This window comes from Saccostrea echinata, unplaced genomic scaffold (genome assembly GCF_033153115.1).
Source record: "Saccostrea echinata isolate AGI-Se365-2 ecotype Australia unplaced genomic scaffold, CSIRO_AGI_Sech_v1 ptg000054l, whole genome shotgun sequence".
In the NCBI taxonomy this organism is placed as follows: domain Eukaryota; kingdom Metazoa; phylum Mollusca; class Bivalvia; order Ostreida; family Ostreidae; genus Saccostrea; species Saccostrea echinata.
In genome coordinates, this window is record NW_026889803.1 from 2,916,910 (window position 1) to 3,038,512 (window position 121,603).

General features: G+C 34.0%; 12 protein-coding genes and 2 pseudogenes across 23 annotated transcripts in view; 4 read left to right on the plus strand and 10 right to left on the minus strand.

The window, feature by feature from the left end:
• Positions 1 to 6,134, plus strand: part of LOC133206391 (golgin subfamily B member 1-like) — a 48,374-nt gene extending 42,240 nt beyond the window's left edge. For 10 of the 12 annotated variants that reach the window (XM_061342342.1, XM_061342344.1, XM_061342347.1 and 7 more), the window contains 12 exons: positions 146 to 229; positions 451 to 618; positions 735 to 907; positions 1,094 to 1,126; positions 1,415 to 1,456; positions 1,571 to 1,664; positions 1,750 to 1,820; positions 1,949 to 2,051; positions 2,335 to 2,523; positions 3,165 to 3,209; positions 4,405 to 4,494; positions 5,147 to 6,134. In XM_061342342.1, coding sequence (XP_061198326.1) covers positions 146 to 229; positions 451 to 618; positions 735 to 907; positions 1,094 to 1,126; positions 1,415 to 1,456; positions 1,571 to 1,664; positions 1,750 to 1,820; positions 1,949 to 2,051; positions 2,335 to 2,523; positions 3,165 to 3,209; positions 4,405 to 4,494; positions 5,147 to 5,260 — 1,206 coding nt within the window. In that variant the 3' untranslated portion in view covers positions 5,261 to 6,134. The remainder of the gene's footprint in view (positions 1 to 145; positions 230 to 450; positions 619 to 734; positions 908 to 1,093; positions 1,127 to 1,414; positions 1,457 to 1,570; positions 1,665 to 1,749; positions 1,821 to 1,948; positions 2,052 to 2,334; positions 2,524 to 3,164; positions 3,210 to 4,404; positions 4,495 to 5,146) is intronic. The other 2 variants (XM_061342346.1, XM_061342345.1) reach the window with 2 other exon arrangements.
• Positions 6,135 to 35,797: 29,663 nt separating this feature from the next.
• Positions 35,798 to 37,139, plus strand: LOC133206371 (uncharacterized). The gene has a single exon (XM_061342322.1). The coding sequence runs from the start codon at positions 35,813 to 35,815 to the stop codon at positions 36,836 to 36,838; it is 1,026 nt and encodes a 341-aa protein (XP_061198306.1). The 5' UTR covers positions 35,798 to 35,812; the 3' UTR covers positions 36,839 to 37,139.
• A 2,094-nt stretch (positions 37,140 to 39,233) lies between these two features.
• Positions 39,234 to 42,987, minus strand: LOC133206293 (uncharacterized). The gene is made up of 3 exons (XM_061342243.1): positions 42,698 to 42,987; positions 40,048 to 40,508; positions 39,234 to 39,814 (listed from the first exon to the last, which is right to left on the minus strand). The coding sequence occupies exons 2-3, from the start codon at positions 40,490 to 40,492 to the stop codon at positions 39,234 to 39,236; spliced, it is 1,026 nt and encodes a 341-aa protein (XP_061198227.1). The 5' UTR covers positions 40,493 to 40,508; positions 42,698 to 42,987.
• A 6,377-nt stretch (positions 42,988 to 49,364) lies between these two features.
• Positions 49,365 to 49,676, minus strand: LOC133171899 (histone H4). The gene has a single exon (XM_061306695.1). It carries the CDS (start codon positions 49,674 to 49,676, stop codon positions 49,365 to 49,367), a length of 312 nt encoding a protein of 103 aa, XP_061162679.1.
• Positions 49,677 to 52,101: 2,425 nt separating this feature from the next.
• On the minus strand, positions 52,102 to 52,635 carry LOC133171723 (histone H3). Its single transcript, XM_061306510.1, has one exon. The coding sequence runs from the start codon at positions 52,632 to 52,634 to the stop codon at positions 52,224 to 52,226; it is 411 nt and encodes a 136-aa protein (XP_061162494.1). The 5' UTR covers position 52,635; the 3' UTR covers positions 52,102 to 52,223.
• Positions 52,636 to 53,863: 1,228 nt separating this feature from the next.
• LOC133171535 (histone H1-like) lies at positions 53,864 to 54,615 on the minus strand. The gene has a single exon (XM_061306300.1). The coding sequence runs from the start codon at positions 54,603 to 54,605 to the stop codon at positions 54,009 to 54,011; it is 597 nt and encodes a 198-aa protein (XP_061162284.1). The 5' UTR covers positions 54,606 to 54,615; the 3' UTR covers positions 53,864 to 54,008.
• Positions 54,616 to 56,504: 1,889 nt separating this feature from the next.
• LOC133172245 (histone H2A-like) lies at positions 56,505 to 56,886 on the minus strand (annotated as a pseudogene).
• A 263-nt stretch (positions 56,887 to 57,149) lies between these two features.
• Positions 57,150 to 57,526, plus strand: LOC133206214 (histone H2B-like). Its single transcript, XM_061342155.1, has one exon. The coding sequence runs from the start codon at positions 57,155 to 57,157 to the stop codon at positions 57,524 to 57,526; it is 372 nt and encodes a 123-aa protein (XP_061198139.1). The 5' UTR covers positions 57,150 to 57,154.
• Positions 57,527 to 59,217: 1,691 nt separating this feature from the next.
• Positions 59,218 to 59,529, minus strand: LOC133171898 (histone H4). Its single transcript, XM_061306694.1, has one exon. The coding sequence runs from the start codon at positions 59,527 to 59,529 to the stop codon at positions 59,218 to 59,220; it is 312 nt and encodes a 103-aa protein (XP_061162678.1).
• Positions 59,530 to 63,889: 4,360 nt separating this feature from the next.
• LOC133171539 (histone H1-like) lies at positions 63,890 to 64,641 on the minus strand. Its single transcript, XM_061306306.1, has one exon. The coding sequence runs from the start codon at positions 64,629 to 64,631 to the stop codon at positions 64,035 to 64,037; it is 597 nt and encodes a 198-aa protein (XP_061162290.1). The 5' UTR covers positions 64,632 to 64,641; the 3' UTR covers positions 63,890 to 64,034.
• Positions 64,642 to 67,175: 2,534 nt separating this feature from the next.
• LOC133171540 (histone H2B-like) lies at positions 67,176 to 67,552 on the plus strand. Its single transcript, XM_061306307.1, has one exon. It carries the CDS (start codon positions 67,181 to 67,183, stop codon positions 67,550 to 67,552), a length of 372 nt encoding a protein of 123 aa, XP_061162291.1. The 5' UTR covers positions 67,176 to 67,180.
• Positions 67,553 to 69,243: 1,691 nt separating this feature from the next.
• On the minus strand, positions 69,244 to 69,555 carry LOC133171541 (histone H4). The gene has a single exon (XM_061306308.1). The coding sequence runs from the start codon at positions 69,553 to 69,555 to the stop codon at positions 69,244 to 69,246; it is 312 nt and encodes a 103-aa protein (XP_061162292.1).
• A 4,360-nt stretch (positions 69,556 to 73,915) lies between these two features.
• LOC133171552 (histone H1-like) lies at positions 73,916 to 74,667 on the minus strand. Its single transcript, XM_061306319.1, has one exon. The coding sequence runs from the start codon at positions 74,655 to 74,657 to the stop codon at positions 74,061 to 74,063; it is 597 nt and encodes a 198-aa protein (XP_061162303.1). The 5' UTR covers positions 74,658 to 74,667; the 3' UTR covers positions 73,916 to 74,060.
• Positions 74,668 to 76,556: 1,889 nt separating this feature from the next.
• On the minus strand, positions 76,557 to 76,938 carry LOC133172249 (histone H2A-like; annotated as a pseudogene).
• Between the last annotated feature and the right edge of the window lie 44,665 nt (positions 76,939 to 121,603).

Consider the following 121,603-nt stretch of genomic DNA (forward strand, 5'->3'; position numbering starts at 1 on the left):
GCCAAATCTCAGCATCAAAATTAGTCATTGTTTGACGAGGTTATGTTTTTCTCATTATCAACTTGTATGATTTAAATTTTTTTGGTTTTTATTGAATAAGGTGACGCAATATTGAAATGATGACATATTGGTTGTTTTGTTTCAGTTGCATGCATTTGAGGAAAAAATGAGGATGATGAATGGAGAATGCAAGAAGCTGCAGGAGATGAACAAAGCTGCAGATGATGAGGTAAATTACTCACATTAACAGAGTTTTTAATAGTTTTAGGTGACACTATAAAATGACATTAGAATAAAAGGATAATCTTGTAATTAAGTTTCAAGTTTTTTTTATTAAAATTGATCACTCATTTATTTAATGTTTCTTACTCCAGAATATTCCTTGACATTCAAATATATGTATACATGTCTATAGAATAAAAAGTAACTGAAATATTCGTTTCATTTCAGATGCGAGCCTTTGAGATGAAATACCAAGATATGCAACAAGAGCTTATGAATACCCAGGACAAAAGTCGACAGAGTTTACAGGAACTCTCTGCCAGGGAGGAAGAAATAGTAGTCCTAAAAATAGAACTTAGCAATCTGCAAGAAAAGTTTAAAGCCAAATTAGATGCGGTAAATTGACCCCTTACATTTTCTTCTTTTTAACATTCATTTGAAAGCTTTCAATTTCCCTTTGATGACCCTGGGCTTTGAAATATGTGTAATTTGATGGTGTACGTATTTTGCAGTTTGACAAATTGAAGAATGATCACGACTTCATACAGTATAACTATCATTGTTCTGGGGAGGAGATTCAGTCACTGCGTAATGCTCTGGAGGAATCAAGGTCAAATGGGGACCGCCTTCACAAAGAGAGTGAACTGGTGGTTCAGAATGTCAACACATGGGTGCAGGAACAAAAGTAAGATTTTAAAAAAAATCTCGGTCTTTTAAGTTTTGGACTTTGAGTTACAATTTATCATTGAAACAGTTTTCTTCCTGTTTACATCATCAAGAATTGCATTGCATGCCTTGCTACAAAGATTATTTAACAATATGCATTTTGAAATGTTCATTGCATGTGTTTGAATTGCTTTATAATTCACAGGCTTGCAAATGAGAAACTGGGCAACAAGATTAGGTAAATAAATACATTTGACTAGGGAAATACATTATTGCATAATATTGAGAAAAAGTTCTTTTAATACAAGGATATACATTGTATATCACTTTTTAATATATAATTTTCTTTATGTATCTTATTCTACACTATCTTCAGTGCACTTTTCATAATGGAATGCATTTGGCATGACTTTTTGCACATCCAAGATCTATATAATATGTTGCAACTTCATTTTGACAATTGAATACAATTTAAAGCCTAATTTGTCATTTTGTTTATTTATAAATGTTTTCTTTTAAATTCCAGAGAGCAGAGCAAAGCTATTATGACACTAACATCAGAAAAAGAGTAAGTCACACACAGAATAGTTTATATAGGAGGTTGAATTCATTTTACTGGTAATAATGAATGTTAAAATAAAAGTCTTGACAAGAATTAAGAAACTTTTTGTTTTCCTTGTAGACAATTGCTTGACCAAGTTGCACAGCTACAGAAACAGAGCAACAAAATGAAGATAGAACTAGAAGAGAGACGTGATGAATCAGACAGGTTTAAGGTACAAAACTAAACTTGACTTTTGGATGCAAAACAGGTGACATATAAACAAATATATTTTTACTCCTTATACACTTCAATTTTAGGCACTACAGAACCATTCCTCACACCAGCAAGTTATTCTGAATCAGCTGAGATCCAGGCTTGAAGATCATGAGTAAGACTTGTTTTTTCATATCTTGATATAAATAGATAAGAAGCAATTTCCAGCAGCAGTAGTGCTATTGAATGAAGTTCTAATTGGCAGAATTTTTGTTTTTAATGAAAAGATTTTTCATTTTTCAGACATGATCAGGATCAAGAAGTACAGAGTAAAATAGCTACAATAGAAGATCTTCACTCTAGACTGAAACTGAATATAGACAACATCCAGCAGCTAAATCAGCAGGTAAATATGTAAAATAGGGTTGTATAGAAATCCTCAACAAACTTTTACAAATCTAATTCAGTACAGTTGATCTTGATTATCTCAAACACTGATATCTTGAATATAAGGGATATATCAAAGTGATTGACAGTCCCAACCCCTTAGTATTAATGTTTTTTTTTACCCTGGTTGGTTATCTCAAAGTTCAAGCCAACAAGGTTTGACTGTATTATGATGATTAAATTTACTGCCATTAATGAGAAAAATGCTCCAATCACTTTATAATTTTTCCAATCATTTTCAGCTAAGTACCTTACAAAAAGAGAACCATCGTCTTAGGAATGACCTTGATCGAGAGATTTCATCCCGACAGACATTAGAATTACAGGTAGAAAGCAAAGACCAGACAATCAGTAGTCTAAAATCTCAGCTGGACGCAAAACGTCACCTCCTCATTGAAAACAGCTCCCCACTCAAGGACTTTGATAAACCTGTAAGTATACCAATTACAGTCATTATTAAGTCACATATCATTATCAACATCCATTCACAGAGCTTTTGAAATATTCACTTCTGCACAAATAAAAGGTTTATGTTGTTAGAGATTATCTATATAAAATGAAAATTTACTTCAGTCTGAGACAAATTAAAAAAAAAAAATGTTTGTTTTTGTGTTCATCAAGTATGAAATTTAATTTGATATATGATTCTGTCATCAGAGAAGCCCTGTTAGTAAGCGATCCCCAAAACGCAAGGCTCGAGTCGTTAGTCCTGTAAGAAAGAGTTAATTCTGCATTGCTATGTCATTGCTTATTGTTTGTTTTCCCAGTAACAATGTTTTAAGTAAGCTTAGGTACCATTGACAAAGAAAAATGTGGTTAATTTAGAGGCATCGGATAATTAACATTTAAAGAATTATGCTGCAAGCTTTACTTTAAATGCACACCTGACTCAATATGTATTCATTTTTCAAAGATTTAAAGAATTATTTTTAGTCTGACTATATTATTTGGCCTATTTATGACATGATGATGCAGCAGAGCATTATGGGTAGAGCTTGTAGCAGCTGTGTGTGATCTTGATCATTTTAGTGTTAATAGGCTAGGGTTAGATGTTTTGTGTGAATGTTTTCAGGATGATAAAAAAGACAAAATATTGAGGGGAGGAATTATTGACAAGGTATCATATATGACAGACTGGAGCATATATCCTACCTATATTCATGGCTTTGGCAGAGTAGTTCAGGTTGCTATGAAAAAGGACATTTTTTATGCATTATTGAGTCTAGATTTGGTTGAAGATGTAAAAATTATTTCAATTTTTTTTCATAAATTTAAACTGACTTTTATAAATGAAAATATTTTTATAAATTTTATTTTGAGATTTTTTTCTTCTTCAAATTTTGTCCTTTGTTATTGCAATTGAAGATTTAGACGCTGATTTAGAGTCTTTCATGACTTACATAAAATAATCAGAAAATAATCATTATATGCATGCAAAGTGCATTAGTGCTGTAAACTTGCTTTATCTGGTTTTAATTCTATTTGCAAATTTTACATGAACCATAGTAATTTTCAATAGCCTTACAGTTTCAAATAAAGATTAAAAAAAATGCTGGAAAACAAGAATTTCAATTTTAATCTATTGATTTTGGTGTCGGACAAATAAAGCAATAGCAGTTGAAAGTGATTTTGCAGCACTTCAGAAACACTGTACAAAGGTAGATAATTCATGCACATCACATAAAGATCGGTATATTTTGTACTACATGTATAAATATATTACATTTTTTAGTCTTACTTAAGTATTACTTAAATGACTTTCAGTAGTAAACCGGAATTGATCTTCTATAGCAAGAAATGCCCCATTTTTTGAGATACATATACCGGAAGTTTCATTGTACATATAACAGTGATGCATGTAATTTGAAAATAAGAATGTTATTCCCTTGGAGTGAAGTTTATTTGAATGTAACTATGGTGGTGCTTACATCTGTTTAAAGGCACATGTATATGCATGAACAACACCTTTTAAACTGCATTGCAAGGGGATATTCCATTTTGCTGCATTTTCCTTTTATTAAATGCATTTTCCTTCATTGAAAAAACTTAGATAACGTAGATCAGTCTGGTTATAGATTTGCACATGATTTCTTTTTGTATCATATCTTTTAATATAGAAATTACTTATTACTGCTTACTACATTATACTTTTTTTTTTTTTTTGAAAAATGATCAATAAATATTACTGATATATCTAGGTTCAGATTTCAAAATCACCATTAGCACATGTGTAACACATTCATTATATGTGTGTCATCAAAATACACAACAAGCTGTTATATTTTATGTGAGAGTTTTGATTCATTTTGTAGCAAAGAGCCTATGGTAAAGGACTAGAGGATGCTGGGATATCTGATCCACATGCTTTAGACAAGAATTACTGGATCCAGAGAGTGGGTGAGGTAAGTGTAGGAAATTATACATTATCTTGAAATGACACTCCTTAAAAAATCTAAGGATTTCAAAAATGTTTTAAATATTTTTAGTGATGTGGTTTTATCGTAGCAAAAAGTAGCAATTTTGTTCGGAGAAAAAAAAAAATTGGTAGGAACAAATTTAATTACAAACAGTATTTTAAAAATATATATGTATTCCTGCAGAGATACCCTGACAGCCATTAGGTGAAGTGTAGGTATTCTGATGTTAGTGATGTGTGTTCTAATTTCTTACCACTGCTACATGTACATGTATATTATTCAGTGTAAAAAGTCCAATAAGGAGGAGTGGACAAGGGCTTAAACTAATTATTAAAATGTGATTTAACAATATAGTGTTCATTTAAATTTTAACAGCATATGTACATTAGGACAAATATGAAGTAGTGTGAGGTGATGCATATCAGTTAGTGATTAATTGAAAATTTTAATAACTAGCTAACTGTTTGACTGCTTGTTGATAGGATTGAATATTGAAGTAATTTTTTTTTTTTTACAATTAACCTCAAATGTCATTTTGAAATTTATCTGGAAGATAAAGTACATGTATCTATTAAATCAGACTAATTGCAAGTTAACATATTTGTAAATTTAAAAACATTTCTATATAAATTTTCAGCTTTCCATCCAGTTGCAGCAAAGCAGTGAATACTGGGCAGACAAAGTGCGTGAACTCTCTGGGCAACTGGGCAAGGCCCGATCAACCATTAGCCAGTCCCCCAAACCTCGATAGTTTTATGATGCTATATGAAGTGTGTGTTTACTCACAGTTTACCGTCCAGTAGTACTAGTCGACGAGGATTGTAGTTATCAATGGTACCTCTATGCAACGTGTCAGTATAGTCACCTTTGTTAGGGGAGTTTTGTCTTGAATGTGTTTGTGTGTGTAGAGAAGGCATAATTTATTAACAAGATTACAGTAAATTCGTGAATAAACTCCAGCTGAAATAGCTGCCAGTCATCAGATGTATTATTTATAGAAAAAAAAAATTCATATACAATTTTTTTGTCTCTCAGAAACATTTTATGTAGAATTGATGATTAGTGTTCAACACTTTTCCTTTTTGCCGTCCATTTATATATTATGCTTTTGAAACATTGTATTTATAAAGGTCTTTTTTTATTACTGTAAGAAAAATGATAGGTAGCAACAAATTTTTGAGAGGTTAAATGCCATGTTGAATATTCTGTGTATGGCAGCATAGCATTTGTGCAGTATTATATTGCTTCACATGGGAAACTGATGTGTATTATATCAGAATGTTCCAAGAATTTTTTACTCTTTAGTTGGACCAATTTCTGTTGTGTGAACATGATGGAAAGAGAAGCTGTGATAAATGTTTTTATATTTGTAGCTAGAAGTGCTTTTATTTATAAAAGTGAATGTTGTATTTATTATAGATCTGTATAACTGCATCTGATATTTTGCCAGATTTTTTTTTAAGTACCATAGATGGTTTTCCTTGAATGTGAAATTATGGTTTATGTAATAAAATGTAGCACCAATTTATTTAACAGGAATGATTATTTTCCCTGAAAACATTGTCCCGCTTTTCATATATTATATACATACATATTTTTATGAATAAAAAATTCAACACCATAATACATAAGTGTACTTATAACTTAAAACCATTTGATAAAATTGAGGCAAAGTTGTCATGTTGTGATTTCAGTATTAAGCACTTAAAATATAAAATACACTTTGAAATACATGTATGTTATAAATGTAACACACTGTAAAATAACTTTTTTTTTATAGGGTCAAATTTTTGTGGTTTGAGGATCAATATTGGTTTGTTGGGACTTGCTTTCATGGTGGAAAATATTTGAGTGTTAATATATTGTACGTAATGTTAACATTTCATGGAGGGTAGGAATTTGTGGGTCTCTTCATGCCACAAAAACAAACAAAAATTAACCCCCCAAGAAAATTAGTGATTTCCATGTAATTGGTGAAATATAATGTTACACCTATTTTTTTTTTCATGTCCAGTGGCGGATCTTGAGGAGATTGTGGAGGTTGCACCCACACCATCCCTGATCATCTTGGAAATAAATAATCTGTCCTTTACTGACATGAAAATAAAAATATTAGCCAACCTCCCTCCCCCCCCCCCCCCCCCCCCCAATCAAATGGTCGTCCCCTCACCTGAACTTTTTCAGCATCATGAAGTTGGTCAAAAAATCGAAAACACATTGAATAGAAATTTAATTTCTTCACATTGGCTCAGATAAATAAACATAAAGCATTCATTTCTGTGCTATATAATCACATCTTATGAAGAAGGAAAAAATAATCTTTCAAGAGGTCCAAGGGCCTTACTGATCACCTGAGTATACATGTAATATAACACTGTAAAGGGTCAATAGAAGTCTATAATTTAAAAAAAAATAAATTGAGATTAAGATATGATGCCCCAGAGCAAGAGAAATAGGATGGTCAGGGATCAACAAAATAGTTACTCTAGTACTCGATAATTAATCATAGAGTAAATCTATTTACTTGCCATTACTAACACACTCCCATTTGTCACTATCATAGAGAACATGAGTAAACCCTTCACTTTTCCTCAAACATTGGCATTTCTTGGTCTTTGAAGAAAAGACCAGAAGATCTTATGCGATAGTAAGGTGTCCGTCATCTGTCCTTCTGTCTGTCCGTTTGTAAACAAGTTTTCAAAATGCTACTCCTCCTACAGTTTTGATCTGATTTCAATATAACTTGGCACACAAGTAGACTATACTAAGATACATAATTCTCTTTATTGGTTTTTGATTTTGATGAACGGTGTTGCCATGGTTACTAAAAATAGAAATTTCTGTGAAATACTTTGAAAACGCTACTCCTCCTACAGGTTTGGTTTGATTTCAATATTACTTGGCACACAAGTAGACTACACTAAGATACATAATTCTGTATATCGGTTTTTGATTTTGATGAAAGGTGTTGCAATGGTTACTAAAAATAGAAATTTCTGTGAGATACTTTCAAAACGCTACTCGTCCTACAGTTTTGGTCTGATTTCAATATAACTTGGCACACACAAGTAGATTACATTAAGTTTCATAATTCTGTTTATCAGTTTTTGATTTTGATGAATGGTTACTAAAATCGAAATTTCTGTAAAATTCTTTTAAAAGGCTACTCCTCCTACAGTTAGGTCTGATTGCAATAAATCTTGCCACAAAAAGAGACTAAACCAAGGATCATTATTCTATTTATTGCTGTTACAAAGTGCTACTTTTCTCCTCATTTGTTACAAGTACAAACCAGTAGAGCTACAGTCTTGTCAGAGACTTCTAATTATTTATCTACTATTTACAAGTCTATAGCTACTTGACCATTAAAAGCTGAAAGTAATTTTTGCATTATATATTAAAAATTCTTGTTTAATTCGTTTATTCAATTTGACATAACATTTACATTATTTACAGTAATTACATTGAATAGCAAAGGAGAATAACTTTTCTCAGAAGAGTACACACTTCCCTACAACCTCAGAGAAGAAGATTTTCAGAGTATAATGCATTTTCACTACATAATTAATAGAGCCCCCCCCCCCAACACCAGAATCTATGACCCAGAAACCCCCCCCCCCCCCAACACCAGAACCTTTGACCCAGGGGCTACGAATTTATTTATTTTGGAAGAGACCCCCTTGCTCATAATAACCATGCACTTAGTTTTTTGCAAATACCCAGGAGCAGGGAAGAAGATTTTTAAAGAATAAATACATTTTCACTATATTATCAATATAGCCCAGACCTGGGTCAGAGAACCCCTGACCCAAGGATCTTAAATTTCAAAATTTTGGAAGAGGCACTCTTGCTCATAACCATGTACTTAGTTTGTTTGCTTAATACCAATTGACAGAGAAGAAAATTTTTAAAGAAATTTTTTCTTTTTTACTATATGATCAACAGAGCCACGCCCTAACACCAGGACTTCTGACGCAGGGGCCACGAACTATATAATTTTTTTTTTAAAAAAAGTACCCTCATCATAGCCATGTACTTAAATTGTTTGCTTAATACCCATCAAATGAGAAGAACATTTTCAAAGAATTAATACATTTAAACTATATTATCAATTGAGTCCCACCCTAACACCAGAATCCCTGACCCAGGAGCCACAAATTTTACAATTTTGGGAGAAGCACACTTGCTTATCATAACTATACACTTAAGTTATCTGTTAATAGTGATTCTCTGTAACCATTTAAACTTCTTTGCCACGCATAGTCACCGATTTTGATGAAACTTTGCCCATTATTACTACTTGACACCAGAAACATATATCAAATAAAATTTCGTTGCTATGTGTCTTGGTTGCCATGGTAACAGCCAGAAAAATTGGAAAAATTGAGATTTATAGCTACTTCGAATCTTTATTAAGCCTTAATAAAGACTAAGAAAAACAAACAAACCACTCTCACAAAAACATGACACCTTGTTGCCACTTATGCTATAAAGAAACTATTTAGAATTTATCTCTAAATAAGTGGTAACCATAGGTACATTTGGAATACATTTTAGATGCTGAAATATGCTGAAAAACGCTCAATATTCAATAATGATAGGTGTTACATGATCAAACTCAATCAACAACCTAAGAAAATCAATAAAAATATTTGACCTTAAGAAATTAGGTATTGGCAATATTTTTCTAAAAATTATTTTCATGGTTGCCATGGAAACGCAGTGTAACCATGCAAAATCTGTTGCTAAGATTGGGTTAATGCTACTATTTTGAGGAAAAAACAATAAAATTCATGACTGGCACATATACATCCTTAGGACCTTGCAACACCGACAACATAAGAAAAACTGGGATTTATTGTTACTTTGCAGTGTAACCTGGAAACAACGTATCAGTTGTTTAAAGTGATATTTTTTTGCTGCTTTAGGAATTTAGTAACCTTTTAATCAAGGAACATATTATTTGACTCACCTTGAATAGTACTTATCTGGTAGAACTAAAGTTGAATATCATATATTGACAAAGTTTGATGAAAAATACAACACTGTTGCTATGGTTACCAAGAAGGGAAAATGTTCGATTTTGTTAACTTTATATCAATATTAAACCCTATATGCCAGCTTTTTGCATCCAGTTAGAGATTTGGTGGTAGTCAAAATTGAAAGTCAGGTTAGTTGTTCATAAATATCAATCATAAAAGTTTTGGGAATCTACATACAAGGGTACGTATCCAAGGAAACAGAATATTTTTCAAATTTATGCATATTTTTTCAGCTTATTTCCATAGCAACGCTCTATTTAAAGAATTGAATTTGAATTTTTTGAAATGTGAAAATTAGGACAACACCAACGCCGTTAAAAATTGATCATCAGTTATATAGAAATGTGCTTTTTAAAAAGATAGGATAAGATTAAAACACGAAGAGAGTAAATTTAAATTCCCTTCGTGGTATTAAGACCATGGCAACCGTTGCCAACCTATAAGAAATATCATATTTCGTCCTTGGTATATGTTATAAGGGTCTTTTGTCTATTATTTGCTTTTATTTCAACCTATTATTGTTTTTATTCTTAAGTGTATGACTTTATAAAATTAAATGAACAAAATTATTACTTTTGAATACTTTGTTTCCATAGTAACGTATATGATAGGTGATTTACCAAACATATTTATTATGCATTGAAAACGCCAGGCCTTCAACTTTCAGAAACTGTCATTGGCACTTGTTTGCTTTGCCGCACACGTTAGCTATGGGTCTCTGAACATGTTGAAACATGCCATTTTTTATACTTAAGGATATGTTGCTATTGTTACCATGACACGTAGCAACCAAATTTTGTCTGATTTGAGTTTATGGTATCAAAGACTTTTATCTTAGAGAGTATGGAGAAATTCGGAGACTACGCGTGCCACAGCTCCTATATAAAAGTTCAAGTCATTACAGAGAATGGCTCTTAAATACCCAAGAGCAGAATAGAAGATTTTCAAAGAATTAAGGCATTTTTACTATATTATCAATAGAGTCACGCCCTTACAACAGAACCCCTGACCCTCGGCCACGAATTTCACAATTTGGAAAAGACACCCCTGCTCATCATAATAATGCACTCGGTTTGTTTCCTGAATTCCCAGGAGCAAAGAAGATTTTCAAAGAAATAATGCATTTTTTCTATATACATGTACTAGTAATCAATATAGCCCGCCTTAACACCAGAACTCTTGACCCAGGGTCCATGAATTTTACAACTTAGGAAGAGGCACCCTTGCTTATAATAATAATGCACTTAGTTTGTCTGCTAAATATACAGGAGAAGAGAAGAAACTTTTTAAAGAACGTGTGCATTTTCACTGTATGATCAATAGAATCCATCCCTAACAATGGAACCCCTGACACTGGGACCATGAATTTCACAATTTTGGTAGAGGACTCAATGCTTATTACAATTATGTCAAACGTTTAGCTTCTTGGTGTCCAGGAGTAGACAGGAACTTTTAAAATTGCATTAATTTTTATGGTTTTAGCCCCACCCCTCAGGCCCCAGGGGGCAGGGACCAAGAGGTTTAAATTTTTTGTTTCCCTTCACCATAAATACCATATACCAAAACTGGTCGAAATTGGTTCAGATCAGCGGTTCTAAAGTTTGTTTGTATATTGTTTAACGTCCCTCTCGAGAATTTTTCACTCATATGACGGTTCTAAAGAAGAAGCTAAAAATGTTGACGCAAACCGCACGACGACGAAGACAGATAGCAATAGGTCACCCGAGTGCCTCAGGTGACCTTCAAAAGGGAAATAGAAAATATTCAGCAAAAGATGACAAACAACATAATTTTCTGTGTAGCATAACAAGACCATACAATATCTCTTCCATCACCTAGGCACCATGTTTTCAATCTTCCTAAAATGATCGAATGTAGGACTAATATTATAAGTGTGGTATATAGTGTATACACAGAATGGAAGTGCTTTTTTTCAATGAGTCAGTTTATAATATTATACTTTTATATAAATTAGTTGAATCTGATTCGTCGAGAAACATTTGTTCAAAAACACTATTACCCACTGAGTAATGAAGCCACGCCCTCCAAACATAGCAACAGTCAACATTGCTTGACGACGGTGATATTCAAAAAATATTGACTGCGCAGAATTTATGCGCACAAGGTTCACTTTTATATGTATCTATATAAAACATTCAGTATAATATAATAAATATTGCATGTAGTTGAGTGTAACATTGAAAATTTTCACCCCTCGAAAACCACTGCCAACCTCTCCTGCCCCTCGGTTTACAATGGTTTTCTTGGGGTGAAAATTTTCAATGTTACATTTCAATGTTATATAATGTTCCAGCATTTCGACACTTCACGACCCATTTTTCTACCTCTAGTTCCAAATCATCAGGAAATGGCAAGTCACATGCATAGCCTGTTTTGATTCCTTCGAAAATTTCATCTGCAGGTTACTCTACATAAGGCGAGGCCAAGAAATCCACAAACAACGATGAATACTCAGTAGTTTGGTGAAATCTGGAAATCAGATGAGAAATGCTAAGTAATAACCAATAATGGCAAAACTAATTCTCTATGAAATACTATTCGACTGTTTTAGCTATTTGGATTTCGGAACTTGATTTTCTTGAGCCTTCTTAAAACACTTCTTGTAAACCATAAACCTGTCATAAGCATTTCCCTCACCTCATCTCAACTATCCTCTTCGTGCCCACTGGCAGGTGAGGCCTCCACCTTCCTGACGACGCCAAGCTATTCCAGCCCATCTGCAACCGTTCCTGATCTGTAGTTCTTTTCCATGTTGTTTTTGGCCCGTATGTGAAGAAGAATAATGACCTGGTATCATTTTTCAATGTCGAAAAATTACTCCCGGTTATTATTCTACGTCGAAAAATGTTTGACGTCGAAAAATGACCGTTTTGCCTGTAGAAAAAGTGATATCAGCCTTAAAGTCTGCATACCCTCCTTGAAGAAAAATGACCCCCGTAGAATAATGAACCCTTGTAGATTTTATTAGGGATATTTTTTTTTTTTATTTTAAAAAGTAAGAATTAATGAATCAAGAGGCCCTAGGATCAAAATGCTCACCAGAGGTAAACTGGATATAAGATACAGCGATGATCTGTTGTTCTCATTAAATCTTTCAAATGTCTTTTATGATAAAATTGACATCTTTAATCGACATCAATGTACACAATGTAGAAATGCGTCCATTCTGATTTGACTGATGTATCAATGTTTTAACAAAGATTTTTCCCTTATTTTCGCTTATACTATCCAGAGAGAGAGAGAGAGAGAGAGAGAGGATTGTTTACAATGTCTATCTACCGGTTAATTAAAAAAAAAAAGATAAACAAGAGTCCCAAGGGGCTTAACGGTCAGCTGAGTATAATACAACAATTTAGAGGATATATATATAGAGTATAAAATAAACTGATAGATGAAGATTTGTAGCCAAATATATAGAGAAATAGGATGGTCAGGATAAAAAATAATTAGTCTAGTATACAGTCACAACTCATAAATTAAGTTCTAATCTATTCCCAATTTATCACTATCACCATGCAGACTACTGTCAAACTACTAGTGCTTCTGTAGTATTTTTAACCCCATATCATAATCTCTCACATTGGCCTCTCTTTGTCTTTGAGGAACAATTAATAAGTTATTTTTGCCTCATTTTTATTTATCTATAATCAACAAGTCTACTTGATCATTAAAACTACAAAGGTACTTTTTGTATTAGTCAATAAAAATTCTTGCATAATTCACTTCTTCTATTAAGCTTTCAAATAATAATTTACAGTGATTTATTATCAAAAGTGAATGGCAGGGGAATAACTTCTCTCAATAGAATACTAATTAATAGAGCCCTGGCCAGGATCAGAACACTCGATCAATTGGCCCAGATGTTCAAAAATCTGGTAAAATACCCCTGCTTTTTAAAACTTTTAAACTGTTTGCCTCCGATATGCCAAGGAGCAGGGAAGATTTTAACAGAAATAATACATTTTCATTACAGATTCAACACACTACCCTACCCTAACACCAGTACCCATGACTAAGGGTAATGAAATTCATAAATTTGAAAGAGGTACCCTCATCATCATTACTATGCACTTAGTTGAATATTTTCAAAGAATCAACACATTTCCATTATATTATTAATAGGCACCCCTCCTCCCCAGAGAAACTCCAGAACCCTTGACCATAAGGACCACAGGTTTTAAAAATTTTGTAAGAAGCACTCTTGCTCATCATTACTATGCTATTTGTGTATCTGTTCAACACCAAGGAGCAGGCAGGATTATTTAATAGAATTAATGCATTTCACTATATTATAAATAGAGCTCCACACACCAAAACATCTGACCCAGGGGCCATGAAACTCACAATTCTGAAAGAAGCACTCTTGCTCATCATTATTATACACTTAGTTTCTTAGCTTTATAAATCAGGAGCAGAAAAGAATATTTTTCAAAGAAATTATGCTTTTTCACTATATAATCAATAGAGCCCCCACCCCCCTTTTACCAGAACCCCCGATCCTGGGGCTATGAATTTCACAATTTTTGGAAGAGGCATCCTTGCTTCTCATAACCATACACCGAGTTTGTTTAAAGTAATACCCAGGAGCAGAGAAGAAGATTTTCAAAGAATTAATGCATTTTCACAATATACCGGTAATGAATAGAGCCCCGCCCTATCACCAGAACCAGGGTTGGGGTCAATTACTTTGAAATGTAATTAATACTTTCAAATACATTTATAATTTTGTCAATTACTTGCAAATACAATTACATTGATTTTAACAAATGTAATTAATTACTCTCAATTACTTTGAAGAATGTAATTAAATACATATCAATTACTTTAGCTTTATTTCCTAAAATTTTGAAGAACAAATACATGATTATTTTGAAGCAGCAATATCATTAAATTTGACCTTTCTTATTGCCCTGGGCAGTGTGTTTATGCTTTATTAACATTATTAGATATTTAATTATTGAATAAACACAAACGTCTGCCAAACAGTACTGGTATGCATCATGATAAAACACTTTTTTTTTTAAATATGAAACTTGAAAAAATAAAGTATTTGAACTGTAATTGAAATGTAATTGATAAATACATGACATTTTTGGAATGTATTTAAATACATTCAATTACTTGTAATTGAGAACAAACTCAATTACAAATACTTTCAATTACTTTGAAAAAATGTATTTAAATACAGTAAATTACAATTACTTATTTCAATTACCCCAACCCTGACCAGAACCCCTGGCCATGGGGCCATGAATTTCATAATTTCGAAAGGGCATTCTGGATCATCATAAGTATGTGCTTAGTTAGTCTGTTTAATACCCGGGAGCAGAAAACAAAATTTTTTAAAGATATAATGCACTTTCACTATATGATCTATATAGGAAGAAAAAATAGTTTAGAGAGCTTTGTCATCCCTCATATTCGCTAGATCTCAGCCATTGTGAGATCTTTTTATTCTAAAAATGCATGAAAACAATCAAAGGAAGATTGTACAACATTAGATATGTCATCGAAAGTGATATTCATCAGTGTCTTTGGGGCATCCCTAAAGATAGGTATGCTGAGGTTTTCTGGTCATGGGTACATGTGTAAAGGAAAACAGGGAATGCGTTGAGGGATATATCGATTGGAAATGTTTTGAATATGTATTACGCACTTTTCTTACTTTTAGATGACCTATTGCATTATTTATTGAACGACCCTCGTATCTTAAAATCTATTTTAAATTGTTGATTCTTATTTGTATATCAAATATATGCATTCTAAGCCATGATTGGATCACAGTAATTTCAGTTTATTACACAAGATATCATAGGTTTACTCGATTTCTTTTCTTCGGAAACGCTTTTGCTGCTAACAGGCAACTTATTAGAATTATACATTGTGTTGATACACGGATTAATTCTTCAATGAAATATAAAAAGCAACTATGTGATTAATTGACATTAGATTGTTATCCAAATTTACTTGCTTACAAAATTTCCCCTTATTCTACAAGGTTTCACTTTTTAGGATGTATTTTAGGTATATGAAAATGACATTGGTCTATAAGTATTTGGTAAACTTTTTATCTTTATTACTTTCGAAGGAAAATGCACCAATTATAAGCATTACCTGAAAATACATCAATTTTTATAAGAAAAAGAGTGAAAATCAGCTCTGATCATCTAAAAAGGTAGAATGAAATATTTAGCATATTTTAGAGAAATAAGATCTGTGAAAGTTGATCTCTTGAAACCTTTCTTTATTTGTAGTTCATTTATATAAAAGTTGTTGCAATTAGTATAACTTTAATCCCTGAAATCATCAAAAAAGAACTGGTGTCTGAAATTGTATAAATAAAAATAAACGAGAATGTCGAATATATCCGCCAATTATTTTTCGCATACATTCAATTTTGTCAGATCTATATTGTTTCATATAGTCATGTCTATAAAATAAAGGGTAGACTCTAACTTCTTCTAGTTATTTGTTTAAACAGATTAGAGTATGCATGAACACGTCAATACATTGGCAAGAAACGCCATACTGAATGTGCGGCAATACAATTAAGTTATTGCTTCCACTTCCTCGGATTTATTTCTCTTTGTCACTTTTATTTTTAGATATTTCAAGACTAAAGAATATTATGCAGGTACATTGTATATATTTTCTGGAAGTAATCAAAACATCAAGAATGCTTGGTAATAAATAACATGTACATCAAATTTTTGTTCGCTTCTCCTAATACAGGGTCTTATTTCGCTTTCAAGATTGCTTAAGAGAATGTAACGATGATTGGGTACAGTGCAAATGTGATCGCCATTTTTGTGTTTGCATATGAGAAGTGTGATCGTCGAACGTCGGCAGATTCAGAACGCACGTGTACGGTACCCCCAACCACAACCCCCCACCCCCGATGTAAAATGGAAATCTTAACAGGCCAAAAAGCGGTGATATATACTATAGAATGTTGTTTTAGGTGAATTGTGGATTAAGTACAGATATATTACCTATTTTTGAAGAAATTGTATTAGATATGTTGACTCTACAGGTTTCTCAAATGTAGGTTGAACCTAAAGAAGAAGAATATAAATTTTTTTACAGTAAAACCAATGTCTGCATCAAAACATGCAAAAAAGGCAACATTTCTGAAATATGTTGGCAAAATATGGGTTAAGGTTAGAAATCAACGAACTATGCCCGATAAACAATTCAGTATCATTGAGTAAATTTGGCAGTGTCCAAGTAGTCAGGATAAAATTATTACCAAATACTTATAGACCAATGTCATTTTCATATACCTAAAATACATCCTAAAAAGTGAAACCTTGTAGAATAAGGGGAAATTTTGTAAGCAAGTAAATTTGGATAACAATCTAATGTCAATTAATCACATAGTTGCTTTTTATATTTCATTGAAGAATTAATCCGTGTATCAACACAATGTATAATTCTAATAAGTTGCCTGTTAGCAGCAAAAGCGTTTCCGAAGAAAAGAAATCAAGTAAACCTATGATATCTTGTGTAATAAACTGAAATTACTGTGATCCAATCATGGCTTAGAATGCATATATTTGATATACAAATAAGAATCAACAATTTAAAATAGATTTTAAGATACGAGGGTCGTTCAATAAATAATGCAATAGGTCATCTAAAAGTAAGAAAAGTGCGTAATACATATTCAAAACATTTCCAATCGATATATCCCTCAACGCATTCCCTGTTTTCCTTTACACATGTACTCATGACCAGAAAACCTCAGTATACCCATCTTTAGGGATGCCCCAAAGACACTGATGAATATCACTTTCGATGACATATCTAATATTATTATATGATTGAATAATTTCCCTCTTTCTGATTGGCTGAGATCCAACAATGTTAGAAAAATACTACGTTATATTGACCTACACGTGACCTTCCAGGTCAATATAAGGAATTATTGCAGGTCAATATAATGAATCACGTGACCTTCCAGGTCAATATAAGGAATTATTGCAGGTCAATATCATGAATTATTCCTGTTCCATTTTTTCATGTTACAATGTGTTCTTGTTGAAATTTCTCGTTAAAACTTTCAATTAAAGCAAAAAAAAACAGTCTTGTAGGAGTTTGCTATCATTTAATCATATAATAAAACAGTTATTGCTGTTTTTTTGAGGTCAATACGATGATTTAGACACCTTCGAAGTACAATATTCACCTCGCCCTTCGGGCTCGGTGAATATTGTACTCCTCAGGTGTCTAAATCATCGTATTGACCTCAAAAACCAGCAATAATTGTATATTGTACAATCTTCCTTTGATTGTTTTCATGCATTTTTAGAATAAAAAGATCTCACAATGGCTGAGATCTAGCGAATATGAGGGATGATAAAGCTCTGTAAACTTTCTTTTCTTTAGAATTTCATTTATTTCTATTTACTTATTTGCAGCGGCGTTGCCAGGTGCAAGAAAATTACCCTGGAGAAGGTATTTGGACTTCCTTTGCAGGAAAGCTATTTAACTTCCCTCAGTGCAATATGAACATAAAAGTTACTATTGATGGTTCTTCCTTCGGGTGTATCTACATGTTTTACTGGACCTCTTGAAAAAAAATGAAAACTAATAAAACAAGCTTGGAGCACTTGTTTCTCTTTACAATAATAAGATAAGAACGATAGCTTTTTCTTTGATTTCACATTTTATTACTGATCTTTCTTTTTGGCTTTAAAAAGTGCGTCCATATTTCGTCAGGTTTCGTCATCCATCACGCAAATTCAAGAATTCTTCTATTTTGTTAAAATATTTGTTTTCATGTAGACTGTTGGTACATTTAATGCGTATTTTTTTTCTTGGGCAATTTTAAGAAAATAAGGCACATATCTGATAGAAATATCATTATTTTCATTTCCGTTGTCATAATTCTATAAAATGTTATGACGATGAAATGCTTAGTGTTCTAGCAATGTCTTTGGATGTAAATCTGACATTTTCAGATATCATGTTGCACATTGCATCGATAATTTTTGGTGTCCCTAGAAATTTCAATCGACCAGTTTGACTTTTATATTTTAACTCTCCTTTTTTACTTCTGAATATCTGAATCAATCTGAAAACTATACAGCGGTAAAGACTATTCTTTCCACATATAAAAATTATATCTTTAATTTGAGTTCTTCGGCGATTTATGTAAAGAAACACAGTTTTCACATACGCTCTCATTTTCATTTCTTGGCAGAGTTCATATTACACAGTTTTCAGCTCAGTGTAGTGACCATGCATACTTTAAAAGTGAATTTCTTTGCGAGGACAATAGGAAAAATCATGGGGTTTTCTGTGATTAGCTCTTTAACCGAACGTTTCAACTGTGAAAAAATGAAATTAAATAGATCTACATTTGCTATGATATAACGTTTGTTGCATTATTTATTGAACGACCCTCGTAAGGTTCTTTGAATCAATGTTTGTTGGGTAGAAAATGTTTCACTCTTACCTTTTTTTTGTTAATATATTCCCAGTATTTGTGTAAAATTCAAAAATGCAAACAGTTTACACATCATGGTATTCAGACATCCAGACAAACGTTGAAAAAACATCTTTCTAAAAACTTTGGATCAGGTGAGCGTTGATTAATTCATAAACATGTAAGACAACAACACTAACAAACTGCTTGCATATCGAAGCATATTTTGGTGCGCACTATAATTATTTGACATTTTGCGACATTGGGTGGCATTTAGAAGTTGTTACTATGAAGAATAGTTTGAAAGGTAAGCTTAAAAAATTGTTGAATTAAATTATTTGTTTGCTTTTTTAAATTAAAAATGCCAGAGGAATTATTTTTTTAGCTGCGCAATATATTTTCTACTTAATATATGCTTTTGTTATTACTGAGCATTGAGTTAAAAAAAATTCAAAATTTAAAATGGGTAATTGCACGAAGATTTAAGAAATTTTGTTAAAGGAATGTAGTATGTTAATTTTTTTTTATTAAAATATAAGATTTGTCTTCAGTGCAGGGGTGTGCAATTCGCATCGCCCGACGCCCGGGGCTACCATTTTTTGGGGTCGGGCAAGTAGTTTTCTGCACGGAGGTAGCCCCTTGGGCTAGTAAAAATTAAAACTACCAATATAATACATGAAAATCACTATCGGTATTTTCTCTCATTTTTTGCTATAAAATTCTAAAGCAATGAAAATTTTCGGCAGCATGCACCTATTGTTCGTAAATCTCCATAATCTTATCCATTTTGCGGTACTACCTGACTTATTTACTTCCAAAAACGATCGTTTTTATCTAATCCGATTTTCCTCTATTCCTCTGTTTATGGTAAATACACATGCAGATATCTCATTAAATTATTTACGATCACTCAATCAATTGAAAGATAAGTGTTATGTGGTTTACATAAAATATACTCCGGCGTGTTTAATGATTTAAGATGAAAAAAAATATTGTAATTTCATTTTAGATAAGATAATTTATTTGAATTCATTTTTATTTTCTATCATAATTATTAATTTATACATCATTTAATTTTACTAGTTAGAATAAAAAAGAATCACATTAAAACCCTAGCTGACTTTTTCAACAATAAACTATTTTCTTTTAATATTATTGTTACCCCCCCCCCTCCCCTACATTTGGGCTAGTAACTTTTTACTTGGGGCTAGTAACTTTATTTCTGCCACTAGCCCGTGGGCCAGTGCTTAATTTTTTTAATTGCACACCCCTGCAGTGTAATATGTACCGGTATGTATTGAGATAAAAACCCGTCTACATGTATATCAAAACCCTCTTATAGCAAAGAGTTTGGTTTGGTTTAAAACTAATTCATAATATCCGTTAAAACTAGGGGGAATGAAAATCACTTCCCTATCATTATGAAGTCATAATAAGCGTGTTCGCTGCAACTGTGATTCACTGTATTTTCTATTATTATAATGTTGCGATACGTTAACGTGCACGCATCTCCCTGCATTTACATGATATAGTATCATAACGTTGGAACACATTATAATTATCATAACTTGTCCTTTTTTAAAGTAAGAAAGTTATAGCGATTCAAGTTTCAGTAAATCAAATTACAGAACATGTGCATGCGCGTGTTTTGAAGAATTTTTGTAAATATCATATTGCATAAAAAATAATAGAGTTCATTTATTTCAATTATATTAGTGATGTGATTCATCGCACGCACGTGCGAGCAAAATCACTTTCGTTCTGCACAACTTCTGTACATGTCTGTTGACCCTAAAAAGATTTCATCTCCACCGGATGAATAGTTTCCAAAAACACTCTCGGACAAAAATAAGAAAAAGTAAAAACTAGATGCTGTCATTAGACAATAATACCCGCATAAGTGCTTGCCTCAAAGTGAAAGCTGGCTCCCTTGTACTTTGGTAGAGAGGAAGCCATAAAAGACAACCATTCTATAATTTACATGAACTATGTATACGTGTTATCAAACTGTGCATAAAAATATGACCCACGATCATCTTATGTTAGTATTTCATATAATGAATTCATCATAGTTTTGAAATTCAAAATTTTACTGAAGTAAATTCTGATTTTTGGGAAAAATGCTTTTCTGTAACAAAAAAAAAAAGAAGAAAAAGAAAAGAAAAAAGAAAGGAAAGAAGAAGACGAAGGAAAAAATCGGCCCAAAATTGGAACTTGATGAGTTTGTTGTCCAACTAGATAATATTCTTTTCAATGCATGACAATTCTGATGAAATTTCAGATGCCATTTAGATGACATTTTTTTTCCAAAATGAATTATTCAAACTTGTATCAACATGGGGAGGGGGGGGGGTTCCAAACTCAAGGAATCAACCAAATATACATTCATCTCAAATTCACAATTCATCTGTTTTCCTATCATATTTGACCTTTAGACACCATAACAGCTGCTTTTTCAATAAAAATGGAACTTATAAATTTACTTACATTTGTCATTGGTCATTTTAAAAAAAAATTAAAGCACATGTACTCCGAAGTTGATATTAAAAAGATGCTTCTGATTAACAATATTTATGTAGTTTTTGGAGGACGCCTTACAACAATCTGTTGGAATTCCCATGTGTTCTAATTGCGGCCTGTCATGGCAGACCATACATGTATGAAGCAAAATTCATTCAAAAACTTCTACATGAAAAGAAGAAATCTCTTGCTGTGGCCTTTAATTCAACATTTTAGATATATCGACAATGTTTTTCAATTAACAATATTCATTTTGATTCCTACGTCGATTCTATATATCCCTTTGAACTAGAAATAAGACACCACAGAGTCTGAAACATCCGTTTCATATTTGGATATTTTACTAGAAAAAGACATTAATAGTAACCTAACAACTATATGATAAACATGACTTCAACTTTTTTATCGTCAGATTCCCTTATTTATGTAGCAAAATACCATTATCATCTGCATATGAAGTTTATGTCTCCCAGTTGATTCGAAACCTAAGAGCATGCTATATGTAAGAACAATTTTTAAATCAAGGCAAGTTATTGACAAATAAAGTGATGATACATGGATATCAACAGTCTCTTTTAAATTCAACATTTTACAAATTTTATGGCCGATCCAATGACCTCGTCAGCAAATTCAATCTATCATTAAATCGAATGTTGACTGGCGTGTTCCATATATATTATTAGGCCATTATTTTGTACTGAATTGTCTACGGATTTTTCCGTTTGCCCGATCATGACAAGGAGCACACCAGGTAGGCGTGACGAGTCGACAGGGGGTATTTGTACGCCTCCATGGCACCTGATTCCACCTCTGATGTTTCTAGAGGTCCGCCTTTGTTCTGCTCCCAATTTGTTTTGTTCCAATGGACTTTTGAACTTGAATACGGTTTGCTATCTTCACATTTCATAGTATTTAGGACATAAATCTTTGAGCTCATCATCATTCGACTTGCAATAGATGATATGATTAAAATGTAAGAGCAGTTCTGGGAACCAGCTTTTTGTAAGCTTAAATAAAAAAGTCCTTTTTCGACCCCCGATTTGGCCCAAGGTTGAAAAATTAAAATTCCAAAACCTTATTGCACATCTGCAGGACACCCCCAATCATCTTGCAAAAGATGAAATACGTACTGTGTAAAAGGCATGAAGAATTCTGTGAAACAGTTTTTTTAAATAAAAAAAATGTCTTTTTTCGATCCCAAGGGTGAAAATAAAAATTCTGAAACCTACGTGCAGTGCACATCATCTACATAACACCCCACTTATCCTGCAAAAAGATGAGATAACTGCTTCGTAAAATGTAAGAGAAGTTCTGGGAACCAGCTTTTTGTAAGTTAAAACGGACATCCTTTTTGACCCACATTTAACCCCCAGATAGAAAATGAAAATTCCAAAACCTTATTGCACATCAACAGGACACGAGCAATCATCTTCCAAAAAAAATTATTTATCTACTGTGTAAAATGTAAGAAGAGTTATGGGAACCATCATTTTGTAGAAAAAAATGGCATTTTCCCCATTTGACCCTAGGGTGAAAATGAAAATTTCGAAATAGTACAAATGTACTGCACTTCTGCGTGACACCAACAATCCAATCATTTTCCAAAAGATGATATGGCGACATAAAATGAAAGAGGAGTTCTGGGAACCAAGTTATTGTAGAAAAAACATGATTTTTGACCCCCCTTTGGTCCCCAGGGTAAATTGAAAATTCCAAAACCTTATTGCAAATTTACAGAACACCATCTACATAATCCAAAGGATTAACTGGATTCTTTTTTAAGACTCCTCTTACAGTTTACGCAGTATCCAAATTATCCTTTGGACGATGATTGGTGTTGTCCTGTAGATGTGCAATAAGGTTTTGGATTTTTCTTTTTAATCCTGGGGCCTATTACATTTTACGCAGTAGCCAATCAATCTTTTGGAAGATGATTGTTGGTGTCCTGTAGATGTGCTGCAAAAAAGTTTTCGAAATTTTCAACCAGGGGGTCAATTTAGAGTTGAAAAAAAGACGTTTTTTCAATTAAAAAAAAACCCTTGTTCCCAGAACTCCTCTTACATTTAGCGCAATAGATAAATGATCTTTTGGAAGATGATTGCTGGTGTCATGTAGACGTGCATTTTCAATTTGAATCTGGGGACCAATAAGGGTTTGAAAAAGATGCAAAAAAATCTAGTTCTCAGTGCATTGGGTCTTGTGTAGAAAGAATATATTTTCTTTATGGATTTGAATTTCAACCATTCTTATACTTGCACTTTGTAAAGATAGTTAGGGTATATTATTGTATAGGGTATATTATTGTTAGCCTGGTCCGTCCGTCCGTCTGTCACACGGTCTTCTTCCTCAAACTCCTCTTGAAATTTAAGCAGTGACTAATACATCTTTAGAAACATGATAATTGGTGTCTTGTAGATGATGTGCAATAAGGCTTTGTAATTCCATTTTCACCCTAAAGGGGTCAAACGAGCTTCGAAAACAACGTTTTCTACAGAAGCCTGGGTTCCAGAACTCCTCATACATTTTTCCAGTAGCCAAATCATCTGTTGGAAGGTGATTTGTAGTCTCTTGTGGAAATTTTCCAAGGAGTGGCTACTTGAGGCAAATATGAAACGTGAATTGGAGATAAAATACATTTGTTTGATTCCAAAGTCAATCGAGGTCACCTGAAAGAGTTTGAAAAGCCCCCCCCCCCCCCCCCCCCGATACATTATTATTTTATCTGGACGGAGAACAATTTTTATCAAGTTTATCAAGTTCCAATTTTAGGACGATTTCTTCTTTCTTTCTTTTTTAATTTGTTTACAGAAAAGCATTCTTTCCGAGACTCCTTCTTTTAGAATCACAATTTACTTCTTTACAATCTTTAACTTCAAGATCGGTGATGAAATTATCATTTGAAATACTAAGAAGCACGTGGACCATATGATTACCTGTGAATTTTATGCTCAATTTGATATATGTATACATCTAGAATAACTATTGTGATTTCTTCTATACCCAAGTACATTGGAGCTAGCCTACATTTAGAGACGAGCTATCACGTGCGGGTATTACTGTCTTGTGACAGCATTTAGTTTAAAATATGAATTCATTTGCTGAATTAGCTCTGGCAGATTCGCCCCATACAAAGTATTATAATTTCTAGAATAAGATTTGCATAAAACGTGAATTATTGTCCAATCAAACGAACTTTGTTCATGTTTGTGAATAATTTCATACTTCATGTAAACAATGCGTACATTTAAACTTTTAAATTATTCCAATAAGAACTAATGAAATTACAGTCACTTAGGTATAATAAGTGATCCGATTTTTCGAATTCACTATACCAAGATAAACATCCTGCATTCTTATTTAAACTTTGAAATTATTCCAATAAGAACTAATGAAATTACAGTCACTTAGGTATAATAAGTGATCCAATATTTCGAATTCATTATACCTAGATAAACATCCTGCATTCTTATTTAAACTTTGAAATTATTCCAATAAGAACTTATGAAATTACAGTCACTTAGATATAATAAGTGATCCGATTTTTCGAAGATAAACATCCTGCATTCTTATTTGACGATGCATTGCATACATACTATAATTAATAATTATTCATGTATAATGAGAGGCATTATAATGAGAAACAGTTTACTCTGCATATCATCTTATACAATTTTTTTGTTGAAATGCGCAGAGTAGAAAAAGGCTAGAAACGATCTCGTTAGAAGTAACAAAAATTTGCCGATTTGCGAATGAAACGTTTTACATTCACCAGACCCTTAAGCCTATAAATGAAAAAGTTACTGTATGTACACTAGTAATGCATTTTTTTTTCCAAAGATAGACATTGATTATTAGAGAATCCGATATAAAAACAAACTTCAAAATAAAGCCAAATGGAACCACACATGATTTTAAAGGAAAAAAAATGTAATTTTCATTAAAGATATGAAACATTTCCACCCCAGCGAGGATCACTAGTGATGGCCAGTCATAACTTCAATATCTTGTTCAGATCAAAAACACTAAGATTATATTACAATTCTTAGAGACCTTCAAATAACCTATCAATGTCAAAGAAAAATAAAAACAAAAATGTCAAAGGAAAATTTAATTTCTTTCGGTAGAGTCAAGGCAATGAATAAGGGTCATGAATTAACAAGAATCTTACACTGCTTCTTTAAGCAAATTTTTCAATAAAAATACCCTTGTGATATTCAGAAAATGTAAATAAATTTCGTATTTCTTGATTTTTGACTTGAATGTACTCTAGCGGGTTTTTTTATGCCCCTGGATTTTTGTCCTGTCTGTCTGTTTGTCTGTTTATCTGTTTGTCTGTTTGTCTGTTGTCAACTTTAACCTTGCCCATAACTTTTGATTGGTTGGAGTCATGACTTTCATATTTCACATGTGTATTTCTTGTGACAAGACCTTTCTTTGGGTACCATCATATTTGACCTTTTGACCTTGACCTTGGAGTTTGACCCACTTTTGCAAAATTTTATGAGACTTTAACCTTGGCCATAACTTCTGAACAGTTGGTGCTTGGGGTTTCAAACTTCAGATGTGTATTCTTTGTGACAAGGCCTTCCTTTGGATACCAACAACTTTGACCTTTTGACCTTGACCTTGGAGTTTGACCTACTTTTGAAAAACTTTAACCTTGGCCATAACTTTTGAACAGTTGGTGCTTGGGGTTTCAAACTATTGTGTATTCCTTGTGAGAAGACCTTCCTTTGGATATCAACCTCTTTGACCCTTTGACCTTGACCTAGGAGTTTGACCTACTTTTGAAAAACTTTAACCTTGGCCATAACTTGTGAACGGTTAGAGCTAGGGCTTTCATACTTCACATATGTAATCCTTGTGACAAGACCTTCCTTTGGATACCAACCACTTTTACCCTTTGACCTTGACATAGGAGTTTGACCTACTTTTGAAAAACTTTAACCTTGGTCATAATTTTTGAATGGTTGGTGCTAGGGCTTTCATTCTTCACATGTGTAATCCTTGTGACAAGACCTTCCCTTGGATACCAACCACTTTGACCCTTTGACCTTGACAAAGGAGTTTGACCTACTTTCGAAAAATTTAACTTTGGCCATAACTTTTGAATGGTTGGTGCTAGGGCTTTCATACTTTACATATGTAATCCTTGTGACAAGACCTTCCTTTGGATACCAACAACTTTGACCTTGACGTTTTACTTACTTTTAAAAACTTTAACCTTCGCCATAACTTTTGAATTGTTGGAGCTAGGGCTTTCAAATTTAACATTTTTTATCTTTTGGCCTGGATTTTGACTTCCATTTGAGAAACTTTTACCTTCGCCATAAGCTGCCATACGGGGGCATCAGTGTTTCACAAACACATCTTGTTTTAAATATAGAATTCGTTTATGAAGAGTAAAGCATATTTTTTTTTAAAAAGTATCTCTAAAACAAAACAAGGCGAGTGTTCGGGTTATTGTAACGTTTCTTTTAAAAAGGTAAACCTTAAGTTTGTAAACATTCCATCATTTTATTTTCTCCGTATTTATTATTAGTAGTCTTTCTGCTATCCAAGAAGGAAGAATCCAAACAAACATACTGGATGTCTGTTTTACAAAGGATTTTATTTTATTTTTTATTTTTATTTTATTTATTTAATTATTTATTTTTTGTGTATGTATTATGTCAATCATTATTAAGACATTAGAAAACTGGGTTTTATCACAAAAATGGAAAATCATGTAGCTCTGCTACTGTCCTTTTTTCTTCCTTTCTTTTTTCTTTCTCTCTTTTTTCTTTCTTTCTTTCTTTATCTATTTATTTATTATTTTTTGCAGCAATGGTCCGTAAATGGATATGCAAGGTAAAAGACGGCAAGTTAACATTGCACCACCATAGAATCATGATACTAGTACTCCATTAATCTTCCACAATTTGCAGAATATGTACATGTACTTGATTTGGTAGCTTGTGTAAAAGTGTCATACATATTCAAACTCCAAAGATAATTTACAAGGACCAGTGTAATCTAAAAAAATACTTTGTGTAAAGAAAGTTTTTTCTCCAAATTCTGATATAAAATACATGCATAAACATTAACAACAATTAAACAATGTCTGATAGATTTGTTTGTATTCTATTCAAAATTATCATGCATAACAGTGGTAGAAACAGCCTAAATTTACAACTCGCAAATAATTGCTAGTACCAAAAACGTGAACTCGCATTATCACAAGACCAGTTGCAATTTTAAAATGAAAGATAAAGTAACTACTGTAGTATACACAGAATTCAACTGTAGTCTCATTGTGTTTTACTTCAATTACTGATTTGAATCAAAAACATTGTGTTCTGTAATTACTTATGTATAAATCCGCTCCAGTTTCAATGCATGTTCTTTTTTTTCCCAGTTCATCTTGATCGAGATTCATAAGCATACTAGTAAATAGTTTGCAATGTGTGACAAAAATGAATGCTAAAACCAGGAAGGAACATATTATTTCTCGGGTAAAAAATCAACTTGCACGTTTTCGCTAGTTACCATTTTTAACTCGCATTTTGCGAGTTGCATCTAGTGAATTCCGAAACATGCATAACAAACTGGGGTCAGTAAACATTTATCGACTTATTAATTTGAAGTAATCCACCTGCTTTTACTTTTGGTAGCTTTTTGTGTCCTTTTAAAACAACAACTTCAATTATCAAATAAAAGATGAGAGATAAATCTCCATTTTGCAGAAAAGCTAAAGAATTTCATAATTTTATCAATAAATGTAATTCTACTAGAAAAAGTATACGTGGTCCAAATCTTCAAAAGGCGGTCAGTAATCCATAATTAAAACAAATGCAACCTAAATTTTGGACAGTGCAGTGTCAATAAACTTGGTCAAATTCCCCTTTTTTCAATCGATGTATTCATGATGTACAAAACAAAAATATCAGAGACGAAGATTGATTAATATTGGGAAAACTGTATCTAAATGTTTTTCCCGAACATAATTGATTTTGAAGCATCTTTTGATTCAGCAAATTTGTGTGATTTGAATGTTCAAATTGACGTATCATGAAGTGTATGATATTAACAAGATTCCATGAATATTATTATGGCTATATTCCACTTTGAAATAAGTTTGTCCTGTTTTAGGTTATGCTGAAAAAGTCCCAATATTAATAGTGTCTATTTTAAGATGCAACACATTATATTGAAAAAAGTCTTCAGAACAATACATAATAATGATAATACAAAGATAATTTATACAATTTCTAATTGCAGTATAAAAATTTAATCTAAATTAAACTTGTACAATGAAGGTCTTCTCAAAGCATGAGTTGTCATTTTGAATTTAGTTATCTTTTTAAACTTGGTTTTCATTGTATATGAAAACATTTGCTTCAAGAGACACAATGATTGAATATATGTTGCTTAACGTCCCATTCGAAAATTTTCCACTCATGTAAAGACGTCACCTGCTTTATGTGTAGTGCCACGAAGTTGGCCTATGCAAGACCCTTACGGTCGAAGCAGTATTTATCGTGCTAAAGCTTACCATGACACGGGAAAAGTCTTATCCGAAAGACGTGTGACTTTTACTTCTAGTGCCGGACGCTTGGAACAGTCACCACATATGTTAAACATATTAGGTTTGACGCAGCGTCGGGAACGAGAATAAAACCCAGGATGACCCGATCACGAAGCAAGTGGCGTACCACTAGGTTTCTTCGACGAGTCCAAGAGACACCATGAGTCAAAATTCCATACATGCACCGGTATTTCGTTTGTGATATTTGCAACATAAATCGAAAGATCTATCAAAAATATAAACACAGAAAAGTTTTGACAAACTAAAATGCACTGTAAAATAAGCAGAGTACCATATATAGATGTCGGAAAAAACAAAGGTTGGAAACGAATCCTGTTTGATCTTTACTTAATGTCTGTACTTTATGCTTGTAATTTTCAAATAAAATATGGTTTAAACTAAACAAAAGTATTTCAACGTCATGTGATTAAACTCGTAAAAAAAAACATGGAATACGAGAGTGCAAAGGTAAATGATAATATGTTCTTAGTATCTTTTTTTAACCAGATTCTGTCAAAAATCCTCGGTCTATATAGGCATTGAACTTTTTGAGACTTGAGGCCATGGAACTTATTTGCGTTTTATGCGCACGCGTCCAGGAGGAGCTAAACAATATTTTTCTTATTGGGGCGGACAATATTTTTTTCACCATAAAAAATATATTTTAGGTGTTGACTCCAGCAATTTTCTATTACCCTATTTTTAAGAATTGAATAAAATTTGCATTAGCCATGTAATTTTTCTGCTTTTCTATACTTCTCTATGTCTCTTTAATCACCCCTGGGAAATTGGCCCACAATACTATGCAGTTTGTAGTTTCTATAATTATGAATGGATCAAGTTAATGCAAAAAGTCTTATAAAATGCGCATATTTAACGTAAATGATTACAAATAAATGTATCAAGCAACTATGACAGCTGGAATTGCGTCAGCTATAAAACAGAGAAATACGCAAGAGGGCATGCTGGACTGTTTTTGTCTTTATGCAACCTTTCTCATTTCACAGTCATTATGTATACTTTCGGAAATTTGACCAGTTATTTTCCGATAAAACTTTATTGTCAAAAGACATCATCGAATATCTTCACATTTTTAATTTATCTAGAAATGGATTAACAAGATCAAGTTCACTTCCTGCTCTTCTGACTGAAACGAAGGTGTAACATTTAATTATAAGCATTCTGCAATCTTAAGAGAAAATTCATATAAAATCCTTATTATTATAAAACATTCTTGCATAAGAAACAGAAGTCCCTTGAGCCACCAGGGTTATGTACAAATTCCTCCAAATTACTAGTTTTTGCCAAAACCATAAATATCATTATATGCATTTTAATTTTATCCTCAATGCATTTCTTATGTACTGCACAATTGTACCTCTATTAGTAAGTTATATACATATAGGTGTACCCTTCTAGATACCCAGATTGATCTCACTTGTTTAGTGTCCTGCACAGTTTGATAAGGATAATAAATTTTAATTTTATTTTAATTAATGGTAGGGTTATTCTCCTCTCACGATCAGGATGACTTGTGTATAGCTTCATTAAGTAAAGGAGAATAAAGATTTTATGTTTATTTAGTGGGATACAGAATATATATGTCACATCCAGATGAGAGAAAGATATATTAGCACGCAAAGAAATTCCACGCTATTTAATTTTGATGATTTTAATAAATTCTTTCTTTCTAGGTTAGTAATTAATTTAACTCTCACTTTCTAAAGAAAGTCCGGGTATATTGTTATCTTGGTCCGTCCGTCCGTTCTGTCACACTTTCTTCTTCCTCAAACTACTCCTAAATTTTAAGCAGTACCCCGTCTTTTGGAATATGACTGGTGGTGCCTTGAACATGTGCAACAATGTTTTGAAATTTTATATTTTCACCCTGGGGGTCAAATGGGGGTAAAAAAAACCCAATGTTTTCTACCAAAAAAACTGGTTCCCTGAACTCCTCTTACATTTTTAGCAGTAGCCAATTCATATTTTGGAAAATGATTGTGAGTGTCCTGTGGATATGCAAGAAGGTTTTGGAATTTCGATTTCCGCCTGGGGTGGGGGGGGGGGGGGCAAGAGGGGGTCAAAAACTAATTCTTTTTCAAAAACCTGGTTCCCTGAACTCCTCTTATAATTGTATATAACCAACTTATCTTTTGGAGTATAATTGGTGGCGTCTTGAACATGTGCAAGAAAGATTCGGAATTTCTGTTTTCACCCTTGGGCGATTGTGTGTTAAAAAAGTCTTTCTACCAAAAGAAATTGGCTCCCTGAACTCCTCTTAAAATTTTCGCATAGTCCATTTATATTTTGGATAGTGACTGGGAATGTCCTCAAGATGTGCAATAAGGTTTTGGAATCTCGATTTTCGTCCTGGGGTGATTGGGGTTAAAATAAAACCCGTCGTTTTTCTTAAAAAACTTGGTTCTCTGAGAGCTTCTAATATTTTTTGCAACAACTTAGTGGTGTCCTGTAGATGTGCAATAAGGTTTTAGAATATGACCTAATGTTTGCATTTAATTCAATGTATAATCAAGTGCCTCTGTGGTCTAGGGATATGATTCTTGCTTAGTAAGTGAGAGGTCCCGGGTTCAATTCACGGATGATGCCATTTTGTGATTTTTTTTTATTTTTGGATTTGCTAAATGATAGTATTGAACATATGAAATGAAAAAGCTATGACGTCTGGCGTGTACAAACTCATAAAATCATTATTACAGTGTGATAAATATTCTATATAGAAAGAATCTTCTATACACATATTAAAGAATAAGCAATCAAATCTTTATATCCATATTGGCATTTTTTATTTGCTTCAATATACTTGTATACATTTAATAATTTTACAAAACCGGGGGGGGGGGGGGGAGTCCGACCCCCCGACCCCCCAGAACTCCGCATGTTCTTCTTTTTTCCCTAAGCGGGGGACACGAATTCTATGAATTATCTTGATTTTATTACAAGAAAACTCAAATGTCATAAATGTCATATTTATATCATAAAAGTTTGCGAATTTTCAATGTAGTTTATGGCAAACAAGGAACTCTAAAAAAAAATCGGAGGTGGGATCAGGTGCCACGGAGGAGTAAGCATCCCCTGTTGACCGGTCACATCCGCCATGTGCTCATTGTCATGATCCGGCAAACGGAAAAATCCTTAGACAATTCAGTGTTTAAATATTGACCCAAGAATTTGTATGAAAAACGTCAGTCGGTATTCGGCTCAATGATAGATTGTATCTGATGACAAGGTCATTGTATCGACCATAGAACTTACGAAATGATGACTTTAAACGAGACTGTTGGTATCCTTGTTTCATCAACTTGTTTGTCAATAGCTTGCCTCGTTTTAGAAATTGTTCCTACGTGGAGCATACTCTTGCGTATCGAATCAACTGGGAGATATAAACCCCATATGCAGGTATATCGCTACAAAAGTAAGAGAAGTTGACGATAGAAAAGTTGAAGTCATCATATTTATCATAAAGTTTTGTTGGGTTAGGTTGTATCTTTAAGGAATACTCCTGCTAGAAGCACAGTTAAAAGGGCTGTGAGTTCGAAATTACAATTTTGAGTCTCATTAAAATTTACACAGTAAAATAAGTCTGAAATGGTTTCGGATCCCTTTCTCATCATACATAGGAACTCGGACAACGCTGGACATGGGGACACCAAAATTGGTCACTATTTTTTTTTTCAATGGGATAATACGATTTCTTTATTGTAATTGTGAATTACTTTTAGTGAGAATTCCTTCTAAATCAGTATTAATATGATATGGGATAAGGATATGGCCACGTAGTTCACTTTCTCAAGATCTTCAGTCTACACTATATCCGGAAGCTCTCACAAATGTTTTATCTTTTTTGGTCCAATGGTTCTTGAAGATTTGAATATTTTTTAGGACATCCAACCTATTTCGACATTTTTATTATCTCCCCTTTTAAGAGAATGTGGTCCCTGACTTGAACAAACTTGAATCCCTTTCACTCAAGGATGCTTTGTGAACATTTTGCTGAAATCGGTCCATTGGTTCTGAAGAAGTCGTGAAAAAATGTGAAAATTTAACAGACTGATGGACAGATGGGCAGCTAGACAGACGACAGGTAATCAGAAATGCTCACTTGAACCTTCGCTACAGATGAGCTAGAAAAAGTCACATTGATGGGCGCGTGGATCCTTTTTCTGAGATAATTAATTAATATTAATGCTAAGTACTTCCTTCCATTTATCTATTTATTTGCATCTCAACACGATTTTTCAGCGATATACAGAAGTTTTAAGAACAAAATATATGATTTTACAGCGATAAGTTTAACAACATACTTGGTACATGTTTCACACGAGAAATTAAACCCTTTGTGTCTCTATCTACATGTATTTCATTACAAATCTTTGTGTGTTTCTTGTTATTTAATCAAGATAACGATGATTTGATCCTGACTTTTGCCATTTTGTACAGACCCAGATGCGGTATACCCCTCAGGGGTATATATACCTGTCTGCAACATGTCAGGTAAAGGTCTACAGTGAGTAGTTTTCAAACACAACAAGGTTCATTCTGTAGATTCAAAATCTATGAAAGAAAATAGTCATGTCATTTTTAATGGATTTAAGTCAGGATCTGAGGAGTTTTGTGGACATTAGTACTATACATTTGTTTTTAGAGGTAAAATGGAAAAATTGCTCTTGAAAAGCAAAAAATTACACAGAAATCGAAAACAGAAAAAAAAATCTATTTACGGTTGGATTGTCTCAACTTACAACAATAACAGGGAACGTAGTTTACTCTCTACTTGAGCAATATAGGAATGTCCCTGTGTATTTGAACTTTTTCAAAAATCATATTTTTGACTTTTTGTTGTGTCCTCTATATCTGTTAATTAGAATCCAAGACAGATTCATGTGAGTAAACTTTTTTTGCACTTTTCCATGAGATATAACTCTGGTTGAAGTATCAATGTAAATGGTAAATCCTAAATATATAAATAAATAACTAAACCTTTCTTAAATTTCTGTTTTACTTTTCATTTTTACTTTATTTTTTAATTTCATTTTTTAATGTTTTAATTTTGGCTACAGTTGATTAATTCAGAAAGAGAGACGGAATAGAAAGAAAGCTTTTTTCCGTTACCAATTTTGTATATTTTATTGACTGTTTAGCACATCAGGTCCAAAATTTATTGTTTAATGACCTTGCCCTGCGTCCATGACTGTAACCTATCATTGATAATGATGAGTTTAATAATTATGCACACAATGGCATAGTCATCCAACCATGAAGCTTGGGATTGGAGTTTACTAAGTGATTTGGTAGCAGCAAAAACTCTTTGTTCGAGGTGTGAAACATGTACTATGAAACATGTTTGTGTTTTATATTCAGTCAAATATATTTTTGATGATAGGCGTTACATGTGTCTGATTCTAATTTACATGTTATGCAGCCAACAGTTACTTGAGAAAATGATAAAGTTTAAAACAGTATCGTTTTGTTCGATTTTCATCCGATTAGAAGCGTTCCATGAATTCAGTAGTATATAGGTCCCTGGTGAATTTTTCTATTATAGTCTCGATCATTCAGACGTATGCCTTTATCACACAAACCGAAGCGATTTGATGATCAAGATTTTACTTCATTCAATTGATGGCAACATCAATGTTTTCTTGTTGATTGATTGATTCTTTAAGATTTACACTGTCTCACTGATACTTCAGCCAGAATTATGTCCCATCGAATAGTACAAAATCTTACCCATCATGTTGTCTTCGATTCCAATGATATTAAAAGGACACAGCAAGAAGTCAAAATATATTGTATTGATTTGTTACATATTTGAAATTTGATATATTGCTCAAATAATGTCTGAACTTTCCTGTTACTGTTATAAGCTTAGACAATCCAAACATATACACATTTTTTGATCGCATTTTCTGTGGAATTCTTTGCTTTTCTGGAGCAATTCGTTCTTTTTGCATCTAAAAACAAATTTTTACTAATAATCTCTAAGCTTCTGATTTAAATCCATAAAATCATCATTATCTTGATTAAATAACAAGAAACACACTAAGAGTTGTAATGAAATAGATAGAGACTCAAAGGGTTTAATTTCTCGTGTAAAATATGTACTAAGTATGTTGTTAAACTTTTCCCTCGCCATTCGATTTGGTCCCTCGCTTCGCTCGGAACCAAATCTCATGGTACTCGGGAAAAGTATACCAACAAATATTTAGCTTAGAAAGCTACTTACATGTAGTAACTTCTGCTCTTTACTTTGCCCTCAAAGTCGTAATGAAATTTTCAAATGCTTTACATCATAAATTTTTATGGAAAGACATTATTTTTGAAAACATTTTTATTTTACTAGAATTTATTTTTATCTTATTCTGTATAGAAAAGTCTAGTAATAACCATATAACCATATGTCTTTTTGGAATTTTTTTTTTTTTGGGGGGGGGGGGGGTAAAATATGACTTCTGTTTCCAGGTTTAGTTTAATTTTACCATAATTATTATCGATAATTTTAATTTCTGCAGTTACTAAATAAATACTTAGATTATATACCTTAAAAAATATATACGTATATATTACTCATCTTTGGTAGTTCCCGAAATACAATTTATTCTTTCCGACTTCATTTTAGGGCATCTTATATTATTTTGATTATTATTTTCACAAACATTAACTTGGTAAATAAATACTTTTCAGATATATGATAACAGAAGAAGAATGGAGAAACTTTTTTTATTAATAACTTCTGGAGTATTTATGTATTGCTGTATCATATGTCCATTGCTATGCCCTCCAAAGACCGAGGCTGACTGCAATGAAAAACTAAACATTTCAAGATGTCCAAACAATCATTCAAATTACGAATCCCCTTACCGAATCAAAGATAAATTCGAAATCATACGAGTAGCGAAGAGAATAGTTAAATCTGATGGCGTAGTAATACTCACTTTTATGAACAAAGCATTTAAACCATTCCTAGCTAATTGGATGTGCCACACCAAACAAATGGTAAGAGAATCTCAGATTTTACTCGTGATGACTGAGACAGAAGAGTATGGTGATTTTCGATCTGTATATCCTAAAGTAAACATCGTTTACTTGAAAAGCTTCCAAGGAATCAGCGAAAATCAGAGATACTGTACAGCAGGATTTATGCGTATTGGTATTTACAGAACAACAGTTGTTAACTGGATATTACAGGAAGGTGTACCAATATTTGTTTTTGAACTGGACGCACTATGGTTACAAAATCCACTGCCATTCATAACAACTAATACAGAATATGATATAACAATTATACCGACGTATGAAAAATCATTCGAAGCCGCAATTGGCTTTTACTATATGACAGCAAATAAGCGAATGCAACAATTCTGGCAGGAATTAACGCGTCGTCTTCATGACTTGAGTAAGACCTTTTCCTGTTTAAAAAACAAAGAAAGAGTACGGGGAAGGGATAACGATCAGATGGTGCTCTATGGTCTTATTCAAGAACATTACGAAAATCTTATCATCTTCTTTTTACCAACAAATAAATTTCTTGACGGGAAATGGTATCGAAAACCAGAAACACATTTGTTGAGAGAAGCTCTCATATTAAATTTTAATTTTGTGATTGGAATTGATGAAAAAATTATCCGTGCAAGACGTTTTGGGCACTGGTTTGTTGCAAATGACAATTTGACATGTCTGCCTGATAAATATGAACGTTTTCAAATGTCTTTGAATGAATACCTGAAATAACATATGGATTTGAAAGTTTTCCGTGAACCCACCGTGATAGCCACATAAATTTATTTGCTTTTCTGTTTTTTGGCAGATCACAAATGGTGAATTTGGGTTTATATATTAATTTTGGCAGATAAAATTAACGTGAATCCTAGCTTATCCAATTAATTCATTTTATATGCATTGAATTGTATATGTAAAATGTGCTTGATCAGCATTAGTGAAAAATTTACGCTCAAGTATAAGAAGGAAACAAGGTTTTTATAAATGTGTACAAATGTGTTATTTTATTTGGCATTAAATCACACACATCTCAGGTATCACATGCATTACTTTCTCGATCATAAATGCAAAAGCAAGATTGGGAGAATGAAATATAATTGAATAATTTTTATTTTGGTGAATCTTTAAATCGCCAAAGTAACATCCACGCAAATAAACTAAACAGTGTTAAAAAATTTGGGTTGTTTTTTTTAAATAGGCTCAGTGAATCAAAGTATCTATTTTTTTTCACTTTAGTTTATCTAAAGTAAATGAAAATTCCGTTTTGTATTCACTCACTATAGTAAAACTAAATGAAAAACAAATACATGTATAATATAATTTTGTTTTGATAATATTAAGTTCAAGTCTCAGATCTGCATATAAAAGTTCAATTAAAAGTTTATGAAAAAGATCTGCAAACATTACAAGCTGTGCAGATGCAGCTCAAGATTTTTTTTGTCCCCTACCAGAAAAAAATGTGACCATAGATTCCTCTCTATCTGTATGCCTGTCCGTCTTTCTTCAAGTTATTCTGAGCTTCATTGAACTTGCAGAAGCTCCTATATATATTTACTAATATTATACTATCATGTCAATTAGTTGAATCTGATTCGTTGAGAAATATTTGTTAAAAAACACTATTGCCCGCTGAATGATGAAGCCACGCCCTCCAGCATAGCAACAGTCAACATTGCTTGACGACGGGTGTCATTCCAAAAAAATAGCGACTGCGCAGAATTTATGCGCGCAAGGTTCACTGTTATATGTATTTGTATAAAACATTCAGTATACAATAAAAAATATTGCATGTAGTTGAGTGTAACATTGAAAATTTTCACCCTTCGAAAACCATTGTCAACCTCTCCTGCGTCTCAGTTGACAATGGCAATATTTATATAGTAGCTGATTTTTTGTATGTGAGTTTATTTTGTTGACTGACAGATCAAATTTACATTTCGTACAGCAGGCCTCAAAACTTTTGCCAACTTTGTTTTTAATGTAGCTAACGTGTCAACTTTTTTTACTTATTAAATTTTTAGACCCAACATTGAATTTATTTTAGCATTGAGTTTTTATAGTTATAGAAGATAGTGTTACTGCTTTTGACTATGAATATAATGATATACGGGGTATTACATTAGTGTTTATTAAACATACCATTCCACCTTTTTCATTATAATTTTTAGACCCAGGATTGAATAAGGTTTAGCGTTACGTGGTTATAAAGACAGCGTCACAGTTTGAGACTATGAATAAACCTGAATTGATAAACATTTTGTTGTTTCAGACGGGCTTATCATGTTCCCCATTGGCGTATTTTATTACGGATATGTGTCTTTGAATAAATTTACAATCCCCAAAAAAGACTAATCTTTGGGGGCAAAATTTGAAGTTTAGAAAAGGTTTTAAATTTCATAGTCATCATGCAAACAGGCTTGATTTTGATGTCCAGGAAAATGAGAGCTTTTTAAAAGTGTGATAAATTATGCATTGAATTATTACATTGCTCATAATTACAACTACGTGCACAGACAAATTTAGTAACACGCGGTAACATTAAAAAAGATAACATTTTAAAAATCATTTTACTTCTATTTTACATTGTTTTAAAATTCATTCCTCGCTGAATAAGAAACTATTTAAGCTAGAAAGCATCACTATTGTAATTTCTATAGCGAGGAATATTGTGGGGTGTTTTACTTTGCCACCAATAAAGGCAAAAATGTAGTTCCTATTCTTTCTACATGGTTATTTCCTGATCTCAATCTTTAGTTTTGGACCTTTTTAAGTAGCAAATCACTGTTCTTTAACTTTAACCAGGTGAATGATAATTTTATATGTAGAGTTTGATTAGAAAAAAAATAATCTTCAGTTTTAATCAAAACTGAAAAAAGTGCAAATTTGAATCAAAGGAATTATTTTTAAGATTATATACAAGGCTTAGAAATTATACAATAAATTGTAACATTATTTTAAGCCTAGGATTAAAGCCAGGTTCTTATTACAGAGAATAAAACAATCAACTATCATGTTTTTATATTGCAATCTAAGGCTTGTTTTAAAAAATTCAAGCTCTAACATTAGGTTAGCTTAAAATACATAAAAAGAACTAATTTTTGCAGTAAAGAATTTAATTTATTTTGTATCAATTCGGCAACCAGAGCACATCAAATCCCCAACTTGCATTTTTTGCAACGTCCAATGGAATCACGGAAAGGTTGACAGAATGTGGCTTAAATTTTCTACTTGTCATATATTCGATTATTTTGTTTGCTGTTTTTTGTCCTCTGTGAAACTCCCATTCCATGATAAATGCAACAACATTTATATTAGAAAAAAACTTTGATGATTTTTCCAGGGCTTTGGCTTCAAATCCTTCAATGTCCATTTTCAATATAACATTTTGAAAATACTTTATTTCTGGCAGGTCTAATAAGTCATCCATTGTTATGGTATTCACTTTCCCATATATTCCTTTTGCACGACCAAGTTTTAATTTTTTTATATAATCTGCATCGACATCAACGAATGTTCCTCCCATATTATTTCTTTCAACACCAAGATTGACTATGGCGTGTTCATTTGATATAGCATTATGAACTAAAATGATATTTTTGTGAAGATTACCCTTCATTGCTGATGCACAGATATGTTGAATATTGCGATCCAAAGCTTCAACAGCTAACACCTTTCTCCCAGCTTTAGCTACACTTAGTGTGTACACACCTGTAAAATAATAAAGTAGTCGATTGACAGAGTTGATTTACTTCTACTAAATAAAAATTGATTTTTATGTACTTTACACTGTACGTATTTTTGAATACGCTTTACTCGTTCGTTACACATAGTATAGGAGTTTTTTGATTCGTAAAGCAAATTCTTGAAAATGTCTTCTTGTTATATTTTTTTGTCTCGGCTTAATAAAATAAAATTTGTGTAAAATAATATGCTTCTCTTACCAATATTGGCACCGATGTCAATTAGTTGTAATAATGGGTCCTCTTTCATCATTTTAAAGATTATACTAGATTTTTCAGATTCGAAAGAACCTCTTTCTTTTAAGGAAGACGAAACCCACATATCTTTTGATCTTTCATACACAAATATCGGCGTGATTCCAAACTCAGTTTTCAGGAAGGCTTTTGGAAATTTAAAACATGCAGCACACACATCAAAATTTTTAATCCATTTATTTTCTTTAAAAGTGTAAATGGATTTCACTAACTTCTGTCTTCTTTCAGGACATTGAATAAATTCCTTATTTCGCAGATTGCTTGCATTTATCTCGTGAAGGGGTATATAATCCATGAAAACATTTTCATTATTTTCTTTGTGGTTAAAAAAGTAAAGATAGCTGCAAACAACGATTACACCCACGGTCAAATGAAATTTGAATCGATTCATTTTTAAGTCTTCTATTCTGAAAAAAAAGAAGGAAAAAAAACACTTTCCTATAAGTAATTAGTTTAACATTGAATAACTGGAGTACTGTGGAGTAATGTAAAATTTCGTATATAAGACAATTCAACAACAAAATCGTCCCCACGAACCAAAATTTGACCCCATGAAAATAAGTGATTTTACAGTTTAAGGCAATTGTGTAGGTAAACTGTTGAATTGGTCTTTAGTTCTGGGAGTCTTCTGCTGTGAATAATTTGAAAATGGCGGAAAAACTTTATGCATTTAATTGAGCACATTCCATCAGCATTACAGAAAATTTGTCTTAAGAATTTAGAGCTGGCATATTTAATTCCTCTGAAGGCTACCATGAATTTCACTGTATCAGAAAGTTTTCAAAATGATGTTCAAATGCAAGAATTGTGATGGACAAAGAATGATATTAGAGTATGGATGAAGCTTTCCCGCTTGTCAGAACATGAGACGAAGCAGAAACTGAAGTCTATGAATAGACTTATGGCCATCAAGTAACCTAGGTTTATTAGATCAACGGCTGTATACTGTGTACTTAGAAAATGATGAAATCAAGAAGTTCCATTGAAAGCATTGATGGAAGTAGTCGCTGAGGAAAAAAATAATAATTTTAAGGTATCTGTGTAAGAATTGAAAAGAAAGAAGATAGTAAAGAATACATATGCCTAGCAGATCCGCTGAACAGTTGAAAAAACACTCAGTCATAACAAATCCTAATACAGAGGGCCAATACAGAATATTTTTCTAAAATCAAATACATGAAAATGATGAAGATAACGAACAATAATCGATCTTAAAGAAACAACTACAAACAAAACAAATCTGTAAACAGAGCATCAAACATGAATCCCTAGAAAGTTCAGAGGTGGGATCAGGTGCATAGGAGGAGTAAGCATCCCTAGATCACAATCGCCGTGAGCCCTATGTATTGCTCAAGAAAGCAGAATATTCCGTGGTCATGATTTGTAGTCAAATTTAGTATAAAAGCTATAAATACAAAGGCCTAAATATGTCAGTTAAATACGACCCAATGATAGGGTTTTTTGCTAAGAAGATCATTATAACGACCAAAGAATTTTCGAAATGCTGACTTTAAGAGAGGTTGTTAAAATCCCTGTGCTATCACCTTATTTGTCATTAGCCTGTCTTGGTTTAAAAGTATTCAGAGCATGATCTTGAGTATCAAATAAGTTGGGAGACATAAACACCATTTTAAGGTGAAAGTTGAATATTACGTACTACACAAATAAAGAAAGTTGATGATGGAAAGCTAAGTCCAGTTCGATTGTTAGTTGGCTCTTAAGTCCCTAGTAAGTAAAACATTCAAATATGAAGAAGATATGGCAGACTTTGTGGTGTCTTTTTTTCGAGTTCAGATATGAATGGAAGTAATTATTGTTAATTGACAAAACGTCGTCGATATATCTGAATGTCGAGTTGAAGGCCACATCAAGTGTTTTCTTCTTCTCATGTAGAAGTTTTTGAATACATTCTCCTTCATAAAATAATTTTAAAAATCGGCTAATAAATGCATTAAAAACATAAATGAAGAAACTGTACAGTGTACACTATCCGGTCACTCTGTATTATCCTAAAAGACAACTTTCATGATTGGGTTGACGTGAGAGCATTAATTTCTGACTTTAAAACCAATGATTGCTTTAATCATCAGAAAATATGGCAAAAATTGGGTAAAGCTAAGAGAAACAATATACCATATCCGATATACAATTCAGTATCACTGTTTTGATGTTGCTGTATGCACATGGTAAGAATAAAAAGGTCATTACGATAATTAACTTAAAGAACAATGTCATTTTTTAATGAATTTCAAATGTATCTCGATACGTTGAAACTTTGTACAATAAGAAAAACTGTCTTAGGTAGAAAATGCGAGTTATAAAGACTGAAATCAGTTGACCACATGCTACTTTTGTTTTGCTTAAGAGTCCATATACCAACTATAATTTACGATTCCTATAAGATGAATGTTAACAGCAAAGCATTTCCGAAGAAAAACATTTTAACTCTACATTTTCTTTCTATATACATTATACACAATTTAACCCAACCAGGGAAAAACACATAAATAATATAAATAATGATTTACACTTAAGAAAAGTTTTTATATAAGTTTCTTTGTATCAATGCCTGCTGAGTAGATTGTTTTAACCTTACCCGATTGATATAATCCCGATGGTTCTGGAGAAGATGAAAATGTTAACAGTCTCTACATCACTGAAAATGTTAACAGTCTCTACATCACTGAATTCAGATTCTGACCTGACAACTCACTTGATACTGAAACTCAGACGAAGATTAATCAATACATATAAAAAAAATTGTACTCAGTTCCTAAAACGATGTTTTACTTCCCTTTGGTAACTGAAAAAAAAAACATAAACGTCAGTGTTGTCTGAAAATCGACCTACATGTATAATTGAACAGTATTATGTAGGTGATATCCAGAACAGAGTATTTTCTTGCGCACTAAAATTACTCAACATTCGTGTGGTCCTGATTGTATGATATGTGTAAATCCTCATTATAAAGAATAGGCTTAGGTAAGATTTAAAAAATTGCTAGTAGTTTATTTTATGAAAAATACCAACTGTCACACTTAATTGACGGAGGATTCGTTAAGCTGAAATATTTGGTCCGCATAATTTTAGGAAGCACTCAGGTACAACTTGTCCAAACTCTTTCACGGGATTTAAACAGTGATACAAAGCAGCAATGTCTACTTTTTCTCACATTTCCCCGCCGTCACAGACATCACTGTCCTAAACAAGCGAATTTCAAGTCAAGCAACATCCTGACGCATGCTGCCTGTAAAAGCACACAGAAGGTCAGATGTATTAAAAAAAAAAAAAAAAAAAAAAAAAAAACATGTTTCAAGCGTCATTTTCCTTATTAAAAAAAAATACAGGACTATGACACAAGAGCTTCTCAAGTACACGTGTGACATTTCTTTCTCTGTATCAGGGTGTGTGGGTTGGCCCAAATATGACGAACAATTCAGATTGCAAAAGGCTCGTGACCCTTATTCCTCATGGAGGAAAATCAACAGTAAATTAAGGTTATTGCACATCAAAAATGCAAATGCCTTTCATAACAACTCGGAGCAAACACCCAAGATTAAATTATCAAAACAGGCCACCTACACTGTCTCTGAAAAAAAAACCCATGGCCGTAGGAACCGGGGGGCACGGGGGGAAACATAGCTACATAGCTACTATGTGCTTGTGCACCCTCAATAATAACGTCTGATGACCTTTTTTTTTTTGGTAGTTGATAGTGCCTCCCCAACTGAAAATGTATGGTTGTGCCCCCTCAAAGTGAAATTGCTTCCTACGGGCCTGAAAAAGACCACTCCGTACTTCAATAACTAGAGTCAATTGACTCAATTCTACTTAAATCTTAGGTTCAGACACTCCCGCAATTTTACAGCGATTAAGAAAATGAAAAAGTTGAAATAACGAACACTGTTCAGTCTAATTAATCTTAAATACAATACAAATCAAAAAACGGTTTGACACTATCTGGTACCACTTGCAGGGTGGCGGGCAGGAGTTATCTCTCCATTACAACGGTGATAAACATGAATTTCTACCCTTAAAAGTAGAGCTTTTTCATGCTTGGCCGTCTTTAGCAACAACCTTAAATAGTAAACTGACATACACCTATCAGGCCGTTATTATTCTTGGGCATTTCATCATCAACTTTTTACTTACATTAGCCCTACCATGTGAAAAAGTTCAACCAGACTTTTTCCGTAACTTCGACTCTGCTGCTAGTCAGACTTTAGGAGAAAGCCGTACATAATAATTAAGAGAGAGAAAAAATACTGTTCTCTAATTGCTGATCTTGGTGGCATATAGAGCAGGGGCCCGTTTCACAAAACTATCTTATGACTAAGATCTTCTTAAGACCGAACATTATCTTAAGATTGCACCATAGCCGTTTCACAAAACTGTCATATCTTATGATAATCTTAAGATCTATCTTTATCTTAAGTCAACTAGATACCTGTCTTAAGTCTAAAGTGAAACTGGCGACAGTATATCTTTTGGCTAAAAATCGAAGGATATTTTAAGAAAACGGTTTTTAGAGACAGAACAATCCTTTGGACTATATCAGGCCAGTCGGAACGATGACCCCCCCACCCCCCACCCCAACAATATTTTGCCAGTAAATATACGATAGAAAACATAAAATGAAAAATGAACCTTCTTTATGTCTGTGCCACTTTATTCATTTCCAAGGCATTTTCCCTTTTTTGTTGTGCCCCCTCTCAACTGAAATTGCTTCTTAAGACCATGTATATATGTAGGATCCAGATATCATATATTTTTAACTTTATTCAAAATTGTTTAATTTTGAATTCAATACCCCATGCACAAGAACATCACAATTTCTATGACCAAGCACTGCTAACTTATGCAATTTTTAAAATGGCTAACGTAATTCGAGATACATGTAGTTTATTTATTGATATGTTAAGTAAATATATTTGAATAAATCAAAATACGAAATATAAGCATTTTTATGGATTGGATAAGTCCCGCCCATGAAAGTAAACAAAAATCGAACTTCTGAGTAGCTACCTTTCATTTGAAGACGTTTACTTTAATTTATTTTGTTACATTGTGGTGATTTTTTTTTTAGAAATTTGAAAGTAAACATTTCTTTCAGTCTTACAAAATAAGATGAAAATCAAATAGTTTTAATTCTTAGGATATCCCTCATTAATCCACCATAATTATATAATGTGTATGAAAATTCAGTATAATTACTGCTGTAACATTTCATGCTGCTTGTACATGCTTTCTTAATAGCAGTTGACACTGTACAATTTTGATTAGAAATTGTTTTTTGTTTCTCTTCTTTGTCTGTTAGCATTGTTATTTTGTTGCAGTAGTTGAGGCGTTTCAGAAACACCTTCATCGAATTTTATAAACAAACTTTGAACAAGATTTGGTGTTTTAATAGTATTCATTGCTAATATCACTCATTATTTGCAAAGGTTCAGATACACTAATAGATTTAATTAAAAGTAGTATCACATACATTTCGTCAGCAACTACTATTTTCTGAGCAAAAAGACATGTAAGCAAATTTTATTCAATGATTTCTTTGTGATGAAATTAATTCAAATTTAATTTTCATGACACACTATTATTTCAATATTTCAAGGAAAATTTAAGAAAGACAACTAAACTTCGTGCAAACATATTTAAAAAAAATTTCCCTGTAATACTGAAGAATGGAATTTGTCTTAAGACTTGTGTTAAGATTTACTTTTACTTAAGACAGTTTTGTGAAACAGCAGTGACAAATCTTATGATTGTCATAAGTCAGATCTTAAGATGATCGTAAGATCTATCTTAGGACAAATCTTACGATAGTTTTGTGAAACCCGGCCCAGGTTTAGCAGGAATCTTGGGGGGGGGGGGATGTCACAATAATTTTAACATTATATAATATTCAATAGATTTACGAAACTGTGCTCCCCCCCCCCCCCCGAAAAAAGTCTGATGACGTTTATTTATTGAATTATTTATTTATATAATATATTTTGCTTCTTAAGGAATTTCTGTATGGTTGTGCCCAAAACTTTTTAAATTATATGCCGAGAGAGAACAGTCCTGGATTAATGGAGAGTTGTGTTTGCCAGACCAGTAGATATCTAACCTCCCCCCCCCCCCCACACACACACACAAAGACACCAGCCCAATGCAAAATGTGGAATATTATGAACGGGATGCGTTTTTTTATGTTTTGATATTGACTGATATGCATATTCGTTTAAACTAGACATATGTGATAATTACGATTTTAAAAAATATATACATAGTTTAACGGAATTTAACGGTATTAAATTAGAAATGGATTTTTGCTGCTGCAACCAAAACTTTTCATTCTTACTGCCCGAATATTTTCATTGAATAATTCTAGGGCACTAGAAATCATTTTATAACACGGACCCCTGGGAGAACCAAAGATGGTATCAGGTACCTAGATTTAAGTAGTATTGACTTAGTTATTTCACAAAAATTGAAAAATTGAGCAGCATTAAGTTTTTTTCTCTTCTTTTGTAGCCATTGCCCTAAAATGAATACACAAAGAACAGATAATAAGTTCAGATTGACCTACAATATCATCGTAAAGCATCATTCATTTTCTACAAAGTACAAATTACATAAATCTTTTTTGTGACTTTAGTCTTTTCTTCAGGTCTAGTTTGATAAGGTTAGTTTTCTTATTTATCTTATAAATATGTCATGTTGTAAATTTTGAATTTACCGGGTGGCAGTAAATACAAATTAAATTTTCATGTTGTATATTTTGTATTTACTGCCACCCGGTAAATCCAAAATTTACATGACAAATAGATTAAAAAGTGAATGATCCTATTTCACCTTACCGGTGTTGTAGAGTAGGATTCCCCCCATAGCCAGCCCCCCCCCCGGAAATTGTACACCAGAGCAGGATCCCCCCAGGGGAAATCTCACACCAGAGTCAAATTTCCCCCTCTTTCTTTCTCAGAGTAGGATCCCCCCTCCCCCCTCGTTATAGAGTCAATATAAACCACAGCCGCAATATACTGTGGGGAAAAAAAGATAAACGAGAAACTGATTTTTAAATGGTAAAAGAGTGTTTTTCGACTTATATACTGTTCAACTGTAGTAAGAATTTTCTAAGCATATATTTCAAATCATGGAGTCTCAACCCGAATATTTAGATTTCAAAGGAAATGTAAAACTCCTCGGATCCGATGTTTTAACACTTCTAATGGCACAGCGGTACTTGTGATATAACAACAGCGGTATTTAAAATGTGCAGTATATCAAGGCTATCTAAAGTTTAAAGATTCAATTTGTTTTCAAAGAAAGCCATTTACATTTTACTTCTTGTATGTTGCTTGAATCCAATGAACGAAAGAATTGTTCGAGTTAGTATCTCGTTAAAACGAATTATTTTTTTCATAACGAGTTAGTTATCTCCTTATAACTATCTCCTTATAACCAAATATATATCATGTAAATTAGTTGAATCTGATTCGACGAGAAACATTTGTTAAAGGGTTTTTGTCACGTCTCAAAAATTTTTCATGTGACAAAGTTTACATGTTATTAAAATCATATATTTAAAAATCTTTGCTAGAAAATTAATATTGTTGATTATTCAGCGATTCAAAGTTTGAATTTCTCTATATGCTTATTTTGATCGCTGATGCTATGCGCCATTGCTCTGACGTCATAGGTGTCAATCCTGGTCAAGCAAAGTACTTATTGTGTATACAAAACGGCTCATTTGTTGTCTCTATTAAACCTGTTAGTAAATAAATAAGTGATAATTGGATAATTGACAGTTAGTAAGGTATAATTTGTGGCTTTAGGATGCACAAATGCGCACAAGAAAGGTTTTAGGAAGACTTTTTTCACAATTCCTGGACTTTGTCGAGAAGTGAAAGGGGGCCCTTTTTTCTACAAATGCGAGGGCTTTGTCTCCATTCAGAACAATCGTTTATGCCCGATCACGATTTTTTTCTGTACTATAAAATATTTTTCACCATTCAGAACAATCGTTTATGCCCGATCACGATTTTTTCTGTACTATAAAATATTTGAAGGACATGGTACCTTTTTAAAACGAAAAAAAATACCCAACACACTTTTAAAGTCGCACAGAATCTAGTACATGCTAGTAGGAATGTTGTGAACTTCGTAATGGCGTACGGCACCATTGAACAGAATTGAAGAAATGTCATTTCTGGTACATGATATTCACTGGAACAGATAGAATATTTATATACAGATTATTAAAAGAATGAAGAATTTAGTTATTCGTTCTATTTAGTCGGAAGTCCCGAGTTGTCAACGGCTTCTTCACACGATTAAAAAAAAAAATGAAAGCAAAAAATTTAGAAATATTATAAACATTGGGAAAAAGAAAAGGAAAACAAAGAACTTTTTCTGTACATAATTCAAAGGGTGTACATGACAACTTTTAAGATAAGCAATTTTTTTCATAACCTGTGATATTGATGTCCAAAATTTAGGATCCATTCGAGAAAAATATTAATATTCAAATATTCTGCTCCCCAAGACCTAGCACGTTTTAACACATACTAGAGCTATAACAAATTCATACCATTTGTGGATCCCCCCCCCCCCCGCACACACACACACAAAATTAATTAAATATAAAATAAATGTGGTGTATGTGTTGTTTTGCAGAGAAACATGATGCACCTTTACAGAGAAAGCTATTCTGGAATTTGATTGGTATTTTGTATGAATATATGATAATGCTTTTAAAAATACCGGTATGTCACATCTCTTAACAAATATAATATCGCATCATATTATGATATTTTAATATTGATATAAATGTGACGGTACTGAAATATTTCTATCTGCCCCCTCCCCCAGAGGGGCTCTTGACTGGTGAATAAACATATAAGTATTCCTATTATTAATCATGTTTGTTCACTTTACCCAGGATCTCTGATAATAAACAACTGAAAAAATGCAGTCTTGCAATAGGGGCCTACCGTTTTCATTTGGTTATGCAAATAAACATTGTATTCATTCTGCTCTCCTCTAGGCCTCTCTGTGCACAAGTACGGAAAGACTATCCTTGGATATGTCCAGGAATTAATTCAATTCCAAACTACATGTGCTTAAACAATACATAATCAAATAATATTAATAAATACATGTTACAACATATTCGTTTCTTTTTACGTCTGCTCAGAGGTATCTTTTCTAAAGATTTTGGTGGCCGTGAAAACGGCCGTTTGTTTGTTGCGCTGCCAAGCACCAAATGCTAGGGGTACCTAACCTCCGAATCCATACAGGGTACGTCCCTGTCTCTTCAGGGCATAGACAACGTCCATGGCTGTAACAGTCTTCCTCTTGGCGTGCTCTGTGTAGGTGACAGCATCACGAATGACGTTCTCAAGGAAAACTTTAAGGACACCACGGGTCTCTTCGTAGATGAGCCCAGAGATACGTTTAACTCCACCTCTGCGTGCAAGACGGCGGATGGCAGGTTTGGTGATACCCTGGATGTTGTCTCTTAAGACCTTCCTGTGACGCTTGGCGCCCCCCTTTCCAAGACCTTTTCCTCCTTTGCCTCGTCCAGACATACTTGTTTCTCTCAGTCGATTAGCCGCTGATTATACGGCAATCCGGCGAGATCGCAATATATATAGCGCCAATCAACGACGTGCTAGAGAGCCTTGTATCTTGAAATCTTCGGTAGTGCAATTTTCACCTTCCGAAGGCGTACTAGTAAGCTGCGGTATGATTGGTTCCCGCTCAGCGCGCCTTGCATGTTTTGTTTACATTTTGTGTCCTCAAGCTGTTGTTAATGTCGAGCATGCATGATTATGAATATTATTATTATTTTTTTTCATTTCCTCATATTTATTTTTTCGGAATATTGAAACAATATTTTTCTTTGATTAATATTATAATTCTTCTTATCATTTACGAGGGTTGTCCGTAAAGTTCGTGGACAACAATGATAATTACTGACAAACATTGATAAAATATTTGAAATTATTATTTTCATTAAATTCATGTTTCAGTTTATTAATGTGCAGGTTTTAATCACAAACAAGGCACAAATAGTTAAAATTTATCAGATACAAAAAACCCGGAGCATTAAAACAAAAATCCTTGACGTTACTCTACGTCAACAGCTAAATACATTTAAGTTTTCTTAACGTAGTCACCGTATAACTCAACACATCTCTTATGTCGCTTCAACCAGTTATCAAAAATGTGCACAAACTGTTCTGGTTTCATACGTGAAATAATATTTAACACATTTCCTATTGCAGAGCCTGTAAATCATCAAACCTCTGTCCGCGTAAAAAGACTTCATGTACGGAAATACGGCAAAGTCACGTTAAGAACTTCATTTTTTACAGCACTACAATCTCGAAAAGATGGTCTTCCTTCACGCATGTCATCTAGTAAACTGTCTCTTCCGTCCGAAAATCTCCTGTGCCACTTAAACACTAAAGAATAGATTACTATACTATGATTACCCGACTGTTTAAGGAATTTATGGGTCTCTATTGGTGTTTTTTCGATGTCTACACAAAATTTTATCACTACTCTCTGCTCCACCTTTTTTGAAAACGTCCCTCTTTCGAACAATGACGATCCTGTCTTAATAAACTCTGACCTCGATTTCTCTGCCATTTCGAAACTTTGAACGTTCAAATTTTACAGTTTTGACGTTATATCTTTTGTCAACCTTATAATGTAAAAACAATCCAAATTTCCGCGAAATTTTACAGAATATAAATGAAATGTATAAAGTGATAAATAACTTTTTAATTGAAACTTTGTTGTGCTCCGGGTCACCATCCCAAGTCTAATAATGAGGTCATAATTGTAATCATGCACTTAAAATTGAATAAAATTTTTCATTTTGTAATTCACATATAGTAAAGGATTATAAATATGCTAATAATAAATACCTATGACGCAACTTTTATTTAAATTTTAGCTTGTCCACGAACTTTACGGACAACCCTCGTATTTACATTTCTTTTTACATATTATACACAAAGATGGACATTATAGGTTATGTACATTGTGAAAATAAATATAAGAGAAATAATCAAACAACTTCGCTCCAAAAGTAGAATACAAGATGTAAAAATAGTCATAATATAAGCACATATGGTTGTTTAAAAAAAAATCTATTTATACTTGGTGTGCTTGCATATTCCCTTGCCATCTTACATACATTTTATTTGATTGAATGTACAATTCTTTGTCTTTTCTTTATATTAATTATGCTATGTGTTATTGTATTGCAACATGTTTGGCGAAATCATTTGGGGGGGGGGGGTAATCATTTAATTAGCAGTCTGAATCTTGGGCGAAATCAATTTAAGAGGGGGGATCTTTGGCACATTTTCAGGGAAAAAAATTGTTTGTTGCATTAACCATTTTATGTGTAATATAGACGTACATCAATAGATCTTTATACGATATGTCGTACGCATCGAAGTGTCTCCTAATGTTCATATAAATTTATATATTCACACAGAGGCACCCCTCTTGAAATAAGATAGGCCATGGATAGAAATAAATGATTAAATCATCAAATATTTTTTTAGGTTATATAGAAACACATCGATTAAAGCACCCTAGTGACCAGTACGCGTTAGTGTTAGGCCTCCTTGATTATTTTTCTATTTCTTTTCTCATGACATGTCATCGTAGTGTAAAAAGAAATATAAATGAATGATAATCATCATAAATAATAAAAAGAAAAATATTGTTTATTCGAGGGGGGGGGGGATGAGAAAGTAAAAAATTACTCATAACCATGCACGCAGCGTTTTTGTGTGTAACTGATATTTGTAAACATGGCACACGAGCTGAATATATGCAGCTCGTGCTGCACGGGTTTTTCTCCATATTCAATGTCATGGGAATTTGGATACATGTACACAAGTGTTGTAACTTTTGATTCTTGACTTGCACGTGTATTTGTGATTTCGCTCATTAATTATTATTTGAAGTGTCTATAAATATCAATCAGTCCTATAAGTGAAATGTGTTCTGAGTTTACGTTTCTGGAAGCTGTACCATGAAGGCATCTATTCTAAAAAAATTTGGTGGCCGTGAAAACGGCCGTTTGTGTTTGTCTAAGATAAGAATAGGATTTAAGCTCGTTCGCCACGGATACGTCTGGCAAGCTGGATGTCCTTGGGCATAATGGTCACTCTCTTGGCGTGGATAGCACACAAGTTGGTGTCCTCGAAGAGTCCGACAAGGTAGGCCTCACTGGCTTCCTGGAGGGCCATGACGGCGGAACTCTGGAAACGCAGGTCGGTCTTGAAATCCTGAGCAATTTCACGCACTAAGCGCTGGAAAGGGAGTTTCCTAATGAGCAACTCGGTGCTCTTTTGGTATCTCCTGATCTCACGGAGAGCGACAGTTCCTGGCCTGTATCTGTGGGGCTTCTTAACGCCACCGGTGGCTGGTGCACTCTTACGAGCTGCCTTGGTGGCCAGCTGTTTTCGTGGGGCCTTGCCTCCAGTAGATTTTCTTGCAGTCTGCTTGGTACGTGCCATCTTCTCTCAGTTCAGATCAAATGAATGACTAAATCGGCGTTTCAAGTAAAGTTTTATACGGTTCTATAGCCCGTGGATCCGATCATCCTTTGAAATCACCGCGCATTAAGTAAGGATGTTTTCGATTGGTTGTTGTGTTGAATAAGACGCCTTGTGATTAGTTGCACACAGCGTACTTCGATTGGTCTCAGTAAAAATCATTTCGATCCACATTTTGCACAGATTTTGTACTTGATGAAATCAATGTATTTTGTCTCTATTTCAACATTTGAAAAAGAACCCACTGGATGAGATGTGCAACTTGAATAATAAATAGAATCAAAATAATAGAAATGAAAGATTTACTACTTTAGTTTTAAATGTATTTTTCTCTTCAATTTCGACGAATGATTTTTTTGTTTGTTTTCCATTTATTTAAAGTTGTTGAATTACTTGCATGTCCCACAGAGCACAAAAGTAGGTTTGATCCTACCAATGCATCATCATGAAATGTTTTAATGAACATGATCCTTTCTATTTAGTGAAATTAATGCTTCTATGACCATAATATTAATATTTTACTTTATCCAAGAATCAGTGTTTAATACTGAATAATATAATTATAAATGGACTGAACATTTTATGACCTAGTTTTCATTATGTGTGTGTCTGTGTGTTTTTTATCTTCTCTTTTTCCCGTGACTTTAAATCTCTAAAGATATCATCATTTCCTGGTAGTTATTGAAAACATAGCCAACAAGCCTATTCAAGAAATGAATTTTGTAAGAAGATTTGTACAATATATATATCACAAGAGTCTCGTGATCATGTACAGGTTGTTCAACATCTGCATTAACAGTCATCGCTTTTAAAATTTGTCTCACAGTACTCGTACCAGACATCTACTGAACAGCAGAACTTTGAACAGAATTACATCACCAGGGTGTGATAAAAATCTATCATATCTGCATTACATGCTATACTCTTGTTTAATCATCATTAATTTCAATCGTGACACATCCCAAGCTCCTGACCCCTGTTTTTTTTTGTTTGTTTTGTTTTTTTTTCTTTTGAATTACTCTTAAAAAAATTTTTTTTTTTTGGGCTTTTGTTTATTTGCTTATTATTTTCTTTCTTACTACCATTTGCTCACGTACTTCACAAATCATGAACAGGATCCTTGTTAATTCTTATTCATGGCCAAATTGTAAAATGATATTAGAAATTAAGAGAAAGGGAGAGAGCAAGAAATAAGACATAACTGTGCAATACATGTTGAAACATTTCTTTAACGACTGTAACTGAGGTATCTTTTCTTAAAATTTTGGTAGCCCTGAAAAGAGCTTTTTTTTTTGTTAAATTAGATGTACATTCTGCCAGGGATGCTAAGACTGCTTATTTCTTGGCGGCTGCCTGCTTGGGAGTCTTTGTTTTCTTGGCTGCTGTTTTCTTGGGGGTCTTGGCCTTCTTGGGTTTGGCCGCAGCCTTCTTTGGAGACTTGGGTGCTGCCTTCTTCTTCGGAGACTTGGCCTTTTTGGGTGCCGCTGGTTTCTTGGCTGCTGCCTTCTTCTTAGGAGTCTTGGCCTTCTTCTCTCCGGCAGGCTTCTTGGGCTTGGCGACAGGTTTCTTGGGCTTAGCTGCCTTGGGTTTGGCAACCTTTTTGGCTTTAGGCTTCTTCTCGGTCTTGGGTTTATCTCCAAGTTTGAAGGAGCCACTGGCGCCTGTACCCTTGGCTTGCTTCAGAGCACCTTTTTTAACGCCACTCTTCAAGGCCATTTTCAAGTGGGTGTTGATAGACTTAACATCGTTGCCCACTTTGTAGTTGGCCATGATGTACTTGAGAATGGCTTGTCTGGATGAGCCACCGCGTTCTTTCAGAGCTGCAACGGCAGCGCTGATCATGTCGATGTACTTAGGGTGTGCAGCGGGCACCTTTGGCTTTGTGGACTTCTTCTTAGCTGGGGACTTGGCTGGAGCAACGGTATCGGCCATGGTTACTTCGAGAGAAGAAAACAAAACCTGTCGTCGAGTTTGTAACTTCTCAGGAGCTGCAAGCATTGAAATACCTCGGTCACACGCACTTGCCGTTTTTGTTTACAATGAGCGCGGACCCCCGAGAAAACATCCAATGTGTCGAGGTCGATGTACCTTCATGTATCCGTTCGTGCATGTGTGTTTCAATATGGGTATTTGCATCGACGCTGCAACTCAGCGGAGGAACTTTACCACAAAACACGATTAAAATCCTAACGTCCAGTTTCCTCTTTATCATTTTATCGATCACATTTTTAGATTTTTCTAAGTGTAGTGCTCAAATTCAGGAAAAATAGGCATCTAAACTCGCGTCTCTGAAGTTCAAGGTACGATAAAAGTTGATAATTGTGCTCGAAACGACAAATATCAGTTATGATTTAAGTAAGATGTAGACACGTTTAAGAATTTCATTTGAATCTTCAAGTCCTACGGACATCATCAATCCGCTCTCAAACTGTGAGAAATCAACAGAGACTGTGTGTGTCAAACGTTCCTTAAATGGCAGTAGACGAGCGCCGGACAGAATGGAAATAATGACATTGAGATTTTTTTTTTCTTAATCATGATTTTTTTTTTATTATTGTAAAGTTTTCGTATTTCTTATTTCCCAGGTGCAGTAGGCATACATATGACGAAAGGGCAAGGAAAATAAAAGAAAAGAAAGGAAAATGAAATTATTATTTACATCTAATAAACGTCCAAATTCAATTAAATTGCACCATCTTAGAGGTATACATAGTGTCTTGTTGATAAATTCAGATAACCAAAATCAAAACGATCTTTCTATTTGTTTCATTACTTTATATAAAGATAGAAATTTGCTGTAAATTACACAGTTTAAATCAATCGCGTTTCAAAGATATGAAAAATGTAAAACAATAACCGATTTTTTTTTTTTTTTTTCACGATTTAATAAGATTCTACTGCCATGAAACCCTTAAACCTTGTTTATAAATCTTTGTTGAAAATGTGTTTATAAGTATGTATGTCGCGTATGTATAATAAGAAAAATATGTATTTTCTGTCTTCTACAAAATAATGCATAAAATTGTGAACTACGTTATCAGGCATATATCATGCATATCTGTCGACATTTAATACATGCAGCAGCTATATGGAATGCAAATCATTGAACAGAAACTATCAATGATTCATATTTTATTGTATCCAGCAACTCGACTGAATTTGGGCGAAAAAATATAGAGATAAAAAAACGATGTATTAACAAAGTTACATGCAGCGAAAACTGTATATATATAATAAAAATACGACCGATCTCCTTTGAAATCAAGTTAACACTCAGGATGATTCTAATTACTTTTTTAAAGGACAACATTTATTGGATGGTAATGTGTTTGATCTGTAACAAACTGAAATTTCTATTCAGTCCTAAATTTCACACAACTAAATTTGAGGGCTACAGGTTCTCTGAAACTGGTTTATTTTCACTCTATCCAGAGTTCTTTCCATTTCAACAATTTAGCAATGGGGGGCAGGGGATCCCGGATAAGATGATTATGATTCACAAGTGTTAATAAATAATCAATTAATATATATAAAATAAACTTGTAAATATAGTGTACATGTGTTTTGTTCATCTGTACTGCTGGTCTATTTCTTTTCGAATTCGGGCGTTATATACCCATTATTTTAATTCTATGTGAAATTTGTAGTAAAATGCAATATGCAGTGCTGTATATATATTTTTTGTGTGCATGTTAACTCATTTATATTGTTCCAAAAAATTAAGTATTTTATAACTTTCGTTTCTTTGCGTCTGATCTTATAGGCATCTTTTCGAAAAATTTGGGTGGCCGTGAAAACGGCCGTTTGGCATATAAAAGTCGTACAGACTTTTTACTTGCTGGCTGATTTCTGGGTCTTCTTGGGGAGGAGCACGGCCTGGATGTTGGACAGGACTCCACCCTGGGCGATGGTCACGCCGGACAGGAGTTTGTTCAATTCCTCGTCGTTGCGGATGGCCAGCTGCAGATGACGGGGGATGATTCTGGTCTTCTTGTTGTCGCGGGCGGCGTTGCCTGCCAGTTCCAACACTTCGGCGGCCAAGTATTCAAGAACGGCGGCAAGGTACACCGGGGCGCCGGCTCCCACTCTCTCGGCGTAGTTGCCCTTCCTCAACAGACGGTGGATACGACCCACGGGGAAACTGAAGTCCGGCACGGGATGATCGGCTCTTGGCCTTTCCCTTCACTTTGCCTCCTTTACCACGTCCTGACATCTTTGATCTGTTGCGAGTAGTTGACGCTCAAGAAATGAAATCAACGAATTACTCGTAACAGCCTTCGCGACCCTATTTAAAGACGCAGGCGGATTGAACTGTCCAGCCAATCGTCACGATCGTATTCTACACACTTTGTCGCTCGCCGAAGAACAGATGTTTTCTCGGGGGTCCGTAATGCGCTCCACCGTTATCCGCCTGCGCGATATAAAAGCAGCGAGGCGAGAAACGACAACCATAGTTTTCAGATTATCTACAACCTGTAAACATGCCACCCAAAGTCGGATCTAAAGGAGCCAAGAAAGCAGTCACCAAGGCCAAGGCCCAGAGAACTGGAGATAAGAAAAAGCGCAGGAAGAGGAGGGAATCCTACGCCATTTACATCTACAAGGTGCTGAAACAGGTCCACCCAGACACTGGTGTTTCCAGCAAGGCCATGAGCATTATGAACTCTTTCGTCAACGACATCTTTGAAAGAATCGCTGCCGAGGCCTCCCGTCTTGCTCACTACAACAAGCGTTCTACCATCACCAGCAGAGAGATCCAGACAGCTGTCCGTCTCCTTCTGCCAGGTGAACTGGCCAAGCATGCTGTATCTGAGGGAACCAAGGCCGTCACCAAGTACACCAGCAGCAAATAAACTGCAAACTTGGCATTCTAGCAAAAGCAAAACGGCCCTTATCAGGGCCACCCAAATTTTTCGAAAAGATACCTTCACTACAGCGTTTAGAAACAATGTAGTTGTTAACAGAAATATATTACAATACATTTGCAATGGCTAGGTCTGGGTGAATGCTATGAAAACAATTTACCCCAAGTGTGTTAGAAGAGATTTTTAACTCATTTGTTTACATTATTAATGAGCTTGTCCCGTTTAAGTATTTGGAATGTTTAATGTTATGCAGGCTTTGATTGATAAATTTCATAGACAGAACTAAGCAAAATATAACAGACAAGGCCCCCATAGAAGCAATTATAACACCACAGTTTATGCCTGTTATAGAAAACAAGCTTGTCTTCGTTTCATTATCTGGGAGTATTTTTAATTCTCATAGTCAATCTTCAATAAAACAGTCACATTTTTTTTCTCTCTCAAACTTAAATACAAGAGAGCCATCTATAGTGAATCAGATACTGAAAGGCATGCACCAGTAGTCAGAAACATTTTTATTCATTTTTTTTTTTTTTTTAGTTATGTGTAGCCATTCTGTACTGTAATCAGCTGTGCCAATCAAACTTGGGGATTCTAGAAAGGTTTTAGATGTTGATAATGTTTTGATAACATTGACCAACATCCAATGGAAAATTTGGTCCTGCAACCATCTTATAGTAAAGCAATGCAGGTTAGTTACTGGAAAATGTTACGCCTTTTCTTCACACGATTAAAAAAAAAAATGAAAGCAAAAAATTTAGAAATATTATAAACATTGGGAAAAAGAAAAGGAAAACAAAGAACTTTTTCTGTACATAATTCAAAGGGTGTACATGACAACTTTTAAGATAAGCAATTTTTTTCATAACCTGTGATATTGATGTCCAAAATTTAGGATCCATTCGAGAAAAATATTAATATTCAAATATTCTGCTCCCCAAGACCTAGCACGTTTTAACACATACTAGAGCTATAACAAATTCATACCATTTGTGGATGCCCCCCCCCCCCCCCCGCACACACACACACAAAATTAATTAAATATAAAATAAATGTGGTGTATGTGTTGTTTTGCAGAGAAACATGATGCACCTTTACAGAGAAAGCTATTCTGGAATTTGATTGGTATTTTGTATGAATATATGATAATGCTTTTAAAAATACCGGTATGTCACATCTCTTAACAAATATAATATCGCATCATATTATGATATTTTAATATTGATATAAATGTGACGGTACTGAAATATTTCTATCTGCCCCCTCCCCCAGAGGGGCTCTTGACTGGTGAATAAACATATAAGTATTCCTATTATTAATCATGTTTGTTCACTTTACCCAGGATCTCTGATAATAAACAACTGAAAAAATGCAGTCTTGCAATAGGGGCCTACCGTTTTCATTTGGTTATGCAAATAAACATTGTATTCATTCTGCTCTCCTCTAGGCCTCTCTGTGCACAAGTACGGAAAGACTATCCTTGGATATGTCCAGGAATTAATTCAATTCCAAACTACATGTGCTTAAACAATACATAATCAAATAATATTAATAAATACATGTTACAACATATTCGTTTCTTTTTACGTCTGCTCAGAGGTATCTTTTCTAAAGATTTTGGTGGCCGTGAAAACGGCCGTTTGTTTGTTGCGCTGCCAAGCACCAAATGCTAGGGGTACCTAACCTCCGAATCCATACAGGGTACGTCCCTGTCTCTTCAGGGCATAGACAACGTCCATGGCTGTAACAGTCTTCCTCTTGGCGTGCTCTGTGTAGGTGACAGCATCACGAATGACGTTCTCAAGGAAAACTTTAAGGACACCACGGGTCTCTTCGTAGATGAGCCCAGAGATACGTTTAACTCCACCTCTGCGTGCAAGACGGCGGATGGCAGGTTTGGTGATACCCTGGATGTTGTCTCTTAAGACCTTCCTGTGACGCTTGGCGCCCCCCTTTCCAAGACCTTTTCCTCCTTTGCCTCGTCCAGACATACTTGTTTCTCTCAGTCGATTAGCCGCTGATTATACGGCAATCCGGCGAGATCGCAATATATATAGCGCCAATCAACGACGTGCTAGAGAGCCTTGTATCTTGAAATCTTCGGTAGTGCAATTTTCACCTTCCGAAGGCGTACTAGTAAGCTGCGGTATGATTGGTTCCCGCTCAGCGCGCCTTGCATGTTTTGTTTACATTTTGTGTCCTCAAGCTGTTGTTAATGTCGAGCATGCATGATTATGAATATTATTATTATTTTTTTTTCATTTCCTCATATTTATTTTTTCGGAATATTGAAACAATATTTTTCTTTGATTAATATTATAATTCTTCTTATCATTTACGAGGGTTGTCCGTAAAGTTCGTGGACAACAATGATAATTACTGACAAACATTGATAAAATATTTGAAATTATTATTTTCATTAAATTCATGTTTCAGTTTATTAATGTGCAGGTTTTAATCACAAACAAGGCACAAATAGTTAAAATTTATCAGATACAAAAAACCCGGAGCATTAAAACAAAAATCCTTGACGTTACTCTACGTCAACAGCTAAATACATTTAAGTTTTCTTAACGTAGTCACCGTATAACTCAACACATCTCTTATGTCGCTTCAACCAGTTATCAAAAATGTGCACAAACTGTTCTGGTTTCATACGTGAAATAATATTTAACACATTTCCTATTGCAGAGCCTGTAAATCATCAAACCTCTGTCCGCGTAAAAAGACTTCATGTACGGAAATACGGCAAAGTCACGTTAAGAACTTCATTTTTTACAGCACTACAATCTCGAAAAGATGGTCTTCCTTCACGCATGTCATCTAGTAAACTGTCTCTTCCGTCCGAAAATCTCCTGTGCCACTTAAACACTAAAGAATAGATTACTATACTATGATTTCCCGACTGTTTAAGGAATTTATGGGTCTCTATTGGTGTTTTTTCGATGTCTACACAAAATTTTATCACTACTCTCTGCTCCACCTTTTTTGAAAACGTCCCTCTTTCGAACAATGACGATCCTGTCTTAATAAACTCTGACCTCGATTTCTCTGCCATTTCGAAACTTTGAACGTTCAAATTTTACAGTTTTGACGTTATATCTTTTGTCAACCTTATAATGTAAAAACAATCCAAATTTCCGCGAAATTTTACAGAATATAAATGAAATGTATAAAGTGATAAATAACTTTTTAATTGAAACTTTGTTGTGCTCCGGGTCACCATCCCAAGTCTAATAATGAGGTCATAATTGTAATCATGCACTTAAAATTGAATAAAATTTTTCATTTTGTAATTCACATATAGTAAAGGATTATAAATATGCTAATAATAAATACCTATGACGCAACTTTTATTTAAATTTTAGCTTGTCCACGAACTTTACGGACAACCCTCGTATTTACATTTCTTTTTACATATTATACACAAAGATGGACATTATAGGTTATGTACATTGTGAAAATAAATATAAGAGAAATAATCAAACAACTTCGCTCCAAAAGTAGAATACAAGATGTAAAATAGTCATAATATAAGCACATATGGTTGTTTAAAAAAATCTATTTATACTTGGTGTGCTTGCATATTTCCTTGCCATGGACATTATAGGTTATGTACATTGTGAGAAGTGAAAATAAATATAAGAGAAATAATCAAACAACTTCGCTCCAAAAGTAGAATACAAGATGTAAAAATAGTCATAATATAAGCACATATGGTTGTTTAAAAAAAAATCTATTTATACTTGGTGTGCTTGCATATTCCCTTGCCATCTTACATACATTTTATTTGATTGAATGTACAATTCTTTGTCTTTTCTTTATATTAATTATGCTATGTGTTATTGTATTGCAACATGTTTGGCGAAATCATTTGGGGGGGGGGGGTAATCATTTAATTAGCAGTCTGAATCTTGGGCGAAATCAATTTAAGAGGGGGGATCTTTGGCACATTTTCAGGGAAAAAAATTGTTTGTTGCATTAACCATTTTATGTGTAATATAGACGTACATCAATAGATCTTTATACGATATGTCGTACGCATCGAAGTGTCTCCTAATGTTCATATAAATTTATATATTCACACAGAGGCACCCCTCTTGAAATAAGATAGGCCATGGATAGAAATAAATGATTAAATCATCAAATATTTTTTTAGGTTATATAGAAACACATCGATTAAAGCACCCTAGTGACCAGTACGCGTTAGTGTTAGGCCTCCTTGATTATTTTTCTATTTCTTTTCTCATGACATGTCATCGTAGTGTAAAAAGAAATATAAATGAATGATAATCATCATAAATAATAAAAAGAAAAATATTGTTTATTCGAGGGGGGGGGGGATGAGAAAGTAAAAAATTACTCATAACCATGCACGCAGCGTTTTTGTGTGTAACTGATATTTGTAAACATGGCACACGAGCTGAATATATGCAGCTCGTGCTGCACGGGTTTTTCTCCATATTCAATGTCATGGGAATTTGGATACATGTACACAAGTGTTGTAACTTTTGATTCTTGACTTGCACGTGTATTTGTGATTTCGCTCATTAATTATTATTTGAAGTGTCTATAAATATCAATCAGTCCTATAAGTGAAATGTGTTCTGAGTTTACGTTTCTGGAAGCTGTACCATGAAGGCATCTATTCTAAAAAAATTTGGTGGCCGTGAAAACGGCCGTTTGTGTTTGTCTAAGATAAGAATAGGATTTAAGCTCGTTCGCCACGGATACGTCTGGCAAGCTGGATGTCCTTGGGCATAATGGTCACTCTCTTGGCGTGGATAGCACACAAGTTGGTGTCCTCGAAGAGTCCGACAAGGTAGGCCTCACTGGCTTCCTGGAGGGCCATGACGGCGGAACTCTGGAAACGCAGGTCGGTCTTGAAATCCTGAGCAATTTCACGCACTAAGCGCTGGAAAGGGAGTTTCCTAATGAGCAACTCGGTGCTCTTTTGGTATCTCCTGATCTCACGGAGAGCGACAGTTCCTGGCCTGTATCTGTGGGGCTTCTTAACGCCACCGGTGGCTGGTGCACTCTTACGAGCTGCCTTGGTGGCCAGCTGTTTTCGTGGGGCCTTGCCTCCAGTAGATTTTCTTGCAGTCTGCTTGGTACGTGCCATCTTCTCTCAGTTCAGATCAAATGAATGACTAAATCGGCGTTTCAAGTAAAGTTTTATACGGTTCTATAGCCCGTGGATCCGATCATCCTTTGAAATCACCGCGCATTAAGTAAGGATGTTTTCGATTGGTTGTTGTGTTGAATAAGACGCCTTGTGATTAGTTGCACACAGCGTACTTCGATTGGTCTCAGTAAAAATCATTTCGATCCACATTTTGCACAGATTTTGTACTTGATGAAATCAATGTATTTTGTCTCTATTTCAACATTTGAAAAAGAACCCACTGGATGAGATGTGCAACTTGAATAATAAATAGAATCAAAATAATAGAAATGAAAGATTTACTACTTTAGTTTTAAATGTATTTTTCTCTTCAATTTCGACGAATGATTTTTTTGTTTGTTTTCCATTTATTTAAAGTTGTTGAATTACTTGCATGTCCCACAGAGCACAAAAGTAGGTTTGATCCTACCAATGCATCATCATGAAATGTTTTAATGAACATGATCCTTTCTATTTAGTGAAATTAATGCTTCTATGACCATAATATTAATATTTTACTTTATCCAAGAATCAGTGTTTAATACTGAATAATATAATTATAAATGGACTGAACATTTTATGACCTAGTTTTCATTATGTGTGTGTCTGTGTGTTTTTTATCTTCTCTTTTTCCCGTGACTTTAAATCTCTAAAGATATCATCATTTCCTGGTAGTTATTGAAAACATAGCCAACAAGCCTATTCAAGAAATGAATTTTGTAAGAAGATTTGTACAATATATATATCACAAGAGTCTCGTGATCATGTACAGGTTGTTCAACATCTGCATTAACAGTCATCGCTTTTAAAATTTGTCTCACAGTACTCGTACCAGACATCTACTGAACAGCAGAACTTTGAACAGAATTACATCACCAGGGTGTGATAAAAATCTATCATATCTGCATTACATGCTATACTCTTGTTTAATCATCATTAATTTCAATCATGACACATCCCAAGCTCCTGACCCCTGTTTTTTTTTGTTTGTTTTGTTTTTTTTTCTTTTGAATTACTCTTAAAAAATTTTTTTTTTTTTGGGCTTTTGTTTATTTGCTTATTATTTTCTTTCTTACTACCATTTGCTCACGTACTTCACAAATCATGAACAGGATCCTTGTTAATTCTTATTCATGGCCAAATTGTAAAATGATATTAGAAATTAAGAGAAAGGGAGAGAGCAAGAAATAAGACATAACTGTGCAATACATGTTGAAACATTTCTTTAACGACTGTAACTGAGGTATCTTTTCTTAAAATTTTGGTAGCCCTGAAAAGAGCTTTTTTTTTTGTTAAATTAGATGTACATTCTGCCAGGGATGCTAAGACTGCTTATTTCTTGGCGGCTGCCTGCTTGGGAGTCTTTGTTTTCTTGGCTGCTGTTTTCTTGGGGGTCTTGGCCTTCTTGGGTTTGGCCGCAGCCTTCTTTGGAGACTTGGGTGCTGCCTTCTTCTTCGGAGACTTGGCCTTTTTGGGTGCCGCTGGTTTCTTGGCTGCTGCCTTCTTCTTAGGAGTCTTGGCCTTCTTCTCTCCGGCAGGCTTCTTGGGCTTGGCGACAGGTTTCTTGGGCTTAGCTGCCTTGGGTTTGGCAACCTTTTTGGCTTTAGGCTTCTTCTCGGTCTTGGGTTTATCTCCAAGTTTGAAGGAGCCACTGGCGCCTGTACCCTTGGCTTGCTTCAGAGCACCTTTTTTAACGCCACTCTTCAAGGCCATTTTCAAGTGGGTGTTGATAGACTTAACATCGTTGCCCACTTTGTAGTTGGCCATGATGTACTTGAGAATGGCTTGTCTGGATGAGCCACCGCGTTCTTTCAGAGCTGCAACGGCAGCGCTGATCATGTCGATGTACTTAGGGTGTGCAGCGGGCACCTTTGGCTTTGTGGACTTCTTCTTAGCTGGGGACTTGGCTGGAGCAACGGTATCGGCCATGGTTACTTCGAGAGAAGAAAACAAAACCTGTCGTCGAGTTTGTAACTTCTCAGGAGCTGCAAGCATTGAAATACCTCGGTCACACGCACTTGCCGTTTTTGTTTACAATGAGCGCGGACCCCCGAGAAAACATCCAATGTGTCGAGGTCGATGTACCTTCATGTATCCGTTCGTGCATGTGTGTTTCAATATGGGTATTTGCATCGACGCTGCAACTCAGCGGAGGAACTTTACCACAAAACACGATTAAAATCCTAACGTCCAGTTTCCTCTTTATCATTTTATCGATCACATTTTTAGATTTTTCTAAGTGTAGTGCTCAAATTCAGGAAAAATAGGCATCTAAACTCGCGTCTCTGAAGTTCAAGGTACGATAAAAGTTGATAATTGTGCTCGAAACGACAAATATCAGTTATGATTTAAGTAAGATGTAGACACGTTTAAGAATTTCATTTGAATCTTCAAGTCCTACGGACATCATCAATCCGCTCTCAAACTGTGAGAAATCAACAGAGACTGTGTGTGTCAAACGTTCCTTAAATGGCAGTAGACGAGCGCCGGACAGAATGGAAATAATGACATTGAGATTTTTTTTTTCTTAATCATGATTTTTTTTTTATTATTGTAAAGTTTTCGTATTTCTTATTTCCCAGGTGCAGTAGGCATACATATGACGAAAGGGCAAGGAAAATAAAAGAAAAGAAAGGAAAATGAAATTATTATTTACATCTAATAAACGTCCAAATTCAATTAAATTGCACCATCTTAGAGGTATACATAGTGTCTTGTTGATAAATTCAGATAACCAAAATCAAAACGATCTTTCTATTTGTTTCATTACTTTATATAAAGATAGAAATTTGCTGTAAATTACACAGTTTAAATCAATCGCGTTTCAAAGATATGAAAAATGTAAAACAATAACCGATTTTTTTTTTTTTTTTTCACGATTTAATAAGATTCTACTGCCATGAAACCCTTAAACCTTGTTTATAAATCTTTGTTGAAAATGTGTTTATAAGTATGTATGTCGCGTATGTATAATAAGAAAAATATGTATTTTCTGTCTTCTACAAAATAATGCATAAAATTGTGAACTACGTTATCAGGCATATATCATGCATATCTGTCGACATTTAATACATGCAGCAGCTATATGGAATGCAAATCATTGAACAGAAACTATCAATGATTCATATTTTATTGTATCCAGCAACTCGACTGAATTTGGGCGAAAAAATATAGAGATAAAAAAACGATGTATTAACAAAGTTACATGCAGCGAAAACTGTATATATATAATAAAAATACGACCGATCTCCTTTGAAATCAAGTTAACACTCAGGATGATTCTAATTACTTTTTTAAAGGACAACATTTATTGGATGGTAATGTGTTTGATCTGTAACAAACTGAAATTTCTATTCAGTCCTAAATTTCACACAACTAAATTTGAGGGCTACAGGTTCTCTGAAACTGGTTTATTTTCACTCTATCCAGAGTTCTTTCCATTTCAACAATTTAGCAATGGGGGGCAGGGGATCCCGGATAAGATGATTATGATTCACAAGTGTTAATAAATAATCAATTAATATATATAAAATAAACTTGTAAATATAGTGTACATGTGTTTTGTTCATCTGTACTGCTGGTCTATTTCTTTTCGAATTCGGGCGTTATATACCCATTATTTTAATTCTATGTGAAATTTGTAGTAAAATGCAATATGCAGTGCTGTATATATATTTTTTGTGTGCATGTTAACTCATTTATATTGTTCCAAAAAATTAAGTATTTTATAACTTTCGTTTCTTTGCGTCTGATCTTATAGGCATCTTTTCGAAAAATTTGGGTGGCCGTGAAAACGGCCGTTTGGCATATAAAAGTCGTACAGACTTTTTACTTGCTGGCTGATTTCTGGGTCTTCTTGGGGAGGAGCACGGCCTGGATGTTGGACAGGACTCCACCCTGGGCGATGGTCACGCCGGACAGGAGTTTGTTCAATTCCTCGTCGTTGCGGATGGCCAGCTGCAGATGACGGGGGATGATTCTGGTCTTCTTGTTGTCGCGGGCGGCGTTGCCTGCCAGTTCCAACACTTCGGCGGCCAAGTATTCAAGAACGGCGGCAAGGTACACCGGGGCGCCGGCTCCCACTCTCTCGGCGTAGTTGCCCTTCCTCAACAGACGGTGGATACGACCCACGGGGAAACTGAAGTCCGGCACGGGATGATCGGCTCTTGGCCTTTCCCTTCACTTTGCCTCCTTTACCACGTCCTGACATCTTTGATCTGTTGCGAGTAGTTGACGCTCAAGAAATGAAATCAACGAATTACTCGTAACAGCCTTCGCGACCCTATTTAAAGACGCAGGCGGATTGAACTGTCCAGCCAATCGTCACGATCGTATTCTACACACTTTGTCGCTCGCCGAAGAACAGATGTTTTCTCGGGGGTCCGTAATGCGCTCCACCGTTATCCGCCTGCGCGATATAAAAGCAGCGAGGCGAGAAACGACAACCATAGTTTTCAGATTATCTACAACCTGTAAACATGCCACCCAAAGTCGGATCTAAAGGAGCCAAGAAAGCAGTCACCAAGGCCAAGGCCCAGAGAACTGGAGATAAGAAAAAGCGCAGGAAGAGGAGGGAATCCTACGCCATTTACATCTACAAGGTGCTGAAACAGGTCCACCCAGACACTGGTGTTTCCAGCAAGGCCATGAGCATTATGAACTCTTTCGTCAACGACATCTTTGAAAGAATCGCTGCCGAGGCCTCCCGTCTTGCTCACTACAACAAGCGTTCTACCATCACCAGCAGAGAGATCCAGACAGCTGTCCGTCTCCTTCTGCCAGGTGAACTGGCCAAGCATGCTGTATCTGAGGGAACCAAGGCCGTCACCAAGTACACCAGCAGCAAATAAACTGCAAACTTGGCATTCTAGCAAAAGCAAAACGGCCCTTATCAGGGCCACCCAAATTTTTCGAAAAGATACCTTCACTACAGCGTTTAGAAACAATGTAGTTGTTAACAGAAATATATTACAATACATTTGCAATGGCTAGGTCTGGGTGAATGCTATGAAAACAATTTACCCCAAGTGTGTTAGAAGAGATTTTTAACTCATTTGTTTACATTATTAATGAGCTTGTCCCGTTTAAGTATTTGGAATGTTTAATGTTATGCAGGCTTTGATTGATAAATTTCATAGACAGAACTAAGCAAAATATAACAGACAAGGCCCCCATAGAAGCAATTATAACACCACAGTTTATGCCTGTTATAGAAAACAAGCTTGTCTTCGTTTCATTATCTGGGAGTATTTTTAATTCTCATAGTCAATCTTCAATAAAACAGTCACATTTTTTTTCTCTCTCAAACTTAAATACAAGAGAGCCATCTATAGTGAATCAGATACTGAAAGCATGCACCAGTAGTCAGAAACATTTTTATTCATTTTTTTTTTTTTTTTAGTTATGTGTAGCCATTCTGTACTGTAATCAGCTGTGCCAATCAAACTTGGGGATTCTAGAAAGGTTTTAGATGTTGATAATGTTTTGATAACATTGACCAACATCCAATGGAAAATTTGGTCCTGCAACCATCTTATAGTAAAGCAATGCAGGTTAGTTACTGGAAAATGTTACGCCTTTTCTTCACACGATTAAAAAAAAAAATGAAAGCAAAAAATTTAGAAATATTATAAACATTGGGAAAAAGAAAAGGAAAACAAAGAACTTTTTCTGTACATAATTCAAAGGGTGTACATGACAACTTTTAAGATAAGCAATTTTTTTCATAACCTGTGATATTGATGTCCAAAATTTAGGATCCATTCGAGAAAAATATTAATATTCAAATATTCTGCTCCCCAAGACCTAGCACGTTTTAACACATACTAGAGCTATAACAAATTCATACCATTTGTGGATGCCCCCCCCCCCCCCCCCGCACACACACACACAAAATTAATTAAATATAAAATAAATGTGGTGTATGTGTTGTTTTGCAGAGAAACATGATGCACCTTTACAGAGAAAGCTATTCTGGAATTTGATTGGTATTTTGTATGAATATATGATAATGCTTTTAAAAATACCGGTATGTCACATCTCTTAACAAATATAATATCGCATCATATTATGATATTTTAATATTGATATAAATGTGACGGTACTGAAATATTTCTATCTGCCCCCTCCCCCAGAGGGGCTCTTGACTGGTGAATAAACATATAAGTATTCCTATTATTAATCATGTTTGTTCACTTTACCCAGGATCTCTGATAATAAACAACTGAAAAAATGCAGTCTTGCAATAGGGGCCTACCGTTTTCATTTGGTTATGCAAATAAACATTGTATTCATTCTGCTCTCCTCTAGGCCTCTCTGTGCACAAGTACGGAAAGACTATCCTTGGATATGTCCAGGAATTAATTCAATTCCAAACTACATGTGCTTAAACAATACATAATCAAATAATATTAATAAATACATGTTACAACATATTCGTTTCTTTTTACGTCTGCTCAGAGGTATCTTTTCTAAAGATTTTGGTGGCCGTGAAAACGGCCGTTTGTTTGTTGCGCTGCCAAGCACCAAATGCTAGGGGTACCTAACCTCCGAATCCATACAGGGTACGTCCCTGTCTCTTCAGGGCATAGACAACGTCCATGGCTGTAACAGTCTTCCTCTTGGCGTGCTCTGTGTAGGTGACAGCATCACGAATGACGTTCTCAAGGAAAACTTTAAGGACACCACGGGTCTCTTCGTAGATGAGCCCAGAGATACGTTTAACTCCACCTCTGCGTGCAAGACGGCGGATGGCAGGTTTGGTGATACCCTGGATGTTGTCTCTTAAGACCTTCCTGTGACGCTTGGCGCCCCCCTTTCCAAGACCTTTTCCTCCTTTGCCTCGTCCAGACATACTTGTTTCTCTCAGTCGATTAGCCGCTGATTATACGGCAATCCGGCGAGATCGCAATATATATAGCGCCAATCAACGACGTGCTAGAGAGCCTTGTATCTTGAAATCTTCGGTAGTGCAATTTTCACCTTCCGAAGGCGTACTAGTAAGCTGCGGTATGATTGGTTCCCGCTCAGCGCGCCTTGCATGTTTTGTTTACATTTTGTGTCCTCAAGCTGTTGTTAATGTCGAGCATGCATGATTATGAATATTATTATTATTTTTTTTTCATTTCCTCATATTTATTTTTTCGGAATATTGAAACAATATTTTTCTTTGATTAATATTATAATTCTTCTTATCATTTACGAGGGTTGTCCGTAAAGTTCGTGGACAACAATGATAATTACTGACAAACATTGATAAAATATTTGAAATTATTATTTTCATTAAATTCATGTTTCAGTTTATTAATGTGCAGGTTTTAATCACAAACAAGGCACAAATAGTTAAAATTTATCAGATACAAAAAACCCGGAGCATTAAAACAAAAATCCTTGACGTTACTCTACGTCAACAGCTAAATACATTTAAGTTTTCTTAACGTAGTCACCGTATAACTCAACACATCTCTTATGTCGCTTCAACCAGTTATCAAAAATGTGCACAAACTGTTCTGGTTTCATACGTGAAATAATATTTAACACATTTCCTATTGCAGAGCCTGTAAATCATCAAACCTCTGTCCGCGTAAAAAGACTTCATGTACGGAAATACGGCAAAGTCACGTTAAGAACTTCATTTTTTACAGCACTACAATCTCGAAAAGATGGTCTTCCTTCACGCATGTCATCTAGTAAACTGTCTCTTCCGTCCGAAAATCTCCTGTGCCACTTAAACACTAAAGAATAGATTACTATACTATGATTTCCCGACTGTTTAAGGAATTTATGGGTCTCTATTGGTGTTTTTTCGATGTCTACACAAAATTTTATCACTACTCTCTGCTCCACCTTTTTTGAAAACGTCCCTCTTTCGAACAATGACGATCCTGTCTTAATAAACTCTGACCTCGATTTCTCTGCCATTTCGAAACTTTGAACGTTCAAATTTTACAGTTTTGACGTTATATCTTTTGTCAACCTTATAATGTAAAAACAATCCAAATTTCCGCGAAATTTTACAGAATATAAATGAAATGTATAAAGTGATAAATAACTTTTTAATTGAAACTTTGTTGTGCTCCGGGTCACCATCCCAAGTCTAATAATGAGGTCATAATTGTAATCATGCACTTAAAATTGAATAAAATTTTTCATTTTGTAATTCACATATAGTAAAGGATTATAAATATGCTAATAATAAATACCTATGACGCAACTTTTATTTAAATTTTAGCTTGTCCACGAACTTTACGGACAACCCTCGTATTTACATTTCTTTTTACATATTATACACAAAGATGGACATTATAGGTTATGTACATTGTGAAAATAAATATAAGAGAAATAATCAAACAACTTCGCTCCAAAAGTAGAATACAAGATGTAAAATAGTCATAATATAAGCACATATGGTTGTTTAAAAAAATCTATTTATACTTGGTGTGCTTGCATATTTCCTTGCCATGGACATTATAGGTTATGTACATTGTGAGAAGTGAAAATAAATATAAGAGAAATAATCAAACAACTTCGCTCCAAAAGTAGAATACAAGATGTAAAAATAGTCATAATATAAGCACATATGGTTGTTTAAAAAAAAATCTATTTATACTTGGTGTGCTTGCATATTCCCTTGCCATCTTACATACATTTTATTTGATTGAATGTACAATTCTTTGTCTTTTCTTTATATTAATTATGCTATGTGTTATTGTATTGCAACATGTTTGGCGAAATCATTTGGGGGGGGGGGGTAATCATTTAATTAGCAGTCTGAATCTTGGGCGAAATCAATTTAAGAGGGGGGATCTTTGGCACATTTTCAGGGAAAAAAATTGTTTGTTGCATTAACCATTTTATGTGTAATATAGACGTACATCAATAGATCTTTATACGATATGTCGTACGCATCGAAGTGTCTCCTAATGTTCATATAAATTTATATATTCACACAGAGGCACCCCTCTTGAAATAAGATAGGCCATGGATAGAAATAAATGATTAAATCATCAAATATTTTTTTAGGTTATATAGAAACACATCGATTAAAGCACCCTAGTGACCAGTACGCGTTAGTGTTAGGCCTCCTTGATTATTTTTCTATTTCTTTTCTCATGACATGTCATCGTAGTGTAAAAAGAAATATAAATGAATGATAATCATCATAAATAATAAAAAGAAAAATATTGTTTATTCGAGGGGGGGGGGGATGAGAAAGTAAAAAATTACTCATAACCATGCACGCAGCGTTTTTGTGTGTAACTGATATTTGTAAACATGGCACACGAGCTGAATATATGCAGCTCGTGCTGCACGGGTTTTTCTCCATATTCAATGTCATGGGAATTTGGATACATGTACACAAGTGTTGTAACTTTTGATTCTTGACTTGCACGTGTATTTGTGATTTCGCTCATTAATTATTATTTGAAGTGTCTATAAATATCAATCAGTCCTATAAGTGAAATGTGTTCTGAGTTTACGTTTCTGGAAGCTGTACCATGAAGGCATCTATTCTAAAAAAATTTGGTGGCCGTGAAAACGGCCGTTTGTGTTTGTCTAAGATAAGAATAGGATTTAAGCTCGTTCGCCACGGATACGTCTGGCAAGCTGGATGTCCTTGGGCATAATGGTCACTCTCTTGGCGTGGATAGCACACAAGTTGGTGTCCTCGAAGAGTCCGACAAGGTAGGCCTCACTGGCTTCCTGGAGGGCCATGACGGCGGAACTCTGGAAACGCAGGTCGGTCTTGAAATCCTGAGCAATTTCACGCACTAAGCGCTGGAAAGGGAGTTTCCTAATGAGCAACTCGGTGCTCTTTTGGTATCTCCTGATCTCACGGAGAGCGACAGTTCCTGGCCTGTATCTGTGGGGCTTCTTAACGCCACCGGTGGCTGGTGCACTCTTACGAGCTGCCTTGGTGGCCAGCTGTTTTCGTGGGGCCTTGCCTCCAGTAGATTTTCTTGCAGTCTGCTTGGTACGTGCCATCTTCTCTCAGTTCAGATCAAATGAATGACTAAATCGGCGTTTCAAGTAAAGTTTTATACGGTTCTATAGCCCGTGGATCCGATCATCCTTTGAAATCACCGCGCATTAAGTAAGGATGTTTTCGATTGGTTGTTGTGTTGAATAAGACGCCTTGTGATTAGTTGCACACAGCGTACTTCGATTGGTCTCAGTAAAAATCATTTCGATCCACATTTTGCACAGATTTTGTACTTGATGAAATCAATGTATTTTGTCTCTATTTCAACATTTGAAAAAGAACCCACTGGATGAGATGTGCAACTTGAATAATAAATAGAATCAAAATAATAGAAATGAAAGATTTACTACTTTAGTTTTAAATGTATTTTTCTCTTCAATTTCGACGAATGATTTTTTTGTTTGTTTTCCATTTATTTAAAGTTGTTGAATTACTTGCATGTCCCACAGAGCACAAAAGTAGGTTTGATCCTACCAATGCATCATCATGAAATGTTTTAATGAACATGATCCTTTCTATTTAGTGAAATTAATGCTTCTATGACCATAATATTAATATTTTACTTTATCCAAGAATCAGTGTTTAATACTGAATAATATAATTATAAATGGACTGAACATTTTATGACCTAGTTTTCATTATGTGTGTGTCTGTGTGTTTTTTATCTTCTCTTTTTCCCGTGACTTTAAATCTCTAAAGATATCATCATTTCCTGGTAGTTATTGAAAACATAGCCAACAAGCCTATTCAAGAAATGAATTTTGTAAGAAGATTTGTACAATATATATATCACAAGAGTCTCGTGATCATGTACAGGTTGTTCAACATCTGCATTAACAGTCATCGCTTTTAAAATTTGTCTCACAGTACTCGTACCAGACATCTACTGAACAGCAGAACTTTGAACAGAATTACATCACCAGGGTGTGATAAAAATCTATCATATCTGCATTACATGCTATACTCTTGTTTAATCATCATTAATTTCAATCATGACACATCCCAAGCTCCTGACCCCTGTTTTTTTTTGTTTGTTTTGTTTTTTTTTCTTTTGAATTACTCTTAAAAAATTTTTTTTTTTTTGGGCTTTTGTTTATTTGCTTATTATTTTCTTTCTTACTACCATTTGCTCACGTACTTCACAAATCATGAACAGGATCCTTGTTAATTCTTATTCATGGCCAAATTGTAAAATGATATTAGAAATTAAGAGAAAGGGAGAGAGCAAGAAATAAGACATAACTGTGCAATACATGTTGAAACATTTCTTTAACGACTGTAACTGAGGTATCTTTTCTTAAAATTTTGGTAGCCCTGAAAAGAGCTTTTTTTTTTGTTAAATTAGATGTACATTCTGCCAGGGATGCTAAGACTGCTTATTTCTTGGCGGCTGCCTGCTTGGGAGTCTTTGTTTTCTTGGCTGCTGTTTTCTTGGGGGTCTTGGCCTTCTTGGGTTTGGCCGCAGCCTTCTTTGGAGACTTGGGTGCTGCCTTCTTCTTCGGAGACTTGGCCTTTTTGGGTGCCGCTGGTTTCTTGGCTGCTGCCTTCTTCTTAGGAGTCTTGGCCTTCTTCTCTCCGGCAGGCTTCTTGGGCTTGGCGACAGGTTTCTTGGGCTTAGCTGCCTTGGGTTTGGCAACCTTTTTGGCTTTAGGCTTCTTCTCGGTCTTGGGTTTATCTCCAAGTTTGAAGGAGCCACTGGCGCCTGTACCCTTGGCTTGCTTCAGAGCACCTTTTTTAACGCCACTCTTCAAGGCCATTTTCAAGTGGGTGTTGATAGACTTAACATCGTTGCCCACTTTGTAGTTGGCCATGATGTACTTGAGAATGGCTTGTCTGGATGAGCCACCGCGTTCTTTCAGAGCTGCAACGGCAGCGCTGATCATGTCGATGTACTTAGGGTGTGCAGCGGGCACCTTTGGCTTTGTGGACTTCTTCTTAGCTGGGGACTTGGCTGGAGCAACGGTATCGGCCATGGTTACTTCGAGAGAAGAAAACAAAACCTGTCGTCGAGTTTGTAACTTCTCAGGAGCTGCAAGCATTGAAATACCTCGGTCACACGCACTTGCCGTTTTTGTTTACAATGAGCGCGGACCCCCGAGAAAACATCCAATGTGTCGAGGTCGATGTACCTTCATGTATCCGTTCGTGCATGTGTGTTTCAATATGGGTATTTGCATCGACGCTGCAACTCAGCGGAGGAACTTTACCACAAAACACGATTAAAATCCTAACGTCCAGTTTCCTCTTTATCATTTTATCGATCACATTTTTAGATTTTTCTAAGTGTAGTGCTCAAATTCAGGAAAAATAGGCATCTAAACTCGCGTCTCTGAAGTTCAAGGTACGATAAAAGTTGATAATTGTGCTCGAAACGACAAATATCAGTTATGATTTAAGTAAGATGTAGACACGTTTAAGAATTTCATTTGAATCTTCAAGTCCTACGGACATCATCAATCCGCTCTCAAACTGTGAGAAATCAACAGAGACTGTGTGTGTCAAACGTTCCTTAAATGGCAGTAGACGAGCGCCGGACAGAATGGAAATAATGACATTGAGATTTTTTTTTTCTTAATCATGATTTTTTTTTTATTATTGTAAAGTTTTCGTATTTCTTATTTCCCAGGTGCAGTAGGCATACATATGACGAAAGGGCAAGGAAAATAAAAGAAAAGAAAGGAAAATGAAATTATTATTTACATCTAATAAACGTCCAAATTCAATTAAATTGCACCATCTTAGAGGTATACATAGTGTCTTGTTGATAAATTCAGATAACCAAAATCAAAACGATCTTTCTATTTGTTTCATTACTTTATATAAAGATAGAAATTTGCTGTAAATTACACAGTTTAAATCAATCGCGTTTCAAAGATATGAAAAATGTAAAACAATAACCGATTTTTTTTTTTTTTTTTCACGATTTAATAAGATTCTACTGCCATGAAACCCTTAAACCTTGTTTATAAATCTTTGTTGAAAATGTGTTTATAAGTATGTATGTCGCGTATGTATAATAAGAAAAATATGTATTTTCTGTCTTCTACAAAATAATGCATAAAATTGTGAACTACGTTATCAGGCATATATCATGCATATCTGTCGACATTTAATACATGCAGCAGCTATATGGAATGCAAATCATTGAACAGAAACTATCAATGATTCATATTTTATTGTATCCAGCAACTCGACTGAATTTGGGCGAAAAAATATAGAGATAAAAAAACGATGTATTAACAAAGTTACATGCAGCGAAAACTGTATATATATAATAAAAATACGACCGATCTCCTTTGAAATCAAGTTAACACTCAGGATGATTCTAATTACTTTTTTAAAGGACAACATTTATTGGATGGTAATGTGTTTGATCTGTAACAAACTGAAATTTCTATTCAGTCCTAAATTTCACACAACTAAATTTGAGGGCTACAGGTTCTCTGAAACTGGTTTATTTTCACTCTATCCAGAGTTCTTTCCATTTCAACAATTTAGCAATGGGGGGCAGGGGATCCCGGATAAGATGATTATGATTCACAAGTGTTAATAAATAATCAATTAATATATATAAAATAAACTTGTAAATATAGTGTACATGTGTTTTGTTCATCTGTACTGCTGGTCTATTTCTTTTCGAATTCGGGCGTTATATACCCATTATTTTAATTCTATGTGAAATTTGTAGTAAAATGCAATATGCAGTGCTGTATATATATTTTTTGTGTGCATGTTAACTCATTTATATTGTTCCAAAAAATTAAGTATTTTATAACTTTCGTTTCTTTGCGTCTGATCTTATAGGCATCTTTTCGAAAAATTTGGGTGGCCGTGAAAACGGCCGTTTGGCATATAAAAGTCGTACAGACTTTTTACTTGCTGGCTGATTTCTGGGTCTTCTTGGGGAGGAGCACGGCCTGGATGTTGGACAGGACTCCACCCTGGGCGATGGTCACGCCGGACAGGAGTTTGTTCAATTCCTCGTCGTTGCGGATGGCCAGCTGCAGATGACGGGGGATGATTCTGGTCTTCTTGTTGTCGCGGGCGGCGTTGCCTGCCAGTTCCAACACTTCGGCGGCCAAGTATTCAAGAACGGCGGCAAGGTACACCGGGGCGCCGGCTCCCACTCTCTCGGCGTAGTTGCCCTTCCTCAACAGACGGTGGATACGACCCACGGGGAAACTGAAGTCCGGCACGGGATGATCGGCTCTTGGCCTTTCCCTTCACTTTGCCTCCTTTACCACGTCCTGACATCTTTGATCTGTTGCGAGTAGTTGACGCTCAAGAAATGAAATCAACGAATTACTCGTAACAGCCTTCGCGACCCTAATGCAGGCTTTAGCGAATATTAAAAGAAAGAGACGCATCCTTTTAGATATGAAATAAATCAATTTTCAGTTCGTTGTTTAATCAAGTTTTACGTTTTCAACAGTGAAATACTGTAATGTTTGATATTTATATTCGAAAATGGATTGCATATATTTTCTCCCTTAGGTATACAAAGAATAGAAAAAAAAAAACAGTCACATTTAATACGCAATAGATACAAACCAAAACAAAAATAATTTCATGTAAAAAAGAAAGTGCACACACTACCAATTATGAACATCAATTTAAACAAACATACTGCTTCAGCTCATCTTATATTTGATCCAAGGTATACGTTTAATTCAAATCATATTTTCTCTATCCATAGTCTACAAAGGACAAACACCACCAAATGTTTTCCCATAGACTTCCATACAAAGTTGAGCCCCTGTCACTGATACATATATTGAATTTTGGGCAAATGACTTTCTTGCCGTGAAAGTTTGAGATCTTGTAAAACAAAACATGCCAGAAAAAATATACAGTGCCGCGGCACTTTTACTTTCAAATTCCATTTGTTTACAACTAGGTGCGTTCAGCACCAAATGAAAATCTCTAACCAAAGTGCATCCCTCCCTTCAAACTTTTACCTGTAACTCCTATATATCTGAAAGGAACCTAAGTCTTGATATGAGATTTTTATCATCTTTATTTCACTTGTCAAATACATAACTAGTCTTTTCTCTTAATGACCAATCACGTGCCAGGTAGCATTTTCTTCTCCGCACAACTTTGGGTGTCCAAAATGTCTGCGCCCATGTATTTGTTTCCACAAGTCTTGCTTCTCAAAGCGAAAGTGAAACAGGGGCCTTTTTACGACTTTCTCATTGCGCATTTAAATTCAAAATTTCCCATTAATATTAACTTCATAAATTTCAAAGACCCTATTCTTTTCCTTTTATGACCGAAAATAAACTTATTACACCCAATATATATCCATAGGAACTTGTAAGAAAAAAAAAACTATTTTTAAAAAGGCACTACTTGCGTGGTCAATGAATAGGGGGTAAAATTAGTACCAGATCAACGAAATAGAGGTAAAATTAGTACCTGTATCAGCCTATGAAAGTGACTGGTAAAAGTTTTACAACTCATTATTAAACATTTGCAAAAATGTAACTTTTAGACTTTTCTCTTTATCATATTAGATCTAGTACAGAAATTAACAACACACAAGTAGAGGATTTTTCTTTCATAAAAACTATTTCGAATGCCATATATACTCTGTAATGAGAGAAAGACTGAACCGTGATTTTCAAAATTCTTCTGCATGTGTATACATATCAAGTGTGACCGTGAATAAAAGTCTTCTACAGCTCTGGGGACCCAGAAAAAGAAATTATTAAAGGTGAACAAATAAGTCTCCACCAAAAATTCTTATTTTAGAAAAATATATATGATATCGTGATATATTTTTTTTAATTGGGGGTAAAAATATATTTTTTTAGTAAAAATGTATTTTTTAAATAAAAATATGTATTTTTTAATAAAAATCATATTAATTGAAAAAAAAATCGGTATTCTATTACATCAAATTCATGATCAAAGCTGTATAAGCAATACAAGCTATATTTCACATGCCAGTAGGAACCGGGGGGGGGGGGGGGGAGGTTTTAATATCATTCAATAACACTTTGTTGATTTTTTTAATGGTGCAAAATTCGTTTATAAAAAAAAAATGGATTGACCCGCCAAATATGGGACCATCACAAAATTGTTCATACAATTTTAGTATGCTCGTAAGTTTTCTCCTCTGAAATAAGACTTTCCCAGATTGTTTTATTTCTTTTTTTTTCCCGTTTATTCTTCTCACTTTTACCACTTGATGAAAATTTTTATTCTTTCCACTTGAACAGTTGACTTTAAATTAATTCCCACCAAACGCCGTAACTTGTTTTAGTGCACTAAAACGCCCCTTTCGAACGTCATACATGTACCATTCCGCACTGATTAAGTCGTGCGTCAGTAAGCGATCCTAGATGGTAATGTTCAATGTGGCATTGCACATGTTATTCAACACAATTGCTCGTAACAACTGCTTAAAATGTAACACTCAGTTTATAAGAAGAAGATCGAGTAAGTATACGCAGAGACATAAATATATTTATATGTCTCTGGTTTTCATAACGACACACAGCAATGTCGATGGGAAACATCACGTTTCTTTTTTCCACAAGTGGGCAATAACCGGTATAATACCTATAAATTATAATTAATTTAAAATTAGATCACCAGAGCGAAAGACTCTGGACACTTAACTTTTGACTGAAATTTGTCCGGTGTCCGTCTGCTTGTCGTATGTCATGTTATGTCAGAGTTTATTGATAAATCTTACAGAAACATTTTGTAAAGTTGTTCTTTTAACATTTCATACTTAAACTACCTGTACTACATATATATACCTAATGTTTTCAAACAATTCCAGTACTGTCATGATACTACCACATTATACTAGGTCTATTTGTTGTTCATTATGTTAACTGTTCACATGTTCATTTGTTAAATATTGTTAGAATTTCATTGTACATGCACTAACATAACCCATGTTGGGGGCTTTAAGTCTCAAGTCTCTTTTTAAACTTCTTCTCCAGACCCAGTGGACCATTTTCAACAAAACCTGCCTCAAGATTTTCACAAAGCATGTGCAACCATGAATAGAGGATTTGGGTTTATTCAAATAAAGATCCACAACCCTTTTTAGGTAACCTGAGTTACTCAGATGACCTATTGCTATCTGTTTTTGTCATTCGTTGTTTGTCATACATAAATCAATGGGATGTTTTCAGCTTCTTCTCTGGAGCCTCAGAAAACCAGTTTTATCCAATTTTGGCATATAGCATCTATGGATAAAGGGAAACAAAAGTATTGAATTTCATGGTTCCTGCCCCCCCCCCCCCCCCCAACCCTGGGGCCTGAGGGGTGGGGTTAAAGCTATCAAAATTAATGCAGGCTCTAAAAATCTTGTTTACTTCTTGATATCAAGCAGTCAAACTGTTGGCATGATTTCAACGAGCATTGAACTATCTTCAAAAATTATGAAATTCATGGCCCCAGGTCAGGGGTTCTGGTGCTAGGGTAAAGCTCTATAGATCATATCATGAAAGTGCATTATTTATTTTAAAATCCTCTTCTCTAAGTCTGCTCCAGGACCCTGTTTTACAAAGGAACCTAAGATTAGGACCAAAAACTTCAGCTTAAAGTAAAATCTTGCAAAATAAATAATTCTTATGAAAATTACTTTCATAGAAATATATCTTAAAACTCCTTTTAAAAGTGATAAATACAATTTTCAATTAATGTAAAGGAGAAATGTATTTGCAAAATTACCTGCAGGTAAAACAGGGTCCTGTGAGTGGAGAAAACAAACTAAGTGCATAGTTATGATGAGCAAGGATGCCTCTTCCAAAATTGTAAATTTCATGACCCCTGATCATGGATTCTGGCATTAGGGCAGGGCTGTATTGATTATGTGGTGAAAATGCATGAATTCTTGGAAAATCTTCTCGTCTGCTCCTGGGTATTTAGCAGATAAACTAAGTGCATGGTTATGATGAGCTAGGATGCCTCTTTCAAAATTGTGAAAAAAATTGTGGTCCCAGGGTCAGGGATTGAGTGGGTGGGGGTTCTATTGATAAAATAGTGAAAGTGCATTATTTCTTTGAAAATCTTCTTCTTTGCTCCTTGGTATTAAGTGCATGATAATGATGAGCAAGGGTACCAATGATTATATAGTGAAAATGCATTAATTCTTTGAAAATCTTCAACGAAGTGCCTCTTCCAAAATTTCATGACCCCTGGGTCAGGGTTCAGGTGTTAGAGCAGGGCTATGCTGAAATTTACAGTGTTAATTATTTTTTTAAGTCTTCTATTCTGCCCCTGGGCATCTATGAGACAGAGGACACTAACAGAGTTGTAATGAGCAAGGGTATTTTTACCAGATTTTTGAAATTCTGGACCACTTGGTCAAGTGTTCTGGTGATGGGCTGGTCTTTATTTATTACTGAGAGAAATTATTCCCCCTTGCTATTCACCTAGATATGATAATTTATCACTGTAAATAATGTAATTGAATAAGACAATTATACACATAAATTTTTATAATATAAAAATTAAAGTACTTTCTTCGTTTTTAATGGTCAGGTAGATTTGTAAATGATAGATAAAAATGAGAAAAAAATACCTTATTTTTGTACATTAAATTTGTACATCTTTGTTCACTGTAATAGCATAATTTTCATTTTTAGTAAGGATAGATGTATTCAGGTTTGGGGACAAAAAAAAAAAAAAAGATTGATATCCTAGGACAAAAACACAGAGTTCAACTCTTTAGGCATTACTATTACTTTAATGTAGACTGTGGACTTGCTCTCATTGTAAGATTTGGGTATGGAATATCTATGATTCAGAGTCATTTTGGAGCAAAACAGTGTATTATTTAAATTTGGAATTATCTAACTCTTGGAATTTAAGGTTTTCAAGAAAGAGCCATTAGTCTTGACACTAAACCAAAGTTAGCTCACATATGGGGGATCAGTCATGCCTGACATAGCACAATCATGGCTATACAGTAAAACTCCTTAGTACAAAACATTAGGCCTTTCAACTGCCACTAGGGTTCGATGTTAAGAATGATAACTCATTACCAGAACTTGTTTACAGCAGGTCTGAGGTATCCAATTGTTTTTTAACAGATCAATTTTAATCATTTCCCATGTGTTCCTTTGCTGTCAGCGGAATCCTGTGGTTTTAAAATTTAAGACAAATGTTAAAATTATTTATAATGTAGTTACGGATGCTGTTAAAAAATATATAAGTGAAATTTTTAATAAAAATATAAATTGAAATCTAACCCCCTTCTTAATTTTAACCTGATTAAATTTTTACGCTTGGTCGTTCTTCTTCATGCTTAGTAAAACGAAAAAGATAATAAATTGTTGCATTTACTTGTAGAAATGTATATCTTTATATAAGAAGCACAACAATGCACACACAAAAAACATGCCATTATATTTTCTTCCTCATAACAACTGTCAGAGAGAGTTAAAAATCTTGAATATAGTCCGTTCCCCATTCATTTGATCCCGTTATTTCAGGTAGTGAAGACATTCTCCTTGTTTTGGTCAACCCTTTTGTGTACAAAACAATGTAAGGAACCCTTTTGAATACATAGCAATACCAACTGAAGCAGTCTATATGTCATTCCTATAAACGATAACTCATTGATCGGCACTTTGTTGGTCGTTTTTCGCACTTGAGTTACCTGTCCTTAAAACACAACATCGTTCAAATCAACTATTTATAATTAATTTTTTTTAAAGATTTAATTAAAGATGCGTATATGTTATAATGTTTTTTGAGGATTTCACGTAGCTGTAAATCTATCGATCAAATGTTTTTTTACCATAGGTGCAACTTGAAAAATTAGTTAAAAGGCCTACAAACATTGATAAAGTAGAATTACAGATCAAACAAAAGCTTTTTTAAATACCCAGCAACATTCTTAACAACTCCTCATAAATTTTCATAGTTATGTATAACAAACTCTGATATCACAAATTTACAGATACATAGATTGATTTTGTATCCCATAAAGGTTTAAAAAAAAAATGAAATTTGCATTTTTCTTTGTTAATTAAAATTGCAAGATCTCAAAATTTAAAATATTCAACTGATCTCAAAATTTAAAATGTTGAACTGACTTTATTATGGCCCCATAATCAAAGATTTGGGGGCATATAGTTTTTGGCCTGTCTGTCTATCTGTCTGTCTGTCTGCAAAACTTTAACCTTGCCCATATTTTTTGATTGGTTGGAGCCAGGGCTTTTATTTTATATATTTAGTCCTTGCAACAAGACCAAAATATTTGACATTTTGATTTGACCTTGGAGTTTTACCTTCTTTTGAAATACTTTAACCTTGGCCATATCTTTTGACTACACTTTAGTTGGTGCTTAAAGGCTTTAATATATCACATGAGTATTCCCTGTGACTAGGCCTTCCTTTAGGTATCAACATTTGTGACCTTTTGACCTTGAATGACTTTTGAATAATTGGTGTTAGAGCTTTAACATTTCACATGTGTATTTCTTGTGACAATAGACCTTCCCTTAGGTACCAACATTTGTGACAATTTGACCTTAACCTTTGCCCTTGATCTATTTTATAAAAACCTTGGCCATATCTTTTGAATGATTGCTGCTAGGGGTTTCATTTGTCACGTGTATTTCTTGTGACAAGACCTTCCCTTGAGTACCAACATTTTTGGTATTTTGACGTTGACCTTTGAGTTTGATCTACTTTTGAAAAACTTGAACCTTGGTCATAACTTTTGAAGTGTTGGTGCTAGGGGTTTTATATTTCACCGCGTGGCCTTGACCTTGGAGTTTTACTTACTTTTAAAATTTTTTTACTTTGACTATATTTTCTGCATGTTTGGGGCAAGGGCTTTCATTTTTCACATGTGTATTCCTTTTGACAAGACTGTTTTTTGTGTACCAACAATTTTTGACATTGACCTTGTAGTTTGACTTGCATTTGAGAAACTTTAATCTTGGCACTTGGCAATGAGCTGTCATTGGGGAAGGGGGGGGGGGTGCATCAGTGTTTCACAACTTGTTTTGAAAATTGTTCAGTCAAACTTTACACCCTAAGGATTCCAGAATCCAAACAACTTACTTCAAATTTCTATTAATGACAGCAATGTGATAAAACATCAAGTGACTGCCATTGTATTTCTTCTTATCTTGCTACTTTCACTATTTTTTAAAAACAGCTACACATTCAGATCAACATCACCAAAGAATATTATTAAAGAAGAATTCCAAGCCATTATGACAAAAACAGTCTATTGATTTGGTATATGTTACAAGAATAGTATGATTACTGCACTATACAGAAATTTGCTGATAGATCTTGTAAATTTCTTATAAATTTCACAGGTTGTATTTGCTTTTCTTATGGAAGATGACTTTCAATAGAAATGATATTTAAAGAGGATGACCCTCTACTAAGAGTGTTCACTCAAACATTTAAGGAGGATGACCTTTTGCTAAGAGAAAATAATTTAATTCTGGTTATTAGCAGTTTATAAAACATAAACTGCACTATCCCAGTTTATACTGTATAAATTGGGAAACTATTAAATTCACTCATTAATTATTATCTAAATTAAGGAGGATGTCCCTCTGCTAAGAAAAATAACTCTAACAATAAATTTACTCAGAGAGAAATTACTCTAAAACTTAAGAAGGATGACTTCTACTAAAAGAAATTACTCTGAAATTTAAGAAGGATGGCTATTATCTAAAAAAAAAACCCCAATATTTGTACATGTATTTGGACATGTATTTTGCTACTGTTTTCTTTATTACAAAAGTTGTATTCAACTGTACCAGATATTTAATTTCAGAGGATAGTGTTCCGCTGATTTAAGCTTAGGCAATAAGTTCCTGCTTATAACTATCTGCCTTGTGCTTGTCTTCTGGTTCCAATCATGATCGGATGGTCTCCAACCTTCCTCAGGTGTTTTGACCTTGAACCATCATAACAACCTTCAGTTGAGGGGTCAATAGTGGTGGCCATTCCGTGGATCCTATAGCATCCAACACAGATCTTCTTCAAGGAGAAATTGATTCTCTGTTCTTATCCTTACTGCTCAATCACTATTATTCAAATACAGTAAAATTAACAAATTAATGTCTAATGTGAAATGAGTGCAGGAAAATAAAATAAAAAAACCAATGGCCATTTATTAGAGATGTTTGTTAGCTGATTTAAGCCCCACAAATAAGCCTTCAAGGTCACATTTAAAGTACAGTGCTCCCCCGTTATAATTCCCCTCATTATTGTACCTTTCTGGTATTTTAAGTATTACGACTGTTTCAAAGCAGTTTACTTCTGGTATTGTTTCATTTTTCTTTTCAAAAACCTTCCAGTAATGAGTCTTTGTTGTTATTTGCAGAGTGTAGACATTTGAGGTATTAGGAATGTGGTGTTAAGGCTGATACACAGATATGAATACATGTACCTAATGGAACATCTACAATCTTCCCTTTAATGCACATAATATTTTTTTTTATGCCCCCATTCGAAGAAGGGAGGGTATATTGCTTTGCTGCTGTCTGTCCGTTGGTTGGTTGGTTGGTCGTTCAGTCGGTCTGTCTGTCTGTTGGTCGGTCTACCAACAGTTTCCGTTCATTTTCTTTGCGGAGGTTGCACACACTGAAATGAAATTTAATGTACAGATTTATCATATAAGAATATTTAAGTCAGGTTTTTGGGGGGCATGACTGAGCAAATTTTGACAGAGTTATGCGTAGGGCTGTGTCAATATATCGAATATTCAATACGTATCGATATTCTGGAATGTATCATATCGAAAAAATAACTTCTGGTACGTATCGGGCAGGCAGTTTTTCTTATAATTCTGTGAAAAAGTTGGGAATTTCAGTCACCAAAGGTTATTTTTAACTGATTTGAATTAAAACTGATCAATAATGAAATAAACATCAAGGAGATAGCACATTTTAAATAACTATTAAAAAATACAAAGACAACTATATTTTAACATGTTTGTTTTACAGACATTAAAAGTTTGAATTTGAAGTGTACTTTGTAAAGACTGAGACTTGAACTTCCAATTTGGTAAAAAAAAACACTTAGTTTTTATCAAATTTATGCATTAAATGATTTACAAGACTTTTTTGATAAACTTGTTAAAGAATCCAATATATCGCATATCGCTGTATAAAATATTGTATCGTATCGTATCGTATCGAAATATTTTGCTCAATATACAGCCCTAGTTACTAGTATGCCCCTTGGACTGAGAAAAATTCCAATTATGTGCAGTTTTCATTCATTTTCTTTGAAGAGGTTGCACATACTGAAATGAAATTTGGTATACAGATTTATCATAAGAATATCTAGGTCAAGTTCTGTTTTGGGTATGATTGAGCAATTTTTGACAGAGTTATGCCCCTTGGACTAGAAACATTCCAATTATTTGCTTTCCATTCATTATCTCTGCAGAGGTTGAACAAATTAGTTACTGATATATCATGAGAAACGTGTTTTTGCCAAAGATGTGATGTAGAAGACTATTTCTGGTTGATGCATCTCAGAGAGTACCGGTAGATGACCCCTATTGATTTTAAGTTCAAAGGGTCAATTTTAATTTCCACTGCCCATAATGTTATTATACTGCCCATAATAAAGGCTTGTGCACCCTATAATGTATGTCCAAGGAGGGGGGAGGCATAAGTGTTTCAAAAACATTTCTTGTTTCATTTTATAAATGAGCCAGCCCTTTGAAAATTAAAAAAAAAACTCTCTATGTTAAGAAATGGAAGTGACTTCATAAATTTGCTTTCCAACAAGGCTGAGATTTATATGTATCAGATCTGGTAGTTTTATGTTGGAAAGAAACCAGAAGAAGTCTGAATAAATGTACAAAGTTTATTAATCTACACTACAACATTCCAGAACACATCTATTAAACATATACAATAAAATGTAACACAAAATACACGTTACTTTGGCATCAGTAGGGGCAGACTCAGCCATTAATTCCAATAGCTAACAACCAGTTCAAGACAGCAGTCCAGTCGCAGGAGCCGGAAGAAAGGTACAGCTCAATTGTACCAGTCAACTCGGTGTAACTAGTGAGTCTTGAGACTAGCCCTACTTCCAGTGGATCTCAACTTGGTGTAGCAGCTGTGGAAGGCTGTGAGAAACCAGTTCCGGGCTACAAGAGCCGGAAGAGAACCATGGAAGGATGTTGATACCTTATTAACTCGGTGTAACTTCCTATGCAGTATTAGCATATTAAGAAATCGTCGTGTTGCATTGGATATCTACATGGGGAAGTCACAAGAGCCGGAAAATAAGATATTAGTGTCAAAATAAAACAGAATTTTGGGGGAAAATTTAATTAATTGTTACAGCATTCGTAAAATTTATTAAATGGTGGCCAGAAGGCTATGGCTGAATCTACCCTAAGAATTATAAGTACTTGATGTAAACACACTGATAACTAAATAAAGGAGTAGTGGTGGGGTGGTGGCGGTTACGATACAATTTTCTTTACAAACTTAGGGCACTGCTTGTAGCTGAATCCCCACTATAAAAAACAACCAATCAAATTGTAGCAACATAATATTAGAAACAATAATGGCGGATAGGTCAAATTCGAATAAACCCGTCTTTCCAACATAAACCTGGCTTATAATACCATAAGCCTCCATTAAAAAAAAATTGAGCAAACCATTCCAAGAACTTGTAGCTCAAAATAGGTAAAAATATTTATAATAGGAGGAAAAGAAGCATGCAGAACAAAAACTTTGTCTTCCATTAGAGTTGGGAGACCTTACTTCATACCAGCTTTTTTGTGTTCAATATTTTTTGACATAATCTGATGAAATTGACTGAATTGAGCCAATTTTTAATGGGTTTCTTTTATCTGAATATTTTTATTTTCATCCTTGAACGTCATATCTTATAAGTCCATTAAACAATACAAATTTTGGAGCAGAGCAAACACAGACCTCTAAAACATCAGAGGTGGGATCAGGTGCTATGGAGGAGTGAGAATCCCCTGCTGACCGGTGTCGCATAATATTTGGTCCGCCTCGTTTAAAGGTCCGGGGGGACCTAATACGATAACATATAAGGTCCGCCTTTTATAAGAAAAGGTCCGGCCCGTATAAGAAAAGGTCCGCCTAAGTTTAAAGGTCCGGGTGGTGCAAAATGTTTTAATCTTGACTTAAACACATAAAATTAAAGAGAGTTTGTTTACATCATATGAAGAAAGATTAAGGATTTACCCTAGCTGTTGTGTTTATTTTTTTGTACAATATATCTCTTAGGGCAGGGATTGCTACTCAATGTTTAGTGTGCTTTTAGCAATACCGTTTAAGGCAATGATTTAAAAAAAAAATGTCGCATTTATTGGGCTTGTGTTTGTTTTTCCTCAGCATTTGCTTTGTGTAAATTAGGACGATTAAATGTGTGAAATCTGCCGGTGTGTATAGGCAATAAAACAATGGGGGTGTGAAGTATTCGTATACCTGACAGGTACCCGCAGGTAGAGCCCGCGGCAGATAGCAATGACAATGTAATGGTCAAGTGTTTGCTTTAAATCAATAGATATGAATTCTCTATTTTAATAAATTATGCGAAGAACAAATTATAATACTATTATGATATTCATGCGTACACATCAAAATTGTGATATAATTATATAATTATATATAGTCTATTTTTATTACAATATTTAAAGAAATTTCTTATTCCGAGTGTAGAGTTTAATACTAAGACCGATAAAAAATAAAAGTATGTATATGCTTCCCTTTAGTTTTAACACTTAACTTGTTTTCAGTTTATAATAATATTTTGCCCTTTATTTGTGGATAGGGTAATATATAGCCTAATGTATTCGATCTGTATTTACTGCACAAACAAAATACATGTAATGTTAAAGCTTAAAACAGGTAATTCAATATTGAAAACATATACATCAGATTTAAAGTATAATCATGGTTTGGATTTAATTCTTTCTTATAAAAATATCACTCTTCCTCGTCATAATGAACTACATATGAAATAATATTTCATTTTTGTATTTTTTTTTTTTTGCCAAAAGAAAAAGAAAGAAAAAGAAATTACACATTTTACTGTGACTATAATAGACAGACTGTGGGATAATCTAGCAGGCTGTATTGCATGACCGATTAAAATTTGAAATCATTATCGTAAAATATTTTCTTTTATTACCGACATGAAGCATTTTGGGCAAAGTTGAATGTCCAGTTCTATAAACAAGTCATTTATGTATCTCACGTCTGTATGAACGGGGGAAGGGGGAGGGAACATCAGTTGATCCTCTTCCTTTGTTTTTTGTGTAGCAAGGAATTTCTATTTTCTACATTAATTTGTGCTATAACCCCCCCCCCCCCCCCCAAATGCACCCAGAAATATACTGACTGATTGTTTCTGGGGACGTTGTCAAGCGTGCGTCATATTTCCCATTTCAAGCTACATGATATGTACATTTTCGTGATGTCCACTAGAAGCGTTTCAGTTTTTAAATCAAAAATATATTTCTTTTATAACACGCTGATTATTTATGATTATTTATTTTATTCATTTATGGAAAGTGGCAACTCACGGTTATCCGGAGAAAAAAGGTAATTCATGGGGTTTTCCATCATGAGAGTCCAAGCTGCAGACAGCTCAGTATTACGTTACGCTACAACTCCATACCAAGTAGTCCCGGAGAATAAATGACACTGTATGGAGTATGACTGAGAGTCATACTCCATACTCTCCGGGACTTCTTTCCCTACGAATAATGATATGGAGTAATACTGAGCTGTCTGGAGCTTGATTGAGAGTGATCTCCCGTGTAGAATTTTCTATGCGGTGAAAACCAATAAAGTGTATTGTTTAGTACCACTACACCTGCTCATGAGTTTTTGAAAAATTCTTTACGAAAGCTAGGAACTTTGCCAATCTCCGTAAGTTATCCTTTTCGAAGTTCTCAGTCATTCTCCGTGGTAACCATGGAGGAAATAATACAATCGGTCTCATGTAGTCATGACAGAATTTTTGAAGTTCGATTTTAATTCATTAATGCTATACATTGCACATATGTTGTTTCGGATATTACATAACAATTTTGAATAATGATTATACAGGCGCGGATCAAGAATTTTTCCAAGGGGGGGGGCATCCCAGTCCAAAAAGAGTCAAAAAAATTTCTAACCCAAAAATTTCTTGACAAGGAAGAAAAAAAAACGTAAAATCCAATTCCATTTCCAAAACGTGAAAAACATCTATTTCGTGGTGGTGATGGTAGGGTCCACAGTTTTCTAAGGGGGCCCGAAGTCATTTTTTATTTACTTAAGTATATACTTTTAATAACTCTGCAAATTCCAGATGGAGGGGGGTTACCCCCGACTCCCCCCCCCCCCCTAGATCTGCGCATGTTATATGAATAATTTCGGCAGTGGCTGGAAAAATTTCCGGTAATACGTTGCATCTCAGGTGAGGAAGAGGGGGAGGGGTGGCAATAACACCTTCTTTAATTTTCCATCTGCTCCTTGCGTATCAATTAAGTACGTAGAAAATAAACACCATCTGGTGTATCACAGATTTCTTTTTACTTGTCACACAAGGTATTTACCACATACATTATGTACGTAGTGTTGATGAACCCCTTTCTTATTTTTAAGGTGATTATTTTCCCAAATCATTGTATGAATACAGAAACAAATACTCCCTCTTTTTCATGCTATATGAATCAAAGTCTACAGATACGGATACAGTACAACCAATGATCATTCTAACATAACATTTTTGTGATATACATGGATAATAAATCTGAACATATCTTTTGATTGTATGTGGTGAATATATTCCAGATAAATATATATTGTACTACCATTATACATTCAGATTCGTCACTGCCTTTTATAAAAGAATCGTCCTACGATTTTCCAAGACCTTGACATAAAATAAGAGGCCCATGGGCCACAACGCTCACCTGAGTCAATAAGGCCCTGCTGTTTTTCATCAGCAAATTTATTCTAACATATCTTCCAATGTAAAACATTAATCACTATTGTGACCCCACCCTACCCCAGGTGTCATGATTTTTATAGATATAGCGCTAGCCCCACCCTACCCCTCGGGGTCATGATTTAAACAAACTTGAATTTACACTACCTCAAGATACTTCTATATCAATGTGACTAAACATGGCTTTGTTGTTCCTGAAAAAAAGGTTTTAGAATTTTTTCCCTATACATTCACATGCTAAACCCTGATAGTGCATTGTGGCCCATCCTACCCCTAGGAGGTCATGGTTTGATTGATTGATTGATTAGGGTTTAATGCCGAGTCGGCTATATTTCAGCCATATTCCGGCGGAAAATTAATTTTATATGACCTGTTATAATGGTTTAAACAAATTTGAATCTACAATACCTGAGGATGTTTCCATATCAATCTGACTAAAGATGGCTTTGCTGTTCTTGTGGAGAAGATTTTTCGATATATATATCCTATGTAAAACTTTGATCCCCCATTGTGACCCCACCCTACCCCGGGGGTCATGATTTGAACAAACGTACATCTACACTAACTGATGATGCTTCCATATTAATATGACTAATCATGACATTGTTATTCTTAAGAAGAAGATTTTTGAAGACTTTTACCTAGATATTCCTATGTAAAACCTTAATCCCCCGTTTTGATCTATCTATTACAAAGAGAAAATTATAGACAGGGTTTTTTTCTGTAGCATGAAAAATAGAAAAAGGGGCAGGGCGGACCTTAAAACGCAGTACATGTATAATAAAAGCCCCGCCTTCTGTATTTCAGATATCGTACTATTACAAGGCGAAAACTTTGAACAGGTTTATTTTCGTAGCATAAAAACTAGAGAAAGAGGCAGGGCGGACCTTAAAACGCAGTATATTTAAAGGTCCGCCATCTATAATTCAGATGTCTTACTGTTAGAAAGAAAACATTTTGGACACGGTTTATTTCCGTAACATAAAAACTAGTCAAAATGACAGGGCGGACCTTAAAACGCAGTATGATAAAAGGTCCGCCCTCTGTTTTTCAGATATCGTACTGTTAGAAGGCGAAAAATTTTGAACAGAGTTTATTTTCGTAGCATACAAACTAGAGAAAGAGACAGGGCGGACCTTAAAACGCAGTATAATAAAAGGTCCACCCTCTATATTTCAGAAATCTTACTATTACAAGGCGAAAATTTTGAACAGGGTTTATTTTCGTAGCATAAAAGCTAGAGAAAGAAGCAGGGCGGACCTTAAAACGCAATATAATAAAAGGTCCGCCCTCTATAATTTAGATGTCTTACTGTTAGAAAGCAAACATTTTGGACAAGGTTTTATTTCCGTAACATAAAAACTAGTCAAAACGGCAGGGCGGATCTTGAAACGCAGTATAATAAAAGGTCCGCCCTCTATATTTCAGATATCTTACTATTGCAAGGCGAAAAATTTGAACGGGGTTTATTTTCGTAGCATACAAACTAGAGAAAGAAACAGGGCGGACCTTAAAACGCAGTATATTCAAAGGTCCACCCTCTATATTTCAGATATCTTACTATTACAAGGCGAAAATTTTGAACAGGGTTTATTTTCGTAGCATAAAAACTAGAGAAAGAGGCAGGGCGGACCTTAAAACGCAGTATATTTAAAGGTCCGCCATCTATAATTCAGATGTCTTACTGTTAGAAAGAAAACATTTTGGACAAGGTTTATTTCCGTAACATAAAAACTAGTCAAAACGGCAGGGCGGATCTTGAAACGCAGTATAATAAAAGGTCCGCCCTCTATATTTCAGATATCTTACTATTGCAAGGCGAAAAATTTGAACGGGGTTTATTTTCGTAGCATACAAACTAGAGAAAGAAACAGGGCGGACCTTAAAACGCAGTATATTCAAAGGTCCACCCTCTATATTTCAGATATCTTACTATTACAAGGCGAAAATTTTGAACAGGGTTTATTTTCGTAGCATAAAAACTAGAGAAAGAGGCAGGGCGGACCTTAAAACGCAATATAATAAAAGGTCCGCCCTCTATAATTTAGATGTCTTACTGTTAGAAAGCAAACATTTTGGACAAGGTTTTATTTCCGTAACATAAAAACTAGTCAAAACGGCAGGGCGGATCTTGAAACGCAGTATAATAAAAGGTCCGCCCTCTATATTTCAGATATCTTACTATTGCAAGGCGAAAAATTTGAACGGGGTTTATTTTCGTAGCATACAAACTAGAGAAAGAAACAGGGCGGACCTTAAAACGCAGTATATTCAAAGGTCCACCCTCTATATTTCAGATATCTTACTATTACAAGGCGAAAATTTTGAACAGGGTTTATTTTCGTAGCATAAAAACTAGAGAAAGAGGCAGGGCGGACCTTAAAACGCAGTATATTTAAAGGTCCGCCATCTATAATTCAGATGTCTAACTGTTAGAAAGAAAACATTTTGGACAAGGTTTATTTCCGTAACATAAAAACTAGTCAAAACGGCAGGGCGGATCTTGAAACGCAGTATAATAAAAGGTCCGCCCTCTATATTTCAGATATCTTACTATTGCAAGGCGAAAAATTTGAACGGGGTTTATTTTCGTAGCATACAAACTAGAGAAAGAAACAGGGCGGACCTTAAAACGCAGTATATTCAAAGGTCCACCCTCTATATTTCAGATATCTTACTATTACAAGGCGAAAATTTTGAACAGGGTTTATTTTCGTAGCATAAAAACTAGAGAAAGAGGCAGGGCGGACCTTAAAACGCAGTATATTTAAAGGTCCGCCATCTATAATTCAGATGTCTTACTGTTAGAAAGAAAACATTTTGGACAAGGTTTATTTCCGTAACATAAAAACTAGTCAAAATGGCAGGGCGGACCTTAAAACACAGTATAATAAAAGGTCTGCCCTCTGTTTTTCAGATATCGTACTATTACAAGGCGAAAATTTTGAACAAGGTTTATTTTCGTAGCATACAAACTAGAGATAGGGCGGACCTTAAAACGCAGTATAATAAAAGGTCCGCCCTCTATATTTCAGATATCTTACTATTGCAAGGCGAAAATTTTGAATAGGGTTTATTTTCGTAGCATACAAACTAGAGAAAGAGGCAGGGCGGACCTTAAAACGCAGTATAATAAAAGGTTCGCCCTCTGTATTTCAGATATCTTACTACTACAAGGCGAATATTTTGAACAGAGTTTATTAAATGTTATCGTATCGTAAAAAAAACTCGTTAAAATGGCAGGGCGGACCTTAAAACGCAGTATAATAAAAGGTCCGCCCTCTGTTTTTCTTTTTTTCCCCACATACATGTATCTCACTTACAAAGCAAATATTATGGAAATGCTGTAAGTTCCTATTGTTTTTTTTTCTTTGTTGGTTCGTGTGTTTTTCCAGGGTAAAAAGATAATTAGGTTTTTAATTTTAGGATGGACGCTAAATTAACTTAGAAAACTCGTGGAATGGCCTAATTGTGCATAAGAATTGCATATATACTACATGTAGTAGTGTACATTTTTCATTTGATATGCTGACAAAAAGTAAAAACTTTAATGTCAATTACATGTAATTATCCACTCTATGTACGTTTGCAGGAGATGTGTCTACTGTATTGTATATCTATATGCAACCATAAACATCTGTCTGAAGGGACCAAGGATATATATTATTATTTAATTAGTAATGTTGATGACGTGCAACAAGAGAGCTATAACCCCCCCCCCCCCATCACACACACATAAATAAATCAAAGTACTGTGAGTACTGATAGACGGTGGCATGAATGATTTTGTTTGATTGTTTGTTTGTTTTAATTAAAACGTCCCTCTCGGGAATTTTTCACTCATAATGAGACGCCACCATTGCCATTGGTGGGCTGCAAATTTTATATCTATACTCAGCACTCAGGGCCATTGTGCAGTGAGGGATCTTTTTTCTGGCCAGCACTTACTGCGACACGGGACCTCAGTTTAACGGTCTCATCCGAAGGAACGGTCTCCACATCCCGCAGTGGGATTCGAACCCGCGACCTAAGGATCGACTCCTTACTCCTTGACTCTAGAGCAAACGCTCTAATTACTTGCCACTGGTATGAATGAATTAAATGAAATAAAATGATATGGAAATTATGAAAGTTTGTTGCAATGTTTCACAATACATGTATTTGATGAGTTATTTTATATTTGCGTCAGTATGATGAGGACATGTATTAATTGAAGTTGTTAAACAATTTATTGCATGAAATTTTCTACATTTATTTAGTTTTATTATGAAATAATGTTTGAAGAAAAAAAATGCGCTGAGATGCAAGAAACGAAAGCTTGATCATTTCAATCTTTTTTTTTTCATTAATTAATCCTTAAAACAATTCATTTTACCCTAAATGTTAAATTAAGGGAATCAAAGATCTATTATATTCATGTGGTGACCGAACATGTTTATTTTAAGATAGCTTTCTATACATGCATGTGTGGTTCCATTTAGGCACTCTTCCAAGTTAGATGTGCGTTTTTTTCTGTTTTTTTTTTTTTTTTTTTTTAGCAGAAATGTGGTTGAGATAATTGAGGAACAATTAATAAACCTATTGTGAGTTGCAGATATGAGCGAGTATCAGTAAATTCCGAATTCATTGTACCTTCTTCGCATAATTTGAAAATGCATTTCAGTGATATCAAGTATCAAATGAAAAAGTTTAATTTTACAACAAAAAGTGTCATGAAATCGTGGTGTTTTGAAGTTAGAAATTGTGATTTTATAATTCAAAATCTTATACTCAGTGGTTAATTATCAAATTTTGCAAATATGGAGTAAAATTGAACTCACAATATTTTTTTTAAAACAAAAACTAACTTTTCTTAAAATATATGGTAAAAAGGGAAATGATGAATCACTTTTGGCGTTGTACTGTAGATTGTGCGACATAAATCATATGCTGAAAGATAATGAAATAGACTTTATCTTTGGATTCCCATTTTTGCCAAATTTCCACATGTAGGAGAAGACTGACCTAAATTAAGTCAACTGAATTCGCAAGAAAATCCTAATATTTCATGTACATGCTTTTGTGTAGCTTTTTTCTTACACTTTTTAAAGGGTAAATTCTATTCGAGGCACGATAGAATTTTCAAATACAAATGAAATACATTTGTATATGGGTAACTTTTATTCGTCACAGTCTTATAATTATAGCTTTGATAAATTAGCATCCTTTCAGTAGTTTTTGTGTCCGAGATAATTAGGCAATGACTTTTGTTTTTAGATAGAACCGAAATTAACTTTGCAAAATGGCATCGTATCTGCCTTCAACAACTCTCTTTTATGTAACCTTTAAGAGGACGTGATTTTTTTTTTACATTCCGAAATGAAATATATGGAGATAACGAACAGTATTCAAGCTCAAAAGTCCATTAAACAATACAAAACAGGAGCAGAGTAAACACGGACCTCCAAACAAAATATATCTTTTTCTAATATAGTATCGTCAACAGATACTAGAAATTCCATTAATCAAAAGACACCGTAAAATTTCAATAAACTGTATAAGTATTATTGTATAAAAAATCCACAAAACGTCTCAAATAAAACATGCAGTTCTGCAACAAGGAATATACGCAGTCCTCGAATCATGTTAACTGAATTTTCGGAAATGGAGAAATTTGGGGATCGACGCTTTCCAAGCATAGAGTATCTCGTAATTAGGGAATACCAAATTGGGAGCATCTCGTAATAAGCGTTTGTCATACATCAAACAGCGAATTAAGAAACCGCCGAGAGTGTGTTGGTTTAACAATAGTTATTTTATTTCCTAAGATGGTAAAGTGTAATGTGAAACCATTATTCATAAATATTTTCCCCAGATTTTTTTTTACTCTTAATAAATTTTATTGAAATTTTACATTTACACAACGCAAAAAAGGATGTGTACACTGTAAAAAATGTGTTTACAATTCAAACACTTTTCTAAACACTTTGTTGTCACCTCCTTTTTTATATGTTTAATTCCTAAACATGTAAAATTTCTAAACATGTCTTAGAAAGTGTTTAGAATTTAAACACTTATGTGCTTAGAAATTAAACATATCTAAACACATAAACACAAGTGTTTAAATTCTAAACACATAACAGCAGAAGTGTTTAATATCTAAACACATCATAAGTATAATTTGTTCCTGCAGAAAAACAAAACACTCTCGTCAATTTAGGCACTAAAAATTACATGTTTTTTCAATGCGCATTATTGTCAAAATTTTCAAAATATGTAACCGATATTAATTATTTTTCATAAAGCCACTGAACGTTGGGATATGTATTTAATTATACAATATAATGGACAATGTGCGATGTACATGTACTTAATTTACACAAATAATGTAGGAGATAGAACTGAATAGATTTGATTAGTCTCAACAATTCAATCATAATGACACATAATTTATAACGTACACATAGATCGCAAACTCTTAATCTTCAAAATTATTAAGAAAATGATATTAAGCTGACAATTAATATCAAAACTTCATTGAATATTTCCAAAAGGCTTTATTAAAGAATTTTTAAATTAAACGTACAAAATGTATATTTACATATATATTTATTATAATCATTATAATTTGAATCAGCTGCAGAGTTTTCCTCATGTCAATCAGAAAAATATCAAATTTTATTAACTTTCAGCAAGTCCCAAACCACCACATATTATAATCTATATCCCATCAAAAACTGTCAGAAAGTAATCCATTTCAAATGCACGAGGATAATTGTAAACACTGTCGAATTAACTCAGTAGTCTTCACAAAATGAAGTTTCAAAGTGTTGATTATGGAACAATAAAATTGCACTTGAAGATGACACCAGGTACTCAGATACATGTATTTTGAGTTCGATCTGGACTACAGTATACCTGTAGGAAAGAAAGCAAGATTGTAGTAACAGTACTCTATCACTGATATTTTGCATTACTTAGAAAAACAAAATTGTTCATGTTTTAGTGAAACTATGTTTTTAATGACATTTAATATTATTTCCTCTCCTGCTAGTCTATGAACGAATTCAAAGATATCCCAAGTCAACTTTATTTACGTTGCTCATCGTGGTTAATTAATGCAAAGAAAAAGAAAACAAACCTTTAATGTATTGCAGTAATAAGATGCCCTTTCACGTATTTCAATATTTCGTCATAGTTATCCCTTGCATTGGGTTGTCCTAACTCTCATTGATACACCACCTTAGCTTGTTGTGTTTTCTTTGTTTAGATAGCCGCTCAAATTCACGTTCAAATATATGTGTGTCATTTCCGGGAAGATAACTCTGCACCTTTACAGTAAAACGTTTAATTTCTAAACGCGTTTAGATGTAAAACATGTTAAGACATAAGCGTTTAGTTGTTAAACGCAATACTATACATGTTTAGATCTAAACATGTAATAGAAGTGTTTATTTCCTAAACACAATTTTTACAGTGTATACGAACTAACTTTTTGCATTTGTTTCATGTTCAGCAAACTTTATGTACGAATTGACTTTTGTGGTTAGCATAGGGTAGCAGGGGATAGTTTTTTTTAATGCCAAACATGTGCCGAGGGGGTACACATATACATGCGATCCATAAAAACATGTACATGGGGACAGTTTTCCAGGGGCTAATTAATTACACTTCATATGCCCATGGCTCACAAATTATGTCAACAAATTACATGTAATCTGCGTATTAGAGTGCACATGTACCAAAAATGCACCTGGGGACTCCCCAAATTTTGGCTTGTTTTTCCAAGATTTGGGCCTCATTCACACCCATACAACCCACCCCCGGGCCCGAGCGAGCAGGATAAAACACCCAGTAGTCTGTAAATCAATGCAAGCCCTAATAAAAATTCACCAATTGATATGGGGTCATTCACCTTCCCTCTGAGATACACACCTTCTTCTAAGGCCTACTGCTTTTCAGCTGAATTTCCTCTGCAACTGACCACGTGTCTTAGTTTCGCATTTACAACTCTGTATATGATAAGCGTCATAGTGACACCTACATGTTGCACATCATTTTTTTCAGCAAGCACTCTGCTACACTGCAAATGTGTCCCATAATTATTCTAATCATTTTTCTACATAAAATATCACATCAAACAGGGGATATCTCAATTTTTTAAGAAATTTGACCGGGTCTTTAGTACGAAACTATCCCCTGCCACCTAGAAATTGACTCCTTATATACGAATCAGTTTTTGTACGAATTAACATTAAGTCGGCGTAGTTTAATGAATATTCATAAGGCGAGAAATATTAAAACGGCAAATATCAGGAATTAAACTTTGCGCCCATCAACAAAATGTCATTGAAATAACTTAAGAACCATGTACATTTTATTTTCGAACATCGAAACGACCCCACTTTCATTATTTTGTCTCTGCAAAAATCGCCGCTAGGGTCCCCGTGTTTTTACACTGTTGTTTATTCATAGCCCAGACCAGCAGCAATAGCCTGTGGCTATAAATAGCCACCGTCTAAAAAGAAATAGCCGCTTAAAGTCGTAGAAAATCTAATTTAAACCAAAATCAAAATAAATATAAAAAATATTAACAAAAGAACACGACTTGGTGGTGATTTATGAATTTTTATATCAGTCACGATCTCAACAGACACTTTCCTTTTTATTTTAGGGGGAAATACATGTCAAGTTGCTCTGTAAAACCCCTCTGTAAATAGTATGGGTAGATAAGATTCTCCCTAGTAAGAAGGTGGAAAAGGAGAAAATTCTGTACTGAAGCGTACTGAGTATTTCCTATGGTAGATAATAAAGCCGGGGTTGTTTCTTCCAAGCTCGCTGCATGTCATTACCGAAATTTTGCATTGCATTTCCGACATTTTTGTTTTCATTTTACAATACAATCAACACTAAGTCTAGTAAAAATACAAAGTTTAGTAATAAAATGTAATAATTTCAATAATAAAACATGCAATTTTTGATCACCAAATTTTAATGCCCACTGAAATATATGTGTTTGAAAGCACCGAAAAACAGAATCTCCTCAACTTTGGTTACTTTATTCCGTCAAACATAGTTTCTGTATGTCATAAATTCTATCTTAACCTTTCTGATCTCAAATTCAGTCTGATTATCTTGATTTGAAAAGATGAACAAAAATTCACAACTTACACTTACATGTGTCCTCGGACATCGTCGGAAACCCACGGCTGATTACGCTTCGTTCCTCTCTCCATTAATAGTTGAAACTCGACATTGTATAAAGTTCTCGCAGTCAGAAGCTATAAAACCGAGTTGAATCAGAATGGTTACGTTCACTAGTGCTTTGTAACATCGTAACAACATGGAGAGAGGAACGAAGCGTAATCAGCCGTGGGTTTCCGACGATGATCCGAGGATAAAATCGTCATAAGATTCTTTTAAATATAAGCAGAACTTATTATTTGGAAATCAATGAATTATTCTTGATTTATTCTTTAATCTTTTTATAAGGGAAATTTCAATTTTGTTTTCATTGCCGGAAAAGTACTTTATGATGATAAATGTCAGAGATGAAAATTTTAAAACGTCAGAAATGAAAACTACAAAATGTAGGGAATGAAATAAACAATATTTAAAAAAAAATTCCGGAAATAAAATCCTATGCTAGGCTCATTTTCCAAAAGGGGAGGGGTCTTTAAACCCAAGCTCGTTTTTCCGGGAAAAAATATTAATGCGGGAGGAAAGTCTACAACATCAGTACTTTTTAAACTATTTGACATGTATCAGCATAATTTTACTATACCCCACCCACCAAAATTACAACAACACCATTTATAATCTTTTCCTCTTTTTGGGAAGGGGGTGTTTTATTGCTTAAAATGTTCAACTCGATTGACTTTGGTTTGATTTTGCCAATTAATGCACATCTTCCTTAACCAGTGTTAACCCCGGGGTAATATCAAGTAGAATGAAATAATCGTTAGTCTTTAACTGGATAAGAAACGATGGTTATAAAAACACGGGGGATATGCGACTTCAAGTTTCGTCAGGTGAGACAATAGGCCTACCCCCCAAAGCACAGACATGTTGTTTTAACAACAACGGGATAGGCTAGTACACTTACGACTTACGAACACCATAGTTACATGTATACTGAACAATGTGCCAGTGAAGGTATGCGTATTATATATATGTATTTTTTTTTATTTTGCAATGATAATATTGATATCACTTAAACTATAAAAGACACATGTCGTACATGATTTTCCCATAAGGTAACTCGATCAACAGATCTTTGCATCTTTATATTTTTTGTTTTGTGCACTATCTGGGAGGTATGTACTACGATAAGGAGCTAACAGTTAATCAGTGCTAACATCAAATTTTAAATAATTTTTTGATAGATAATTTGAGGTTTTGTACTGAGATATATCATAGTATTAGAAATATAATTAATTAAAATAGGCTAACGAAATCCAGCAACTAGCGAGATATCGCAAGACTTAATCCTTCTAGTATGTATACAATGTACATACATGTACGTCCCTGGAACTCCATTTTGCTGGGAGGGACACTTTTATAACAACTATACCTAAAATAATTTAAAAAGATTAATAAAGCAAATTAATTTCGAATCAATAAAGGAGAAAATCTGCATATTAAACCGAAGGCGGACCTTTTATTATAGAGGCAGGCCGGACCTTATATGTTATCGTCTTAGGTCCCCCCGGACCTTTAAACGAGGCGGACCAAATATTATGCGACACCGGTCACACCCGCTGTGTGCTCCTTGTCATGATCGAAAAATCCGTCGACAATTCAGTGTGTAAATAATGGCCTAACAATTAGTACGAAAAACGTCAGTCAGCATTTGACTTAACGATAATGTATTTGCTGACAAGGTCATTGTATCCACCATAGAACTTACAAAATGACGACTTTAAACGAGACTGCTGATATTCTTGTTTTATCAACTTGTTTGTCAATGACTTACCTCGTTTTAGAAATTGTTCATATGTAGAGCATGCTCTTGCGTATTGAATCAACTGAGAGATATAAACCTTGTATGCAGGTAATGAAGGTATATTGCTGCAGAAGTAAGGGAAATTGACGATGGAAAAGTTAAAGTCATCACGTTTATCATAAAGCTTGGTTGTTAGATTACCATTAATGTCTTTTTCTTGTAAAATATCCAAATATGAAACAGATGTGTCAGACTCTGTGGTATCTTTTATTTCAGGCTCACTGGGATATATCATAACCATTGTTAATTGACAGTACGTCATCGATATATCTAAATGTCGAGTAGGGCACAGGAAGTGTTTTCTTCTTTTCACATATAAGGTTTTGAACAAATTCTGCTTCATATGAATACAAAAATAGGTCTGCTAATAATGGGGCGCAATTGATACCCATGGGAATTCCAATAGATTGTTGGAGGGCCTGGTCTCCAAAAACCACATAGTTATTGTCAATCAGAAACTCAAGCGTCTTTTTAATATCAACTGCAGAGTTCTTGTGTGTAGAGTCAGAATGTTTTTTCACAAAATAATTTTGCAAATGACCAATGACAAGGTAAGTAAATTTACGAGTTCCATTTCTATTGAAAAAGCAGCTGTCACTGATATCAAAAAGCCTGGACTTTAATTTATCATGGGGAATGGTTGTATATAAAGTTGAAAAGTCGTAAGTTTTTATTTTGTTGATTTTGGTAAAATTTTGTAATTTCAAATTTTCCAAAAGTTCCTTGGAATTTTTAAGTAACCAGTGAACATCTGATTTACACCACTTCTCGAATATACAGTTGCACAGTACTCCTGAAGTTTCTCCTTCACTATTGTTAATATTTTAGTGAGGAGTAAAGAAAGGGCTTGGTGGAACATTTACTGGAATCGGCTATGTATCTTTGTTTGTAAGGATTTTTATTAAGTTTCGGAATCCAATATAGATATGGTAATTCAAATTCATGTTGGTTGTTGGGAATATCAAAAATATTCAAAAATGACATATGATTTTGAAGAACTTCCTCCTTAGAAAGGGAGCTATGGGTATAAGTTGGATTACCATTTGTTGTTTTAAATCCAAGTTCCTCTAAAATACATTATTTAATAGCGATTCTCTGTAACCACTTAAACTTCTTTGCCACTCATGGTCACCGATTTTGATGAAACTTTGCCCATTATTACAACTTGACACCAGAAACATATATCAAATAAAATTTCGTTGCTATGTGTTTTGGTTGCCATGGTAACAGCCAGAAAAGTTGGAAAAAATAGAGATTTTCAGCTACTTTGAATCTTTATTAAGCCTAAATAAAGACTAAGAAAAACAAACAAACCATTCTCACAAAAACATGACACCTTGATGCCACTTATGCTATAAAGAAAGTATTTAGAATTTGTCTCTAAATAAATGGTAACCATGGGTACATTTGGAATGCATTTTAGATGCTGAAAAATGCTCAATATTCACTAATGATAGGAGTTACATGATGAAACTCAATCAACAACCTAAGAAAAACAATAAAAATATTTGACCTTAAGTAATTAGGTATTTGCAATATTATTCTAAAAATAACTTTCATGGTTGCCATGGTAGCACAGTGTAACCACGCAAAATTTGTTGCTAAGATTGGATTAATGCTATTATCTTGAGGAAAAACAATAAAATTCATGACTGGCACATATACATCCTTAGGACCTTGCAACACCCACAACGTAAGAAAAATTGGGATTAGTTGTTACTTTGCAGTGTAACCATGGAAACAACATACCATTTATTTAAAGTGATATTTTTTTACTGTCTTGGGAATTTACTTACCTTTTCATCAAGAAACATATTATTTGACTCGCCTTGAATAGTACTAAATATCTGGTAGAACTAAGGTTGAATATCATACACTGATAAAGTTTGTTGAAAAATACAAAAGTGTTGCTATGGTTACCAAGAAGTGAAAATGTTCAATTTTGTTAATTTTATATTAATACTAAACCCTATGTGCCAGCTTTTTGCATCCAGTTAGAGATTGGGTGGTAGTCAAAATTGAAAGTCAGGTTAGTTGTTCATAAATATCAATCATAAAAGTTTTGGGAATCTACATACAATGGTACGTATCTAAGGAAACAGAATATTTTTCAGATTTTTAAGCATATTTTTTCGGCTAATTTCCATAGCAACGCTCTATTTAAAGAAATGAATTTGAATTTTTTCAAATGTGAAAATTAGGGTCACACCAATGCCTTTAAAAATTGATCATCAGTTTTATAGAAATATGCTTTTTGAAAAAATAGGATAAGATTAGAACACTAAAAGAATCAATTTAAAATCCCTTCGTGGTGTTAAAACCATGGCAACCATTGCCAACCTATAAGAAATATCATATTTCGTCCTTGGTACATGTTACAAGGATCTTTTGTCTATTATTTGCTTGCATTTCAACCTGTAATTGTTTTTATTCTTAAGTGTATGACTTTTTAAAATTAAATGAACAAAATTATTACTTTTGAATACTTTGTTTCCATAGTAACATGTATAATAGTTGATTTACCAAACATGTTTATCATGCATTTAAGACATCAAGCCTTCAACTTTCAGAAACAGTCATTGCCACTTGTTTGCTTTGCTGCAAACGTTAACTGTAGGACTCTGAACATGTTGAAAAATGTCATTTTTTAAACTTTAGGACATGTTGCTATGGTAACCATGACACGTAGCAACCAATTTTTGCCTGGTTTAAGTTAACAGTATCAAATACTTTTATCATAGAGAGTTTGGAGAAATTCTGAGACTATGCGTGCCACAGCTCTTATATAAAAGTTCAAGTCATTACAGAGAATGGCTCTTAAATAATGAGCCTTACAAACAAAGACAGTGTTGTTACCTGCTTTGTCAGCAGGGGCCAGTACATACTGATCGTGTAATCTATTTAGTTCTTTTTTCACTTCTGAATTATTGAACACAGAAGGATAGTTGGTTTTCATTTTGCCCCTCAATCGCTTTATGCGAGATTTTAACATACATGAACATCCGATACATTTATTTCATTCTGACAATGTGTCAAGGTCTTCTTTTCCATGTTGGCTCATCTTCTGGCGTAATCTTTCACAGAATTCATAATATTTATGAAATTTCAATGCCAGTTAAGAGATTGGGGTTCCCTAAATTTTAGCCCTTTTAAAATTAATGATTTAAAGTCCTCATTATTAACTATATTTACGTCACCAGTAATTATAATGTGTCCAGCAGGACTATAGTTTTAAGGTGAAGAAGAACATGAATAGGAAGGAAGATTATGTATCAGATGCTCAATATCCAGGCTCTGTAAAGTTTTCTTGTACCGGGTAATTAAAAAGTTTGGAAGCAATAGTCGATGTATATTTGTAGGATATACAAGGTGAGGTGTAGTCTTCAACTTGAAATATGGTGGAATACAAGACTGGACCCTTTTGTGATATACAAAACAATGAATCTTTGATATTATCTGTAAAGTTTATTTGTTTGACAGCTAGTAGCTAGTTTTCTGAATGATTGTTTAAATGTGGAAACTAAGTTTTTAGGAACATGAATTTGGGTTGAAGTTTATTTTTCCTCCATAGATCAGTTGTATGGGCAGAAAGAATCCTAACATTGTAATATGTATCTGGGTCCTCAAATAAAAGAAAAACCCAGACAGCATAACTTTTAGATACTTCTATCCTTAGATAAAATGACACCCCTGGCTCCACAACAGAGGCCTGTTCAACAAAGTGAATGTTTGCAAGTGCTAGCCAAAATTCCTTATCCCTCCAACAGAAATGTTTGCAAGAGCTCATGAACATTCACTCTGTTGAACAGGCCTCTGAGGTAGTCACTATAGCTCTTGAATTTCTTAATCCAATTTATTATTACCTGACTTCGGCCTAGGCTAACAATAATTTTCTGCATCTTTTCTTTGTTGTTATAAATTCTAGGGCTTTATATACAGTGACTACATCACCTCTGCAAGATTCGTGATCTCCACTCTCAAAGCAAATATTTACCAATGTATTCCACCCAGCCACAAATTTTGAATTTCTTAATTCCTTTCTAGCCAAATTTGGGATTTTGACACCTGAGTGGTCACCTGTGTATAGTGTCTGATTTAGGCTTACTACACATACAAATGAACCCAGGTGGTTTTCTTTTCCCAGAGAAGGGGGGGGGGGGGTGTTCCACATCAACTTTAACAAATGCCATGTGAGACTTGGTCAGAAATTTTTATGATAGGCAATTTAAAAAAAACCTAATCAACCTGCCCAATCCTGAAAATCCTATTTTCCTATTTCTTGTTGATGGGGGATAGGGGGTAGGAGAGGACACTTTAAGTCAATTTTCTTCAATTACACTCAATTCAATGACTCTCCTTACCATTTTGGGAGGGGTCTGTGTTTCCTATGGGGGTCTAAGGTCAATTTTGGTTACTTTTGCAAAGAAAATTAATAACTGAAAATTCCAGGGGAAGGGGGTGGGTCTAGACTCCCAGTCTCTTAATCAGGTTAATTATATACATGTAAATACTTTTATTTTAAACACATTATCATTATCAATTAAAAAAAATGGTTTATATTTTTTTTTATCACAACTAATAGAAAGGAAATAATTTTATGAATGAACATTAATGAATAGAGAAATTAATAAACAGATAGATGAATAATTTTTGAAACTAAGCAAATGAATGACTACATCATATAATTTTAGATTATTACTAAACTAATACAATTAAGAGATGAAAACAATGGGGGGAAAAGGATTCAATTAATCTGAAAATGCCTTCACGTGTTAAGTTTATTCTAGACCAGTGGTTCTTATTTTGCAAAAATAAAAAGTTTACCAATAGAAAAATTAAATACATGAGATAAGGATACAATTGAAAGTGTTTATGACTGTATACTGCATGCACATGTATTTAAAGGTCCATATTTATAAGTAATTTCTTCCATAAAAGTATTAGATCTTCTTGTATGTAAGTAAGTAAATAAAGTAAGTACCAGTAAATGGTTGATTATATTATGTACAATAATAACATTTGATATTGGAAATTAAATCACCCAAGTCAACAGACCTGTATGTCACTTTTACCAATAAAAAATTAATACTACACAGATTACAGTTGTATTATTTTTAAAGCAGTAATGATGTTTATTATATAACTCTGATCATTTTTCAGAACTGGTAATTTGTTTTCTCTATTTCCTTTCTACTTGAGAAAATAGTAATATAGATATTAGCTGCAGATCTGTAGCTCGCTGGTTTGAAAAAATTCATATGGACGACCAGAGAGGTACAGTGCCACCCATTTGAAAAAGTGTAAATTTATTGTGCACAAAAAATGTTCTGTTTTCTTGATTTATTTCTCCATATATTTAAACTGCAATTTCAAAATATTACTAACCGTGTGTTCATAACGTATTCTTTCACAATTTACACATCAAAACATTTCCTTAAATCGTTAAAGCTGAACACGATTCCTAAAAGGAATGTGTCTGCCATATTTGATTGGTCTCTCATATCTGAGGGCCCCTATATAAAGCCGCTCACTTAGTCACTTCAGTGTAATCAATCGTCACCGATGTAGATGGACGTATGCTATGCAGCACTCGGTAGCGACAAAAAAATAACTATGTACTTCTTCTAATGCAGGAGAGTAAGATACCAAAGAAACTTACAACAGTTGCAAAGGTCAGTGCAGTATACAAACAAACACAAATACTGCAATAAAATGTAAAAAACAAAGGTAATGCAAGATAACCAGCATGAACACAGGTCGCCATTCCATGTGACAATAAAGCAGTCAGGTGTAACAAATGCGAAGAGTATACCCTGGTGCTGATATCATAGGTAGTAATATTGAAAATGACATATGGCTATTTACGAGTTGTGTTCAGCTTTAATGGCAATCCTAGGCCTGAAATTGAGACCATCCAAAATTTCTCACATTTATACTGCCATTTTTGGTGGCAAGAGAAATCGACCCAATGCGCTTCATGCAAATGTCAACTACAAGATTAGTCGATAGAAGTCTATGGAACTTTTTGAAATCAAGCTTTTGTGCAGTTGAGATAAGAATTTGGAGAAATAAATCTAGAACTGAGCCCAAGTATTTGTGTGCAATAAATATATAGTTTTTTCTATGGGTGGCACTGTAGCTCTCCGGTCTGTCAATATTTTTTTTTTGAGAGCTCCAGTTCTGCAGCTATATAGATATGTAGTGTGGAATAAACAAGCAAATTCAAAGAATTGTGGTTCCCTGCTTTCAGTGTCTGAGTGGATGGGATGCCATTATTTATGGCATATTGTAAATGTCTTGGTCAAACTTCAAGGTCAAGGGAAAAATCATAGTATAATTGGAAAGGTCTTGCCAGAGGTAAGTACATGTCAAATATAAAAGCCCTATCCCTTGATAAAAAGTTATAAGCAAAGATTAAATTTTTGAAAAGTACATGTACTTTAAACTTCAAGGTGACTAAGGGTCCAAAACATAGTAATTTAGAAAGGTCTTGTCACAGGTAATGTACTTGTATAATTTGAAAGTCCTACCTTTTCTCATTCAAATTTTATAACCAAGTTAAAGTAATATTAAAATTTTTGAAAAGTAGGTCAAACTTCAAGGTCAGGGGTTAAAAATCATAGTATATTTAGGAAGGTCTTATCACAGGTAATGTATGTGAAATAAGAAAGCCCTATCTCTTCTCATTCAAAAGTTATGACCAAGGTTAAAGTTTTTGTGACAGACTGACAGACAGATAGACTAACAGATGAATGAGATTTAATGTCCCCTCTCTTTTGGGGAGACAAAAAATACAAGAAGTGACAGAATAATATATATAACAAAGACACCAAGGGTCCAAGGTTTCAAATGTGGAAATCCTAGTCTGTCTATCTATGTCAGCATATAAGGTTTGAAGAAAACATCTTGAGTACCGGTAGTGTCTTTGAAACTTAGCTAAACACAAATATTTGAAAAGCAAGGTCAAGGTCAAAGGAAAGATCAAGGTAAAAAAGTGTTGTGCAGTTGAATAGCTCTCTTCAGTATGTAACAGCATATGAAGTTTGATAAACGTATCTTGAATGGTTTCTTTGAAACTGAGCTAAACACTAAGTGTGATTGAAGGACAGAAGACAGACATGACAAACACTACATCAGGCCTGGCCATATTCATGGTGGGCATAAAAAATATAAGTATTATTTCCATTTTCCTTCAAATGCATGATCAAGGAACAGAATTGTATTCAAACATTCAAAAACATCATTGTCCCCCGCTTTTGCAAAAGCAAAGGGGCATTAAATCTCATTCATATGTCTATCTGTTAAATCTCATTCATCTGTCTATCTGTCCATCTATCAGTCTGTCCATCTGTCAGTTTCTCACAAAAACATTAACCTTGGTCATAACATTTGAATTAGAAGAGAGAGGGCTTTCATATTAGACTTGTGCTTTACCTGTGTCAGAATCTTTCCTAATATACTATGGTTTTTTTACCCTGTGACCTTGACCTTGAAGTTTGACCTACTTTTCGAAAAAGTTATCTTTGCTTATAACTTCTGATTGAGAAGAGATACGGCTTTCATATTCGACTTGTGCATTACCTGTGCTAGGATCTTTCCAAATATACTATTTTTTTTTACCTCATGAGTCATGACCTTGAAGTTTGACCTACTTTTCAAAATTTTTATCTTTGCGTATAACTTCTGATTTAGAATAGATAGGGCTTTCATATTTAACATGTGCATTATGCATTACCAATGAGAAGGTGTTTTGCAGCATGCTTTGTTTTTTGACACCTTGACCTTCATGAATGACCCAATTTTCAAAAAATTAACTTTGATGATTACTTTTGAATGACATATGATAGGGCGTTCATATTTGACAAGTGCATTACTGTGTCAAATTTTTTCCAAATGTGCTATGATATTTGACCCTGTGACCTTAACCTTTAAGTTTGACCTCATTTTCAAACATTTCATCAATGTCGCTAACTTTTGAAGGAGCGAAGATAAGGCATGCATATTTGACACGTACATTACCTGTGACAAGCATTTCCAAATGTATTATGATTTTTAATTCCATGACCTTGACCTTGAAGTTTGACCTAATTTTTCAAAAATTTAACATTGATATTAACTTTTGATTGAGAGAAGATACTATGGCATTTACATTTGACATGTGCATTACCTAATTCAAGACCTTTCTGATTGTATACTCGATGGTTTTTGATATTTTTTTTTACATGTGCATTACTTGTGACAAGACCTTTTGGATTTTATTATGATATTTGATCACATGACCTTGATCTTGAAGTTTGAATTAGTTTTGAGAGGCTATAATCTTTGCCATAACCATCATGTTAACTGTTATTAATTCAATAATGTATGTCTTTTTGTATAATGCACAGACAAGACAAGACACACAAACAAGTCAGTTACAATATGCCGTAAATAATGGCATCCCATCCACTAAGACACCGAAAGTGGGGGACCACAATTCTTTGAATTTGCTTGTTGTTAGTACTTTATATATGTGTACTACTACCATACATTTTCAAATGTCTCCCATGTGTGGTTCAATAGAGCTCTCATTAATTCTTTTTCAATTAGATAAAATTTTATCAAATCATTAAGTAATTATATATATATATATATATATATATATATATATATATATATATATATATATATATATATATATATATATATATATATATATATATATATATAAACTAATGAAATAAAATTTAAATTTAAAAAAATGACCATACATTTAATCAGCCAGGATTCATTCATTCAGCAATTTTAAAAAAATAATTTAGGTTTTATCATGAAATCAATAATAATACTAATTATTATAACAATGATAAAATCAATATAAAATTTATAGAAATTACTCAAATTTAATATTAATATTTATTTCATTTACCATTCATTGCATTATCAGCTTTCTTCACATTAATTGTAAGCATTTTCCCTGTGGTCAATCTAAAACAGACTATATTTGACATGTATTGACTCTCCCTCCCCTTACCTGTACACATTCCTAATCTAGCAAAAACCAGCCACCTGTAGAAAATTCAGAGATGTGACTCATTCGGCAAACCTCGGCTGATTCCGTCACCTTCATCAAAGGTATTTGATGAGGTACGAATCGGCCGAGGTGTGCCGAGTGAGATGTGGCTATGTGGGTATTCTCTTTAGAGAAGTGGACAGGCTTTCGCCTACATCCACTTCTCTTCGCAAGCCTTCATGTTTTGAGTCTGGAAAACATGTAAATCTCGAACCGGTGACGGTCTACACTTCAACTGACATTTCGTCTAAAAGACGTCCGAATGTACGTAATAGACGTGTTGTCTTAACAATTTTAACATAAATACACACAACTGTCACAAGAAAACTGACCTTTAAGTTCTGTTAATCCATTTTCACAAGTTCTCCATCCCGGATTTAAACTAATGTTTATCTACCACAGCTTATTAGAAAAAATTGAAAATTTTAAGTCGGATAATTTGGAAAAATTGGCGAAGACGTATTTTAATGTTCAAAAAAAGTTTTGGACAATTCACTTTTGATTTAGCATATTATTCAAAATTAATATTATTACCTTTACTTATTTTTACTATTTTAGTACAATTTAAATGTAAATTTGAGCTTAAAAATTACATCATTACTTCCTCACTGACAATACTAAAAAATATTTTCTTTTATTTTTAAACGATATTAACTCTACCTTTCCCGAGAAATGAAAAAAAATTTAAAACAAAGATCAAAAGAATTTGAACGACACTTGAGGAAATACTGTCTCGTCAGTTTAAACAGAGTAGACGATTTCTCTCGTTTCATTATTATTTTGTAAAAATAGTTTCCATTTTTATCCGAATTAGAGATTTTTGAATACTTCAAGAGTTACTTGCACATAATTTAAATCCGGGATGGATAACTTGTGAAAATGGATTAACAATACTTAAAGGTCAGTTTTCTTGTGACAATTGTGTGTATTTATGTTAAAATTGATAATATAACACGTCTATTACGTACATTCAGACGTATTTTAGACGAAATGTCCGTTGAAGTGTAGACCGTCGCCGGTTCGAGATTTACACGTTTTCCAGAATCAAAACATGAAGGATGTAGGCGAAAGCCTGTCCACTTCTCTAAAGAGAATAGGCGAAAGCCTGTCCACTTCTCTAAAGAGAATAGCTATGTGGGATGACACCGCCCCATCTCTGTTGGGGGGAGGGGTAGAGGGGGCATAATGCCCACATTAGACACAAAGTCCTTGATTGCTTCTTATCAAAATTCACCACATGTACTTTCTACTAAATCGTCTTTTTTTGCACTAGAAGTAGGAGGAGGATAACTTTGATATTACTTCACTGTATCAAGTTGTACTTAGTTATCCTTCTTTAGTTACCTGCTTTGTTTAATATTTATGCCAAGAAAGATAACTCTTACTTTCCAAAAGTGGTGGATTCAAAGGGGGCGTTGCATGAAGAATGTATTGTGTATATCAAAATACGCTGAGATGATCTTGATACTCTTGCAAAATCAGACGGTAACGTGGATTACACTTGATTTACAGCAAGCATCATGATCATTTATTACCAAAGGTTTTCATAATTAATCGTGAAGCAGCTATACATGTAGGATATAGCTATATATACAATTGTGTCAGTTTTTCTAAGCATTGAATGCTTGTTTTTTTTAAGTGTCCTCAGTCGTATAACAGCACTTGGGCGTGCCGACAAATTGAATACCGCGCGTTATATCGTGTATGTTATAGGGGGCTGAATGTTATAGATATCCAATGAATTTCATGAAGAAAATTACACTGAATGTAAATATTTACAAATGCTTGTGCTTCTTTGAGTTAATGTACAAAAATAATTTTTTAACTGTTTAAATTCGTGGAACGATGACCCAGAGAGAAAAAAAAATGATAGAAAGTTCAAACGTGTGTAAAGATGTACGTAACAGTTTTTCTAGCATATTTCATCTAGCCATATTTCAAGGCATATTTTAGCAAATCAAATTACAGTATCAATAGAAATTAGAATGCTGAAATATCATGTGATGCATGTGCGCCCAGATTCCTGCCGAATCCAAATCAAAAGCACCCTCGTTCTTTACTAAGATAATCTTTAATTCGCCTCACCCAGGTGCGTAGCCAAAAGAAAAGTGAAGTATACGCAGAGAATGGCAGGGGGTCGGGGGGGGGGGTTAATTTCCGACTTTCACAAATCAAAACTATATCAAAACATTACCAAATTAACAATCATTTAACTGTGCTACAACAAAAAAAGAGGAGGGGGCAACCACCCTTTCAGTGAACATTTTCAATAGTAAAAGGTTAGGTTTGGAGTAAGAGGGGGCAGGGACCCCCCTTCTTCCCTGATTCTACATGCCTGCTGGTGAGGGCCCAGAAGCTCCTGAGTTTTACGAAACACATGTATATCATCCATTTTCTTGCAAAGTAAAAATTATGCCATTCCTCTTTAGAAATAAGACATAATAATATTTATTGTTTTAACGCAAAGTTAATACTTCTACGGAAACTAATTGTACATGTAGTTTAGGCTAAGTATCTAACCGATATATTGATATTATATATATATATATATATATATATATATATATATATATATATATATATATATATATATATATATATATATATGCTATTTTTTTCTACTAAGCCAACTGTGAAATTGATTTGAAAGTCATTTTTGTGTATTCTCACGCGTAGAAATATACACAGTGAAACTCGCGCTAGTGACGTCATAATGAGGCTACAGAGACGTTAATAAAAATGTAACGATATAGGGCTAGCGCGTTTCATGAAATATGCCTACGTGACAAGTCTGTGTGATTTACACACCAATATTTACATTTGCAAATGTTTTATTTTATATAACACTATTAAAAGCAACGCGTATCTATTTAAGGAATGTTTTTAAGTTTTGTGTGATTTATTGGTGTGTAAATCACACAGACTTGTCACGTAGGCATATTTCATGAAGCGCGCTAGCACCAATAATGTACTCAATATTTGAATTTCTTGCTGCCCTATATCGTTACATTTTTATTTAAGTCTCTGTAGCCTCATTGTGGCGTCACTTTAGCGCGTGTTTCACCGTGTATATTTCTACGCGTGAGTATACACAAAAATGACTTTCAAATCAATTTCACAGTTGGCTTAATAGAAAAACACAGCAAATGTAAATATATCCGTATAAACACGGGTTCCTCGCGTCATAAACGTTCGACGTAATTTCTCAGTGACGTCATAAAGGGTCGACGCGCAATCAGCTGATCAAACACGTGCCGTTGGATTTGAAAAATAAAACATATCACGCGTTAAAGACTATAATCAGGCAAATATAAAATATGAATAAGTCATAAATGTAAATATAAGTAATAAGGTATCATTTTAAAACAGCTATCGGGCTATAAATACGGGTTGGTACGAGATCAAATTTACCATAAAACCCTTCGGGCTTTATGGAATTTGATCTCGTGACCAACTCGTATTTACATTTATGACTTATTCATATTTTATAGTCTTTAACGCGTGAAATGTTTTATTTTTCAAACTCAGCAACACGTATTTGATCCATTGACTGCGCGTCGACCCTTTATGACGTCACTGAGAAATTACGTCGAACGTTTATGACGCGAGGAACCCGTGTTTATACGGTTATAGATACGCGTTGCTTTTAATAGTGATATAAGATAAAACATTTACAAATGTAAATATTGGTGTGTAAATCACACAGACTTGTCACGTAGGCATATTTCATGAAGCGCGGTAGCGCTTCATGAAAAATATGCCTACGTGCAAGTCTGTATGATTTACACACCAATAATTCACACTAAGCTTAAAAACATTCCTTATATTTACATTTTACATGTTCAAAACCACCAAAAATATACTCAATATTTGAATTATTTGCTGCCCTATCTTGTTACATTTTTATTAACGTCTATGTTGTTCTTTGTGACGTCACTTTAGCTCGAGTTTCTCCGTGCATATTTCTACGCGTGAGTATACACGAAAATGGCATTCAAATCAAATTCACAGTTGGCTTAGTAGAAAAACATAGCAAATGTAAAAAAAAAAAAAAAAACATGCATACTTATTGTTATTTATGAACCAAAAATATCGTATTTTAAACCATATACTAGTAGATCATGACATTCAAGGATGTGTTTGAAATTTAATTTCTCAAAGATCTTTTTTTAAAAAAAAAATTATCAATGTATTAAAGAACAATTACAATTTAATGAATGATTTATTTGGATTTGACAATGACTTAATAAAGAACTTTTTTTGTCCCCCGCTTTCACTGAAAGTGGTACAGTCATGATTATTTAAAATTCAAAGATAAGCAGTATTACACAAAATAATTTGAAACACGAATATTTATTGGATGGTATTTAGATTTTTTCTTCGAATATCTCTCTCCCATAGTTTTTATTTATTCATTATTTTTATTTTATTTATTTATTCATTTTTTGACAATGATGCGTACGCACTTGCGTATTTGCGTATAGACAGCTACGCGCCTATACGTGTCCCTGTGTGGTGGTGTATAATTTGCTTTCCGGCAGGAACAATCACATAATTTGGGTTCCGGGTTTTACTATAATTTTAGTTCCGGCTTTACTTCACTATTACATGTATTGGTATTGCCTGTCTCTATCGTAGTCTATTAAACACTTAGCCATGGAAGGTGTAATTACCTATATAAAGTCGGGGAAGTACCCCCCTTCAACGTCCGAAAACGAGAAAAGACGCATTAGAAAGCAGGCAAAGTCTTACATCATCGAGGACGGCAAATTATATCGATATAAGAAATCGAAAATAGGGTGAGTGATTGTAAATACAAGTATTTATGAATAACATGTGCATTTGTTTTTGTTTACTTGGAAAAGTTGAGCATTTATATTTTCGAATGCATCAATATGATTTAATTTCAATTCCAGTTTTTGTGTTCCCTATATAAATATGATTAAAATGCCCGTCAATAGCTGCATAATGAATACGGTTCTAAGAAGATATTGATTATGTATCGCGTAACCCATAACTCCGTCACAACCCTAACTCCGTCACTTTCGGAAAACTCCGCGTGGTTAAAAAAATCTACAAGCAAGCCGAGGCATTCCGTTAAATTCAAGTACCGTTCAAGAATGTGTCAAAAATAAACAACACGTTAAACTGATGCAAAGCATCAATTCGACCGCAAAAATATATTCATTATTTTCAAGTATTTCCACAAGAAAGAGTCCAAAGACAAAAATCCAAGTAGAAAAAATATAAGATATATTTTTAATGCAAAACGGTAAATTTGCCTTACTTTTCTGTGCATTTATTACGCTTTAATTTTCATTGATCAATTATTATACACTTATTTAAAAATCAAAATAAATAAATTCGTGGAACTAAATATCGGATGCGCCCGTTAAAAGGATAGGAATGCATTATCATCGACTTGTTTGATTCAAAGACAAATGCAACAAATATCTAAAATTATTCATTATGAATGTCTGAATGCTGTCAAACTCTACGACCCAGCTGGATCTTTGTCAAGTGATAATGCCAATCATATATATGGCAATAAATGTGAAGTGTAGAAAAAAAAACAACTGTACATAGTGTATTCAAAACAAAATTCACTTCTTAAAATTGTTACAATTTATTAATTTTTAAGGAATATCCGGAATTTAATTCATATCCGGAAACCCAGTATGTTTTGTTTTCATATCTTACGCTCGTCCACGTTGGGGAGCAGTTCATGTAACAACTTTTTCTAAAATCATAAATTAATAAATATCTAATGAGGAATGAAAAACAAATCGAATTGTAATAACAACCATTTAGACTTAGTGTTTGTCAATTTTTAAAAACTTTTATTCACTGCTTTTATGCATTTTATCAATACGGAATTATTCCATTGAAGCAATGAAAAAAATAACGTCTCATTTCCCCCATGTGCACACAAATAAATCGACCGCTCTTGCGCCCATAATAATTATACATAACTTTTGTATCTTCCATATATTTTGTAAAATCAGTAAGCACTTTTCCCTTGTATGCATTGTCACATCGGTATCTTTGACATGTGCGACACCACTCTTTTGCATTTTAGGAAGGTCATTGTCAAAGGTGTCACAGGGCATACCATGTTGAAGAAGGCTAAAAATATTCTTTTATTCGTCTACATTTTCTAATCTATGTTTTTTGTGTTTATCCATGTTAGAAAAAAGGTAAAAGAAACAAAACTGTAAAATTAATTTAAGTACCTTTACTTTAATATAAGACGTTCATAAAATAACATTTTTATTAATTTATTTTTCATCAATTACTAGTAATTTCATTAATAGAATATGATATGTATAGAGTGAATAACAGCTCTATTATACAAAACATTTACCCGAATTAACCAAATATAGCTATAGTTCTCTAGGGCTCTAGGGTTCTCTGTTTAGTAGTTTAGTACAACCACTTGGATGTTTTTTAAGGAATAACTGTCTAGTTTTTCGGTTTTATGATGTGATCAATCAATTTGCTCGCGTGATAATTTGCATAAACGCCGAAGCAAATTCAGTGATCATCATCATAAAACAAAAAATAAAAAAATAAAAAAAAAAAAACAACAACAACAAAAAACCCAGACAGTTATTCCTTATATTTACATTTTTACATCACCTTTGATTCAATTAAAAAAAATTCAATAATAAAAAAATCTTTAGAAAAGAAATACTTAGCTGGCGGTAGGTATAAAACCGATCACATTTTTCAAGGTTTTTTTTTCATTCAAAATTTAAACTGTCTGTAGAAAAAAAATAATCAGGAAGATGATTTGTGTTGGATGTTTACAATATTTATTCTGATTTATACGTTTGTTTTAGTTAACTTGCAGGGTTCACTTACTAACCGTGGTAAGTACATGTAATTTATATAGTATTACGCGGTTAGCATTTTCAACGATATTGCTAAACAGATCTGTCATATCATATGAGCTTGAAAGATTATAAAATATGGCGAAATAAAACAGTAGCAGATCAAAATCTGGTCTGTCCATGCAGTCACACGCCAAAGAGAAGGCGAGTAAAACTTCCTGTGGTAAAAAAGGAGTCGTCTCAGCATGGAATTGCCTATCCCTTTTTATCGTATAGATATTATATTTGAATATCTTTTTTTTAATTATTATTATTAAATACTTCTTTTAAAACCATAACATAAGTTTTTACTATTGAAAATGCTCATTGAAAGCTAGGCCGGGCTTCTCCATTAAATGTTGCAGTATACATGTAGTGAAATAAGGGTAATGTAGTGAACGAATAAAATTTTGTACTGAAAGTTTATTGGGACCGAAATAGCGGATTTTCGAGTTTGGACAATTTTACTTTTTTTTCTTTTTCTTTTTTTTTGTGCTGTTTTGTTTTGTTTATTTATTTATTTATTTTTTTTTTTTGCTTGGCAATTTTTTTTTTATTTTTGTTATTTTTTTTTTTACTTAAGTTGATTTTTTTTCTCTGACTGCCCCCTTTCAAAAACAATGCTACGTCCCTGATTACATCGATATCTTCGACATGTTCATTTTCACCTTTCAGTCATTTTTATGACAGTCTAATCTCAAAGGTTTAATTATGACATACCATGTTGAATGCGGCTAAAATATTTTATTTTTCGTCTAAATTTGCCCAAATGCACTACACGTTGGAGATACCGTTAGCGCGACATCATCCTGGTATCACATATAAAATACGTATTTTTTTTTTCTGTTGTTGATACTTTTCTTAAAACACAATTTACTACTACAATGTATTTTAAATCTTCAAAACTATTTATTATGTTTACAAGTTAAAGAAAAAGGGACCAAAAAAAACTATACTGGGGGAAAATATCAGAGGGCACTGCATGGTGAAGGACTTGGGTTCATTGGACGTAATGTACACGGATGTGATACACGTGTTAAATAAGCTCAATAACTGCACTTTTTATGCCCCTTCGAAGAAGGTAGGGCATATTTCTTTGTTGCTGTCTGTCGATCGGTCTGTTACGGAAGCCGGTAGGTGTCAGGTAGAAAAATATTTTATCTGACGGCCGCCGGAAAATTATTTGTCGGTCGCCAGAAAATTATGTGGCGGCCGCCAGATAAAATATTTTTTTTCTACCTGGCACCAATCGGCTTCCGTAGTCTGTCTGTCGGTCGGTCGGTCCACCAACAGTTTCCGTTCATTTTCTTCGCAGAGGTTGCACATACTGAAATGAAGTTTGGTATACAGATTTATCATGTAAGAATATCTAGGTCAGATTCTGTTTAAGGTACGATCGAGCAATTTTTGGCAGAGTTATGCCCCTTGGACTTAGAAAAATTCCAATTATTTGCAGTTTCCGTTCATTTTCTTCGCAGAGGTTGCACATACTGAAATGAGATTTGGTATACAGATTTATCATAAGAATATCTAGATCAAATTTTGTTTTGGGTATGATCGAGCAATTTTTGACAGAGTTATGCCCCTTGGACTTAGAAAAATTCCAATATACTGTGCATACGCATATCTACATGTAAAATTTTACGTGAAATTATACCAGTATTTTAAAAGGTTCATTGACACTCTGATAAGAGAGATAAGTCAGTGGTATAAATGATTATTTGCACCATTATAAAATGTCTCATTTTAGAGCACTTCCAGTCAAAGTTTAGTATTCTGAAATTATGTGCATTTTAATTATTTAGATTTATTTTGAAAAATCATTAGCTTGAAAGCAGAATTTTATCAGGATATAAATACAGGTTGGTCACATAATCAAATCCCATAAAACCCAAAAAATATTACAAATATTATTTATATGTACGGGTTTATTGCAGGTAATTGTAATCTATACTTAACAGAGATATTAGCAAGAGGTTGTTCATCAGAAGTGAGGAAGAAAAGTTAAAAATTCTTGAAGAATATCACGACAAAAATGAACACAGAGGAATAGTAGCTGTTTTGAAATTTGTCGGCAGTCGTTACTATTGGCCTGATTGGACTGTGTTCGTGAGAAATTATGTAAGTATTTGTTTTTGATAATGTGACTTATGCATGTTGAATGCATGTTTTTTTTTGTTTTGTTTTGTTTTTTTAATTTAAGTTTTTCACATTCAAAAATCTTTGTTGGCAGTTCTTTATTTGGAGTGCCTTGAAAATGTAATCGGTTTCTATACCTACCGCCAGTTATGTATTTCTTTTATAAACTAATGTACGTTTATAGACTATAGTACATTAAATAGAAAGATATTTTCTTGAATTATGTACCTTTTTAAACTGTCTAATGAAAAAAAAAAGTTTCAAATATATTGACGCTTTGATAAATGGAAAATCGTATTTTGTTAAACTTCGGTAACTCTAGTGCCATTGTGCACCTTTTATTTTATGATCTAATCGGACAGATATTTGGGGAATCCCATAGCAAAACACGGACTCTTTCAATATTTCTATGATAATGGGTGTACCCATCTCTTATCTGCAACTCATCCTATACCACTGAATAAAATTTAATGAGAATTTCACAGAATCTTTATCATAGTTGCATTGTGCACCTCCTATTTACATGAATGTTCTGATTGGACAGATATTCAGTTTCCGATCGCAAATTATTGTTAGCCATTATACTCATATGGGAGCGGGGGTATCATTTAGTGAGCTATCTGCTCACAGTATCTCTATCTTTACAACATTTTTCACTGTATACAGTATCTCAATGTCTCATTTTTTTTTTTTTTTTACATATGCAATGCCTGATGTCTATCCACTTCATTATTACACCCACTTAATAATTAAGCTATTTTCAAATCAACTAAGGCCAAGGATGAAGATAACATGATCCAAATATATATATACACTGTATATATATATATATATATATATAAAGCATGCAAAGTCACATACTTTTTAACTTAATCCAAAGTACATGTATCAGTCACTATCAATATTTTAAACATGTAATACTGGATAAAGTATAGGATTAAAAGGGGTGGGGGGCTTCTAATAATCATTTCATGATGGGTATTCATGGATTGATAATTTTATTACATCATCTTGAGAAGCAGTCTCATTTGTAGATATTTAAAATGGCATTCCAGAAGAATGGATAATTGAATTTGCTTAAAACATTTCCATGTAATCAATACAAGATGATTTCTACTGTGTTTTTTTTTAAAATAAATTGTAGTGTCTATCATGCAAGCAGTGTGAGAAAAGGAGGAGGTCTCTACAAGGACATATACAAACAGTAGCTGGAATGAATGACTGTCCAGAGAAAACAAATACTCAAAACATCCAGCAAGTTCCAGAAAAGCTTAGAAAGAGGAATCCAGTGTTGAAAATGGATGGTGGGAAGGAAGATTCTTCTGTTGTCAAAATAACATGATTGAAAAGAAACAAAAAAGTCTATATAATGTGTTCCCTTTTTTTTTGTTTTTGTTTGGTCATTAACGCATTTAAGTCTTATGAACATGTTTCATGTAAAATGTTATCAGAATTGTCTGATGAGACTACAGTTATTAACATGTTCTGAGAAAGAATCTTAAGTTTTAAAAAAAAAAAAATAAGAATTTTATTCTGCAACTTTTAAACATTGAACTGCTAGAATCTGTCGTAAGAAAATAATACCCATGCATAAGTGTTTGCCTGTAAATGTACTCTAGATCCTTTGTACATGGGAAAGAAGGAGTATTTTTTTTTTCAAAATTGAATTATTCAAGCTTATATCAGTATTTATTTTATTATTTTTTTGGGGGGGGGGGTGTGGAGTGGGGATGGGTGGGGGCTTTCCAAATCCATCTGGATGAACCTGATTGACTTCACCCAAATATACTTTCATCCCAAATTCTGTTTTTCTGTCATGTTTGCCTCAAATACTCCATCCTTGGAAACTTTTTAGATCTGGGCCTGCTGAAGCTTAACTTCTTGAACTACAGTGGTGTGAGTTATTTTACCATATTCTTGATTTGC

Coding starts and splice junctions, on each gene's coding strand:
- LOC133206371 (XM_061342322.1), top strand. CDS start 35,813: ATGGAGAAACTTTTTTTATTAATAACTTCTGGAGTATTTATGTATTGC.
- LOC133206293 (XM_061342243.1), bottom strand. CDS start 40,492: ATGAATCGATTCAAATTTCATTTGACCGTGGGTGTAATCGTTGTTTGC. Junction 39,815..40,047: donor TGACATCGGTGCCAATATTG/GTAAGAGAAGCA, acceptor ATTATTTTACAG/GTGTGTACACACTAAGTGTA.
- LOC133171899 (XM_061306695.1), bottom strand. CDS start 49,676: ATGTCTGGACGAGGCAAAGGAGGAAAAGGTCTTGGAAAGGGGGGCGCC.
- LOC133171723 (XM_061306510.1), bottom strand. CDS start 52,634: ATGGCACGTACCAAGCAGACTGCAAGAAAATCTACTGGAGGCAAGGCC.
- LOC133171535 (XM_061306300.1), bottom strand. CDS start 54,605: ATGGCCGATACCGTTGCTCCAGCCAAGTCCCCAGCTAAGAAGAAGTCC.
- LOC133206214 (XM_061342155.1), top strand. CDS start 57,155: ATGCCACCCAAAGTCGGATCTAAAGGAGCCAAGAAAGCAGTCACCAAG.
- LOC133171898 (XM_061306694.1), bottom strand. CDS start 59,529: ATGTCTGGACGAGGCAAAGGAGGAAAAGGTCTTGGAAAGGGGGGCGCC.
- LOC133171539 (XM_061306306.1), bottom strand. CDS start 64,631: ATGGCCGATACCGTTGCTCCAGCCAAGTCCCCAGCTAAGAAGAAGTCC.
- LOC133171540 (XM_061306307.1), top strand. CDS start 67,181: ATGCCACCCAAAGTCGGATCTAAAGGAGCCAAGAAAGCAGTCACCAAG.
- LOC133171541 (XM_061306308.1), bottom strand. CDS start 69,555: ATGTCTGGACGAGGCAAAGGAGGAAAAGGTCTTGGAAAGGGGGGCGCC.
- LOC133171552 (XM_061306319.1), bottom strand. CDS start 74,657: ATGGCCGATACCGTTGCTCCAGCCAAGTCCCCAGCTAAGAAGAAGTCC.